This window comes from Stegostoma tigrinum, chromosome 5 (assembly GCF_030684315.1).
Source record: "Stegostoma tigrinum isolate sSteTig4 chromosome 5, sSteTig4.hap1, whole genome shotgun sequence".
In the NCBI taxonomy this organism is placed as follows: Eukaryota; Metazoa; Chordata; class Chondrichthyes; order Orectolobiformes; family Stegostomatidae; genus Stegostoma; species Stegostoma tigrinum.
This window is the reverse complement of record NC_081358.1, coordinates 18976091-19120269: the sequence shown is the minus strand read 5'-3', so window position 1 is coordinate 19120269 and position 144179 is coordinate 18976091. Positions and strand designations below refer to the sequence as shown.

Below are 144179 nucleotides of genomic sequence, written 5' to 3'. Positions count from 1 at the left end.
AGTCTTAGCATGTACAGCAAACTCGCAGAGGTTCCTTTACAATTCAGTGCCCACCCAATATCAGAGAGTGCCTGTTGTCGCTACACCAGCCTTACAATCCTGGGCCTGCATCAAATGCTAAACTTCACAATGTATTCAGCGCAGACTATCGTAACACTTAACTGACAGGTGAGGATTGGAAGTTTTGTGGCTCCCACACATTTGGACATTGGGCATATTATACACTCCCTTTCAGCCAGCACTGGTCTTCAATACTGACATTACTGCTAACTTCAAAATTATTCAGAAGCCCAATTTCAATTCGCAAATATAAATGGCACGTAACAAATCAGCTCTGAACTAACATCTGACTCTTAGGCATCTTTACACCACATGCGTAGCACATGGGTAAATAAATGACTGGAAGTTAAATGTAGCTGCTCTTTGCAAACTGCTGCTTCATGTTTTTCATCGCTGCAAAATCCCCATATCCAGGAAACTACCATCCTGCACCTTTACTCATCAAACTAACATTGACTCTGCCCATCTTGTGCACTGTACACACCAAACAGAGTGTTCTGCAGAACGCTGAAATGCTATGCCTTACATAATGGGAGCAGCCAAAGGAGGAAACTGATGAATGCTGAAGAACTGGGAGTGGAGCAGTATTCTTCCAAAGAGGTTAGTGAGAACATTGAACAAGAGGAGCATTACTTTCAGCGTCATACAGCAGTGGGGTGTCAGGTGCAACAAGCCAAACAGGACTAAACTGACACCGATTCCAAAGATAACAAAGTGTAGAGCTGGATGAACTCAGATGCTGCTTGGCCTGTGTTCATCCAGCTCTACACTTTGTTATCTCAGATTCTCCAGCATTTGTAGTTCCCATTATCACCAATTAAAAAGAACTGAGTTGGGTGAAGTTGTCATTCATTGACTGCGAAATTAATGCTGTTGGAAAACCAAGCAGCCCCTGTTTAGTTCCAAAAGCAAATGCTTTATTTTCCTTGTTCCTGTATTTCCTGTAAATAACTGAAGGCTTTACAGCAGCTGACGCTCCCACATTCAACAATGGTGAACTGCTATTGCTGCAATGGTCATTAGGGAAACAGTAGCACTCCTTCACACAGGATTCTCAGATTGTATGGCAATAAGGAACGGTAGCCTCTGCTGCTTCATTCTTGTGCTTGCTGCCAGAATGGCGATCAATCATACAGCTGATTATTTAAAGGGGCAAAATATTCCAAAATGCAATTTTATGTTTACACAGGAGTGTGGCCTGATGTACCCTCAGGAGGTTTTCTTTTGCTTGCCCTCCCAATATGCCGAGGTGCAGTATGGGTGCCAACCGCGCAAGATGAGGACGACAGCCTGATAGTGGAGCCTTGAACATTTTGGAAGATGACCCTGGGATCATTTGTATTTAGAGGATCCAGACATGGTGAGAATGTCCTGGCCAGGTGCAGGCTCGCCCTTCTAGATTTGAATGCCCATGGGGTAGGGTCTCAGACAGTCTGAAAATGGAGGGGTAAAAACAAATGATGCTGGAGATACCCAGTAGCCTGGCAAATGGTGGTTTTCGGCTAATGGCAGAGGTAGGCTAAACACAAACAAGGCGTGGCCAGAGTGGTGGGTGTAGTGGGAAGGAGGAGGGCCACACATACTTATCAAGTGAAAGACAGAGGTCATGACTTAGAAACAAAAAATGCTGCAGAAGAAGATGCGGCCATGAAGGCAGGTTTTGGCAGACACCTAAGCAAACATTAGGTGGGAAATAGAAAACAATGGAGATGTACAAGCCACAGGATTCAAATGGAGATCCTGTTGGAGAGCAGTACAAAACTTCTTCAAGGTGTGGGTACCTGGCAGAGAAGTGACAGTGGATCACATTCTCAAATAAAAGCAAAGCATTGCGAATGCTGAAAATCTGAAATAAAAATTGAAAATGATGGAAGTACTCTGCAGGTCTGGCAGCATCTGTGGACGGAGAAACAGAGTTAAGGTTTTGAGTCTACTATGGCTTCTTCAGAACTGGAACAGGAATAGATAATATTGCCCTTTATGCTTTGGACAAAGGATGAGTAAGAGGAACAGATTGTGAGGGTCCCCGGAGCAAAAGGCAAAGGGAGTGCTAAAGAAAAGTTATAAATGTAATGTAGGTATAAATGATGGGGATGTTGTAATCAAAATGGAGAACAGAGCTCATGATTTGAAATTGTTGATATCAACATTCAGTCCTAGAGACTGGAAAAGTTGACATTTGCCAACACATCATCACCATCAAGGCAGCCTTTAAATCCACTTACCGGCTATTTCGGAAGCACAGACTTGCACAGACATGGTGCATCTGTATCTAACATTGAGAGGCTGCTGCAAGAACAGTTTTCACACAGGGACAGGCACCATGCTAACGACTTGTAGCAGGCTGCACCTCAGGACTGCTCGCTTGTAGTCTTAGCTTTTGTTACTTAACGCCTACCCACATGCTCACAGCACCCATGTCGTGCCATGCCTTGTCAGCAACAGCAGTAAAAGAAAGAGGTAGATTGACTTTATGAACAGCAGTAATCAACCACCGTGGTATATGTGTTGATGGATAGACTCACTGTTGTGACATGGAAACATTGGCATTTTAACTGATGGATTTGTTACCTTATGGATTGTGATAATGTGTAGATCAGTGCTTACTGGCTGACTAATGATAGGAGGTCCATCTGTTTCAAGACTTCAGGTATTCTTCCAAAGGGCCCATATACCTTTAGATGGATAGTGCAAATGACTTGGATGTCAGACCTCTTCACCACATTTAGCTTATCTAGCATAGACTGTACCCACACAATGCTAATTTCCTGAGTACATCTAACGTAAGATGCATAAAGTAGTGATACTTGTACTTACACTCATGTCAGTTTTGACATATAAAGCGTGTTACACATTTATTTTGGGGCATTTCACTTGGAAGGAGGCAAAGTCCTCAAGTTTTTGATGACTTCTGCAAGGAGTGACATTTACTATCTATAATGTCTGCCTGATGTTTGCAAGCTGCATATTGCAGTTACCTCTTTAAATCTGTTTTATGCTTGTGTTGAATGGATGGGATTTAGGAAGCTTCTTTGGTATTGGTATTTGGTTAGCTCTTCTTCTGATGTTGTTACAGAGCATTGGGTTTCTCTGAGTGATTACATTTCTTGCATATTTCAGACTAAAGTCCGATTGTAGAACGTTGCTTGCATATGTCAGAAAAGGCTGACCACTGGCTTGGTGGATAAAACAATCGATACTTCATGCAGGATTTGGATGTTTTACTGGACATATTGACACCTGAAATAGTTGTCACAGTGCTGGACCCTTCCTTTAACAGAGTGGCTGGGTTTGTCCAAAGTGCCTTTTGGAAAAGTTTATTGGGTGTAGAGGTAATGATAACATCCATTACTTTGTACCCTTGCATTGACACCCATCTACAAATTGATCAACCATTTCACCTGGTTGATAATGTTATCATATAAATTCAAGCCTGTTTATCCTAGAATTGACTTGAAGTTTAAGTTGATTTAAGATTTGAATAATTTTGGCAGGTCTTCTTTGAGGTCATCACCAGAAATATTGGAATATTTTATTCATCTTAATTCATCAGTGCCCAAAGCAAAAAGAAGTCTCACTGCCTGTTTTGCTTTATCAGTTATCTGCTGATCAATAAAGATTGATTTTTTTCTTTAAATAACTGAAGATCTGACAAAATGTCAAAGTTGTGCCAATTTATAGTTGGATGCTTACGTTCCATTTCCTTTGTGCCTTTATGCTCTGTAAATGCCACCGTAACATTCTGTATGGTAGTGCCCAGTTTCGCAGAACTTTTGTTGACCTCAGCTTTTCCTCTTGTGTGTTGCTGCATCTTTAATCATCACAGGCTTGTAGTAGCAGGATTTTGCCTGAAGGCAGGTGCATTCCAAAAGTAAGAACAATGACATCGAGTGGAATTTTCTTAATAAAAGTCACCAATTTGGCAAAAACCAGTGTGCAGCTGATTGATATCTGGTTAGATGTGAGCCTTTTTAATGCTACAAAATAGACTTTCTAATTAGTATTTTTAAGCTTTAATTTCTTCAACTTTGGAGCTCTCCTTTCAGGAACATTTAGATTTACCTATTTTTAAAAATTGGGCCAGCACCAGCCTCTTGTTTACTTTTCTGAGGGAGAGCAAGCAAGGTTAAGTATTGGCTGTGCTTCAGTGCACATCTGCAGCCTTTAGTTTTGGTAACAGTTGTAACTTTGGTTCTGAGCTCAGTTTAATGGAAGACGATAGGAAAAAATAGACCACAATTGTTACATTGTTGTCAACTTTCAGCTTTTCGTGCCCAGTTACTGCCATTAGATGTTTGTATGTACTTGCTTTTACACTCTTTGCGTAACAATATGCTTCAGAATAATACTATCTATCTTTTACTATACATGCTCCTCTGCATGACATATTCCACAAATAGCTAAGTCTTTCTGGAGTCAGATATCTGAAGTTTATTTGCAACACTGACTATTTTCAAGGCTACAACTTACACATGGAGTTTGGGTTCCCTGCTTAGTGATGTTACTGTACATTACACATATAATCAGTTGACTCAATCTCATAAAGTGGTTGAAAGTGATTTGGTTATCTTTATACTTTACAGCACATCATGTGGTGCCATGTAACTGTCTTAAAGGTACCATGCCTTTGTGTTCCGTAATCTGTTATAACACAACACTGACGACTGAAATAACTCCAGAGAGACCAGTATCTGTCACCAAGTTACTCCTTTATTTACACCCAGAGAGTCCTTGACACTGATCCAGCTCCCACAGAGCCAGCTCTCACAATGAAGAGCATATCTGACACTCCTGTTCATATCTGCCAGCCAGGGATCCCCAGCAGGGCCAGATTAACAGCCCTAATCAAGGAACTGATATTCTGAGGTTGAACTGGCTAACCTCATTACAATGACTATATCGCTACCGCTTTGAGTCAAAGGACATAGGCCGATTTTTTTTGGAGTTCCTCCATGAGCCGTTTTAGCACCGGGTCAGATTCCTCCAACTCTGCCTTGGATGTGGGCAACATGTAACGCACAGCGGCTCGCCTCTTGCACACGGAGTGCCCTGGAAGAAATTCATTCTCTTCTTCAGGCAGCAAAGGCACTGGGGTGGTGACATCCACCGTGTCTATCTCAGACTCTGAGGTATCTTCAATGTTTGATGAAAAGGGAGAACTCACGACTTCCAGACAGTTGGAAAGGCTGTCATGGAGCTGCGCACGGATTTGCTCGTACCCTGCTTGTGAGTTAGCAGCTTTTATATGGTCTGCATGCTCGTTCAGGACCGTTGGCCCTACTCAAACTTTATATGTCACTGGATATGACCTTGCATTGACCATGCTTCTTACCCATGCTGGACCATTCGTGTGATTCCTACACAAAACTTTATCCTCGGTCTCTCTCACTTAGTGGAGCCTTGTGTCCAGCATTGGCATTCCTGATGCTATTTCACCCTCCCCCACAAGAAAGGTCAGATTTAACCTGGTGCAGACTCTTCTCTCCATTAGCAACTCTGCTGAAGCCATCCCTGTAGTTCCATGAGGGGTGGCCCTATAATTGAACTGGAACGGAGACAGTTTGGTATCTAGTGAAGATGTAGACTGTTTCTTGAAGCCTGCCTTCAAAATTTGGACTGCTGTTTCTGCCAGACTTTTGGATGATGGATAACATGGAGCTGTCCTTGTATGTGGAACACCATTCAACTTTAGGAAATACGCAAACTCCCCACTAGTAAATGACGGACCATCATCTGTGGCCAGCACTTCCGGGATTCCGTGTATTGCAAAAGATTGTGCAGTCTTTCTATCAATGTCCCTGTGTTTGATGAGTGAACTCTGCATATTTTAGCTGGGCATCTACAATGACTAAAAACATTGAACCCATGAAAGGATCTGCGTTGTCAACATATAACTGAGTCCGTGCTTTGCCTGGCCTTTCCCATGAACATGAGGGAGCACTCTGGGATCTGCCCTACGAACATGGCCATGCCTGCATCCAGTCCCGGCTACTAGATATAACTTTTTGCTAATGTCTTCATTTTGGAAAGCCCTGGATGGCCCTGCCGGTGGTGTGGCACGGTAGCTCAGTGGTTAGCACTGGTGCCTCACAGCTCCATGGACCCACATTCAATTCCACCTTCGGGCAACTCTCTGTGTGGAGTTTGCATATTCTCCCCATGTCTGAGTGGGTTTCCTCTGAGTGCTCTGGTTTCCTCCCACCGTCCAAAGATGTGCAGGTTAGGTGGATTGGCTATTCTAAGTTTACCATAGTGCCCAGAGATGTGAATGTCAGTTGGATTAACGTTGAGAAATGCATGGGTACAGTGATAGGGAAGGGGCTAGGTCTGGGATGCTATTCAGAGCTGAATGACCTGCTTCCGTAGCAATTCTAAGGTAGAGTCCTGCCAGTATCTGGCAGTGACCTTTGCTTGGGACAATCACTCTTGCTCCCTATAATTATATGCCATCCTCTAATGTGTTTCAATCTCTTTGGGTCCAAAAAGGTTTCAGTTTTGGAGATAATAGGAGCTCCAGATTGCCATGTCCTTTGGTTTACCCACTTCAAAACCAACTGTTTCAGTTTTGCCATGACCAGATCTTTCTGCGTCCAAAGCCTGATATTGTCATCTGTGACTAGAAGTATGTCCAGAAAATTTAAAGCTATTACAGACTCTTCCAGTGGTGGTACCATCGGTGATGTACCTGCCAGCGAGAAGCGGCTCAATGCATCCGCACTTACTATTTGGCCTCTCAGATGGTGTTCCAACTTGTAATTGTACACACTTCGTATTAGAGCCCACCACTGAATTCACCCCGAAGCTATGGGCAGCACTGCATTGCACTCTTTAAGTACACCTAGCAGGGGCTTGGGGTGCGTGATTATTGCAAATTTAAGTCTGTAAAGGTATTGGTGGTACTTCTGATTATAAATATGACTGACAAGCTTTCCTTCTCTGTTTGAGCATATTTGCACTCTGCATTAGCCAAAGTCCTGGATGTATGAGTGATTGAGTGTTCCTCTGCATTGGGCCACCTATGAGCTAATACTACCACAATGCCATAAGGGGAGGCATTGCATGTTGATACCAGATCTCGCTTGGGATGCTAACAACTTAGAGGAAGATAGCTGTTCCTTCACTTCCTTTAAAGCTGTGGCTTGATGCATGACCATTTCTAAGGCTGACCCTTTTTTAAGAGTTGATGCAAAGGTACCAGGATGGATGCCAGGTTATGTATGAACTTTACAAAATAATTCAAGGAAAGACCTGAGCTCTGGTGTAGATATGGGAGTGGGCACTTTGATGTCCCTTACTTATCTTCCAACAGGTGTAATCCGGTTTTATTGACTCTCTAGCCCATATAGGTCACTTGGGATGCCTGGAACACACATTTTTCCCTTCTACGGCATACACCTGCATGGGAGATACATCTAAGGACTATGTCCAAGTTCTCTCAGTGCTTCATATTGACCTTCCCTGTTACTAACACATCATCTATGTAAATGGCGACCTGTAGTTCTCCGTCATCTGCTGAAAAATGGTACAGGCTGACGATACCCTAAATGATAGTCTCGTATATTGGTACGAAGCCTTATGGGTATTAATTGTAGCACACTTCTGGCAATGCTCATCCACCCTCAACTGCAAGTACACATGGCTCATGTCCAGCTTCATGAAGGACAGCCCATGCTGCAAGCTTTGCATACAAATCCACTGTGTGAGAGATTAGGTATTTATCCAGTGTGAAAAGCCATTTGCTGTTTGTTTAAAATCCCCGTAAAGGTGAACCGACGCATCAGGCTTCAAAATTGGTATGACTGACACTGCTTTTTCCATAAACTGGACTGAATTGATCCTTCGCTTGTTTTTAAGCCTCCTGATTTATACCTCTACTTTTTCCTGTAAGGCAAATTGCACTGGGTGGGCCTTGCAGAGTCACAGAATGCTTCGTGGTCAACATGCAAAGTGCTCCTTTAATCATCCCTAGACCTCTCGGAACGTCATCTGGGTATTTAATTCGGACTTCCACTCGCGCAGTCATTTTCTAATTGAGAAATATTGCGCTAATCTAGGTGAATCTTTCTCAACTAATTCCACCTCATCAGGCTTGGGCCTGAGCCTTTTACTACAATCAGTGTCAACTGAACCAACTGTTTTCTTAAGTGACCAGAACTGAATTTGTACCCTTAATCTGTAAATGTTACCTGGAAAATGTTCTCAGTCGAGCTGAGGGCTAGCGCAATCTTAAGGGTTGGAGCCCAGAATTTTATTAACCTTGATTAAAGACTTGTTCTGCAATAGCCACACTGGTATTGACTTCCATTCAGGCTGGATGACAATTTAACCAAATGTTTGTTGTGATTGGTTCTGTTCTGGAAGTTGCTAAACAATTTAACTGCTCCAAAGCAGATTTTCCAGGGTGTGCACTCTCCTGGTTACCAGCCAATGAGTTATCTTACTCAATTTGGATTGAGTTGGACTCCTTTACTCTCAGGAGTCCTTATACCCGCAGCAACTATGGTGGCCTGCCAGCCCGGAACCTATAGAAAATTTTAACAGTGTGGCCAATGCTAAGCTTTGTTTTGGGCTTTTTCTGGTGGGCTGACCTAGCATCCCTCTGTTCAGGGTACGTCCTGCATGAAGCTAAGTAATTGCCTTCACTCAAGTGATGTTCCCCAAGCTCAATTGAACTGGTGAGGGTGAACAATCAGAATACCCTGCAACTCATACGCTTCACTTGCCATAGTTTCCAATGCTAAAACCAGGTATAATGCCAGTTGGAAGTCCAATTGGGCTTCAGTTAGTAGGAGCATTTGCATGGTTACATCATTTATCCCACATACCAACTAGAGGTTAAACCAATGTTACACGGTTCTGCCAGTCGTCTTAACCTAGTCAAAAATCCTAATACAGACTCTCCTTGTTGTCAAATTGCCAAATGATAGCCTGTCAGAATTAAAGTATTCTTGGGGACATAATATTCCTTAACTAAATCTGTCAACTCTTGAAATATTTTATTACCTGGTGCCTCAGGGAAAGTTAGGCTCCTAATAACTGAAATAGCTGAGGGTCCACAAGCTCTCAGCAGAATTACTTGTTGCTTTTCATCTGCGCTCATTTCATCTGACTGGAAAATAATAATGCATTCTTTCTACATACTTAGCCCCATCTTCAGTGGCACAGTCGAACAAGTCAAGCTTCCCAAATAGCATTACAATGTCAGAAATGTTTACTCCAACCCAACGATAACTGTTGCTACTGTGTTTCTTCAGGAAGGTGCTTTAATCTCACTGCCATGGAAATAACTCAACAGAGGCCGATGTCCCATCACCAAGTCACCCTTCATTTGCACGTGGAGAGTCTTTGGCACTGATCCAACTGCCTCAGAGCCAGCTCTCAGAGTCAACAGGATGTCTGACACGCCAGTTCTTACCTGCCAGATAGGGCTCTCTGATTGAACCAGATTAACGGTTTCAATCAGGGAAATCATACACTGTGAGGTCTGCCTGGCTCTCCTGGTTACAATCACTACAGCTACATCTTTCAATCTTGTTAATTAGCTGGATGAATGAAGTTGGCATTCTCTTTGTAATTCCATATCACAATCCTGATACCACACCGTAATCCACAAATGCATTTTGGGGTCATTTGGGTTTCTCACAATTCAATTAAATGCTGCCTGGCAATTATTTCTCAAAACCTCCCTTTGCCTCCTGTACTAATGCTTGTAATTTTCTGCAGTACTTTCTTGGTTATTGGCAGAACTTTGACAGTTATAATGATGGTGAAGAGAAAGAATTCTTTTCTGTTTTATTTTAACTTTATCCCCCTTTGTCAGTAGCATATATTGGCTTTGGATGCCACACTTTAACTATTCAAAGGAAAATCCTTTAGTTGTACTGAACAGTTACTTCTCTGATAACTCACCAATACTGTTTCATCCTGCAAACACCTTTTTCAACTTACCTGATCCCTTCTTAAATCCTTGGAATTAATACATTTTAACATGTTCATCTTTGATCTATTTGCGTAATAATGCAAATATGAATTATTGTGTGGTCACTGTTAACTAGATGATCTTCATTTCCCTGAACCGGATCCAACACTGCCTACTTATTTATTGGTTAAGATGTTTTGATTGTTGAATTTTTCCTGTCCACATGTCGGAAATTAATTCCTGCCCCAGTGACATGTTTTTCCAAGAGTACGTTAGGGTAGCTAAAGTTGCCTTATATTATTCTATTTTTGTTGCATGCCTTTAAAATTTGATGACAAATTTGCTTATCATCTCCTTCTCAAATGTTGGCAGCTCTATTTAAAGCTCCCAGCAATAAAACAACTCCGCCTCTATTTGTCAGCCCAAGTGAAGTAGATACAGCCCTGGAATTAACTTTATATGCTTTTTATTTAGAACTGTAACATCAATCTTAATCAAAATTGCCACAGCCGTTCCTCTTCTTCCCTCCCTATCACTTCTGAATACACGATCACCAGTAAGAATTCAACTGTGTTTTTTTAATACTGTTTCAGCTTTTGCTCATGTCGCATTTTGTACCAGCAGCTTACCAATTTCACTCGTTACACTACAGAAATTTATGTGTATATAATTTGATAGCTCCTTTATTGCTTTTACTATTTTTCTGTGCTCTTGAACATTTTGACTTTGTTTCTAAGTTTACAGCACTTCATATCTCCCTATCCTCTGATCTAATTTCTGGTTCTTCCCACAATGTTATAGTTCTTCTCCCGCTATCGGAATTATTGAAACAGATCTAGTTCACCTGTCAGTAAGCAATTGGCCTGACTCAGTTCTGGTTCTAATTTGTGTATCTTGAGATTACCCTTGTATGGCTGGATAAACCCCACAGAAACTTGTGTAGATAACTTACTTTTAATAAACAGGATTCAGTCTTTTCTGGACCTGATGTTGGGAACTCATTAGAAGGTGAGCAAAAGCTGACAAAGAATAATCGTAAATTTTAAACTAGTGTTTCACCAATTTTTTTAAGGCTATTTCTACATTCAAGGTAAGTTGATCACAAGTTCCCATGCTTTCCATAATCCTACATCCCATGAAACAGTGCTTCTTTCATGATCAGTACAATAAGTACAAAAAGCATGGTTAACATGTAGAAGCTGTACAGTGATTCAGGGTTTCCATAGCGAACAAAGAAACTGGGTGCACATCTTCCAAATTTGCACATTTGCAGCTTGTGACATTTTCCCTGTTAACGGCTTTAGCATGTCATTTTCTCAGCTTTATTCTTCACAAATATCATGCCCTGTCAGGAAGCTAGATTTAGGAGTCACCCTTTAAGTGGATTAAGAACTTGGTTTGCATTATCCCACCTCTACTCTTTCAGCGAGTGATTCCTCTGGTACCCACAATTTCATTGTTACCTGGAAAAGAATAGCGTGCAGCGTATCTAAAGGATTAATAACTTGTGCGTGCATTCATTCATTGCCCACCATTTCTCAGCTCTTAAAAGAGGGAAGTGCCGCAATAAAAAGGCTGCAATATTTCTCCAAACAGCACCTAAGGCAGGAGTTTTAGATCCTGATAGACATAATATCCTGAAATTTCTTCTATTATCCTGAAGCACTTGTGTTAAAGTATGACTGCAATGGTTAGCTTGTGATGCAAAACTTTTCATTGTATCTCAGTACATGTTACAATAATAAATCAAAACAAATCAAATAAGCACAGAGATGGGCAGGCAGAAAATGAGTTCTGTAAATGTTGCCATTCTGATTGTCGAAGAGGGCAAAGGAGAGGAATGAGGCACAGGAAAACTTTAATATTGAGTGGGCTGCTGAAGATAAATGCCTTGTCACCCTCTTGTTCTTCCTCTCTGTGGTGCCCATTTAGCCATATGAAGTCACCGTGTTGATTTCCATCACTGCATCCTCCACGGCAATAAGGATGCAAGCTCGGGCACTCTAACTGTCTCCTGTGAATCACGTGCCACTGCTTCTCCAACTGTGATGTGAGAGAGGAACAGAGAGAGATAGGACACTGCCGTCCACTCTAACCAGTGCAGCAGCTCATTTCCATAAGAAATTGTATGTGTCACTGCAATCAAGTTCTCAAGATCACTACAGCCCTGGGGCATTGTCAAGTGGTCAGTCATTACACTGAAGGTAATTTCCCCCATATTTATCAATTCCCTGCATCACCAGCCTCCTTGAAAGCGGGCTGCAGACTTGTAAGACTGATATCTGGGTCTAACTTTCAGTTCCATGTGTAAAGCACTTGTGGTACTGCAGCCAGTTCCCACAAAAAATGTCTTTGCTGCTTGCAATTTCTACAACCTCCAGCCAGGCCTCTTGCTGCAATCTTCTGGAAACAACGCCATACGCCTTATCTCCGACAGCCTCCAGCGGTGCATTAAGCTCTTTGTCTGTCGAACAAGGGACAGCTCTTCCTTGACCATCAGACCTCTGCTTCTCTTTGTGGTGAACTAGAGCTTGGACACTGATTCAAAATGGTTGCTACAATAATGGATGCTCTGGTGACTTTAAACTGAGCATACTTTTCAGATGAACAATCTCCATCCCATGCTATCTTCCACCAAATGGCCACCAAACCTATTTTCCATACATTGAACAGCTGACTTTGGAGAAAATGACATACTGCGACTCCAACATTGGGTCAAGACCTGACATAGTTCAAATTTCAGGCTTTCAAAACCCACTGCAAGGTAGGATTCTGCCACCTCACGCTGATCTTCTGAAAATTAAGTAAAAGGGCATGTGATCAGTGAATTTCCTGCTGCCAACTAAAAACACTGTATTCAGCACCAAAAAAATTGATTTTACTTTCTTATTGATGTTACATCTCTGAAGGTTATTTCACTTGTTGACAGTAATTAGTACCACTGCCCTGATATTTGGAGTAAAAAAAGATTAATGGAGAAATAACAAGCAGTTGAAATTGGCAGCTGGCAAATCTTTTGCTTTTTTCTGACACTGTTTATTTCCCCAGAGTTTTGTTTGATATTTTCAACTTAATCCTTAAAATGGCTGATATACCATTGATTTGACGTTCTAACAAGTAAGTGATGTGGCGTTACCATGTAGTAAAATATCACTGGTGGAAGTTTTATATCTCTATTTATTAGAATCATTTTTTCTTGAGATTTATTCATTTAGCAGCTTGATGTATTGCTAGAGATTAAATGATAAGTACCAGCAAAGTTTGCTTACAATTTTATGATAGCAGTATTAGATGGCTGAATTTGAAATTGCCCATTTAAAATAATTACCATCCTATGTATTTCTAACTGACAAAATCAATTGGAGCTAAATAATCTTTGCTTGTTCTTGAATCATTTTAAATAATATTGTTTATTATTTACATTGCAGACATAATGAGTACTTTTGTTTAAATGACAATTACTTTTAACAATTATGCTTCAAGACAATATTGGTTACAAGATGTAAATGGTTTGATTGCCTATTCTCCATTATTAAAATGCCGGTAGTAGCAGTTCAAGTAAATCTTTGTCTGACAGTACATTTATGCCAGACAAGTGTTAGGTCGTGACCAACTCCAGAAATATTCTCACCATCTTCCCTCAATGTTCAACAATATTGTCATAATTGAATCTCCTATACCAACAGCCTAGGATCATCATTGGCCAGAAACTCAACTAGAACATCCCTACTTTTTTTTTGTAATTCATTAATAGGATGGGTGTGCTATTGGGTAGGCCTACATCTATTGTCCATGTTTCACTACCCTTGAGTTGCTGTTTTGAATGACTGCATCCACAGTTGAAGATGGTGGGTTGGGGTGGGTTGGGGGTTTGCAGGGATGCACTTACAGTACTATCAGTGAATCAAGGATTTTGACTGTGGGTTGGAGGGAAAGTGATAGATGGTGTTACTTCCATGCATTTGCTACCCTGGTCATTATAGGTGGTAGAAGGATACTGTGGCCACGAGAGCAAGCCCAAGATTGGGTATTCTCCAACAATAGTTTCGAATTCTGATTTCCAGAGCCTGTCAGGGTCTCCTGAGAATACATAAGGAAGGCAATGGAATACTCCCCATGTGCCTCGATGAGCACAGCTCCAATAGCATTCAAACATAGTTTGACCTCATCTGTTGTGTGACAAGAGCATTGAGTCCAGAATGAGTTAACAGCCTGCGATAGCCATTATTAACAGTACAAGGGGGTGAGTTTTAGATTCTGGTGTCTGTCAAAGTTCAGACAAGGAACTCTCTTTCACCATGTCACATGATTCTAAGAGTAAAATATACCAAACTGGTTCATCATATCATTGCTTCCTGGAAGCAATTGCACTGCTAATCACAATAACCTGTGCAAACAAAGTGACGAGAAAGGTAGAGTGGAAACAGCCCAAACATCTTGAGGTTGTTCAGTATGGCATCTTTATTGCTGGCAAGCTTATTAACCCCTTCATTTGACATATTGCCATCTGAGAAAAAGCAGGCTACTTGATTATTTCCAAATCCAAATTTTAAACATTCAATTTCTTCTGCACAGGTGCTTAATGACTGCAATGCACACACCTGTAGGCTGCACTAAGCCAACTTGTCACAGCTCCTTTGACAGTGTGCTCCTGACATTCTTTACCACCTCCAAGTTCTCCTTTCAGTGGCACACCTTCCTATTTTGGAATAATATTGCTGTTTCTTCTCTGTTGCTGAGTCAAAACCTTGGAATTCCATCCGTAGCAGCAGAGTTGCAGGAGACTTCGCTTATGCAGGCAGAGGCACTTCCAAGTAGTTCTCCAAATTATAAACTTGAGAAAGTTCAATTCAGCTCATTCAAGTGCTTTATGTTGTACCGTAAAGTGGAGTAAACAACTTTTTTGCTTTTAGTCACTTGATAGTTCAGAACCTGAGCGTTGTTTGACAGTGGTAGAGGATTCATTAGTGGGTTCTCAACTGGCACATCAAGAAAAAAAGATCATTTGATGGCCTTAATCCAAAGGTCAAATTGAGTGCAGCTGGAGCATATTATTGTAAGATATGCAGGTTAGGTGGGTTGGCCATGGGGAATGTGGGGTTATGGGGATAGGAAGGAGGCCTGACTCTGGGTGGGATGCTCTTTGGAGAGTCAGTGCGGACCCAATGGACTGAATGTGTCTTTTTACACTGTAGAGATTCTGTGATTCTATGATTAGCATGTATACATTTATTCACACAAATACTAGACTCCAGCTAGACAGTTGTTTAACACTGTTTGTTCTCCAGTCATTTACAACATCATGGGAATTCTTTTCTTGTAGCTGAGGTGACAGATAACAACATGTTACATAATTCCATTTGTCATGTGATAGGTGTTTTGCTTTTTTTTAGTACGGTCATCTCCTAAAATTCAAGGCAAAATACAAGGGCTGCGAAGAATATGATGCAATTCAACATCTTCCATCAAACAAGGAATGTGTGTCAAGCATTAAAACAAACAAAGACACACTGGAGAATTTAAGAATTCATCAAGTTATTGAGCATTTGTAAGGTTGGAGTAAAGGCAGGAACCAACAGGAACCTATAGGCTCAAAGATCAGTTTGCACTCTTCCTTACCCTTAAAACCCATGTTTGTTATTGCCTTTGACAAGGTGCCACACATGAGGCTGCTGAGTAAGATAAGGACCCATGGTGTTAGAGGCAAGGCACTAGCACGGATAGAAGATTGGCTGTCTGGCAGAAAGCAGAGAGTGGGGATAAAAGGGTCTTTCTCGGGATGGCAGCCAGTGACAAGTACTATTCTACAAGAGTCACTGATGGGACTGTAACTTTTCACTTGCAACATCAGTGATCTAGATAAAGGAACTGAGGGCATTCTGCCTAAGTTTACTGATGATATAAAGATAGGTAGAGGGAAAGATAGTATTGAGGATGCGGGGAGGCTGCAGAAGGATTTGTACAGGTTGGGTGAGTGGGCAAAGAAGTGGCAGATGGAGTACAATATAGGAAAGTAGGAGGCCCATGCACTTTGCTAAGAAGAATAGAAGCATGGACTATTTTTTAAATAGGGAGAAAATTCAGAAGCCTGAAGTGCAAAGAGACTGGGGAGTTCTAGTTCAGGATTCTCTCAAGGTAAACTTGCAGGTCGAGTCAATAGTTAGGAAGGCAAATGCAACTTTGGCATTTATTTTGAGAGGACTAGCAGGGATGTACTTCTGTGGGCCTATAAGGCCCTGGCCAGGTCACACTTGGAATATTGTTCTATGTTCTATTCATATAGTCAATTTTCTTTCGGTTTGGTCTATGTAGCTTTTCTCACAGCCCTTGTATGGTATTTTTGCTGGCTATGGGTATGGGATAGAACATAGAACATAGAACAGTACAACAGAGTACAGGCCTTTCGGCTCACGATGTTGTGCCAACCTGTTATCCTACTAAGATCAATCTACCCTACATACCCTACATTTTACTACCCTCCATGTGCCTATCCAAAAGTTGTTTAAAAGCTTTTAAAGTATCTCACTCCACTACCATTGCTGGCAGCACATTCCACTTGCCTACCACTCTCTGTGTGAAGAACATACCTCTGACATCTCCCCTATATCTTCCTCCAGTCACCTTAAAATTATGTCCCCTCATAATAGTCATGTTTGTCCATTGAAAAAGTCTCTGACTATCCACTCATCTTGTGAACCTCTATCAAGCCACTTCTCATCCTTCTTCGCTCCAATGAAAAAAACCTTAGCTCCCTCAACCTTTCTTCATAAGATCTGCCCTCCAGTCCAGGCAACATCCTGGTAAATCTCCTCTGCACCGTCTCTAAAGCTTCGACATCTTTCCTGTAATGAGGTGACCAGAACTGAACACAATATCCCAAGTGTGTCCAACCAGAGTTTTGTAGAGCTGCAGCATAACCTCACGGCTCTTTTAAACTCAATTCCCCTGCCAATGAATGCCAACACACCACATGCTTCCTTTACAACCCTATCAACTTGGGTCGCAACTTTGAGGAATCTATGGATTCCTCTGTTCCTCCACACCACCAAGAATCCTGCCATTAACCCTGTACTCTGCATTCAAATTCAACATTCCAAAATGAATCACTTCACACTTTTCTGGGCTAAATTCCATCTGCCCATTCTTTGCCTAGTTCTGCATCCTGTGAATGTCCCGTTGCAGCCTACAACAGTCCTCCACGCTGTACACAACTCCACCAACCATTGTGTCATCAGCAAACCTACTAACCCACCCTTCCACTTCCTCACCAAAGTCATTCTTAAAGAGCTCAAAGAGCAGAGGTCCCAGTACAGATCGCTGCGGCACACCACTGGCCATAGAGCTTCAGGCTGAATACGTTCCATTCGCTACCAATCATCTCCTATTGGACAGCCAGTTTTGTATCCAGACAGCCAAATTTCCCTGAATCCCACGCCCCCTTACTTTGTCAATGAGACTACCATGTGGAACCTTATCGTTCCACATGGTATCATGTGGATCCTTTACATTCGTCAGTAACTATCATAGGATGGTTGTCGGTTTGTGGGCTACTCTGATACCTGGGTGTCTGAGTAGTCTTGTGGTCATCTCTGAATGTCCTTGATGCATAATAAGGTGATTAGTGAGTCAGGTTGTGTTGTGACTTCCTGTTGTGGTCTGTCTTGGAGGTAACAGTGAATTTCGCTTTTTGTGTATCTAGTTTTTTTAAAGAATCTGTGTCAGTGCTCTTGTAGTTCTGGGTTGCTGCAATGCATTGTGGGTCATTTAAATATTGTTCTGACACAGGTCCATTTGTGGGCGTTGAGGTGGTTGCTAGTGTAATTGAGTCTCTGGTCTGTATGTGTGGTCCTTCTATATACACTAGTCTGGAGTTCCCCAGTGTTTTTCTGTTCTACCATTATGTCCAGGAAGGGTAGTTGGTTGTTGTTTTCTTCTTCTTTGTAAATTTTATCTCGATAAGGATATTGTTTATATGTCGGTAGGTTTCTTTTAGTTTTGTGTGCTTAGTAATCATGAAGGTGTCATCTACATACCAAACCTAAAGTTTGGGTTGAATAGTAGGGAGCGCTGTCTGTTCTAATGTTTTGAATTACTGTCTCTGTAATCAGTCCTGGTATTGGGGATCCCATTGGTGTTCTGTTGATTTGTTTGTATATGCTGTTGTCGAAGGTGAAGTGGGTTGCGAGGCACAGATCTGGTAGTTTCATGGTGGTTTCCTTATTGATGTTGTTGGTATCCTGGGGTGCCTGCCTACTTGATTCGTGCAGTATTGTGGCAATTGTCTCATTGGCTAGGTCAATGTTTATAGATGTAAATAGTGCTGTTACATTGAAGGATGTCGTCATCTCGCGCTCTTCTATCTTGGTGTCCTTGGTGATGTTGAGGAATTCTTGGAATGAGTGGATGGAGCGGGTTAGAGTCTCTTTCAGTATTGGAGTCAACTAGAGACTACTCAATTTTGTTAGTTGATTAAGACCTTTGGGATGTAGGCAAATTTATCCTTGTCCATTTGGTTTCTGTCTGATAATGATGGAATCTATTCAGTTTTAGGTACTATGTCTCTGTCAGTCACATTCTTTTCTTCCATCTTTAGCAGATCATGATCAAACTTTTCCTTTCATTCCACTGGCATTTTACATGGAGGATGAATCATCAATCTCTTTTGATGATCCAACACTCCTAACTGTCCTTTGGGCAATTCAGGATGAGCAATAAATGCTGGCTTAGCCAGTGATGCCCACACTATTTTAATAAAACCCTCAAAACCTTCAAAGCATCCAAACATCTCATCAAAACCTTGATTTGGACTAGATCTTTCTTGCTTCTGATCAGAGGGCTCATTCCAGTGGGTATACTACTGTTAATCCTCAGGCATGTCTATTTCACTTGATAGCTTACTGAGATCAGCTGCAAGTCTTCACAATGTAATTTCAGGATAGGCAGACCCTCTATTATAGTGACATAGAACACTGTGGTTAATATTGTAGTTAATAATGTAGTTAACATAGCAGTTAATGTCTTTTCATTTGTCTGTTCCTCTGATTTGGATTGTTCCAAATTGTCGCACTCAGTATCATCATATACTGTCAGCATGACATTCTTCAGGTTTACAGCATCTTTCTTTGGACATTCATTTTCTTCCAAATATCCAGGAAATATCTTTTGGTATAGTTTGAGTGGGATTAAGTTACTCTGTACTGTACTATCAAGTCTCTATTTTGGATTTATGGTTGTGGGCTTATTTCTCATCTCCTTCTGACTTGAATTGTTGCATGAATTTCTTTATTACAGGAACAGTTACAAACAGACATTTCATGTTGGGGTATAGTTCCTCTATCTATTGTGTCATAAAAATTGCCAGCATCTGGGGTACAGATGTTTTGCGTTTTATTCCACTTGCCCTGTTGCTCTGCTACTGATAGTTCAGTGTTTTTTTTTGTGTGCATATCTTTTCCTATGATTTAGCTTGCCGTAAGCTGTGCAATTTAACTTATCTGTCATACATTTTCTGCTCTCTGAGAACTCATGTTGTCAACTACAGCTGTTACAGTTGCAAAAGACTTGCAGTTGATCTTAATAAACCGTCTGATAGAATTACTATTGAGAGTAATATCCCTTGAAAAGTGCCCTACAATCAGAAGGAGGAGAGGTCCAATCTTTCACTCTGTCTGATGTGCTTGCTTCTGTTTCTGTTTGAATCCACAAGTCCTGCCACATTTTCTTTGACTTAATTTGCAGGTCAGACATTGGGTGGTCAGCATCTTCTCTGATGAGTTGTAGCTGCATGTGTTCTGGCAGAGTCAACAGCTTTTGATATGACAATCAGAGCTCTTTCCAATAAGAACTTTTTATACATCACGATGTGTGAAGCCTTTAGGTGAGCTCATCTAACAGCAGTTTATCCATTTCTTTAAATTTACACTAAAGAGGTACATTGCTCAATCTTGTCAGCAAGCTCACCTGGTTCTTGCCTCAGTCTTTGAAACTCAATGTTTGCTGAATTTCTCAAAAGTTTTGTTTGAACTTTTACAGACACACTCCCAACTACTGAGAAGTTCTAAACATTTCTCCTCTGCTTGCTGATCCTACTTTCCTCACTACTGCCGATCAGAAAGCTACAAAAGCAGAAACTGCATTTTCATTTAAACTTTTTAATTACCTCAATGATATCATTGACCTTTCATTTATGGCCTGGAGTCATGCATTAATCGCAATTTCTTCTTTGTGTAATTCAATAGATTTTTTCTCTCTGGAAGTAATTCAGGTTGATTTTCCTCCATCAAATTCAGTATTGATTTAATTTATTTTATTTGGGCTTTGCTCACAAACCTGTTTTGTCATTCAGTGATGTCTTATGGTCCCCAACAATCTGAAAAAAAAACCATATTCAGACATGATATTGGGGGTTTGTTTGAATGTATTTCGTGCAGCTCTCAATGTGGAAGGACATATTGTGGCATAGACACTGTACTGCGGTCATGAGTGATCTTGTAGCCTACATTCTTATGCAAAATGCACATAACAATATAGCTCCTAACCCTGCTTGACTAATATGATACAAACTATACATGGACTGAATCAAATGCCTATCAACTGATCCTAGACCATGACATGAAGAACCCAAGGCAACATTTGGATCAGGGTAATCTGCACCTTGGAAAAGCTAGCCACGATTGTCAACTCTTGTCGTCTTTTTTTTGCTTCACTCTGTCTATAGGAAATGAGACTTAAATGTTTCTCTTGATATGAACAATCTTAAAGATCTCTCTGATATATCTGTATGTTGCAACCTGTGAGATGTTGTTATTGTCACCTAGTGTATCTCACCTTCTTGCAATTTTTGACCTTGATAGTCATAACCAGTGCTGAACATCCCCTGGTTGAAAGTCGGTTTAGTTACAGGAGGTGACACTGATCAGTATTGCATCATTAATGAAGATAAGGCAACTTGTGCACTGCCTCCTCTGTATAGTAGATACAGGAGAAATATATCCTGAAGATCCTCTGTGGATTTGACCCCCCAGTGTCACTCTCCTCCCATCCTGGAATGACAGTTTCTCCTGCTCTGTGGAAGCTTTTCTGCATGAGTCTTTCAGCTCCATAGACAAGTTATCACTGAATGCATCCAGACAGCAGTGTAAGATAAGGTAAAGTATTGATTTGTGCCACATTTGCTGTGTGAGGCCAACATGGTGAGCGAAAGTGTTAATGATGTAAAATTGATTAATACTGTTGTAATAGCAGAAAACCCAAAGTTGCTTCAATTTTCCTTACTTTTGTTGTCAAGACGTGTTCTTGTTACAGTCCTATACCTCCCATATCTTCCCTATCTGTATCTGCACTGAGGGATATGCAAGTTACTGCGGACCAGTCTGAATTTTCCATATAGGCAATTCCTGCTGTTACCCTGTTAACATGCCCTGATAGCATGGCAAAGATATACCAGCTGTTTAAACCTGACTCATAAAGTAGAAGATAATAAAATGTGAGGCTGGATGAACACAGCAGGCCAAGCAGCATCTCAGGAGCACAAAAGCTGACGTTTCGGGCCTAGACCCTTCATCAGAGAGGGGGATGGGGAGAGGGAACGGGAATAAATAGGGAGAGAGGGGGAGGCGGACCGAAGATGGAGAGTAAAGAAGATAGGTGGAGAGAGTGTAGGTGGGGAGGTAGGGAGGGGATAGGTCAGTCCAGGGAAGACGGACAGGTCAAGGAGGTGGGATGAGGTTAGTAGGTAGCTGGGGGTGCGGCTTGGGGTGGGAGGAAGGGATGGGTGAGAGGAAGAACCGGTTAGGGAGGCAGAGACAGGTTGGACTGGTTTTGGGATGCAATGGGTGGGGGGGAAGAGCTGGGCTGGTTGTGTGGTGCAGTGGGGGGAGGGGACGAACTGGGCTGGTTTAGGGATGCAGTAGGAGAAGGGGAGATTTTGAAACTGGTGAAGTCCACATTGATACCATATGGCTGCAGGGTTCCCAGGCGGAATATGAGTTGCTGTTCCTGCAACCTTCGGGTGGCATCATTGTGGCACTGCAGGAGGCCCATGATGGACATGTCGTCTAGAGAATGGGAGGGGGAGTGGAAATGGTTTGCGACTGGGAGGTGCAGTTGTTTGTTGCGAACTGAGCGGAGGTGTTCTGCAAAGCGGTCCCCAAGCAGAAGTAGCATTGGAGTTAGGTATCCAGGAATGGATACTGTTACAGGTTGTGTCACACTGAGATATTTGAAAATGAATGAAACTTCAGCGTTTTGACCAGTGAGATTGTGATTGTGTTTATGTTTTGAGAACATGTCATTCGTAGCTGTTTTACAACTTGAGAAAACATTAAGTTGGACAGGGTTTAAAAGGAATCATAGAATGACTAGTTTTCAATTTTTTGCTGCATTAACATTATCTTCAAATTCTACAATATAATGACTTGTCCCATTCATACAATAATTTTACCGCAATAACCACAACAAATTGATTACTGGTCAATGACTGGTTTATTAAATTTTCAATTCAATTTTAAATGACAAATTTACTAGAAATTTTGAAAAATCCAGTTATTGGAGAATTAATTCAATTTTTCAATATTCACTCACTAAACTTTTCACTTATGTTAGCATTTTAGGAATATAACTGCTGACACTTACAGTTTTTTAATATAATGTTAATTATTGTCATGACTTTATGATATTCAGCTTTTGCTCTTGAGGGTATATAATATAATGTTAAAATAAATAGATTCAGTTCCACGCTTCAGCATTTTCTCTGGATTTAACCCATCATTTGCATTTCTCTCAACTGATGAAAATATTGCTAGACTTATTGATACAGGTGACAATACTAATTAACCCCATTAAATCACCTCTGTGTTGTGCTAAAATTTTGAAATTTTGTGACAGTCAGGGCTCATCAAACTTACTGTTGTTGAGAATTCCACAAAATCACAACATTGATAATGTTGAAGCATTTATCACTGAATCACGACCAAGAAACACCTCCACAGTCTGCCAAGTGGAAAATTCAGACCCATATGTTTCTCATTGTTTATTGAAGAGCATTGCCTGAAACCAAAGATGATGTCTCATGTTAACAATGTAATGTTCCTTGTGTCCAGTTGTTAGCATAGTTTCATGAGTCTGTGTTTATTATCTCTTCCACAGGCCATCTATTTTTCACTAGCAGGAACAAGAATAATAAGACCTGCCACCATTTGTTTTATCTTAACATTTTTAAAAAACATTTCTTGCCATTAATCTTTTATTGGAATTACATTTACACCAGTTCTTTCTTTAGTGGAGATTATAACCTGTAAGATGATCCTTCCAAGTTACCTTTTATCTGTTCTATCTTATTCTGAACATCATCCAAGCTTTAACTGAGTGTTGTTTCACTTCTGTGTCAATCCTGACAAAGATTTATCATTTAAACATTTAGTTCATTGAAAAGTTGAATATAATAAATTTACCTAAAAATGCTCTCAAGCATGGGAAGCATTACTTTTTTCCAAGCTAAACCTTTGCCTTCACTGTAAAATGTGCAAAATTTTATCTCATAATAGGTCAGTATTAAGGCTATAACACCTTAAGACATAGGTATAGAAGTAGGCCTTTCAGGCCATCAAGTCTGTTCTGCCATACAATGAGATCATGGCTGATTTAATAACCCTCAACTCCACTTTCCTGTTTTTTTCCGCCATCAACCTATAGTAGCCTTATTGATTAAAAATCTATCTCAGCACTAAATATACTGAGTGATCCTACCTCTAGAGTATCAGCTGTAAAGAATTCCATAGATTTATTACAGTCTGAAAGAAGAAATTCCTTCTCATATTCGTCTTAAATTGGTGACTCTTTCTTCTGAAATTATGCCTTCTGGGCCTAGAATCTCCTACAATGGGAAACAACCTTTACCTAAAACTTGAATTAAAACTTATCTGTTTCAATCAGGTCTCCTCTCATTCTTCTAAACTCCAGTGAGTACCTACCCAACAGCTTTCCTCACAGCAATATCCATTGATGCCAGGAAGCAACCTATGATTTTTCCTTTGGACTGCCTCTGATGCCAATATGTCTTTCTTTACATAAGGAAACAAAAAAAAATATTCCAAGTATAGCCTGACTCGTGCCTCATATGGTCTTAGCAAGACTTTTCTAATGTTGTGCCCCATTTCCTTTAAAAAAAAGTCAATAACCCATTGTCTTTCCCATTATCTGCTGGTTGGTAGATGGTAATCTGCATGGTAGGCTCTTCTAATCCATGCATGAGGTCTATTGAGTCCTATTGTGCTGCAGATCTAATGATACCAAAGAAGACTAATTTTTAACAAGTGTTCAGTTTTATAAATTGATTAAATAAGACAAGCTTTTGTTGGAAGCAGCCTCTTGGGATTGAGAATGATTTCCGTTAGGCTAGATGAGTCATCAGATGACTGCAGAGCCCAATTTTGGATCCAAAGGTTATTCCACAGTAGGCACAAAAATTACAAGGGTTAATTGAATTTACAGCCCTGAGTTGGCTTCCTTCTCCTTCCTCTGTTGTTTGTTGTTCCACCTCATGGTCAAGTCAGTAAGTCTCAAAATGGCTTGTCCTTGTAGGACAGGTAAGAGACACTTGCCAACGTTCTGGAGCTTTCACTTCCTGGTCAGCAGTGTCAATGTCTCCCTGCTTTAGGGTGACCTTGACCCTGTCCTTCTATTCTATCTTTTGGCTCCGGTTTGTTCTTTGGCCAATGAAGAACTGAGAGAAGTGAACCTGTCAAGTGAGGTGGCTTTTGGACTTCCAATACCATGACCTTGCCATCGAAGTTGGTTCTTCAGGAGCAAGTCTTCAATGCTGGTAGACCCAAATTTGTGGACGATGCTTGCAATGGTCCAGTTGTCTCCCCATTTGATCCCCACAATTTGACATTGGCACCACTGATGGAACTCCAAGAACCTCACTCTGTTGTTGGTAGACCATCCAGGATTAGTTGGAGGATCGTCAACACAGCAGCTTTATAGATCAAGACTTTTGTTAACTTCCAGACATACATGTTATCAAGGACACACATCCTGAATAAGTTGGTGCTAGCACAGTTGATTCAATGCTGAAAATCCTCTTCACTGTTAGTAGCCTTTTGAGAAAGGTGGCTTCCAAAATAAGGGAGGTGCTGCACTTACTCCAGAGCCACCAGAATCTACATAGCTTATCTGAGGGATGCTGAATTGGCTTGGGGAAGAAGTAAGGAAACATCCAGATCGGAATAGAACCTCTCTTTGACTTCAAGAAACCTAACATCAGGGGATTTGTGTTGATGACTGTAACTTGCTGGTTGCAGTGGAAACAAAGGAGTGGAGGTCATCAAACTCTCATTAAATCCCAATGAGAGTTCAGACCATGTGGCAATGATCCTATTCCTCATGGTGAAACTGATTCCATGAACACAGGTGACAGTCTGACTTTCTTTGTCAAAAGAAGGCACACTCTCCACTGACCTCCCTCAGCTGCCCTTTCCCAGGGAGCCAGGTTTTACATAGGGCAATGCTGTCCATCTTACACCTCACCAGCCCCTGGGCCACAAGGCTAGTTCTTCCTTCTGGTTGAGCATACTTTAGGCGATTCAACACGTGCTCTCTTGAGGTGAACTGTGGGTATCCTGAAGACAGCTGCTCAGTTGAAAATGCAGCTGTCCAAAGGCACCCCATCTTGACATAGGAGCCTTAATGCCATTGCACTTGCTGCCTGTGTTCAGACCGTGGACCTCCAGTTATCAGCCCTGTGCCTGTAGCTAATTGCTGTTGTCTCCTCTTGCTGCTTTGTTTATGAGGACAACTTGAATTTGTTGGGAACTCCCCCTCGACCTTACCACCATGGGAGGCTCTATCAGAATTGAGGTCTGAACAACATCACTGCCTGGGTTATTACAACACAGAAACCTTTCTGCCATGACATGGTGACAATCCTTGGAAAAAATGAAACAAACCGCTCAATGATGACCTAGAATAAAATCCATTCTAGGTAAGAAGAGCAGGTTTCATTCCCTAAAAGACATTGATGCGTGCAGTAGATGTTTAAGATATTCTGACAACTTCATCTGACTTATGGCTTTAAGCATTCCAAACTGCGTGCAAAGTGAAACTGATAGGGCCTGATCTATTTTCCATTGTTCTGGGTTGCTAGTTCAGTAACACAATCATTAGGGCTTCTTTTGAACATTTATTGGAGGACAAGCAGACAGGCGTATGTGCTGTCAAATGTGACAAGGTGCAGAATCCTTTGGAGAAGTTGAGTGTTTAACAGTTACTACATTAAAAAGAATAATTGCCAAATGAGGACAAATTGTAAATGGAAAAACAAAACATGGCCAGCCATGTAAATTAAATATCTGAAAGAAAAATATTCATGAGACTTAACTTTTTGAGCACGAAAGGGGCTGGGAATCAACCAGTTTGGGGATCAAGGAATAAAGTTAATAATCTCGGTGGGGGAGGTGAAAGAACTTGAAATTAATGTCAAAAAATAGCAGGTTGGGAAGCATTGAGAGCAAAAAGGAGCACTTGCCATTCAAGGAGATCATTGCCACCATACTGAGCCACACTTTGCGACACAGCTACAGGAGTGAGGATGAGAATTAAGACTCAGAGTATCATGGTGCAGATTTAAATGGACAGAATGGCAGACCATTGGAGGCAAGATCTTTGATCTTTACCACTTGTGTGAGGTCAGAGAATTTTTTTACTCTTCAGCCAGCCCTTTGATTTGATTTGATTTGATTTATTATTGTCGCATGTACCAAGATACAGTGAAATGTATTGTAATCCGTGCTAACCAAACAAATCATACTTTACATTGGTACGTCAGGATAATTGAATGGAATGCAGAATATAGAGCTATAGCTACAGAGAAGGTGCAAAGAAACAGCAGCTCTAATGTATGACAGGTCCACTTGTAAGCCTGATAACAACAGTGAAGAAGCTGCTTTTAAATCTGTGGCTTTGTGCTTTACTGTTGGCAGTGACCATCACAAATATCTAGTTCCACTGCCTTTACAATACTTAGCTGAACTTTTGATTGATCACACCTCCTTTCTGCTCCACCTTCTCAGTCAAGGTAAGCAGTAAAATGAACACTCTCTGCCCTAATGCATCATAATCTGTTACTTTTCCTGTTTAAACCTTGTTCCACAGAGAGATCCAGCACTCGTTTTGGCCGGAATTCACCTACCCTTCAGTGTCTAAACAACATTATCCCTTAACCTTTAACAAAAGTAGCCTACAGAAATGTGGGTCCACCCCGGCTGCAGACTGCATTCACTCAGTGGTGCATTTAGTGCTAACTGTATATGGCTATCATGTAATTTAGCAACCAGCAAAGCTGTTGTGTTGCCTAGATCAGACACAACATGCAGGGATTAATTAAACGTCACAATTCTGCACCCAACTGAAGGCCAACAAATATTGCTTCTGAAATATCTAACTTGAAACATGGTGAAAACAGAATCTATGATGGCTTTTAAAACAGGATGTAGATAAATGTTTGAAAAATACAATCAAAATACTGAAGGATGGGGAACATGAATAACACTGTGTGAGACTGTGCTTTCAAAGGGCCTGTACCAGTAAGATAGATTGAATTGCTTCATTCCACAATGCATGAATCTATAGTCTTATGAAAGTTTATTTAAATTTATATAATTAAATACCAGTCATCTTTAAGAATCAACTGGCAGGACTTAGAGTGATAGCATCATATAGCATGGAAGCAGACCCTTCGGTCTCACCTGTCCATTCTGACCATAACCCCAAACTAAACTAGTTCTACCTGCTTGCACTTGGCCCATATCCCTACATACCTTTCTTATTCATGTACTCATCCAAATCTCTTTTAAAGGTTGTAACCCTATCCGAATCCACCACTTCCTCTGGAAATCCATTACACATATGAACCGTTATCAGTGTACAAAACTTGCACCTCATGCCCTTTCTAGATCTTTCTCCTCTCAACTTAAAAATATGCCCCATAGTCTTGAAATCTACCAGCTTAGGGAAAAGACATCTGCCTTTCACGATTTTAAAAACAACTATAAGGTCACCTCTCAACATTATTAAGAAGGTAAAAAAAAGAGAAACTGCTCTTTTTCAGGACTACTTGTACTCATAACAAAGGACTTTTGCAATACTTAAGTATAAATATTTCATGAAAGCAAAATACTGCAGATCTGGAGAGCTGAAAGAAAAACGGGAAGTGCTGGAAAAGTTCAGCACGCCTGGCAGCATCTGTGAAATAGATTGAAACAGAATTAATATTTCAAGTCTAGGCAAAGGAATTGAAGGCATTGTTGCAAAGTTTGCAGATGTCACAAAGATAGTTGGAGGGACAGGTAGTATTGAGGAAGCAGGATGCTGCAGAAGGACTTGGACAGGTTAGGGGAGTGAGCAAAGAAGTGGCAGATGGAATGCAATATGGGAAAGTGTGAGGTTATGCTCTTTGATAGGAAGAATGGGTCAAAGGCTATTTTCTAAATGGGACAAGCACAAAGGGGCGTAGGAATCCTTGTTCAGATTTATCTGAAGGTTAACTTGCAGGTTCAATTGGCAGTTGGAAAGGTATGTGCAATGTTAGCGTTCATTTCAAGGCCACCAGGATACAAGAGCAGGGACGTACTGCTGAGGCAGTATAAGGTTCTGGACAAACCACATTTGGAATATTATGAGCAGGTTTTGGGCCCCGTATCAAAGGAAGGATGTGCTGCTTTGTAGGGGTCCAGAGGAGGTATACAAGAATGACCCTTGAGATGAAGGGCTTGTCATCTGAAGAGTGGTTGAGGACTCTGAGTCTGTACTTGATGGAGTTTAGAAGGATGGGAGGGATCTGATTGATACTTTCAGAATACTGAGAAGTCTGCATAGAGTATACATGGAGAAGATGTCTCCACTAATAGGAGAGACTAGGACCCAAGGCCCCAGATACACAATTAAAGAACAACACTTTAAACTGAGATGAAGAGGAATTTCTTCAACCAGTGGATGGTTAAACTGTGGAACTCATTGCAGCAAAAGGCTGTCGAGGCCAAGCCAGTGTGTGTTTTTGAGGTAGATGTAGTTAGGCCCTTGATTAGTAAGGGGATCAAGGGTTATCGGGTTGGGGGGGACTGGGAAGGCAGGAGAATGGGGTTGAGAAATATATCGGCCAAGATCTAATGGTGAAGCAGACCAGATGAGCCAGATGTCCTAATGCTGCTCTTAATATCTTAAGATATTATGGTTTAAGACCCATGATCCTTTTCATTCATGATTTCCTGAAGACATTTGATATCACATATTAGGCTACTTAATAAGGCTAGATCTCAGGGTGTTGTAGATAGCAAATTAACATGGGTAGATGATTGGTTAACTAATCGAAGTGAGTTGGGATAAAGGAGACACTTGTAGGATGGCAACTTGTATCTAATGGGATGTCACAGGGATCAGTGCTGGTGCTGCAGTTATTTACAATAAATCTTACTGACTTGCACAATCGAAGCAAATATATTATTGACAGGTTTGCATTGGCAGAAAAATGGGTGAGAAGGGAAGTACTAATGAAGATGTAGACTCTGTAGAGGGATATCAACAGGTTAAGCAATAACTGGGCGTATAGAATATAATGTCAGAAAAGATGAGGTTATACATTTTGGCAGAAAATATGGAGGAGTGGGGTATTATTTAAATGGTGGGAAACTTCAGAAAGCTACAGGACAGAAGGTTCATCATGTTGATCATGAGTATGGAAGAATTGTCATTTGAAGACAGGTTGATTTGATTGTACCTGTACTCATTGGTGTTCGTATGAATGAGAGACAATCTAATTGAAACACACAAGATGCATGTAAAGGTAGATACATACATGTTGCTTCCCTTATGACAGAGCTTAGGACCAAAGACAGAGCTTAAGAGGAATCTGTTGCGTTTTTTACCTTTGAGGGTAGCAGAAGCTGAGTCTTTAAATATCTTAAAGGTGGAGATACTAAGTACTAGGGGAGTTAAGGGTTATCTTACAAAGGCAGGAAAGTAGAGTTGAGGATTATCAGTCTAAAATATAACAAAGAACTCTGGATAATGACAATCTGAAACAAAAACAGAAATAAAGGCTTTTGATGAATGGTCACTGGAGTAGAGCCATTAACTCTGCTTTCTCTCCTCAGATGCTGCCAGGTCTGCTGAGTTCCTCCAGCAATTTCTGTTCCTGTTGAGAGTTATTGGATCAGCCATGATTATATTGAATGATGGGTTGTTTGCTCCCATAACGTAAAAACTAGTTGTGAGTCACGTAGTACTGAAAGTTCCAGTCAATGTTCATTACAGCTCCTGCTATCTACTTAAGTGTTACAATCATAGGCACTGCCAAATGTGGGCTGGGTCTGAGCAGCTCAGTTACAAATTGTTGCATTTTGCCTTCAGTATGGTGCGCTGCAAGTAGGTGCAGTGATATAGAGACTGAGGCCTTTATATCATTATGTCACATGCTATAGTACAGTGATGATATCATGAACATGCCTCCTAAAGACATATTGCATTCTATTTTTACAGTATAACACAGAACTTCCTAGCAATAGTGTCATTTCATCAATAGCATTTTAAGCTATGTGTTTTAATCAGTGATTACAGTTTGTATTATTGAGGCATAATTCTATACATTTGCACTTGATGGATTGAAAATTTCTAAACATGGTGGCTCAGACTTGCTCTTTTGGTCAGAATTTCACCTCTTGCTACAGGTTAACATCTTACAACATAAATTCATTTAAGCTTCAGAAATGGTTCATGAGTTTTTAAACTGAGTATAAAATTGATTCATAAAAACACTGGATTAAATCTGTGAAGACTGTCAGAAAAAATAATGCTATACTTTCAACTTACTGTATTTCTCTACTTCTTTGTTGTCAGGCAACAGTGGATTTTTAGAAAGGGGTTATTTCTGTAATGTCTTTTCTCATCACATGGCCATTTAGGTAGATTTTATAATTGAATGATACTTGACTGCTGATTTAACTGTGAGGAAACTCCCCCTAATTTTTGCAATTCATACTTAACTGGCCCTAGTCTCCACTTCCAAATCTGAGTTAAATATATCAAATCAAATATACCACATGAAGTATATTTTTTCTCTATTTCATGTTATGTCTTAATTAGAGTTCAAGAAAGGTTATAATCTTTACACAAGCTTAGTTTGGCTGATAGCTAATTGTCTGGATGGTATTCAGTTAGAATATAAATTCCCTTTGGAAGCCCCTGTCAGTATAATAGAGTCAGATAACATGTATCTATTGTCTTGCTTTAGCACTGAACTAGCTAAATCAGGAAATGTCACAGGTCAGTGACTAAGACTGCATCGAATTAGCTGACCCTATTGGAATGACAGTGGACTCCAGCAACTGTCCACAGTACTCCTGTGCTTAGCAAGGGAATGTTAGCCAAGGTTCCACCTCATATTCGATATCCTTATGCAGAGAGGCTTTATTTTGGGAAAGCAGAAAAGCCTGTTGATTTATGCTGTGCTAGTTACTACATGAACTACAATCATGGAGAATAATAACTCTCCAAATTATCAGTCTCCACAAGTTTAGGAGCAGATGTACACCCTCAGCAAATCAAAAATAAAAATGTTATATAAAAGAGGGCAATACATGATTTCTATGACAACGCTGCTCCCTATGTTAGTCTATTTTTCTACCGGCCAGCTGTAAACATTAATAGTCAAAATATTTACATGAGCAGAGAGTTTTGTATCTGTTGTTAAATTTTTCAAATAAACACAAGGTTCAACAGGATTTATCCTTGTCTGCTTTCTGCTGCAGCCTGAGAGTGCTTTGTTAGATCAGAGTAGATTTATTGCTTTAAAGTGTTTCTGCATTCAGCTGGATTTACTTGTGTCCAGCGCTATTAAAGTAGAAATATTATTAAAGAACAGCTTCCTTGCACCACTGCATTCGTGTGTGATTTCAGACACAGGCTAATGAGGAATTTTAAGTATTTTTCAGAGCCTTGTGTCTCCAGTGTGCCAAAAAACTGCTCTGAACATTCCACTAGCCAACTTTCTCAGTGTGAATGACTTCCTGGTTCTGGTAAAACTGAGAGACAGTATGTGCTCATTAGCTGTCGACTTCCACCAGTGTTTGTGTGTGGCTGTTCTTTAAGTTCCAGTACTTCAATAATTCTTCCTCTGTCTTTTATTAGCCCTTTGGAACATTTTGTATCGTTTACCACCCACATCCAGCTTCCACACGCAACCTTTTTTCATTCCTTCATTAGATTTCATTTTACCATTGCGAAGGTTCAAGTCACAAATGAATAGTTAAGTGTAGATAAGGCCAAAGAAGCCACATGCCATGTAACTTTTGATAAGTTTGTCCAGAACTGCTATCTCAGTCATACATATGGCATAATAATGCTCAAAATTGAATTAACACGTCTCAATTTCAGTCAATGTTTCATATTTCCTTTCTTGGTTAGTAAAAGAGTTTTCATAGAAGTTCTTGACACCCTTTTCAGACAGATACAAAGTTGCATGTATTCTGTTAGATGGTCATATGTAAATGTAACTGATTATGACAGCACTGTGGATGATGAAGAAAAAGTATGGATGAGCTTTTATAGGAAATAAAACAGAAATTGTTGGAAAAGCTCAGCAGGTCTGGCAGCAATTTTAGGGCTTTGATAGGGCTCTGAGTTACATGAGTTATGGTGATATTGGAGACAGAATCAGACAAAAAGTCTGGAAAAATCCATCTCAATGCCTGGAGCTTTTTACTGTACATTTCATTCTGTTGTAGAACAGTGAGGCAGGTTGATTGGAAGGAGCTCATTATTAGGGATGCTTGCATCTGTTTCTTATTGAAACACCAAGGAATTGCAGATGCTGTAACTCAGAAACAAAAACAGAGATTGCTGGAAAAACTTAGCAGGTCTGGCAGTATCTGTGATGAGAAATCAGTTCACTATTTCGGGTCCAGTGACACTTTTTTCAGGGCAACAGGCCTGCTGAGTTTTTCTAACAATTTCTGTTTTTGTTCTTTTTTTCATATTCGTACACAAGATATGGCCATCGCTGGCCAGGCCAACCTAAATGCCAAGAGCACAGTTAAAAGTCAACCAGGTTGCTATAGATCTGGAATTACATGTAATCCAGACCAAGTGAGGACACTCGTTGACCACATAGGTTATTCCAACAATTGACAATGGTTTTATGGTCATCTATGGACGCTTAATTCCAGATTTTCGTTGAATTCAAATTCCACCATCTGCCATGTGTGGTGCTAGATGAACACAACAGGCCAAGCAGCATCTTAGGAGCACAAAAGCTGACGTTTCGGGCCTAGGCCCTAAGATGCTGCTTGGCCTGCTGTGTTCATCCAGCCCCAGACTTTGTTGTCTTGGCTTCTCTAGCATCTGCTGTCCCCATTATCTCTCCACCATCTTCCATGGCAGGATTCGAGGCTAGATTCTCAGAGCATTACCTGGATCTCTGAATGAATAGCAATGATACCAGTAGGCATTCCCAGTGGGCTTGGACTCTTGGCACCTACCCACCAAATTGCTTCTTGTGCTTGTCAGCAGGGATCTGTGTGAAGGGTTGTCCTGCTGGATGGTACACTGAGATGTCAATGTAACACCTACTTGCAAAAGCAAAATAATGCAGGTGCTGAAAAACACAGAAAATGCTGGAGAAAATCAACAGGTCTGGCAGTATCTGTGGAGAAAGAAAAAAAGTTAGCATTTTCAGTCTGACATGACTAATCTAAATGCTTCTTTTGAAGAAGAGTCATACCAAGCTCAAAATGTTATCTCTGTTCCCCCCCCCCCCCACCCCCGCACAGATATTGCCAGACCTGGTGAGTTTCACTTACATCATGAGCCAGCTGCATTTTTGTTCAACCAAAAGGCCAAATCAGTAAATAGATGGAGATCTGTGATAACAAAGTGTGGAGCTGGATGAACACAGCAGGCCAAGCAGCATCTTAGGAGCACAAAAGCTGATGTTTTGGGCCTAGACCCTTCATCAGAGAGGGGGATGGGGAGAGAGAACTGGAATAAATAGAGAGAGAGGGGGAGGCAGACTGAAGATGCATAGAGGAGAAGATAGGTCGAGAGGAGAGTATGGGTGGGGAGGTGGGGAGGGGATAGGTCAGCCCGGGGAGGATGCCCAGGTCAAGGGGGCAGGATTTGTCTTGGATCCAATCACGGTAGGGTGGGGGTGGGGGTGGGGTGCTGCTATAAGCCATGGGGTCCTGGTTATATTGATATGGGGACAGTCTGCATTCAATCCAGGGGTTTGACTATGGAGTCAGGGCCAGATACAGTCAAGAGATTTGACCTGAAGTTGCGAAGGCAGGGAGGATGGCTGGAGGCAAAGTTGAGTATGGTAGGTTTCCACTTGTGGGGGGCAGGGATTTGGGGGCTGATGTGGGATGGGTGGAAGTGGACTTTCAGGGTACAACAAGGTTAAAGGGGACACGGAGATGCTGGGAGATACCTAACAACAAACCAGAACCTAGTGCTCATGGTGTCCACTGCAAACTGTGTCCCTGCCATTGCTTGCTGTTCACTGGATACAAGCCGGAAAATGGTTCAGACAACACCCAGGGAGATGATCCACATTGAATAAGACATTGGGACAGTGAAGAGCTTAATACGTGAAGCAGACATTTGTAAACTGCAGCTATGTTTATTTTGCAATCATCTCCTATCCCATTTACAAATGCATGCGGAGTGAATGTGCTTTGGCTTCAAATGCTGATGAAAGATGTTTTGCACCATACTGCTGGTGCCTGCAAACTGAACGTTGCAACTTAATGATGCTGAACTAAGCAGCAATGGCTTAAAAAAGCCAATGGTGGATCAAGGTGACACAGTTTTTATGCAACTTCCAAGGGTGCTGACACGGAGTGCACACCATTGCTTAGTGCCTGTTATGTACGTGTAATGATGATCTGTACTAATACAATGAAAAATTTATGTGGGTTTGGGGTGTGAAGGATGTGGAGTATAGCAGGCACTTCCTTAGATATAACATTTTGGTCACTCAAGCATAATGGCACTTCCACCAAGACCATGGTGAGGCTGAAGCTGAATGAATGGTAGAGACATGGCCCTTGACACAGATCCTTGAAAGTTGCCACCCAGGTTGACAGGGCTGTTAAGAAGGCATACAGTGTTTTAGCTTTTATTAATAGAGGGATCGAGTTCCGGAACCAAGAGGTTATGGTGAAGCTGTACAAAACTCTGGTGTGGCCGCACTTGGAGTATTGTGTACAGTTCTGGTCACCGCATTATAAGAAGGATGTGGAAGCTTTGGAAAGGGTGCAGAGGAGATTTACTAGGATGTTGCCTGGTATGGAGGGAAGGTCTTACAAGGAAAGGCTGAGGGACTTGAAGCTGTTTTCATTAGAGAGAAGAAGGTTGGGAGGAGACTTAATTGAAACATATAAAATAATCAGAGGGTTAGATAGGGTGGATAGGGAGAGCCTTTTTCCTAGGATGGTGACGGCGAGCAGGAGGGGGCATAGCTTTAAATTGAGGGGTGAAAGATATAGGACAGATGTCAGAGGTAGTTTCTTTACTCAGAGAGTAGTAAGGGAATGGAACACTTTGCCTGCAACGGTAGTGGATTCACCAACTTTAGGTACATTTAAGTCGTCATTGGACAAGCATATGGACGTACGTGGAATAGTGTAGGTTAGATGGGCTTGAGATCGGTATGACAGGTCGGCACAACATCGAGGGCCGAAGGGCCTGTACTGTGCTGTAATGTTCTATGTTCTATGTTCTTTGTTACTGGTGTGCTGCATGCCTCACTCTATGGAACCATGTGCAGCTGTAATCTGCACATGGTATGCCACCATTGACTGCTCAGAGACCGAAGAACCTCTTTCACTCCTTATGTTCCCAATGTAAACCATTTCCACTGAGAGTCTGGGTGCTGCTGCTGGTGGGATGTTGGTCACTGTGGCTACCTTCCTAAGAAGGTGAACACATATGAATGAGGGTACAGGCTGATGACAAACCCAGGAGCAGCTGCAGGCTGCCGTGGAGTACAAGGAGCACTCAGTTCAGGGAGAGATCACAGCCACCGAGTCCCTCAGAATTCATGGAATCCATGGGAGACCCAGAGGCTTTCTGGAAAGGCACAGTCAAAACTCTGCAAATCCCAGGACTCTGTGACTGATCTGTGCTTGTTGCTGGAGTGAGACCCAAGAGTTACATGAGTGGGGTCTATCCTCTTTGGTCAGCTGTGATAGTGATAGCTGCTTTGAACTTCCAAGGAGCAATGGGTGAATAGTGTGGAACCACCAAGTTGTAAACACAAATGCATCAGGGCATTGTCTGAAGTCATCTGTACAAGATTACAGTGGTTCATATTTTTTTTTTAGATTCCCTACAGTGTGGAAACAGGCCCTTTGGCCCAACAAGTCCACACTGCCTCTTGGAGCATCCCACCCAGACCCATCCCCCTATAACCTACACACCCCTGAACACTATGGGCAATTTAGCATGGCCAATCCACCTAGCCTGCACATCTTTGACTGTGGGAGGAAACCGGAACACCCGGAGAAAACCCACGCAGACACGGGGAGAATGTGCAAACTCCACACAGACAGGTGCCCGAGGCTGGAATCGAACCTGGGTCCCTGGCGCTGTGAGGCTGCAGTGCTAACCACTGAGCCACCGTGCCGCCCCTATTGTTTCCCAATGATGAGGTCAGTGCTGCCTGACTGTAGGATTATAAATTTCCCCTGGGTGCAGAATGCCATTGACTTTACACACAGAGGGCCTTATCATAACACTATTGAATTCATCAACAGAAAGGAGTTCCATCTAATTCATGTTCAGGTGAGCTCTGATCTCCATTGCTTGTTACTGCAAGTATGTGCCCACTATCCCAGGGGCTAAGTTGACTCCTCCATCCTGCAATGTTTGAGGATCCAGGTGCCATACAAACCTGGTTACTGGGGAACAAGTGTTACACAGTACGATGGTGATTCCATGACACCATTGAGAATATCCCTGACTAATGTCGAGTGCAGCTTTAATGTTGCTCATACTTTGACCAGGGCAGAGGTGGAACAATCAATAACACTGCAGTGGAGCGGACAATAGGCTGGAGTGGAGCAGTCAATATGGCTGGTGAAGATGTCGTTCAGCAGCTTGAAGTAGTCCTACAGCATAGTCCAGATAGTGTGTGCTGCATCATCATGGCATGCGCAGTTGCAGCAGGTAACCAGGCAATGTGCTGGGTGCTGAGGAACTGGGGAATGGGACCAATCATCTGAGGAAAAGAATGAGGACACTGGCAAAGAGGAAACTCTCCTTTCGCATGACAGAGATTAGTTGCACCAGGCACTACAAGCCTGATGGGACCTGACCGACACCTTGTTCCAACTGCTGAGAGCTGGTTGTAGGAGAAGCTCAGTTAGTTGGATGGCTGATTTCTGATGTGAAGTAATGCCAATAGAGAGAGTTCAATGCCCATACAGGCTGAGGTTACCATGGATTATTGGTCTCTCAAACTCTTCCCTTACCTGAGGTGTGGTCACTCTCAAGTTAAACCACCACCAGGCATCCTGTATAATGAGAGAGCAGCCCTATGATCTGGAAAGACTATGGTTATCATTGTTGGTCATAATGCTGGCATTTTGTTTGCATGGTGGTTGTGAGTGGCAGCCTCTATTGCTTTTGTTTGCTTTCCCTTTGGGTGGCTGCCAATAAAAACCCATGGTTATAATTACCTGGTAAGTTGTGGGTAAGTAATATTCCTGATTGGATGATGACAAAATGTGTATCTCCACAGGTCTATGGGGATAGAGTAGTGGTGACATAGAGAGGGTGTTTAGAAGGGTCGTAGCTCAGAACAAGTAAACAGTGTGGCCTGAGGATTAAACAGTGACAAGGCTGAGGGAATGGAGTTGTGTGAGTGAGGGAGTGTTAGCCATGCTGGCTATATGCCGTAAAAGCTTGGCTTTGAGGCCACTGTGCCAATATGCTACCAGTAAGGGGCAATGCTGGATTGCTAAGGCTTGACGAGGTGCAGAATGGCCTTTGAAAGATGTGGCAGGTGTTAAAAATGCATCCCAAGTTAATGAGAACAAACAGACCCATGTAGCAGTGAGAACAGGCAGCCCCAGGTAGCAGTGAGAACAAGCAGCCCCATGTAGCAGTGAGAACGAGCAGACCCATGTAGCAGTGAGAACAGGCAGACCCATATAGCAGTGAGAATGAGCAGCCACATGTAGCAGTGAGAACAGGCAGACCCATGTAGCAGTGAGAACAGGCAATTCGGGAAAGCAGTGAGAACAGGCAGCCCCATGTAGCAGTGAGAACAGGCAATTCGGGAAAGCAGTGAGAACAGGCAGCCCCATGTAGCAGTGAGAACAGGCAGTTCGGGAAAGCAGTGAGAACAGGCAGCCCCATGTAGCAGTGAGAACAGGCAGTTCGGGAAAGCAGTGAGAACAGGCAGCCCCAGGTTGAGGTTGCCTGGAGACGTGGGCTGGAAGCTAGGCCTGTGCTGTCTGCTTGAAGGAATGTAATGCTGAATTTTTTATTTCTTTATTTTTATAATGTATCCCTAAGATCCTGTACCTAGGTACATTCACACTCAAGATGGCACCGTAAGGGTCGACTTCGTAAACTTTTCACTGTGCTCATGTGAGTACATGTGCCAATAAACTCAATTCTAATTCGAGTTCTTTTCACAGACATTAGTGGAATTGCAAGTTATTCTGTGAACAGCATGTGGTAAAATGGGAATATAATTGGTTGTGAGGGATGCCTGAGATAGGTAGTTAATGAGCGTTTTGTGAGATGTGACAAGAAATTTCTCTGGGCCCCGGGAGATACAATCCCTCCAAAGAACTCAATGCAACTTGAACTTAGGCAAAAATGATAAGTTTAAACCACTGCATGCACTTTGACATATTTGCTGAGTGACTGACAGTCAGTCCTCAAACAAACTTACTGCTTCTTAATATTTGCTCAAATGACTCATTAACATTTTAGTACCTAATAAATGTATAATAGAGCAATTGCATGCAGCACCTCTTATTTACTCTTTTAGTTTAATATTGACATTGGAGCACAGGTAATGTCATTCAATCTGGCAGCTCTGATATAGGACAAGGCCCGAAACATCACCTTTTGTGCTCCTGAGATGCTGCTTGGCCTGCTGTGTTCATCCAGCTCCACACTTTGTTATCTTGGATTCTCCAGCATCTGCAGTTCCCATTATCGCCCACTCAAGAGAGGCATGAGTTCTTTTCTCTGTGGTGATGGTGCAAATTTATTGCTTATAATTATGGTATAATTATTCTGAAATACGCATACTGTTGATATAGTTAGTGCATAATTTAAAGTTTGTTTAACAGAGCAAAATATTTACAGACAATGATTGAAATAAATATCAGACCAGTGATCAAAAGGACTACATTTACGAAAATAAGCAAACTTGAAAATATGTAACATTAAGTACAACACTTCCACATCAGGCATTACTAAATTAGTATTAACTACTATTCATATACAAATGTATCTGCTATTCATTGGTGTCGAGTGTCATTATTGCATGTTTTGAATCAGTAATCTAATAAAAGAGTGGAGAAAGACTTGAGTAAGAGGCATCCACAAGGTGACATAGTATTATTTCAAAACAGACTGCAGTTCATGAATTACCATGATAGGCTGTTGGAAGCAGAATTCAAATTTAAATCTACAAAGAGCAGGAATTTGTAGTACATCCATCAAAATCCACAGTCAGATGTAAAAATTATTGTGTGAATTCTTCCTACCACTGGTACCAAATAGACACTGCAGTGTACCAGTTTTGGACATTGGAAATTGGTTGGCTTTTACATGGAGGCAGAAAGTTGTGAACACGGCACAGTTGATTGAGCAAGACAAACTTGCATCCATTAATTTCATCTATACTTCTTGCTGTCTCAGGAGGGTAGCCAACATAATTAAAGACTCCTCCCATCCCAGTTATAATCTCTTCCAACCTCTTCCATTGGGCAGAAGACACAAAAGCTTAAACACACGTACCAACAGATTCAAGAACAGCTTCTTCCCCTTTGCATTAGACTTCTGAAGGGGCATTTCAAATTTTAAATTTCATGTCAATCTTGCTCTTTGCGCACCTTCTCTACAGCTGTATCATTGTATTCTTCACTCTATTTTATTACTCCAATGCATTTTGTGTGGTATGATCTGCCTGTACTGCATGCAAAACAACGCTTTTTGCTGTAACTAGGTACATGTGGCAATAATAAAGCAAATTAAATAAAAATAAGAGCAAATAAGAGCTGCTGAGGACAGTGGATGCTTTTATGCAGCAAGAACAGGATTGCAATGGGTTGGAAGATATTTGTGGGGCTATCAGGACCACAAATGCATATGTCTGCACAAAAAATGTAAATTAAACAAAAGTGTAACTGTTGATGAGTAACATTCTTTTGAGACTGTTGTGTAAAATGCTTAAAGTATATTTTGAATGGGACAAAAATGTCTGCCAATTGCTCTTTGTGATTATACGAGAAGCTTGTAATCTTAGAAATAGCATAAAACTATGATGCAGGTATTAGAATAGCCTCCCACGTATTTTGAGTGGAATTGCTAGGATGGAACCGTGATGCATCTGGATAGAATACTTTCTATGGTGAACCTATAAAATTGCTGAGAGTCTTTGTGGACATGCGAATTTCCATAGCCTCCTGAGGAAGTTGTGACGTTGTTGTGTTTTCTTGCCTGTACCATCAGTGTGGGTAGTCCAGGACAGGTTGTCGGTGATCATCACTCCCAGCAACTTGACGCTTTTGACTACCACCACCTTAGCACCATTAATGTAGATAGGGATGTCCCCTTCACTTTGCTTCCTGACATCAATGGCCTGCTCTTTCATTTTGCTGATGTTGAGGGAGAGATTGTTATCCTCACACCAGGCTACCGAGCACTCTATCTCTTTTCCGTATTCTGTCTCATCGCTGTTTGAGATGTTGCCTACAACAGTGCTATCATCAGTGAACCTGTAGATGGAGTTCAGATGAAGCTTGACCACACAGACAAGAGAGTACAGGGAGTATAGTGAGGGGCTGAGTCCCCAGCCTTACAGGGTGTTGAGGATTGCTGTGAAGGAGGTGCTGTTACCCATCCTCACTGATTGCCATCTGTGGGTCAGGGAGTCAAGACTCCAGTTACAGAGGGTGGAGCAGAGATCTAGCTGCCGGAGTTTTGAGATTAGTTTGGTTGGCATAATAGTGTTGAAGGCAGAGCTGCAGTCAATAAGTAGGAGCCTGACGTAGGTATCCTTATTATCGTGATATTCCAGGGACGAGTGTAGGGCTAGGGAAATGACATCTACTGTGGACTTGTTGCACTGGTAGGTAAATTGTAAGGGATTGAGATAGACTGGGAAGCAAGAGATGTGAAACAGGGCAGACAGTATCTGAGGAGCAGGAAAGGTAACAAACCCTTCACCAGGACTGGGGACGGGGAGGGGAGCCCAGGAGTAAGTACAGGGAGGGAGCAGGGTTGGGGGAAGGGTAAGGTGGGATGGTGATAGGTGGATGCATTTATGGGGTTATTGTGATTAATCAGTGAGAATTGTGGAACAGAAAGATGAATAGGAACGTGTACAGGTTAGGTAAGGTGACAGAGGCAAGGAGTAGGGAGAGGGCTGGGCATGGGATAAGGTGGAGGGATTTTGAAGCTGTTGAAGATAATATTGACGCCATTGGGCTACAGTTGATGTGAACCATGACTAATCTCTCAAAGCACTTCATAATTATAGAGGTCAAAGTCACTGGGTGGTAGTCATTGAGGTCTGTGCATGACTTTTCTTTAGCAATGGGATGATGACGGTCTTCTTGAAGCAGGTGAGTACTTCAGCTCATAGTAAGGAGGAGTTAAAGATGTCAGTAAATATTCCTGTCAGCTGGTACATGCAGGATCTGAGTGCGCAGCCAGGGAGTCCAGACAGGCAATTTTTTTTTCCGGGGGTTTGCTTTCAAAATGGCCAATCTGACATCTGCAGCAGTGACTGAGGGAACAGGTACATCCAGTGTTGTGGGGGCAGGTGACATCGTTTCATTGACCTTCAGTTCGAAACGTGTGTTACATTCATTGAGCACATCAGTGAGTGATGTCTTTTGTCCAGTATCCTGTTCTGTTTTGCTTTGTAGTCTGTTATTTGTGTAGGCCTTGCTATAAATGACAGGTGTCAATGTGATTAGTTTGGGTCTCTAGCTTAGTCCAGTGTTGTCTCTTCACGTCACTAATGGCTTTATGGAGGTGATATCTGGATCAAGGTCAGTTGACATTTTTGGAATCCAGTGGCCTCTTCTTTGCCAATTTGCAAAAATATTACTGACTTTTCAGATGTAAATTAATCAGATGCCAAATACAGTGTCAGAAGGATTAATGAATTAATGCATCACATGTGTGAAGTTGAGACATTAAACAAAGTAGTCTTTTGGTTTATTAACTGATCTGTGATAAATTAGTTAACTGTATCAATGTTTCCTCGAAGGAAATCAAATCCATCAGTTTTCTTCCTCATGCTAGAAGTAGGCAGGCTTGCTGTGAATTGCCCTACTTGAAAATCTTACCTAAATCAACAGGTACTTTGAAAGTCATTGAAGTCTACTCAGGTTCAAGGAATTATGTGCTAGCTGAGGTATGAAATCCAGGAAAAGATAAACTTAGAAAATTAGAGACAATTTCTGAGTTATTTGACAATTCTAAGGTGCTTTAGATCAATTCAAAACAACTTAACGTGGATTTTTATTTAATTGAATTTTTGTAAAATTTAATTTTCAATATAATAAAAGTTCTTCAAATTTGGAAGTTTACTTAAAAATGAGAGAATCAAATAAATGAATAAATTATCTTTTTGCTTGTGCACACACTATGAAGTGAGAATTGGAATTCTTCATTGAGGTCAGCTTTGAAAGGTTGTAACTTCTTCCTCTTCGATTTCATTACGAGATGAATGCCATGTCGTTTAAGATGTGGAAAGTGCTGGGAAAGGGTGCCAATAAGAGACGGTGAACTTTGGTGCTGTTCTAAGATTAACAATGTCATGGAATCTTCAATGAAACACAAGACTGATGGCAAAATCAAAAGTAGTTGGTACCAAAGTTCTTTATTTTGTTTGTTATTTGTAACAGAGAAACGGTCTACCATTATGACATTTAAAAATATATATATGAAATGCACTTTAATACTTATTGAATTTCGTCAAAAGAGCAGGTGGTTTAAAGATCACAAACTGGTCAATAGAATGCTTAAAGGATGAGACATATTTTCTGACATTTTGATTCAGACAGGGCACTGAAATGTCACAGAAAAATAAAATCATGCTGTTCCAGGGGACATTATAAAGAAAAAAGCCCAAATCAAACCATTTTGATACTTTGATGTTTACGTATCACAATCGCTGAATTATGTACTAAATAATTAATGTGTCTCAAGGATGGGTACGCAATGAATTTATCTCATAATCATTAACTTTATTTTTAAATTCCAAAGTAGGCTGCAGGTACAAAATGTTGAATCTGCAATTTTAAAATTGGTTAATGTTCCATGCCAAATTAAAATATATGGGCATGTCCATATGGGTAGGCCATTTAGAACAGAGTTGAGGAAAAACTTCTTCACCAGAGAGTGGTGGATATATGGAATGCTCTGCCCCAGAAGGCAGTGGAGGCCAACTCCCTGGATACTTTCAAGAAAGAGATGGATAGAGCTCTTAAAGATAGTGGAATCAAGGGTTATGGGGATAAGGCAGGGACAGAATACTGATTGTGGATGATCAGCCATGATCACAATGAATGGTGGTGCTGGCTCGAAGGGCGGAATGGCCTACTCTAGCGCCTATTGTCTATTGTCGATTGTCTATTGCCTTCAGCTTGTGAAAGAAGAATAGAAAATGCATTTCAAAAAACTCTAAGCATTTTGAGTTAATATGTGAAAATATAATTTTTCTCTCTCGTTGGGCTCTATCTCCATCTATCTTTTATGCTTCTCCCCACCCTAACATCGATATAAAAAACATCTGTTTCCTAGCCACCATCACTTCTGAAGAAGAGTCACCAGACGCAAAACATTAACTCTGATTTCTCTCCACAGATGCTGCCAGACCTGCAGTGATTTTTCAGCAGTTTCTGTTTTTATTCCAGGTTTCCAGCATCCACAGCTCTTTTGGACTTTTGAAAATATAGTGTTGTGGAATTAGAGCAAATATCTTCTATTTTGAACAAGAATTGTTCTTACTTACAGATGATGTCTCTCTGAATGTTGTTCAAAACAAAATGATTTAAAAATTGAATGCTTCATCCTTTGGTGGTGGGGATTTTAGGACAATAGGACATAACTTCAAGTTCAGAGTCAGATTATTTAAGACAAACATTAGAAAAGAGTATGAAGTTCTCACCCAAAAAATTCTAAAGAAGCCACTGTAATTAATGTTAAATCTGAGATCAGTAGGTATTTGTCAGCCAAGGCTATTGAGTTAAGTTCAGTGATCTGGATTTGAATCCTATCACAGCAGATGGTGGATTCTGAATTCAATAAAATATTTTGAATTAAGAGTCTAGTGATGACCATGAATCTATTGTTGGAAAAACTAATCTGGTTCATTAATGTTGTTGAGGGAAGGAATCTGTCATCCTCATCTGATCTGGCCCACTTGTCTCCCCAGACCCACAGTAATATGACTAACTCTCAGCTGACATCTGGGCAACTCAGAATGGGTGCAATAAATGCTGGCCTAGCCAGAGATACCCTCATTCCCATGAAGGAATAAAAAAAACTTAGTGAGTTCATGGGTTAAGATGCAATCGATCATTACCTCATTGAATGTTAGAACAGGTTCAATGGTTTGAATGGCCTACATCTGTTCCTATTTTCCAAAATAAATATTTACCATAGTTTGTGATGGAGTAGTAATTTCATTTCATTATATAACTAAATAAAATATCATAAAATAAATCAATCCTTCTGTTAACCAATGCAATTAATTTAACAATAACTTCATTTGGTCATATTCCTAGCTGGTTAAACAGAGGAAAGAATTTTTGCTGTAACATTTCCCTATCTTCAGCTTAGGAGAAGAGGTGTTACAATGTTAAAGAACGCACTCTAGGCAGGTATGCATGAAAGAGTGTTCTTGCCGAGTGAGAAATAAGCATATTATCTTAATTCTTGATTGAATACCAACAGGCTCAAATGTAGTAGATTGGAAGGAATTTCTTTGGAAGAGAATAATGGTATAGATGAACTAGATTTTAATATCCTTTTCTGTGCTATACTTTACATTTAATTTTAAAGATGAAAGAAACTGCTCAGGGAAACATCGCACAACTGCGGAACTAAGGATTTCCTGGTAACATTCAGGAACCCTCTATCAGGACCAAATGGGAGTCTTAAACTCACATTCACTGGAACTATGCCCAACTGTCAATGAATTGGAATTTTCTTCCAGATAAGTGGCATTATAGAATCAATGAATACATGGTTAATTCACTTGCCCCTTGCAGAGACTCACATGTAAAGAATTGGACCCCAATACCCAAAGAGAAAAAAAAATCATCTTACTTTGCTCACGTTGCATACAGTGAGAGCCATTGTCGCAAGGTTTCAATTTGATGTGTCCTTGTGAGGTGACTTGCAGGCTCTGCCTGAGACAAATGATGACTTTACACCCAATCTTTCATCTTTCCTTTTGCATAATTCTCCCTGTGTCTGTGATGACCTATCAGCTTGCAGCCATCCGCCATTGCCCCTCATCCTCTGTGCCCTATTATTTGTGACCGGCCATTCACTCGCCTCATCTCAAGGTGAGGATAATTGTCAATTGTGAGTTCCCACAGCACACTAGCAAGCCGTATATTTTCCCTCCTATATTTTGAGATTCCACCTTTCCATCTGGAGCTGAACCCCTTTCCTTCCCTCAGCGATGCAATCCAATGCTCTCCGCTTTCTCCAGGACCCCTTGGCCGCCTCCTGACAAGCGCCTAGACCATTAATGCCCAAATCCTCAGGACTGACTGTGGACAGCCTCCAGACTGAATTGGCTGGATGGCTGCGAGTGAGAAAGGCTCAGTCTCTGGATGGGCATCTTCACACTCTACCATCCCTAAAACCTGGAGAACTAACCGTGGCTCAATCCTGGGACTGCAAAGATAAAGATTGTTGCCTCTGGTTTGACTACTTACCCAAGTGACCGCGGTCAACTCCCTGGACTGAGATTGAATGAGTCTTTTCATTGAGTATAATCACATGTCCTGACTGACCCTAGGCCCCATCACTTCACTATGGACTAATCCTTTCTGACTTTGGCTATTTGGTTGAAACCATGCAGTGTGATGTAACATGGGGCTGTACAACAATATGCCAGAATTCCTGACTGTTCAGTGGTCTGAATGGTGACGAGATGCCCGTCTCTTCCTCTGTGCCAAATAGTACTGCTAACAGAGACTGGTATCACGTCACCAAGTCAAGATAATAAAATGTGAGGCTGGATGAACACAGCAGGCCCAGCAGCATCTCAGGAGCACAAAAGCTGACGTTTCGGGCCTAGACCCTTCATCAGAGAGGGGGATGGGGAGAGGGAACTGGAATAAATAGGGAGAGAGGGGGAGGCGGACCGAAGATGGAGAGAAAAGAAGATAGGTGGAGAGGAGAGTATAGGTGGGGAGGTAGGGAGGGGATAGGTCAGTCCAGGGAAGACGGACAGGTCAAGGAGGTGGGATGAGGTTAGTAGGTAGGAGATGGAGGTGCGGCTTGGGGTGGGAGGAAGGGATGGGTGAGAGGACTGCACCTCCCAGTCGCAAACCATTTCCACTCCCCCTCCCATTCCTCAGACGACATGTCCATCATGGGCCTCCTGCAGTCCCACAATGATGCCACCCGAAGGTTGCAGGAATAGCAATTCATATTCCGCTTGGGAACCCTGCAGCCCAATGGTATCAATGTGGACTTCACCAGCTTCAAAATCTCCCCTTCCCCCACTGCATCCCAAAACCAGCCCAGTTCGTCCCCTCCCCCCACTACACCACACAATCAGCCCAGCTCTTCCCTCCACCCAATGCATCCCAAAACCAGTCCACCCTGTCTCTGTCTCCCTAACCTGTTCTTCCTCTCACCCATCCCTTCCTCCCACCCCAAGCCACACCTCCATCTCCTACCTACTAACCTCATCCCGCCTCCTTGAACTGTCCGTCTTCCCTGGACTGACCTATCCCCTCCCTACCTCCCCACCTATATTCTCCTCTCCACCTATCTTCTTTTCTCTCCATCTTTGGTCCGCCTCCCCCTCTCTCTCTATTTATTCCAGAATCCTCACCCCATCCCCTTCTCTGATGAAGGTTCTAGGCCCGAAACATCAGCTTTTGTGCTCCTGGGATGCTGCTTGACCTGCTGTGTTCATCCAGCCTCACATTTTATTATCTTGGATTCTCCAGCATCTGCAGTTCCCATTATCACATCACCAAGTCAACCTTTATTTATACATGGAAAACCCGTGACATTGGCTCAGCTCCCTCAGAGCCAAGTTTCAGAGTTTCAGAATGTCTGACACACCTCCTTTTATCTATCGACCAGGGCTCCCTGAATGGACCTGATTAACAGCTCCAATCAGGGAACTCATATTCTATGACCTCCACCTGACTGACCTCAATACAATCACCACAAGCTACAGTGGCCAATAGCTTGCATGTTTGGACGAATGAGTCTATGTGCTAAAATGCAATGTGATTTTAAAGCCTGGCGGCTTCCAGGTAATGGCAAAGTGAGTGAACTCTTTAAAAAAAAGCTAAGAGGCATAAATGCATCTTTGGTTGATGCATGTGTGTCCCCAAGTGCAAAGCAACCTGACAGAAGCATGCAAGTCATGTATCCCTCAGAGCCAAAGTGAAGTTTTGAAGGACTGAAGTGTTATGGACATTAACAGACCAGAAAAAGCCCCTTTGGCCCATTAATACTGTACCGAAAAAATCTAACTTTTCTAATCCCATATTCTGGCATTTGGTGCATAGACTTGAATGCCTTGGCATTGCAAGAGCACATCTAAACACTTTGTAAATGAAGGCTTCTACCTATAGCATCCATTCAGGCAGTGAATTTCAGATTCCCAACACTCTCTGAATGGAAACATTTTCTTCCTATTCCCTCAAAACCTTCTACCCCTGGCCTTAAATCTATGGTCATTGATCCCACTACCTAGGGGAAATGCTTCTTCCTGTCTACCTTATCTGCGCTCCCATAATTTCATATATCTACACCATTTCTCCCCTCAGTCTCCCCTGCTCCAAAGGAAAATAACCCGAGTCTGCCCAATTTCTCATTAACACTGAAACTCTCCTGCCAAGGCAACATTCTGGCAAATCTTCTCTGCACCCTCTCCAGTGCTTTCACATCGCTCCTATGATGCGGATTCCAGAACTGCAGACTGTGGTGATACAATGGCTTGAGGAGGCTTGTGAAGAAAAGTTGAGATTGAGGTTCTAAGCATACTGCTTAAAGCCAATAAAGTAAGCAGCTCATAAGGCCGTAAGCGTTTCTTTAAAGTTAGAATAATAGAAGTGGTCTAAAGGGGTGGGATCAAGCTCCCACATTATCAAGATTTTTAGTTTTAGCTTTCTGCAGTCATAGAATCCCTACAGTGCTGAAACAGGCCCTTCGACCCAACAAGTCCACACCAACACATCCTCCTATGACCCAGGAACATCCCTGAACAGTCTGGGCAATTTTGCATGGCCAATCCACCTAACCTGCACATCTTTGCTCTGTGGGAGGAAACCAGAGCACCCAGAGGAAATCCATGCATACACAGGGAGAATGTGCAAAATCCACGCACAGTTGTCCAAGGGTGGAATAAAACCTGGGTCCCTGGCACTGTGAGGCAGCAGTGCTAGGCATTGAGCCGCCATGTCGCACAACTCCAGTTGCTGGAGTTTTGAAGCTGGATGTGGAATGTCTTATTTCTCTCTCTGTAATAAATAGCTAAAAGCTGAAGTTTCCTTCCTGCTGCTAGAATCACATGTGAAACAATCTACTTTACTGAATTTGCCTTTGCCAAAGGTAAGTCAATGGAGTGCTACTATATTGGAACAGCTAATAAGTACATATATTATTTAGTTAAGCATTTCAATAGTTATAATTAAGCCAAACTTTTCTTATTGTGCCTGTATTTTAACTGTTGAGTAAAAACAAAGTGTGTTTTGCTTAAAGATGAGTGGTTTGCATGATAGAATTGCATTTGGAACACAACGCCTTACTTACCTCTTAAAAAAAATTAATGTCCAGGCTATCTTCTTAATATATTTTGAGGGTGTTTAGTCTGGTCTATAGCAATACAGTCTTCGAGCTCTGGCCTAACCAACATTTTATACAGTTCCAGCATAAACTCTCTGCTCTTAAAATCCATGCTTAGACTAATAGAGGCAAGTATCCCTTATGCTTTCATAACCACTTGATCTGTCCCATTATCTGAAGGGACTGGTGAACATGTACATCAAGGATCCTCCTCCTCTTCAGGGTCCTACCTTTCATCCTCCATTCCTGTGCCCAAGTGCATCACCTATACTTTGTATGTGATGTGTAAATTGGTTCGAGAGCAGGCATAAAAGATAAGCTGAGGTGAATGGCTTCATGATGCTCACTTACATGGGTGAAGGGTGGAAAAGCATGGTTTCTGTGGAGTCTGTGATGTTTTGGTGACAATACCCGAAGACCTGAGGAGGTATGAGGTGAATTGTTGCTGCTAGTTAACCACTCAAACTTTCATGTCGGGAGTTGATGCCATCCAGTTTCCTGGGAAAGGAAAGGAGAATTGGGCACTACATAGAAATTAGGCTAGATGGGCTAATAATTAGGCACAGATGCAAGCTAGTCACTATTCACTTGTGATATTCAGAATTCACCAAATTTTTCTAATTTTCTCACCATTGTTCATATTATTTAAGGCAGTAGAAAATACTGGCCTGGTCTTACTGGACAAAATTTTCCTGAGCAGTTTGTAGGAGAATTATAGCTTCACAGCTTTTATACCTTATATTGGACAAAATGTGAATCTCATTTTGTGAGCAGCACACCACATTTTTTAAATGCTCATGTCTTTAAGTTGGAACAATATGCTCTTTCAGCCATCCTTTTAAGTTGACCTGAGACTATTATAAGAGGAAGTTTCCTTGTTTGATTGATAGGATGACAGATATGTGCTGTATAAAACTGTGCGTTATAGCATGTGGCTTACAGTGGTAAAATAATGAATATTTCTGAAACAAAATGTTAGATGTTTCCTTCAGTGAGAAAATGTTTTGGTTAAGTCTTTTGAACCTGACATGTTTTTCCAGCAATTTCTCTTTTTGTTTCAGATTTCCAGTGTCCACAGGTCTTTGGTTTATTCTGGTTTGTAACCATTCTGAAACATTCAACAAAGTGCTTAATTAAGTTACACAATGTACACATGATTAAAGGAGGAATGTATATGACACTCACATGTTAGAATGTTAACAAAACATTGAACAATTTTGATTTTTTACAGTTTGAAAACTTATGATTGGTGGAAATTTTTTTGACTAGGTTGCTGTGTTTTCTGAATTGTGTTAAGAGACCTCACTCCATGGGGATGTAAACGCAGACAAAAATATTTTGTGTCAGCAGGAAATGATACAGTGCTGTGTATGAATCTGAGCGATGAAGCAGGTCATTTGAGAAATAGTTGTCTTTACCTAATTAGCTGTACAATGAAACTGAATAAAGTTGTGAAATTCATGTTAAACAGGGCAGACTAGAAATTAATCAACTATAATCGGTTGAAAGCCCAGATTAATTTGTTGTAATGCAGACTTCATCCCTTTCATATAAATCTTTTGAATTAAATCCACAGACTAGTCATACACTTTCTCTGCTATCCTGCTTAAAAACATAATTAAATAAGTATAAATTAACATCATTTTAGACTGAAGGACCACTTAAAAAGGCTTAGGAAACGTCATTGAAGGAAGACTGATGAGCTATATATAGTGCCACAGTTAGAATGTAAGAACGTTTTTTCATTTAAAAAAAACAAGCAAAAGCAAAATTAGGATATGCAAACCCTAATGTATTTATCATTGTCATTGTAAGTTATGAACTTGTTCATATGACACTTTGTGCAATATCATTGGATATTCATTGCAGCTTGCTTAATAAGAACAAAATCCTGAAGATCATACTAAATTAAAAGCAATCTTTCTCAAAGCTTGGATGTAAGCTTATGCTGTCCTCAGTGGTGAGTTTGGTAGTCTCATCACATCAACAGGATCCCACCATTTAAATTCTATTCATTGGCTTCGTAAATTGTCGACTTATTTTTCCATGCAAATATTATAAAAAAGGAATTGGTATTTACATAGTGACTTCCATGATTTCAGAATCCATCAAAGTGCTTGATAACCACTGAGATTGTTTTGAATTGCAGAACCCGTTGTAATGTCAGGAGAACACCCTGCATTTTTAAAATAATGCCATGGGATCTTTTACGTTGACCTGAATAAGCAGAAAGGCATCACTTTAAAACCTGATTCATTTTCCTTTTTATCTTTTTTAGCATTAAAAATCTTTTCAATTCAGTAATTCCACAGATCGTTTCTTTGCTGCTCATTTCAAATTAATATTCTTTCAATTTCCCTCAAATAGGCAACCTCAAGGAGATTCAAGCCCAGGGATTACATTTGGCCAATCTGTAACCCGAGGAAAATTAACAGGTAGGAAATTTATTCTAAAATTCTTGTTTTCCAAACTTTACGTTATCGCTAAGCGTCAGCACACAATTCCATGTGACTTCTGTTGAAATATCAACAAGAAGTCTATGTGAAGTTCAGAGTCAGTTGGCTATGTTTCCTTTTGGTACAGGAAACTGAAGCTGAAAATTTAAGAGATGTGGTACTTTTGCTAGATTGTTAATCCATAGACACCGACAATGAGCTGGATCCTTGGATTTGAATCTGTCTGTGACAGTGGGAATTTGGATTCAATTAAGTCTGAAATTAAAAGTTCAATGATGATCATAAAATGATAAGATCAATCAGAAAACCCCTTTTGGTTCATTCATGTCCTTCAGGGAAGGCAATTTGCCAATCTTACCTGGTTTGGCCGACTTGTGACTCCAGGCCCACAGCAATGTGGTTGACTCTATACTGCCCTCTGGGCAATTAGAGATGACAATAAATGTGGTCCAGCCAGTGATGTCCACAGGCAGGCAAATGGGATTAGTTTAGCTTGGGAAACCTGGTCAGCATCAACAAGTTGGACCAAATGATCTGTTTCTATGCTGTATGACTCTATGACTCATGCCTTGGAAAGTTTTAGCAAGAATTCCCAATTTTTATACTCCATTTCCTTCAAAATAAAGGCCAACATTCTATTTTCCTTCTTGTTTTACCTGCTAACCTTGGATGCTAACTTTTTTGTGACTTATGAATGAGTGCTCCCAAAATTGCTCTCTGTGTCATAGTTTCTCTCTTCCTACCAAAGTAGACAAGTTCACATTTTGCCACATTATGATGCCTCTGCTAAGTTTTTGCCCACTGACTTAACCTCTCCATATTCCTCTGTAGACACTGTGTGTTCTTTTCACAACCCATTTTCCTATCTGTTTTGACTTCATGTTGTAAATTAATACAGCAGTGGGAGCCAGGCACGTGGAACAGTGTTCCTGTTGGGGATGGTGATAGAAATCCCATTGCAGACCACCCTGTGGTCAGAAATCCAAGGTAGACTTCGGGATACCATGAGGATCTTAGGTACATGCCGCATTACAGGTGACACACACACACACACACACACACACACACACACACACACACACACACACACACACACACACACACACAAGATTTAGCAGCATCTTAATTTTTGTTTAGTACATCCTCATCAATGGTGTGAACCTTTGACTTTTTACTTATAAATTCTGTGTCTGATACTACCTCTCTTACTAACAGCTGAAGAAGGACTGAGCCTCTGAAAGCTTGTGATTACATATAAACCTGTTGGACTATAATCTGACGTTGTGTGATTTCTGACCTTATCTAGCCTAGTCCAACACTGGCACCTCTACATCAGACCAGCCTATAACAGCACTCATATCCAGGTAGATAGTAAAGCTCTCCACTTGCCAAATGCTAGGTGTCTAACATCATATACCTAGACCTGCTCCTGGCTCAACTGAAATTTCCAATCAGATTTTCTTTAATTAGCTTTAACAAGGTGCTCATTGAGCTGAATCAACTCACAATGCACAGAAATGCAGCCCTGCTAGTCTTAAACCTGCCCTGACCAAATGGCCAGCCCTTTTTTTCACACAGAGCGTGGTGTGTGCATGGAATGAGCTGCCAGAGGAAGTGGTGGAGGCTGGTACATTTGCAACATTTAAAAAGGCATAATGGATGGGCACACAAATAGAAAGAGTTTAGAGGGACACATGCTAAATGGGACTACATTAATTTAGGGTATCTGGCCAGCATGGATGAGTTGGACCGAAGATATTGTTTGAATCCATGTGGGGTGAGTCTGAGTCGGGGGCAGTCATTGAGGAATGTGATATAACCATGGAAATGAATTTTAGCAAATACCTGGGGAACTTCTGAGGAAGAGTTGCTGGACCTGAAATGTCAACTCTGTTTTCTCCTTTACAGAGGCTGCCAGACCTGCTGAGCTTTTCCAGCAACATTGTTTTATTCATGGCTTGCAGCATCCACAGTTCTTTCGGTTTTTACCAAAGATTTTGTTTCCCAGCCGTACCATTGTTTTATTCATGGCTTGCAGCATCCACAGTTCTTTCGGTTTTTACCAAAGATTTTGTTTCCCAGCCGTACAGCTCTATAGCTATTAAGAACAAAGTCGAAAATCTAGCTTACTGGCCATGGCGATATTTTCAGACCCTGTTCATCATGGTTTTACCTTTGTCAGATCCCAGGGAGGCTCTGCTCTCAAAGTGGAGTGTAGTTATTTGGAGGAGTATTTTCATTTCCATTGTTTAGACAGTAACCCAGAGACCAATTTGTCTGCCCTTTGTGAAACTCTGCCCTCACCCTAGATTTTTATTTCATTAATGTGAAAACGGATTAACATCTACAGCAGATGCCTGATTCTGTCTGAATGATTACCACCAAAAAGATGGTCACAGAAATCTAAAGCAGCCTATTAAGTTTGTTACACAGCAATCTTGATTCAACATCTACCAAGACTCCAATCCAACACCATAGCTGCTCGGAGTTTATTGTGGGTATGTGAGACATACACAGATGACATATTTGCTGTTTAAAAATAAAAGTGACTTGCAGATGTGGAAATCAGAAACAGAAATTTCTGGAAAAACTCAGCAGGTCTAGCAGCATTTGTGGAGAGAAAGCAAAGTTAGTATTTTGGGTTTAGGAACTGCAGATGCTGGCACAGCACAGTTAAAATTGTTTCAGAGACAGGAGGAACGATCCAGCATTTGTAGTTCCTGCTATCTCTGATACAATTTTAAACCCACTGTGAAGCCTTTTCTAAGGATGCCTACCATGAAGAAGTTACCCTCCCTGGATCTCTCTCCCACTGCAACTCTGTCGTAATCTCTTCAGCCTTGAAACTGCTCGACCATGTCCTGAAGTAAACCAGGTACAACAGCCATATTACCTTAGAGCCTGACTATGGAATCTGATCATCCCCAATGGACTACAGTCCTCATTTAGGCTTTCTCAATTTGGTCCCAACCGCGACAACGTCTACACTCAGAACATTGAGATCCTTCAAAAACATTTCTCCCTGCGACTCCTAAAACACACAGTCGCAGCGATGCGCCATCATCTCCTGGCACTACAATCAAGCCTGTCCCAGGTCAGAGCCTCCCTCTCCCAGACCTGCAAAGGACCTCTCCTGTTTTTTATTCTTTGTAGGATCCACAACCTGAACTCACAGCTCTACTCAACTTTATTGGACACTAAAAACTGTAAGTACAGTAAACTTACTGGTGCTTACCACCCAAAATGGGCTTCCTCCAACCCCCAAATCCCCAACCCTACCCAGGACCTTCCCCACAATGTAGCCGCCGCCATTGGCCATGTGGCCACTTTCGGAGCACCCACGGATGACGTCACATCCTCCACCGCCAGGTACACCACTTCTGGGACAGTGAATGCCATCGGCACCGCTGCTGCCGCCGCCTACCCTGCTCTGTCCTCCGCTGACGCAACTCCGCTCACCACCAGCACCGATGCAACTCCGCCCACAGCCGATGCTGACGTCGCTCCGCCCACCGTCTCCACGGCCAGCAGCACCAGAGAACACAGTAGCATGCAGCCCTGCCGGGTCTTCACCATCCCCCCCAGACCTCCCCCTTACTGAGGACAAATGGTCAGTCCTCAGTAAAGGGCTCAACTTTGTCTCCTCCACCCACACATCAACGAATACCACTAACACTTGGACGTTGAACAGTTTTTCTGCTGCCTCCGCGCTTACTTCTTTAACCGTGAGTCTAACCCTCCCTCCACAGACCCCTTCTCCCGCCTCCAACACACCCCCTCCTCCTGGACTCTATCACAAGGCCTCCTACCCTCCCTCAACCTTTTCATCTCTAACTGTTGTCGTGACGTCAATCGCCTCAACCTCTTCACCCCCTCACCCACTCCAACCTATCCCTCGCAGAACGCACAGCTCTACGCTCCCTCCGCTCCAACCCCAACTTCACCTTAAAACCTGTGGGCAAGGGAGGCGCAGTTGTAGTATGGCGCACTGACCTCTATATTGCCGAGGCCAGGTGCCAACTCTCCGTTACCTCCGTCTACCGCACCCTTGATCATGATCCCACCTCCGAACACAAAACCATCGTCTCCCAAACCATCTACAACCCCATCACCTCAGGTGACCTCCTACCCACAGCCTTCAATCTCATTGTTCCCCAAGCCCGCGCCACCTGCTTCTATCTCCTTCCCAAAATCCACTAACCTGCCTGCCCTGGTCAACCCATTGTCTCTGCCTGCTCCTGCCCCACCGAACTTATCTCCACCTATCTCGACTCCATGTTTGCCCCCTTGGTCCAGGAACTCCGTACCTACGTCCGTGACACCATCCACGCCCTCCACCTCCACCAAAACTTCCAATTCCCCAGTCCCCAACACCTCACTTTCACCATGGACATCCAGTCCCTATTCACCTGCATTCCCCATGCAGATGGCTTAAAGGCCCTCCGCTTCTTCCTGTCCCACAGGCCCGACCAGTCCCCCTCCACTGACACCCTCATCCGCTTAGCTGAATTTGTCCTCACCCTCAACAACTTCTCTTTCAATTCCTCCCACTGCCTAAAGACAAAGGGAGTGGCCATGGGTACCTGCATGGACCCAAGCTATTCCTGCCTCTTTGTAGGTTACGTGGAACAATCCTTCTACTGTAGCTACACTGGCCCTAAACCCCACCTCTTCCTCTGTTACATCGATGACTGTATCGGTGCCACCTCATGCTCCCACGAGGAGCTCGAACAGTTCATCCACTTCACCAACACCTTCCAACCCAGTTTTTGTTCCTTAAGTTCCCCTGGACCATCTGTGATACCTCTCTCTCCTATTTCCATCTCTGGCAACTACTTGGAAACCAATATCCATTTCAAGTCCACCGACTCCCACAGCTACCTGGAATACATCTCCTCCCACCCACCTTTCTGCAAAAATGCCATCCTCTATTGTCAATTCCTTTGCCTCGACCACATCTGCTCCCAGGATGAGGCATTCCACTCCTGTACATCTCAGATGTCCTCTTTTTCCAAGGACCGCAACCTCCCTCCCTCAGTAGTCGAGAACGCCCTTGACCATGTCTCCTGCATTTCCCATAACTCGTCCCTCACACCCCCTCCCTGCAATACAAACCAAAACAGAATCCCCCTCGTTTTCACATACCACCTATCCTCCGATACTTCCGCTATCTGCAATCCGACCACACCACCAAAGACATTTCCACACCCCCACCGACCCTTATCTGCTTTCTGGAGGGACCACTCTCTCTGGAACTCCCTTGTCTGATCCACACTCCCCTCCAGCCCCATCACAACCGGCACTGTTCCCTGCAACCACAGGAAGTGCTACACTTGCCCCTTTACCTCCCACCCTCACCCCCACCCCAGGCCCCAAGAAGACTTCCCACATCAAGCAGATATTTTCCTGCACATCTGCTAATGTGGTGTACTGAAACCACTGTTCCTGTTGTGGCCTCCTCTACATCGGGGAAACCAAACGGATGCTTGGGGACCCCTTTGCAGAATACTTATGCTCAGTTCACACTGAACAACTACACCTCCTTTTTGCAAACCATTTCAACTCCCCCTCCCATTCCTCAGACGACATGTCCGTTCTGGGCCTCCTGCAGTGCCACAACAATGCCACCCGAAGTTTGCAGGAACAGCACCTCATATTCCGCTTGGGAACCCTGTAGCCCAATGGTATCAATGTGGACTTCACAAACTTCAAAATCTCACCTCCCTCTACCGCATCCCAAAACCAGCCCAGCATGTCTCCATCTCCCTAACCTGTCCTTCCTCCCACCTAGCCCCTCCTCCCACCTCAAGCCCCACTCCCATCTCCCACCTACTAACCTCATCCCGCCCCCTTGACCTGTCCATCCTCCCTGGACTGACCTATCTCTTCACTAACTCCCCACCTACACTTACCTTTACTGGCTCCATCCCCGCCTCTTTAACTTGTCTGTCTCCTCTCCACCTATCTTCTCCTCTATCCATCTTCTATCCGCGTCCCCCTCTCTCCCTATTTATTTCAGAATCCCCTTCCCCTCCCCCATTTCTGAAGAAGAGTCTAGGCTCGAAATGTCAGCCTTCCTGCTCCTCTGATGCTGCTTGGCCTGCTGTGTTCATCCAGCTCCACACCTTGTTATCAAAGTATTTCGGTTTCAAGGTTCTGAACGTAATCCGAAGAAGGGTCACTGGACTCAAAATGTTAACTTTGCTTTCTCTCCACAGATGCTGCCAGACCTGCTGAGTTTTTCCAGCAATTTTTGTTTTTGTAACATATTTGCAGTGAAGTGGAAATTTATAAGCTAAGTGGGAAGTATGTGCAGTAGTTCATAGCAAACTTGTTTAGCCTGAATTAATTCAGTTCTTTGTTTTCTGCATTTCATCAAGGTATCCTCAAAAGGCAGATTTAAATCCTGCAGAACTAATCTCCCCAGTGCATTCATATTACATTAATGCACTATTTTAATACAGTTATTAACCAGTTTATTTTAAATGGACTAAAAAACCTCATTAAATAGGCCAGACACAGATTTAAAGCAAACATGGTACTAAACATAGAAAGGTTAAGAAATTAAATAGCCGAAGATCTCCATAATAAATGTGATTTCATTTTGGTGCAATTGTAATACAGGATGACCTATCTTGAACATCTGACCATGGAACACCGCAGTTTCAGGTCAAATATAAGTGAAAGTGTTGTTTTCGTTTAGGTGAAAACTATGTTTTCTGCAGCATTCCTAAAATAGAACTGATCTTTTAAGGGGTGATACAACTGAGAATAGTAATCTGTTTTTATCCTTCTGTGTCGACTGTGAATGACAAGGTCTACCTGTGCTTTTCTGCAAGGTGCTGATATATTTGAAAAAGTGGATCAGGCTCACCTTCAAAAGTATCACAAATTCATAGGATAGAACAATGTGTTTGGCCACAGATTTCCTCGAGCTTTGATGATGTGATGTAACTGCATGTGGTAGCGGAGATCTCCATGTGAGGTAACGTCAAATAAAATCAGAATCTGGGTCAGATGCATCCTTTATTTAAACTGAAGGTGCAGCTGATGGCACAAGTGTAAGATACGTACATAACATTTTATACATTTCCTACTGACTGCCCATCCTTACGATGATTCTAAACACATTTTGCCTGTAGATTTTTGGTTTGATTTGATTTTGTTATACATTTTAATTGGTGCAGGTCCAATTCACTCTTGTATGAAGAGATAGAAGTAGAGAGGGGGGTGAGATAGTACCAGTCTGGTGATGAGACTTGAGCATAAAATTGATCTCTGTGTTGAAATGGGTACAACTGAGCCGCTTTGAAAATAAATCAGAGAGCACTATGTGGCAGGCAGCTGTAATTTCTTGCCTGTTGCTTGCCCTGTACCATTCTGGCAGGTTTTAGGAAGAGAGGCAATGACTAGGAATAGACAATAAACTGTGGCAAGGGCAATGGGAAGGACATCAGAAGAAAACTGAGGAGCTGGCAATATTCTTTATGGCTGCAATGGAGCCATGAGAGGGTTCTCTACAAAATGCCAGTTTCTGGTAAACCTCTTTCAAAAAGAAATCTTTTGTGACCACTCCCCACCTCCCCTTAAGAAACACCAATAGAGCAGGTGCCAGCTGTATTCAATGCAGCTCAAATTTGTGAATGGATCCCCTTCATGATTGGGTATAAGGGCCCAAAGTGTATTTTGGACATGGGCCCTGGACAGCTGCACTTCAGCTTCTAGAATTTGGAAGATACGTCGTCGACATCTACTGGAGAACACGTCTACACACAGCTCACCATATTGGTTGGTTAGGTGTTTGCATCATTAATCAATTTGTAGGCCAACAAATAAATTTTAACTCTGGAACTCCACTAAATATAACATGGGAAAACACAAGTGGCTGTGTGAAAGCTGGTGAATCTAGTGTGTAACTCTTTCCAAAAAGAGATGACACAGCAATTTTACCTGTTCTCTAGCCAGAGTACAAGGCCCTAGTCACCTGCATTGAAGAGTGCCCAAGGCTTGTCTTTAGAGATCAACAACATCTTGATTATTAACTTGTCAAAAGTCCTTCTGGAACAAGGGCGGCACAGTGGCTCAGTGGTTAGCACTGCAGCCTCACAATACCAGGGACCCGGGTTCGATTCCAGCCTCAGGTAACTGTCTGTGTGGAGTTTGCACATTCTCCCCGTGTCTGCGTGGGTTTCCTCCGGGTGCTCTGGTTTCCTCCCACAGTCCAAAGATATGCAGGCTAGGTGGATCGGCCATGCTAAATTGCCCATAGTGTTCAGGTGTTTGTGGGTTATAGGGGGATGGGTCTGGGTAGGGTGCTTCAAGGGGGCGGTGTGGTCTTGCTGGGCCAAAGGGCCTGTTTCCACACTGTAGATAATCTAATCTTAAAAGCAAGCAGGGCATAAATAAAATTCAACGACCAGGCATTTAACCTCAAGTTTCTTATCCACTGCTGGAAGAAAAAAATAGTTTTAAAATGTAAAGAATCAAATGAATTCAGAAATGGCAAACAAATATTAGGTTTGAATAAAATTTAGCAGATGTTTCTTCTGAGATGAAAGCAAAGTGCCCACATTCATTGTATTTTCCACAATGCTGGGAATAGCACAAGAAAGCTTTATCAGAAATGCATATTCTGAGGCAAAATGCTCTCAAACCTCAATAGAAAAATAAACTGCATTACTTCTTCATTTAGTCTAACCCTTCAAGTTATCACATGCTTATCCAATACTTTTGAAGGACTATTGTTGTTCTCATAGCTTTAGTTAATACAGTTAAAAGCCTCTGCTCCGTTTCCACGCTCCATAGACAGTTAGTTAGGAATTTAGTTTGAGTTTTGATGAATTTGGTGAAACATTTTTGTCAACTATGCTCCAGCTTGGCATGGGTTTACTGTGTTCAGTACATTTAGTTCATTTTCCAGTTCCAGACAAAGCAACATGAAGCTGTCTATGATGACAAAGTGTGAAGCTGGATGAACACAGCAGGCCAAGCAGCATCTCAGGAGCACAAAAGCTGACGTTTCGGGCCTAGACCCTTCATCAGCTTTTGTGCTCCTGAGATACTGCTTGGCCTGCTGTGTTCATCCAGCTTCACACTTTATTATCTTGGATTCTCCAGCATCTGCAGTTCCCATTATCAATGAAGCTGTCTATATTTTTGTTCAACATGATTCTATTATACATTTCAAGCATTTTCAGGATTTTGTTTTCAGGTTTGTTTCTTTCTAAATGTACAGTTTCAGAAATAGTGGGGTTTACTGTTTACCAATTAATCAGTTGTTATATTTCCTTCTCTCTCAAGTGGCACTTCCAGTTCCCAAATGTACAGAGCAGCAGTACTGAGCTTTATCCAGAATATGTTTGCTGTTTATGTCATGAGGACCAGAATCTGGGTCAATGACTGCAGCAATATAATACACTGAGGAATGATACACAAATGTGCTAACATGAACAGAGAAATCCATTTTTTCTCTAACTTTTTTAACTAACATTAAAGTATCTATAAATTATCTTGCAATGTCAATGTGCTACCCTAACTGTTCATTAAAAGGCATCCAAAGCTATTTGTCATTAAATACTCAATAGATGATAGAATTTTATCTCGCCAGCTAGGTAACTAGATATTTAGGAATCAGAAAAAACAGAGCAGAGGCATATTGTTCAATCAAATTTAGGTGCTTGGATAAGTTCTGCGAATACAAAGCTGCCTTGCCAATGAAATGTCAAAATTATCATTTGTCCAAACAGGCCAGAGTGATTTACAGCATGGAAAGAGGCTATTCACCCAATTAAATCCAAGCTGACTCTCCATAGAGTAATCAAGTAAATCCCACTCCCCGTACTGTGCAACCAATGTTCCTTTGAGACAATCGATTGTTTCTGCCTCCATTACACTAGCGGGCAGTGAGGTCATTACCACTTGCTCTGTAAAAAGGCTCTTCCTATCATCATCCCTGCACATCTTATCTCAAAGCCTAAATACGTATTCCTTTATCCTTCAACTATCAGATAAGCAGAACACCCCTATCACATTTTCTCTCAATCTCATAAGGTCTGGGAGAAAGAAACAGAATTTAGTGTTTTGAGTCCAATACCTTTGAAACTCTTCTATTCTGAAGAATCACTGGATTTGAAAAGTTAACTCTGTTTCTTTCTTAATATATAGTGCAATATCTACTGATTTTCACCAGCATTTTCAGTTTGTATTTCAAATTTACTGCATCTACGGTATTGTTGAATTTATTTTGCTCCGAGGAGAACAACTCCAGGCTTTCCAAGCTAATCTTGTAACCTTTCCCATCCTGGTGGATCTTCACTGTATCCTCTTGAGGAGCTGCCTTATATTTCATAAACTATTCTGCTTGGAATTGGACACAATATCCTTTTGGGACTCAACTATAGCTTTATATAGAATTACTATGACATTTATGCTTTGTACTTACTGTCTTTGAAGCATGGGATTGCCCAAGCTTTGTTAACACCCCTCTCAATATGTCCTCCCACTTTCAAAGATTGAAGGCATATATACCCCCAGCTCCCTCTGTCCCTGCCTATATTTTAGAATTGTGTCATATTGCCTCCTTCCATCCTTTTCACTGAAATGCATTTCCTCACAATTGCATTAAATGCCACTTTTTTTTCCAATCTGCTAGACCACCTGTTACTGGCAATTCATTTCATCCTCACTGTTTGCCACTTTGCCAGAAATGGTGTCAAGAGCAAATTTTAAAATTCGAGCATCTATTCCATTACCCAAGTCATTTCTGTACAGCAAAAACAAAATTACCTACCATTGATCAGTGGGGAAGATCACTGACTTCTGTCTGAAAAACGATCATGAACCATAACTGTCTGCTTTCAGTCCTTAAACAACTTGTGTCTTTTATCTCATTGTACAGTTGTCTTCCTATGTTATCAGAATTGAGACAAATGACCGTATTGCAATGACAAATTGCAGCTGTACTCACCCCTGCTGCTTTTAAATCATCCAGCTATGATTTCATTGAATGACAGAGCTGACTTGGATGGCTGAATGGCCAACTTAAAGCTTCTATATCTTATTATCTTTCCATGTGAAATAATGCTCCTGACACTCACACTGTATTAAAATCATCTTCGTCTAGGTCTGCTGGATATTGCCCTGCATTTCTTCACAGTGGTAAGAAAATATAACTCCCTTCTTATTCTGACCACTTTCATTAGGACCTCTGGACAGCCATCAGAAAATCTGGAGTACCCTGATGCTTGGCTGCAGAATTCTGATCAACAATGAGGAGCTCAGAAGCAGGAATCACAACCTTACTTTAAGAGGTGCATTTTGCTTTCAATAGTCTGCTGGAAATTGTGTAAGAGCTAAACAGTGGGATGCCCAATCCTGATGACTATAAACTTATTTTAAATGAGGTCCTAGAATCAACATTCCCCTCAGTTTCATGCTGCTGGCATCAGGCATCTTTATCACTCACGCCCCCACCCCCCAGACCTCAGTATCAAGTTATCTCTGTCACAAAACAGAAGGAATTTTTACCTGAATGAAATATAAAATAAACAATAAGATCACGTGTACTTATGCCCCAGTTTGTACTTTAGGGAAGGGAAAAATATAGAAATGGTGGCTGATCTGATATTGCCCATTTTACACAACTGTCCAAAGTTAAAATGATTGCCAAAATATAATTGTCAAATGCCTTCCAGAAATCACTGTAACTTTTATTCCTTTTACATCTCTTTATCACTCCAGGTCTCTTTAATAAATTCATTTCCAACTTCTCTATGGGGATGATGCAAACCAAAATCCCATTCTTTTTCCAACACTAACTCCACAGCAATGTAACCTCTTGCTTCCTGCATGCAGCAACACAGGGAATTTACCAGTCTATATAAATTTTGACTATCTGTCTTACACCAAATCAAAATCGCAGAGACCAAGAAATCCAGTTATCTGTGTTTTAGAACTTGTGATAACCGCACCAGACTATTGAGACAACAAGCACATGTGGAAAGCCAGTCCAATCTATAACAAAAAACCTTTCTTACAGTCACAATAACTAGCCTTTAGTTGACTTCAGGATATAAGAAACCTTTTGTCACTTGGGGCTGGTTTGAGTCTTAACTTTATAGGACTGGACAGGCTATGGTATGGACAGTATTGCATTGTGCTGTCCAGTGCAACACATTTTTAAACAAATTCAGAGCTTCTCAGGCTACTTGCTGTTTTTGTGGCCTAGCAAAGTGTACTTTGAGTCTGATTTGTCCATTAAGACAACTGCCAGCAGTGAAAACAAGGATGACTAACTAAAGGTTTCAACCAGGCTCCAGATGACTTAGGAGCTGGAGAGACTAGCCAGTCTATACAAGGTAGCATTGGGAAGCTGCTAAGTGATGACTTTATGATGTTCTTTTCAGACAGCAAGAGCGAGATGTACTTTATTGTATTCCCTTAAAGCATTTTCATGTGATGTCAAACTTGAGTTAACCCGAAGGGATTTTACCCTCACAGAAAACAAATCTTTTGTTTTCTTAACTACGGATATGATAACAGAAAATATTACATATTCATTATTTTATTCTGATCAAGAAAAATCAAATTCTGGAAGTTACATATTTCAAAACCAATGTAACAATATTATTCAATTTTACAATATTCAGGGTTCGTTTTTAAGACAAGCTCTAAGTGGACAAAAAGTTCAATACTTTTCAGTTTGATTTTAGGCAATTTCTTTTTCATTTTCAATATTAATTCTAGAATTAATCACATGCTGTCAGCCATCAGAACAAAAAAGAGGTAGACAGCACATTAAACATTTGATATTTCTCCCATTTATAAAATCTAGTACAAAACTGCTTTCTGTTAATAACTAATTCCTAAAAACAAAATATCAAGATATTGATGTGAAATACTACAAATGATTGTTATAAATTCCAATAAATAGTGTATATATAATAAATAGTTGAGAAATGTAATCTATTTAGTTCAGCGTTTTCATATTTCAGTGGTCCATGTTTCTCCTCAGTTGAATCACTCAATTCTCCATAATGACAAAATTTAAGTTTGAAGATACTTACAGGGTGTTTTACGGGACATTAACTTTCATGTATAATTGTTTACGGATATGTTGGTTTATAAAAGAAGCCTTACAAATCTGTCATTAAATTCCATGACTTGGTGACTGTGAGGAGGCTGAGTCCATCAGAAAGGTAGCATCACAAATGGCAGAATTAAAATTTACAAACCTTTTTTAGTTTTTTTTAAACTAAGAACAAAGATTGAAATTAGGATCAAAAATCTGTAATGTTTAAGTCTGAGACAAGTGTTCTGAGCAACTAAGTTTTGAGATTGCCTCTTTAATTAAGACTTATAAATAACTGGCTGGAATCAGACTGCACACTACATTAGTTAACAGTAGATCACCAAATTTCACCTAAAGCACTAACTCTGGTACTTGCCCTTTCTCTATTCTTAATCCGTAACATTTCCATAATGCTACGTGCATAAACGTCTCGTAAATTAACATTGGCAATGGAATCAAAAGCTGAATTCTTGGTGAGCCTCTTCAAAGCATCATGGTGTCGAAGGGCAGCTTCCTTCATCTTCAGAGTAAAGTAACAGGAGGAAAACCTGTCATTTATAATCGCTATAGGTAGCGATAAGACCAATATGCCAGTCAAGATACATAAGAAAGCAATTATCTTTCCAACAGTAGTTTCAGGTCGAATATCTCCATAACCCACAGTGGTCATGGATGTTGTTGCCCACCACCATGCAGAGGGAACACTGGAAAATGTTGTCTCTGGGACAGTGTGTTCCACAGCATACTCCACTGATGAGAAGATGGAAATGCCCACAGACAGGAAAAGGAGAAGTAAGCCAACTTCTTCATAACATTGAGTGACAGTCATTCCAAGAGATTTCAGACCTGTAAGAATGATAAACAACAATGACTGATCAACACAAAAATCACTCATTTCAAAAATGTTAATTCCACACTCTCTTTGAATAAGTTGTACACACCATGCAGAGTGTAACTGTATGTTACTGCCATTGATAATATCTTGACTGGAAGTGAGAAGTGACATGCAAGCAAATTAGCGAACTGAAAATGTTTCTTGGTACAAGGTATAGAAATATTACAGGTGTATTTGTGTGGCTTGGGTTTGGTTACAAGCATTTTATAAATTGTCATAGAAGTAAAGAAACAGATCATTTCAGATGCCAAGCGAAACAGCGTTGAAAATTTTCTTGGATTGTAGCAGAAAGCTTTTCACTGCTTGGATATCCGGAAACAAGTAATTTCACTTGTGTGGACAATGGGTCAACTTCAGTTGGAAGATTTTCAGAAATGATGTGTGCACTCCTAACTCAACGTATTGAAATAATAAATTTTCCATTGATCTTACATGTTGTAGGTTTCAGTGTTTCCTCCAAGATGTTAAGTCAACTTGTTCTTGGCGGATGTTAGAGTTATTTTTCTCTACCACTCCAGATTTTCTCTCTTAGTTAATAACTGCAACCTGCTCAATCCTCAATAAAGGAGGAAAAGGACTGTAGAATGGGCAGAACTCCTTTATCCACTGTCAGACAAAGATAAATCTGGGGAAGCCAAATTCAATAGTGGGTCCATAAATCCAATACTGTAGCAATGGGGTGCGAGATATTTACATGTTCTCTATAAAACAGAATATTGATTTCCATAAGGAAAAATGACTCTAAAGATCTCAAAAGCAATATATCATGTTCTTCAGCACATTTTTGCTTAAAACTTCAGAAAAATCTCACATTTTAAGCTGATAATGCCATTAAAGTCATCAATCACACAGTCATTGCTATATACCAATTGCAAATAATGCAAGCTTTTCCAACTGTTATGAATCTAGACAGGTGATAAAAAGAATCTGCCCTTATACATCTTCAGGAATTGTTTAATACACACATATTACTATGAATACATGTGTATTTGGCATATGCATTGATTTATCCTGGTGACTCTCTTTTGCCACACATTGCACTCAGCTGAGCAACAGCAGAACACTTCCTGATATGAGAGAACATTCAGCACAATCTACTGGAGAATTAAGGCTCAAGTTCATAGTGCAGTCGAGTATGATTTGCATGCCCGGCATTTAAAAGATACAAAAAGGAATCTACAAAGTAAACAGCTGAACACATTTTAATCTTGGATTTGATTTGGGATTATCCTGCATCTGATATGAATCCAATTGATGTGTTCCTTTTGTAGAGATAATCTCAAAGCTTCTGGCTTTAGTAAGATCAAACCTGGCATCATGATCTGACTGTTAAGTCGCAGAACAGTTTATGTTGTGACACACATTTGATATCAATGCAAAAAGATTCCAAGAGAGATGTATTTGTCCAAAGACCTTAAATTACATTGCGATGTTTATGTCTATCATATAAATGCAACATTAAATGTATTCTGCCTTACTAAACAAACAAAAACATAATGGGTTGGTTTGCAGCAAGGTTTTGGGAACCTGAAGTCAGGATCAAGTAATGTTCCAGAGCCCAAAATCAATGATGGTAATCTGCATGTAGGTGGCATCCTAATTGGCTACCTCCGAGCTAGCCATCCAATTAAAATCAATGAGCAGGCATCCAATGTTACCAGCAGCAATCACAGAACTGGAGTTTTGGAATCGAGCAGGAGAAGTGTAATTCCTAACATGCTGAAGTAAGTTAGGCACCGCTAGGGCACCTCAACATGCAATTAAAATTATTAATTATTAGTGTTGAAGCCAGACTGTTGGTCATCAACTCAGAGTGCAATATGAGTAAATGCAACCCCAATTCAGCTTTTACTAACTGTCTAATGACTGCTTTCTGCCTGTTACTGATCACTATTCTATTTACAACAGGCCAGGAAGCAACTGCGGAGAGAAAGCTAATATTTCAGGCCCAGTAACTGTTCTTCAGAACTGATAGTTGCTAGAAAAGGTTGGTATGTATGCTAGATAAGGAGTTGGGATGGCAGAAAGGAGGAGTGAATGATAGATGGAGTTGGAGCCCAGAGAGAAAAACAATTGAACAGACAAAGTAACAAGTAAAGGTCAGAGATAACAACGCATCATCCTCCGACACTTACGCCAACTACAGTCCGACCCCATCACCCAAGACAGTTTTCCATTCTAACCCTTCTCTGCCTTCCGGAGAGACCACTCTCTCCGGGACTCCCTTGTCTGCTCCACACTCCCCTTCAACCCCACCACACCCAGTACCTTCCCCTGCAACCTCAGGAAGTGCTACACTTGCCCCCACACCTCCTCCCTCACCCCCATCCCAGGCCCCAAGATGACTTTCCATATCAAGCAGATATTCACCTGCACATCTGCCAATGTGGTATACTGTATCCATTGTACCCGGTGTGGCTTCCTCTACATTGGGGAAACCAAGTGGAGACTTGGGGACCGCTTTGCAGAACACCTACACTCGGTTTGCAATAAACAACCGCACCTCCCAGTCGCGAACCATTTTAACTCCTCCTCCCATTCTTTAGACGACATGTCCATCATGGGTCTCCGGCAGTGCCACAATGATGCTACCCGAAGGTTGCAGGAACAGCAACTCATAATCCGCTTGGGAACCCTGCAGCCCAATGGTATTAATGTGGGCTTCACAAGCTTCAAAATCTCCCCTTCCCCCACTGCATCTCAAAACTAGTCCAGCTCATCCCCTCCCCCCACCTCATCCCAAAACCAGCCCAGCTCGTCCCCGCCTGCCTAACCTGTTCTTCCTCTCAACTATCCCCTCCTCCCACCTCAAGCCGCACCTCCATTTCCTACCTACTAACCTCCTCCCACCTCCTTGACCTGTCTGTCCTCCCCAGACAGACATATTCCCTCCCTACCTCCCCACCTATACTCTCCTCTCCACCTATCTTTCCCTCTATCCATCTTCGGTCCGCCTCCCCCTCTCTCTGTATTTATTTCAGAACGCTGTCCCCAGCCCCCTTTTCTGATGAAGGGTCTAGGCCTGAAACATCAGTTTTTGTGCTCCTAAGATGCTGCTTGGCCTGCTGTGTTCATCCAGCTTCACACTTTGTTATAACAAGTAAAGGTCAGCCTGGAAGAATGTTAATGATGATCGTCAGTGGCTGACAACAGATTGTAAGTGGTAGCAACCCATATGATGACAAGGTCTGGACTGTTGGGGTAAGAATAAGGGAGAAGATGCTCTGGCCCAAAATGACTGAGCTCTACATTAAGTCCACCTCAAGAACAACACCTCATTTTCCGGTTGGGACCCTTGCAAAGTCTGGACTCAATGCAATCATGGTCTATTCATCCTTATGCATTCCATGAGAGTTTCTCTTTCATCTATCCTTTCCCTAGCATTCTTACACAGAATTCTCCCAGTTGGTTCACTATGGTTGCTGGAAGGCGGCTGATATTCGGAGAGAGGGACAGAGAGAGCGAGAGAGAGAGAAAGCGAGAGAGCAAAAGTGAGTGAGGCAGAGCGAGAGAGAGAGAGAGAGAGAGAGAGAGAGAGAGAGAGACAGCAGACTGCCTTGCAGGATGACCTTGTATAGTTCTAGCTCAGGAAGTCTTAGCTACCCTAACATGTTGCAGCCCAAAGCTAACAGCATTCCAGGCTGCCTGCCAGAGAGTGCACAGCTGGGAAGATAGTTCATCTCATCTTGAGTGAGGACAGTGGGCTTGTACTGCCGAGCTGCTGCCACTACCCCAGGACGATACCTCAGCAATTCTAGTAGTCTGCTCGAGGGCAATTTGCTGAACTGCTGTGGAATCCTGCAAGCCTCTTTAAGGCCTGGTATCCACCCAGTTCTATGATGCTGCTGACAGACAAGGAAGCCAGGTAAAACTAAAAGTGACTTATGGAGAGAATGCTGGGTGAGTTACACGGCATGCCTGGGCAGAAACAACTACAGTTGCATGATAATTAGGGAGAAATTGTTGGCAAGGACCGGGGCTGTAGGGCTTCCAATGGCATGGTTAAAACATATGCTACAAATGTATGTTGCACAATGGAGGTGGTCACCAGCATTGTGTGTTTGAATTGACAGACTGCTTTGCACATCACTTGGAGTATGAAAAAATTCAGAGATCTGCATTTTAGAGGCTTTGTTTGTGGAAATTCTGAATGTTGGCACAATGCCATATTATAGTCATCCCTTGAAGATGCAATGACTTTGAAGGTGGGTCAGCACCGTGTTAAGGAAAGTTGCAGTTTGACAAGACACAGCTGATGTCCTGGTCACCCACTGCATCTGGGTTCACCTCTAGCAGTCTCGACTCAATTTACCACTGTGCAGGACAAGTCAATGAGGCTGACAATGTGCAACTCTCTATAAATGTGATTAAATTCATGTGCAAGTCTTGTTTACATTTTTTTCTCTCACCACCCATCCATTGTCCAACTGTCTGATGGTGATAGCCAAAAAATTGTTCTAGATTTTGCTGTCATGAACCATCTCAGTTAAATGATTTCTCTTCAAATCTGTTAATGGTCATCAAGGTGTGTTTAGTCATCCCTGCACAGCAACAGCTAACTACCTATTAGTCTGTTCGCCCCCACCAGAATCAACCTTGAAGAAATCAAGGAAAAATTCTAGAATCACCTCTACTCCTTGGCTGCTGATAATCCAGACAAGCTAATCATTCAATGTAACTTCAACTCAAGAGTTGGTGCAGACCAGACAAGGAAAGAGGTCAACAAGAAAAATTGGCACTGCCATGGCTCCCCTGCTTACCAAAAGTAGATGTTCAGCATGAGCTCTTAGCCACTAACTCCCTAATTATAACAAGACACCTCTGTGTTCTGTGAGCTGGCATCTGACTGCCCATGTCATCACAAGGAAAGAAGGCAGGGTGTGCCTTTAATGAATGTTATGTTGGATAAGGTGCTCAACTGATCACTGTTACCAACTGAAAAGTTAAAGTGTCAAGGTCTATTCCTCATACATCCTGACAGCACAAAGGGCACTTCACTGTCTCAAGGATTAAACAGGTAGTCATGAAAAAAATCCCTTCAGAGAAACCCTGGAGTCACCTGTATACAGGCAGAAATGACAACTGCTGCATTGAGGATGAGTGGGCAACCTCTAAGTATATTGCATACTGCACTTGAGTAACATTATTTCTACAGGGTTTACCTCAATCACCAGTCGTCTCTATCCAAGCAAGGCGGCTACTGGACCGTCTGCAAGACAGATGCAAAACATTTGGTGGAATCAGAAACCAGATGAAGTTCATTCACATGGAGAACACCAGAACTGTGAGAAGCTCTGCAATGGCCTAAAACCTGACTAAGAGCCATTGCCTACGAGTTCACTACCAATTATCAGTGCCAACAGGTCAACATTACTCCTAAATAAAGCCAGAATGCATAAAAAAATGGATGAAATTCAGTTCTTTGCCCATCAATGAAGTAGTAATTAACAGGCTGACACAAGTTGTTGTCAACAGTCCTCTTGATGACCCTCACACAAATGCTGGAATGACTAACGCAATGAAATTCCTGTCTAGTGGAAAAGATCCAGGAACTGGTGCTATCCCAGGCTGGAGGTTAATGCTTGGCTAAGCAGGTCAATGAATTATTTCAGTTTTGTTTTAGAAGCAAGAAATGCACCTGTGAGAATATTATTACATCATTTTGTCCATTTACATAGCAGAAAGAAACTCTCAAATTGAGACCACTAAGTCTCATTCCTCTCCATTGCCACCAAAACCTTTATTCAACCCCCTCTGAACAAATCAGTGAAATATCTAAAGCAGGATCTCCTGCGAGAGATCAGTGCATTTCAGAAAAGACCAAGGAGACATTGACATGGTGTTTACAGTTAGTCAGCTGCAGGAGAAATGCCAAGAGCAGAACATGGGCCTGGACACTACATTTGTTGACCTGACCAAGGCCTTTGAAAACTATGGGAGAAATTTGGCTGAGCTGAGAGATTCATCACAATGGTTTGATAATTCCATGGTGGCATACCTACATTTGGCCTGGATGGTGATCAGTCTTTTCCGAGTCACTACTGGGGTTAAACAGGGCTGTGTGCAGGTGCCACTCCTCTTCAGAGTGGCATTTGCTTTCCCTGGTAGTGATTTTGTTTTTATAATCCGATATTGCATGGATGGGAAATTGCTCAATCTGTACCAATTCTGGGCAAAGACTAAAGTCCTCCAAGACCATACTTAAAGATTTCCACTTTGCTGATGACTTTGCTGTAGCCGCAGGTTCAAAAACTGAAAATAAAACATAGCATAGGTTTGCCCTCTGACGTACACAGCATGAGCTTTGCAATCAGCACAAAGGAAATTGGAGCAACCTACCTGCCTGATCCAGCTAACCCCTATCTTCAGCCTGAAATTTCAGGTTGACTAGGGCATGCTAACATTGGGTACATTCACTTATCTTGGCAGTACACTCTCCCAACTGGTCTATAATGACAACGAGACACAGGCTGGAATGCCCAAAGCAATAGTAACCTTCAGCCTACATTTAGAATCAGTCTGGGATGAACAGCAGTACGCCAATAACAAACAAAGTCTTTACAGTAAGACTTCTGCCTGCTGGGATCTACCTGTGAGGCTTGGACTGTGTTCCAGCATCAACATCATTTGTGCTACTTTCAGAAGCATTTGTAAATCAAATGATAAGTAATCAAAATATGAGGCACTGAGCTGCTTGCCTGAGATAGTGTGCCAAGCGTTTGCATCATATTGAGACAGTCACAACTAAGTTGGGCAGGTCATATAATCAGAATGTCTAACATTCACTCATCAAAGCAAATTTTCAAGCAGGGTTTCAAACTGTGCATGTGTTTTCAAGGAAGCATTACAAAGGCAATATTTACCTAGGACACCTTACGTAGGACTTTTGATCTCACCTTCAAGTCTGGAGGAGAACCTCACCCAGGATTGCTGAAATAATGTTGTCTCCTTTGAGAGCAAGTGCTCTCAGAGGCAGAGAGAGACGGAATGCAAGCAGAGGAAATCCCAAGCCACCTTCACATCCAAAACTCAAATCATCGGTAGAATCTTGCCCTACTTTCAGGAGAACCTCCTGTACACAATTCAGCCTCAGCAGTTATCCCACTTAACTGCTGGTACCAGACTAAACATCCCAGATGAATCTGGTTATCTTGATTTCAAAAGCCAAATGACATTAGTGGCATGTTGCAGTAGACATACCAGCTTCTTGCAGATGATGCTATTAGAATACATTGCTCCTCTGACTAGTTTGTCTCAATACCTGAAAATGTAGCTGAAAGACTCAAGGTCATGCAGCTACACAACATATTTGCCTCAAAATAAGTCCATCTTGGATTTATGCAGATATTAATCAAGAGTCAGCATAATCCCATGCATGTCAGATAGATTTGCAAAAGCTGGTTACTTTCCAGATTTCAGCCACTATAGTAGCACTCAGGAGAAGTGAATAATTAAATTGTAGAGCTTCCACACCATACACAAGCACCAAGGGCAAACAGTGCCAAGAACAGCATGTGAAAAAGTGCTTATTGTCGATGTTGAATCTTTAACTGACCTATATTCTGTACTGCGACAAAAGGCAAGGTATTAATGCTCAAGGTCACAAAAATTCTTGTGCATCGGAAAAGTCATGAGTTTGTAAGAACTTCACAAATATAAACATCTGTGGCAGGTGTCTAAGATGTTAACTTTGTATCAATTATTGATGTGAAGTGCTTTCAGCAATCTCTTTTCATTGTCAAATGCTGGTTACAGTTTCAGGGTAGATGAAGAACTATTCGGTCTAAACAGATTGTGAAAGACAGTAGTCACCATCAGCCTTCTCCTTCAGTACATGTGGAATTGTTGCATGCTACTTTCACACAAAACTAAGAATTAGAACTCAGTTTGGATCACTGGGTTGATTGGTAGCTGTGACTGAGACTTTTCAAAATGTGACATGCTGATTGATTGAATGCAATCCTCCATGAAAGACAGTTGAATGGCTAGGTGTTTCCAATCACAAAATTGTATTTGGAGATTCAGGAAGCAATCTACAGTGAGCAGATTCGGCAGGGCTAGTTTGAAATGATGATTAGTGCCAAAGGATAAAAGGAGAATGAATAGTTTGCAGACTACCAAAATAAAAATTAATATCTTCCAAGCAAGTATAAAATAATCTACAAGTATATACTGTACCAAATGTAAAATGAATCAAATTTATTAAAACCTATTTAAAAATAGAGCAATCTTAACTGGAAGATTTAATTACCTTTGCTAGTACTGATTAGATGTGGATAGAATTCACTGAGATGGTAACGAGTACATAACTCTTTTCCCATTTGTATCAGACTTACTGACTCCATCCACACATTTCTATAGCTTTGAATTCTACTTACAAAAGCAGGATAGGAAGAACAGAGAGGAGGGAGGAAAGGCAGAGGAATGAGAGAAAAGAGAGCAAGAAATGTGAGAAAAATTCTACCAAATGTTCTGCTTAATAATAACAGTTGTTGTAGGGATATTTTGAGAGGAGGAAAAGATGCAAATAAGGAATGTTATTTTGTTGGCTTTTGCTGTACAAAGTCATATGTAGAAACAAATAATGTTAAAAATAATAATTCTCCTCCCCACGAGTCACATGCTGAGATTATTGATCTAACTTACAAAGGTAAGGAGAGCGTGATGAGTGAGAAATTACTCTAAGCACTACATTTCTGACCTCTACAAGTGCCATTTGGAATTTAAAAAATGCTCTCTGGGATGCATACATCAGATGTAAAAACAAACTGTTGTAAAGGGTCAATGTATGCAGGTAAGATCTGCAAGTGGTGTGCACAGCAGGCAGATCATGTCATCAACACACAACCGACAACTGCATTGTTAATTTAAAGCTTTGTAATTGATCGGATGTCCTGCCTTGATACGGTACAGATAAAAGGCAGGGAGGAAGATTATTGGATAAGTAGGTCGTCCTCTTGAAATCCTACATGAGTGGGACAATGTGCAGTGATAAGGCAGAGCAGGAGAAGGTGCTGGAGGATGAGGAAGGGCTCCAGATGGAAGTGATTGTGGTTTAGAAGATGCTGTCCAAAGAGTTTTGGTGAATTTCTGCAATGTATTTTGTAGGTAGCAGCAGCAGTGCGTACTGAGCATCAGGAGGGAGTGGATGTTTGTGGATATGGTGCCATTCAAGCTGGCTGCTTTGTCATGGATTGTGTCAAGCTTCTTGAGTATTATTGGAGCTGTACCCATCCAGGCAAGTGGGGAGTATTCTATTACACTGATGTGTGCCTTGTAGATAGTAGATAGGTTTTGAGGAGTCAGGAGTTGAGTTGCTCACCGCAGAATTCCTAGCCTCAGGCATGATCGTGTAGTTACTGTGTTTACATGGTGAGTTCAGTTGAGTTTCTGGTCAATGATAACTCTCAAAATGTTGCTGGTGGGGGAATTCAGTGATTATAATAAGTGAATGTCAAGAGCCAGTATTAGATTGTCTCTTATTGGAGATAGTCATTGCCTAGCATTTATGTAGAACAAGTGTAATATGCCACTTTTGAGCCCAAGTCTGATTACTGGCCAGATCTTGTTGCAGTTGAACATGGACTGCTTTAGTGTCGGAGCAATCACAAATGGAGCTAAACATTATGCAATAATTAGCAAACATTCCCACTTCTGATTTTATGATGGAGGGAAAGTCATTGCTGAAGCAGATGAGAATGATTGGGTCAAGACGTTGCCCTGAAGACTTCAATTAAAATGGAATCACTTCAAATATTTCTTAATTTCTTTCAGGTGCCATATTAGTTTTTTCATCTCTTACTAAGAATTTACGACGGGAGGTAAGGTTTCCTCCATAAAAGGCATATCATGTTGCACAACTTGTAGGAAATTATTAGTTCAACAGCCTTACAGTTGCTTGTTCCTGTTCATGTAGCTTGCTTCTCCAAAAGAAGTTTTCACGAAGGGCCATCTGCTAAAATATCTGGCATACACTGATAGCCTTACACTGGTATATTGGGTGTTGAAGGGGTATTTAATCAGGCAGGAGGCTGGGAGGTGGGCTTGCCAGCAGCCTGCCACTTCCACCTCAATTAAAGCAAGGCATACAAACCTCTGCTTGGCTTTCCTGTACTGCTGTTAATTGAAGCCTTTGAGTCAGCAAAACCGGGAGGTGGTAGTTAACAGTTTAATGAACGAAGGCTCACTCTGCAGGAAGTGCAACAAGGAAATCCTGCTGTGTTTACTTGCAGGCTTCAAGTGAGGCATTTCAAGGCAAGTGGCTGATCGAGGAGCTTGGCATCAGGAATGGAAGTGGTGGGGCGGGGTTGGCAGGTCTTGATACCTCCCCCTCAACAGCCCCACCAGTCTTTGCTGCAAACCCTTTCACCTGCCTCTGTCCCCCACACAGTTATTTCCCTCCTGTCAACATTTATCTGGGCCTGGGTCCTTCCTTGAGCTGATCCCTCCAATAGGTGTACTACCAACAGCATCTGCTGCCTCCTTAATAGTCCCACTGATCAGTCCTGCTGATTAGGTAGGCAGTGCTTCCAGGCCCATGGTTTGTAGTCCTTAGTGAATCCCATTGTTGCCCTGGTCAACTACCTGAAGATTTGATGATGGTCCTCTGAAAAGGCAGCCTTATGGGATCACCAGATCTCCAGCACACAAGACACCTGTCACCACCACCAGATTCTGCTTTTTAACTCAGTCTCACCTCACCAATGCATTTATTTCTTACCGAACATGGTATGATTTTACTTTAGAACGGTTGCTTGTTAACTTTACTCTCCAGCTCCTACTTCACTACATTGTAATGACCTGTTGGAAAATTACCCGGGGAAAGAAGCACCACATGGATTTTGTTTTAGGAGCCAGGAATGTAACTGAGATTCACAATGGACTGGTGCAGGCTGGAATCAGTAAACATTGGTTGAAAATGAAGGCTGCTGACCATGCTGGAAGGAATTACATGTCAGCAGCATACCAGCATAAAGAGCTAATTGCTGGCACTTTTGTGAATTTTTATCTGTCATAAATTAGTCGTGGCTCAAACAATATGGTCGTGTGTTAAAGTTGTCTACTTATACATCTCCATTTGAAAAAAATAATCTCATGCAATTATAAACTGCAATACTTCATTTTAAAGGTTATGAAACTCCAGTGTGACTTTATAAATCACATACTACAACGCACATTACTTGTGCTAACATAGCACCAAAAATTTAGCAAAACAGATTGTTTCATACTGATTAATTCAATTTATCCATGAATGATCCATAATAACCTGAAGGGTAGATTATTGTTCTGGTTGAAGACAACAATAACCAAAATACTGTATTGAAAAATGGAAGATAATCAGGGTGGTAAGTGAACATTACATCAAAATCTGTAGCAATGCTCTGCAAATTTAAATCCTTTGCAGTTTTCAAATTATGCACACCTTCCTGTATGGGGAAGGGACTGTATCTGGAACTTTTGATTGGTATTTATGGTGTATCATGATTGTCCTATGAGACTACTGAAAAGTCAGTCTGATTTGTAGCGGACCAAAAATGTGAAGTTTTCAGATAAATGACTTCTTTGCTTGCCTACATTAAGGATTTTCCCAATATCAGTTGTAATTTTACAATATTAAAAGCAATAACTTGTATTCATATGGCATGTTTAGCTGATGATTCCTGGAGTATATTTTAACTATAACTTGGGGAGGTGACATTAGTTGGGGTGACTAACAACAAATGTGATAGCCAATGTGATACGACAGGAGAGTTTTGTTGGCGGACAGAATTGCAGAGAGGCAAAAAAAAGAGTTATAAAGGTGAGAATTCCAGTGTTACTGGCATTGAAAGCTGAAAATGCATTTGGTAGGCAGTTAGTGAATGGCATGAGGGATCTATAATGGGAAAATGCTAAAGGAGTTTACAGAGATAGGGCTGTGAACACATTTGAACATAATGAAAATTTTAAATTTGAGTCAATGAAAGTCAGTGAGCATTGTATTAAGAAATGGTGCAGGTTAGGACATGGCCAGCAGAATTTTCCAGCAGCTCGGGTTCATGGAGAAAGGAAATTTGAAGTCAGTCAGGAATTGCACACAGTCAGTCAGATAGTTTGACAAACACAAATACAAAGTTAAAATCGAACAGTATCCATTACAAAAAAGATGAATTATTATGAATAGTCATTGGGTAGTATAGAACTTGAATACTGATTAAAACAAAAGATTTTGTTGAGCTTTTCATATTGCACTCATCAGGACACTTCACAAAAAGTTTATGGTGTATCATGGTTGTCCTGAGACTACTGAAATGCAGTCTGTTTTTCAGCGGAGCAAAAAAAGCCACGATTTCAAGTTACTTGCTTAGGTGCACTTTCTGTCATAAATAGATTATTTAAAAATAACTTGTATTTGAACTGATACTAAAGAATAAATAAAGTATCCATTTTTTTGCAGGTAATTCCTATGTGAAGCACGCATCTTACCTGTTGAGTGCCTTCCAAGCTTCAACATACGTAGCGATCTCATCAATCTCAGGATCTGGACAACCTTTCCCACATTTTCCAATTCTGTGGAACCTCCATAAAGTTGCTCCACCAGCATAGTGATGTAAAATGGGACCACAGCAATAAGATCGATGATATTTACCAGACTCTTAAGAAACTTCCATTTGTTTTTGACACAGAAAAATCGCAGTAAATACTCTGCAGAAAACCAGGTGATACAAATATACTCAACTGCATTCAATAACAGGGGTTCCAATATTGTATATTCAAGGGAAAAGAGAGCCATGTTTGCAATGGATATGAGAACAAATGCTACAGAAAGGATGCCAAATATTTTAGCTAGCATTGAAGAGTCAGGTTTCTCCATCATGATCCATAGTTTTTGTCTTAGCTTTTCACAAATTACTCCAGAGAAATCTTCCTCTTCATTCTGAATCAGTTCTGCATCTTGCTTTATGTCTAAAGCTTCATTCATTTCTTTTCGTCTGTAATATTTGTCTCTGCAGCAAATGTCAATGTTAAATTCATCTATTCCCCAGTATTCAATTTCCTGTAAAAAAGACATTGCACATAGTTCTTCATTCACATGTAATCTACCAGTTTTATAATAATTTATGATGTATTTGAAGGTTTGAGAACTTCGGTCGAAGAAATATTCATTGTCCACAAAGTTGGCATCATCACATAGCTCCAGCACAGAATCCTGTTCAGACATAGCCAGTTTTCCCAGACGTGTTTCAGGGTAGGACAACAGAGTTTCAGGTGACAAAATGAACCTGCTGCCCCCAACATTTATGATGAAGGTGTTTAAAGGATTTTTATTCACACATTCTTCACTGTAGAAAACGCTGGATTCCAGAGAGACAACAGAACAATTATCTTCATTCTGTTCAAGTAACCAAGGAGAACAACTGGGAGGCTTCATGGTACATGGTCAATGACGATGGCCCTACAAGCAAATATGGAAATCTTTCGTTAAGATACATTTAAAACAGAAACAAAGTTGCTATATCAAATTTCCACTGTGAAAAATATTACCCATTTAGGTCTAAAATGTTTAATGTAAACACCCCTCTAACACATTTCAACTTTTTCTCAGATTATGAACTTCATAAACCTTTGGAATAAGCACAGGTGCTAGAGACAAATGAGAAATGGATTTTGAATGAAGATTTCATTCCCCAACAGAAGTACAAGAATGTTCGTGTGTTGTCTTTAGCACAGACTAGCGGAAAGAGATGTAACTAAAGCACTCAAGAGTGTACGTCAACAACTGTTCCTGTAAAATTAAAAGACAATACAGATAAGATGACTTATTCAGTTTGACTGAATGGGACTTGTACTTTCTTGAAATACTTAGAATTAATACAAACCTATAATGGACTAACACAGGATGTTACATTTTGAGTTTCAATTACTTATTCCTTCTGATTCTTTTAGAACAAAAGATGTGTCACTGTAATTCAAAAATCTTCTTGCCATGTGCTGACTTGGTACCTATCACATCATTTCTAAAGTCCCTTCAATGTGGAAGCAGGCCATTCAAGGCCATCAAGCCCACAGTGACCCTCCCATGTAGACCCATTCCATCACTGTAACTGCTCATTTTCCATAGTTAATCCACCTAGCTTGTACATCCTTGGAAACTATGGCGAATCCACCTAATCTGCACACCTTTGGACTGTGACAGGAAACCAACACTGACACAGGGAAAACATGCAAACTCCACATAGATTGTCACCCACGGGTGGAACTGAACCTGGGTCCTGGCTGCTGTGAAGCAGCAGTGCTAGCCACTGAGCCACAGTGCCAGCCAAGTATGTGAATATTATCGGGAACTGCTACTCTCCACAGGTTAGTGATTCCTGAGTAAACATGCACATTCTGGAAAATGCTTTGCTTGATATAAAAGGTGTATTAACATATCGTTAATGTCAATAATTGTTATCTTCAAATGAGCATTGAGGCCAGGTGAGGAACGGTGAATCAGCTTCTGCCTGTTGAACCTCCTCGGGTGGCTGCAACAAGGATGTAATGTTCTCTTTAGTATATGGCTATAGCTCACAACAGTTCACTCGATCACACGAAGCAAATGAGGAGCCAATTAAGTTTTTTTTGAGCAAAAGGAAAAAGAATTTTAATACTTGCTAACTGCGAGAAAAATAAAGACAACATGAAAAAGAAATACCAATGCAAATGCAAAGTTACAAAGGGAGTAGTACCCACTTCATGATAATTTATGTTTGTTTTTGTATAGTTATTTGGTATTACAGAACTAGAATACTGCTAAGAAAGACTTTTTTGAAGTTATTGTATTATAATCATCAGGACATTTTGCAAGATTTACCAAAGAGAAAACAACATTTTATTGTATGACAAGGAAATTTTGTTGGTACAGGTGTTGCTATGAAAAGCTTTGATAAAATTGTCTTTTGAGCAACATAAAAAGTATATGCAGTTTAAAGTCCTAAGCTGTTCTTGTGTATTTTTCGAATAAACCAGAGACCTAGCTAGACATGCCCTGTATCACGGGAAACTGTGAACATCACAGGTAATCTTGGAGTCCTCAAGAATCAGATGTTTCTTTTCCATTTGCATTACCAGGTGCTTTGCCCTTCAAATGGCTGAGATGTGCAGAGAAGGAGAGTGAGTCTCCTCTGGCTCTGACAAATCTCTCTCCTTGGAATTTCCAAAGCAATTACTTTGAATATAGCTCACTAGTGTATTCCTGTGCTGGATTCTTCATCTTCCATCCCGATAAAATGGAGATAAAGACATCACCTACAGTTATGAACTTCTCATGCAGGTGTATAGAGCAGGAAATGCTGGTCGGGTTGACCAGTTTCCATCTACTTTGACAGATATGTTAATTCTTTACATATAATGTCTTTACATCTAGCGGCTAAAAAGATACATTTGAGTGTTAGGAATAGATTTATCCAACTAACAGCAATAATACTAAGGCGAGAACCAGAAAACACTGGAATTCTGAAAACAGGAGTAGATAGAAATACACAAGAAGTGATTTGTCAATGACAGATTAAATCTTCAGTTTAATCTAGTTATCCTAATTGAGTACCGGTGTGGAAACTGATAATTAAGAATGATCAATTATATTTTAAACAAATTGCAAATAGTGAAATCTCATCAAGGCATTCTCAGTGAAGCAATTAGAAGAATAAAATGCAGCAAAAATAGGTAATTGGGACAGTGAGGCCAAAAGATGATATGAGCTAATTATGTATACTAGAGAGATGATTCTTGAAGTGCTAATGGAAATTTGTTTGCATTGGGAGAATTTCATGAGTAGGCAGGGTAAACATGGTAGAATATTAGCCTGATTTCAGTTAGTAATACTTTTCTTTTTAGATTAGCTTAGTAAATTCACCCATAATGTGGAAAGTCTTTGTTCAGTTCACAGAAGTCCTGCTTAAAGTTAAAAGTAAGAACACAATTCTCCTGGAGCAAGGAGTTAGTTTAGAAAGGTTAGAAATAGGTTACCTCAGTATAAGGATTAAGATTGGAAGTTTCCGGTCGGAAATGTTTCGCAAGAGCCTTGAACGGGTTATTCAAAAAAAAAGTCGAAGCTCAGCTGTATGGATATTGAAGGAAGATGATATCAAAAACTCAAGACTAGGAATTGAAAGCAAAAAAGTTAGTTAAACCTATAGATGTAAAAGAGATAGAAACTTCTGGTGTTTTACGACTATTATTGGAATGTTGTGCTAGTAGATGGAATATTGTACTTTTACCACATTGCGATATCCGCAAATAGTTTGGTTGATTTTTATTTTGCACAGTAACCTTGTTTTATTGTTAAGAACCAGAATTGTGTGCTTGTGATTCAGTGAATGACATTTTTATTTTAAAAAAAATCAAAATATGATCTATTAAGCCTGATTTCAGTATTGCATCAGACTTGTCCAGTAATACGCATCAGTTAGGATCTTAACACCATCAAGTAAAGCACTAGATCGTTTAAAGCAATGCTTTAGAATCACAGTCATTTCTGTATTGCTTATTAATTGTAAGTGTGCACGTATCTACCACTAAGAATTTTTGAAACTTTCTCTCATCCCTGTGAAAGACACTGTAAGCTTATGGAAGAGTCAATTATTCGGCTTCTGAGAATGAGCTTAGTTGCAGTGCACAGCTAAGATGTTACTGCAGAGAAGTTCAAATTTTATACATAGAAGCAAAAGTCTTATGGGATTAAATATCATTGATAAAGGTTCAATTCAAATTTGCAGGCACCACTACAGCAGACATTACTGTGACTGGTGTTGCAACCAACACATCTCAGTCCCCTAATATATTTACTGGAGCTGCGGTTATCATGGGGGTTCTGTTAGATTCCTCACATTGACACATAACACTTCCGCTTTCACACAATTTGAGACAGTTGGTGTTTATAATCTACGCTGACAGAAGCTGAAATGAAGCAGGTTACATCATTGAGAAAACCGACTCCTGACTGGAGGAATTAAAGCGAGATATTGCATAACGAAACAGAGGCAAAATTTAGACGATCATCAAACTTAAGCCATAATTGCAGACAAGCCTGCATTTCCTACACTCCAAGAACTGTCAGTGTCATTTCATATAAATATATAAGCATACAAATTAGGAGCAGGAGTAGGCTATTCAGCTCCATCGAACTTAACCCACTTTTCAATTAGATCATGACTGATCGGACTGAAACCTCAAATTTCATTACGCACCTACCCTTGATAACCTTTCAATCCATGCTTACATAAGTTTATCTAACCCTGCCTTAAAAATATTCAAGGACTCTGATTCCACCATCTTTTCAGAGGGGAAACTCCAAAGATTCCTAACTATATGAGAGAAAAAGATATGCCTTATCCATTTTAAAATAGGTGACTCTGACTTTTAAGCAACCATCCCTCATTCTGGATTCTCCCAAAACAGGAAACATCCTTTCCAAATCTGCCCTTTCAAGGCCCCTCAAAATCTTATCTATTTCAAATAAGTCACCTCTTACACTTCTGTGCTCCAACAAGTCAAGCCTAGCTTGTCCAACCTTTCCTCATAAGACAATTCCCTCATGAGTTCAATAAATGTTCCCTGAATTTTGTTACATGCATGTACATTCTTAAATAACATGACCAATGCTGTACAGTAATCCAGATGCAGTATGTAAATCAAGCGTGACCTCCTTACTTTTGTATTCAATTCCCCTTCCAATAAATGATAAAAATCTATTGGCTTTCCTAATAACTTTTGTACTTGCATGCTAAAAACATTTGAAATTCATACACAAGGGATCCCACAACCCTCTGATCATAGAGCTCTGCAATCTTTCACCATTCAGATGATATGCTTTTCTATTCTTCCTGCTAAAAACGTACAAAATTATAATATTTTGCCATACTATGCTACATTCACCACATTGTGGCTGAGAGGGCAAATATTTGACAAATGCAATACAATGTGGATAAATATGAGCTAATCCACTCTGGTCACAAAAGCAGGAAGGCAGATTATTACTGAATGGTGGCAGTTTAGGAAAGGATGAGGTGCAACAAGACCTGGGCGCCATGATGGAAGAGTCACTGCCAGTTGGTATGTAGGTGCTGCAGACAGTGAGAAAAGCTAATGGCATGCTATCCTTCATAATGACAGGATTTGAATACTGGAGGCTATACCTTGAGTATTGTGTGCAGTTTTGTCCAGTCTGAGGAAGGACATTCTTGCTATTGAAGAAGTTCAGCAAAGGTCACCAGACTGATTCCCGGGATGACAACACTGACATATGAGGAACGACTGGATCAAATGGATTTGAGTTCACTGAATTTACAAGAACGAGGGGGGATCTCAGAAACATAAAATCCTGATGGGACTGGAGAGGCTCGATGTGGAAAGAATATTCTTAATGTTGGGAGTGTCCAGAACAAGGAGTCACAGCCTAAGAATGAGGGGTAAGCCATTCTGAACTGAGAGGCGGAAGAATTTCTTCACTCAAGGAGTTGTAAACCTGTGAAATTCACACCCACAGGAAGCTGTTGGGGTCAGTTAGATAGATTCAAGAGGGAGCTGGACATAGTGCTTGTGGCTAAAGAGATCAAGGGGTATGACTATATTGAATGGTTAGTGCAGGCTCGAAGGGCTGAATGGCCTACTCCTGCTCCTATTTTCTCTGTTTCTATGTTGCCCACTCAATCTTCTTTAAAGCCTCTTTATATCATCTTAATGGCTTCCTTTCTCATTTATATTTTGTGTTTTCATTAAATTTGGCAACCATACCTTCACCTAATTCACTTATACAAAATGCAAACATTTGAGGCCTCAGTCCCTGTTGCTACGGCTGACTGCTCATTACATTTTGCCAACCTGAAAAAGACCCATTTATGCATACTCTGCTTCGGGTTAGACAGCAAATCTTTTATCAATGCCAATATACTATCCCAACGCCATAAACTCTTACCACAACAAACTTTCATGTGGCACATTATCAAATACATTCTGGAAATCTAAGTGCACTACATCCATTGGTTCGTGTTATTCACAGCATATGATACTGACTCAAAGAACATCACTGGATTAGTCAGACATGATTTCCCTTTCACAAAACCATGTTGATTCTGATGGATTACTTTGAACTTATCCTGATGCCCTCCTTTCCTGATGACAGATGTCAGGCTAAAATGATCTGCAGTGCCCTGCTTTGTCTCCTTCCTTTTTTGATTAAAGGGACTATATTTGCTTATGGAAACTTCCCTAAATTAATAGAATTTTGGAAAGTTAAAAATCAATACATTATCTGCTCCATGAACCACTTCTTTTGTGAGCCAGGGATGAAGTTTGCCTGGACTCAAATACTTCTCAGTGGGCATCTCCAACAATTTAGCCAGTACCACTTCTCTGGTGATTGTGGTTTTCCTCAGTTCCTCTAATCCTTCCATTTCCTGATTTATCACTACATCTAGAATGTTACCTGTTCCCTTTGATGCAAAATACCTACTCAATTCATCTGTCATGACCCAAAAGTTCTCAAAATTGGAGATGGGATATATCTCCAGAAACCTCTAGAATAAAGAATGCGGATATCTGTCAGCTAATGTTACTCATGCAGGGAAGTTTCAGTTCAAAGGATGTTCTGTGGTACTAAGTTTGGCACTTTGTGTGTTTCGAAAGGTCATTTCCCCAGTCTTGTTGGACATTAAAGGGACTGCTCAACCAATCTCATCATAATGACACTGAAAAAGGACATAATTGCGTACAATCAATGACAATCAACAATGCTGTCTGGATCCAGGCACAATTTATAAGGACAATTGCATATTTGCAGCTTTTGGCCCTGACATTTCTCAAGGCATCTTTCTAATTCATGCTATTGGGAAGGACATTGGCCCCAACATGGTTCAGGTGGAGACAGTCCTTTTGGTCAGATCCTACTTCCAACACGGTACCACGCTGCATGAACTGGAACTCATGTGACTAGCTTTCATTTTGATCGTTAACAAAAGGGGAGTATAGCTTGGAAAACATAGGAACATCTAGCAAGCAGTGCAGAGATACCGTATTACAAAGAAACATTTTTTAAAAAGCTTGAAAGCAATAAATTACTACAGAGCAATAATACGATCCAAATCTTTATTGAAGACTGAGGAAAGCTTGACAAAATCAAGGGAATGCTGTAGAGTCTAATTCACTCTACTGTAATTCTGTTTCAAACAGCATTCATGAATAAAAGAATAAATGTTACAGAAACAGAAAAAAATTTGAAGCAACATCACAATAATACACATTTAATAGCAATAGGGTTAAACCAGCAAAATGAGAAGAGTTACTATTCTCCAGCAGATTGAAGGCCAGAGATGAACAATACAGAACACAAGAAGATGTGACTTCATGAAGTGACAGCTCTTATAGCACAGCATTACCCTAAAATCAAACATGAGGTGTAGATACAGTGCACCGTTACAGAGTTGTGGGGAAGAAAGAGGTTGCTCACTGAAAGACCTTAATGTGATTGGGGATGCAATGAACTAGTGGTATTATTGCTGGACTGTTAACCCAGATAATCTTCTGGGAGTGTGGGTTCAAATCCCACCATGGCAGATGGTGGAATTTGAATTCAATAAAACATCTGCAATTAAGAATCTAATGATTAGAATGAACCCATTGTCGATTGTAGGGGAAAATCCCATCTGGTTCACTAATGTCCGTTAGGGAAGGAAACTGCCATCCTTACTTGGTCTGGCCTACATATGACTCCAAACCCACAGCAATGTGGTTGACTCTGAACTGCCCGCTGGGTAATAAATGCTGCCTAGGCAGCGACACCCCCATCCCATGAATGAATAAAGATGATTCAGAAATCTCCTTTGGAGAAGGATAACTGAGGTAGTTATAGCGCAGGTTCGTGATCTAGTGATAGTTTAGGATTCATTATGGACTTCCAACTGAATTTAAGCTTGATTTGAGTGCACTGTTATCATGGCTGAAGAAGCAGAATTTAGTCATGTGACTACACGTTATATTTTTGGTGGAATAAAGCTCCGATCAACAATTACCATTGGTTAGAAACTGAACTGAACTCGCTGCTGTGGTAACAAGAATATGTCAGAGGCTCGGAATTCTGCAGTGAGAACTCACCTCCTGACTCCCCAAAACCTGTCTACCGTCTACAGGGCACACATCAGCAGTGCGATGAAACATGCTGCACTAGCCTGGAAAAGTGCAGCTCCAACACTCCAGAAACTTGAGGCTATCCAGCACAAAGCAGCCCACTCAATGGGCACCATCAGTTAGGTCAGTTGGTTGGACGACAGGTTTGCAAAGCAGAGTGGTGCCAGCAGTGCGGGTTCAATTCCTGTACTGGCTGAGATTACCATGACGGACTCTTCCCCGCTAATTTTCCTCTCACCTGAGGCATGGTAATCCTCAGGTTAAACTAACATCAGTTGTCAGTAGACAAACCTGCACCTTGACAAACACTAGGGATTCAGGGTTTTGTTTGTTACCAGTTTAAAATTATTGTCATGCATCAAATCTCTGTTGAGTTTCTTTGGATAGTTGGTTCTTGATCAAGCCACATGTGACAGATATACTGAACAAAAACAAAGTTGCTGGAAAAGCTTAGCAGGTCTGGCAGCATCTGTGAAGTAGAAAACAGAGTTAACGTTTCAGGTCCGGTGACCCTGAGGAAGGGTTAACTCTGAAGCGTTAACTCTGTTTTCTCCTTCACAGATGTTGCCAGACCTGTTGAGCTTTTCCAGCAACTCTGTTTTTGTTCCTGATTTACAGTATCTGCGGTTCTCTCAGTTTTTATGACAGATATATTGTACTGGGGTTTTAAGTTGATTACCTCAATCTGGAGGCTAGAAGAATTGAATCTGATATGAATAGGGATTCTTGATCTAGATGGGAGGCTATGTATCTCACAGTGACTATGAGGCTGTATGTATTACACAGGCAGAAGGTCCCTCACCGTTCCCTCCTGCAGTTTAGTTTGAGAATGGTCAAATTCTGCATACAGGCTGAAAATGGAAGAAGAATAAAATACTCAAACACTTTCAGAACCTCAGTTACATGTGCTTATTGAAATCTGCCAACTTAGGACAAGAACTAATAACCAAGAATGTACTGCATTCAAAGCCATCTAGAACAAAATCTCAGTGAGCATATGACATGAAGAGAGCCTCACACCAAATTCAGAAGAGGACCATCAATTTAGCAGCGCTACGGAGAGTGCGAGAAGTTGAAAATCAATCCCGTCATTTTTGTTTATTCAATAACTGAGGCTCATAATAAATTCTCTGCTGCATTTTGTTTCTGCTTAACAAAATAAGATGTACACACAGTCACACAAAGTCAATTAAAAGTAAGTTTCTACTTAGATGATTAAAGGACTTGAGGCATTAATCTTGTCACTTTCCTATATTGAGTAGGAAAGAAAAAAAACATGTATATCAAGATATCTTGTTGTAGCAGATCTCTAATCAGGTCTTGTCTGTGTCCAAAATTAAATCTACAACCCAAGCAGATAATATTTAATTGCAGTGATAAAGGAACAATTAAACACAAACATTGTTATTTATGTGTTGAAATTACTTGAATGTTGTATTTAATAATCTAAATACTTAAGTAAAAGAAAAAAAAGAGTCTTTGTCAGCAGTTTCAAAGTAACTAGATTAACCGCTTTTCAAAAAGGATAAATTTTAAAGAAGTTTGTGAACTAAATTTGAAAGTCAGAACTCAATGATTTCCGGCCCAAGAAGATCTGCTCTAATCAATATGCATAATATTCCTCACAAAGAGCAGCATTAAAATCTCTAGGTGTGCCTGTCTTATACAAAATCAGAACTAGAAGGAGATTACATAGGGATTCACATAGTATAGGTAGCATTTTCCCAGTCCCAAAACAAATTGCGCATTGAAGAACTTGTTTGGAAAATAGGGCAAGATCAGCATTAAGGAGATGATCAATGTTGAGAGCAAAAAGTCCAATTCTTCAACCAAGTACTGTACAATGATTCAAGAGTCTCTCATTAAACAGCTGCAAAATAATTATTTCTAGTCATTTGCATGCATTATTGGTTAACCCTACCTAATTAATAATCAGTTTCCAATTCTCACCCACCAAATAAAAACGAGATGACGACATTTCTGATATGACAATTAAAAAAAGGTACATGGTGACTCTGGCTTACTGCTTGCTCCTTCTGATTTCCATTTTGGACAACAGTCACCAACATTTCAGGGTACAAACCCAAGGTGCATTGAGCACTTATTCCTCCAATGATGAACAATGGCATTAGACACACTCACTGCAACCTTGTGGCATGTGTCCGATCTATTTACAATATGGTTCTGAACTTTCATGTTGCAGTTTGGGGCCTTCTTTGGATTTTTAAAAATATTTTCATTCATTGGATGAGGGCACCATTGGCTAGGCCATCATTTATTGTCCAACCCAGAAGGCAGTTATGAGTCAACCACATTGGTGTGGGTCTGCAGTCACCTGACCAGGTAAGGATGGCAGCTTTCTTCCTTAAAAGGGCATTAGTGAACCAAATGGGATTTTCTGACAATGGGTTCATGGTCATCATAAATTCTTAAATCCAGATTAAACTCTTAATTCCAGAACACAGGTCCCCAGAATATTACTGGAGTCGCTGGGTTAATAGTCCAGTGATAATACCACTAGACTATCACCTCCCAACTGCTACCTTATGGTAATCAAGGGTTATGGGATAAAGACAGATGAACAGAGTTGAGGATTACCAAATCAACCATAATCTCACTGAATGGTGGAGCGGGCTTGATGGGACAAATGGCCTACTTCTGTTCTTACAGCTCAATGTTTCAAAAGGCGGAGGAAAGAGCTGTCTGCAGATGGATCAGCTGATCCATCAGAACCAGCAGCTGTAACCCAAATCTGAGAAACAGACTCTGAAAAGTAGCATCAAGCAGCCAAAGTACTTAACCTATTCCAGTTTCAAAATTCATCTGAGAATAAACATGCTAGATATCAGTCTATAATATACGTTGCTTTATGATTTGCTTTACTGAATTAATTGTAAGGTGCCCATCATTAACTGCATCTGGTCTATGTGCACTCACATATGCATGAGATTGAACATGTGCAAATGTATTATTTCAGAGTAAATATTACAGAATAAATAACATTTTAAGTTAAAGTAGCATCCTGCTGTTGGTTTGCACACTCAAGGTGTAAGAAAAGGCATCTCTTTCTGATTACAGCCAGCAAGAGTGTACTGAAATTCTACTCAAGACAGAAGGCTTGAAGTTAATGGAAGATTAGTATTTTGCAACATGTGAATCTCCTCAGTTCCACTGAGATCAAATTTGACTTATTTTTAATTACCCCTGAATGAGAATATGGTGAACAGCTCAAGTCTAGGCTGATGTGAAAAGTAGGTTATAAGAATCTTGATTAGACTGCATTTGGTGTACTGTGCTCTTTTTGGGGAAAAAAAAACAAGTTGTATATTCAGATAGTATGAACTACAGATGCTGGAAAATCTGAGATAACAAGGTGTAGAGCAGAATGAACACAACAGGCCAAGTAGCATCAGAGGAGCACGAAGGCTGGGTCTAGGCCTGAAACATCAGCCTTCCTACTCCCCGATATTGCTTGGCCTGCTGTGTTCATCCAGCACATCAGATCACAAAATATAACATGTGAGGCTTGAAAAAATAACTAATAATAATAAATTTTACTGCTTGTGTACTGTGGCCTTTAAGAAAGAGTTCAATAAGTATGTCTATCATAGAAATAAAAAGAAGTTCATCACCAAATTTCAGAAAACACAAATTATGCACATATAAAGTTGCCGAAGAGTCAGGCATGGATTCTGCATGATGGTCGCCCATCCTGTTGTACAATGTATTAAGTTATTCCCTTGGTTTGCAGGTATGACAATATAGCTTTTCTGCTATCAGTGCAATTTATTTATTTTTGCTAATTTTATGGTGTACTATTAGCTGCCAAAAAGACTGACAGCTCCCTATTTTCCAGAGATAATTCTTTTGAATAATGTTCATATATACCTATGTAGCATTGCCATCTCAGAGAGTGCAGTGAGAATTGTAAATACAGGAACTATTGTTGCTGTACTCAAATAAAAGAGATCAACACTTTTACAAAAGGTAGAAGTCTGAAGTAAGGAAAATATTCAACTTCATTAAGTTACATAATGCATTTTAGGTCTTTGGCTGTCAGTGACGGGAACAACAAAGGGGAACACCAGCCAGAGGTGAAACATATGAAACAGATTACAGGATGATTCAAGTATAACGCAGAGGTATACTGACTAGCAGAGTCCACAATTTGTTCTAATCTGTGCAAAATTAGCTATCTTCCAGGAAGAACAGGGATCGGACAGTATCATTGATCTTAGGCTCCCTGGTTTTGGGAGAATAATGAAATTGTCAAGATTTCAATTTTTGACCTCTCGTTCAATTGCTATAAAAAGTGTATTTATGAAGTTAATTATGGTTGACATCTTTCCCACTGATAATTTTAGCAGAAAGGAATCCAGCATGAGAACTGAGATTTCCCCTTGACTTTTTAAAAAAAGTATTATTTGCAGGAGGATTTTCATTCTCGAAGTACTGTCAGTAGTAATTACATATCTAAATAAAATGTAAAATATCCTTTTTGAAGAGCACTGTAATCATTCATTTGCTACACCGTAATTAGAACAGATGTGCTATTATACACTAATATCATCCCCTTCCTGTATGGCTAATCATAAGCAAGCCCTTGGAAATTCTCCCCTTTAACAGATGTCTAATTACTTTTTCCAACTGCCAGCAGCTAAAGTCGATAGTTACATTTCATACCATATATTTCTGTTATCTTCTAACTGGACATCTTGCTTTCAGCAGAAAATCATCTAATTCACAGGTCAAAATAGAACTTACTTCTGAATCATCAAACTTGGTAGATTCATAATTTTGTTCTTTACTATTTAAGCACATCACCAGTCTTCCATTCCTCCATTTTAATGTTGAACAATTTTTGTTTAAAGTTTAAAAAGCTGTCAAGGCTTGCAGTTATTATTAAGAGATTAGTGTAGGGAAAAAGAACACAACTCCTTGTTATGAGCAATAAGACAGTACATACTAATTTTCAATCCCTGCAAGCCTTGCCACAGAATGTATGTGTCAAACTGTGAAGCTCTCCAGTTCTACTGCCACCAAATTTGTTCTTTTTATCACCTCTGAATCAGAGTGTGTGTTTTGAACTGTCCTATATAAGTAGGAAAACAATGAATCTCTTTAACTGTTCTTTAAAATTAATATCAATGACTACATCTGTGGGAAATGCACCCAACTCCAGCTCCTTGAAAACCGCGTTAGGGAGCTGGAGCTGGAGCTGGATGAACTTCGGATCATTCGGGAGGCAGAGGGGGTTATTGAGAGGAGTTCCAAGGAGGTAGTCACTCCTCAGGTACAGGAAAAAGGCAGATGGGTTACGGTCAGGGGACGGAAAGGGAACCGGCAGGCAGTGCAGGGATTCCCTGTGGCCATTCCCCTCAACACTAAATATACCATTTTGGATACTGTTGGGGGGAACGACTTACGGGGGAAAGGAGTGGGGCACAGGTCTCTGGCACAGAGTCTGTCCCTGCTGCTCAGAAGGGAAGGGGCAAGAGGAGCAGAGCATTAGTCATTGGGGCCTCCATAGTTAGGGGGACAGATAGGAGGTTCTGTGGGGACGAGAGAGACTTATGGTTGGTGTGTTGCCTCCCCAGGTGCCAGGGTGCGTGATGTCTCTGATCGTGTTTTTGGGATCCTGAAAGGGGGAGGGGGAGCAGCCCCAAGTCGTGGTCCACATTGGCACCAACGACATAGGTAGGAAGAGAGATGGGGATTTAAGGCAGAAATTCAGGGAACTAGGATGGAAGCTGAGAGCTAGGACGAACAGATTTGTTGTCTCTGATTTGTTGCCCGTGCCATGTGCTAGTGAGGCGAGGAATTGAATAGAGAGAGGAGTTGAACATGTGGCTACAGAGATGGTGCAGGAGGGAGGGTTTTGGATTCTTGGATAATTGGGGCTGTTTCTGGGGTAGGTGGGACCTCTACAAGCAAGATGGTCTTCACCTGAACCAGAGGGGTACCGATATCCTGGGGTGGGGGGGGGGGGGCGCGGGGGGTGGAATTTGCTAAGACTGTTCAGATGGGTTTAAACTAATTCAACAGGGGGATGGGAAACAAGATTGTAGTTCGAGTATAGAAAAGGTTGAGAGTAGGGTGGTCCGAAATAAAGTTTCAGGGACGCAAGATGGCACCGGCAAGCAAGAAGTTGGTTTGAAGTGTGTCTACTTCAACGCCAGGAGCGTCCGGAATAAGGTGGGTGAACTTGCAGCATGGGTTGGTACCTGGGACTTCGATGTTGTGGCCATTTCGGAGACATGGATAGAGCAGGGGCAGGAATGGTTGTTGCAGGTTCCGGGATTTACATGTTTCAGTAAGAACAGAGAAGATGGTAAAAGGGGCGGAGGTGTGGCATTGTTGGTCAAGGACAGTATTATAGTTGCAGAGAGGATGTTTGGGGACTCGTCAACTGAGGTAGTATCGGCTGAGGTTAGAAACAGGAAAGGAGAGGTCACCCTGTTGGGAGTTTTCTATAGGCCTCCGAATAGTTCCAGAGATGTAGAGGAAAGGATAGCAAAGATGATTCTCGATAGGAGTGAGAGAGACAGGGTAGTAGTCATGGAGGACTTCAACTTTCCAAATATTGACTGGGAACACTATAGTTCAAGTACTATAGATAGGTCAGTTTTTGTCCAGTGTGTGCAGGAGGGCTTCCTGACACAGTATGTAGATAGGCCAACAAGGGGCGAAGCCACATTAGATTTGGTACTGGGTAATGAGCCCGGCCAGGTGTTAGATTTGGAAGTAGGTGAGCACTTTGGTGATAGCGATCACAATTCTGTTATGTTTACTTTAGTGATGCAAAGGGATAGGTGTATAACACTGGGCAAGAGTTATAGCTGGGGGAAAGGCAATTACAATGAGATTAGGCAAGATTTAGGGAGCATAGGATGGGGAAGGAAACTGCAGGGGATAGGAACATTAGAAATGTGGAGGTTATTCAAGGAAAAGCTCCTGTGTGTCCTAGATAAGTATGTACCTGTCAGGCAGGGAGGAAGCTGCAGAGCCCGGGAGCCGTGGTTTACGAAGGAGGTGGAATCTCTCTTCAAGAGGAAGAAGAAGGCTTATGTTAGGATGAGATGTGAAGGCTCAGTTAGGGTGCTTGAGGGCTTCAAGGTAGCCAGGAAAGACCTAAAAAGAGAGAGCTCAGAAGAACCAGGAGGAGACATGAGAAGTTGTTGGCGGATAGGATCAGGGTAAACCCTAAGGCTTTCTATAGGTATTTAAGGAATGAAAGAATGACGAAAGTAAGATTAGGCCCAATTAAGGATAGTAGTGGTATTGATCTTTAACTCGTCATTGTCTACAGGAATAGTGCCAGAAGACTGGAGGAGAGCAAATGTGGTTCACCTGTTCAAGAAGGGGAGTAGAGACAACCCGGGTAATTATAGACCAGTGAGCCTTACCTCAGTTGTTGGTAAAGTGTTGGAAAAGGTTATAAGGGATAGGATTTATAATCATCTAGAAAAGAATAAATTGATCAGGGATAGTCAGCACGGTTTTGTGAAGGGAAGGTCGTGCCCCACAAACCTTACTGAGTTCTTTGAGAAGGTGACCAAACAGGTAGATGAGAGTAAACCGGTTGATGTGGTGTATATGGATTTCAGCAAGGCGTTCGATAAGGTTCCCCACAATAGGCTATTGCACAAAATGCGGAGGAATGGAATTGTGGGAGATATAGCAGTTTGGATTGGAAATTGGCTTGCTGAAAGAAGACGGAGGGTGGTAATTGATGGGAAATGTTCATCCTGGAGACCAGTTACGAATGGTGTACTGCAAGGGTCGGTGTTGGGTCCACTGCTGTTTGTCATTATTATAAATGACCTGGATGAGGGCGTAGAAGGATGGGTTAGTAAATTTGCAGACGACACTAAGGTCGGTGGAGTTATGGATAGTGACGAAGGATGCTGTAGGTTGCAGAGGGACATAGATAAGCTGCAGAGCTGGGCTGAGAGGTGGCAAATAGAGTTTAATGCAGACAAGTGTGAGGTGATGCACTTTGGTGGGAGTAACTGGAAGGCAAATTACTGGGCAAATGGTAAGATTCTTAGTAGTGTAGATGAGCAGAGAGATCTTGGTGTCCATGTACACAGATCCTTGAAAGTTGCCACCCAGATTGACAGGGCTGTTAAGAAGGCATACAGTGTTTTAGCTTTTATTAATAGAGGGATCGAGTTCCAGAACCAAGAGGTTATGGTGAAGCTGTACAAAACTCTGGTGTGGCCGCACTTGGAGTATTGTGTACAGTTCTGGTCACCGCATTATCAGAAGGATGTGGAAACTTTGGAAAGGGTGCAGACGAGATTTACTAGCATGTTGCCTGGTATGGAAGGAAGGTCTTACGAGGAAAGGCTGAGGGACTTGAGGCTGTTTTCATCAGAGAGAAGAAGGTTGAGAGGTGACTTAATTGAGACATATAAAATAATCAGAGGGTTAGATAGGGTGGATAGGGAGAGCCTTTTTCCTGGGATGGTGATGGCGAGCATGAGGGCACAAAGTTTTAAATTGAGGGGTGAAAGATATAGGACAGATGTCAGAGGTAGTTTCTTTACTCAGAGAGTAGTAAGGGAATGGAACGCTTTGCCTGCAAGAGTAGTAGATTCGCCAACTTTAGGTACATTTAAGTCGTCATTGGACAAGCATATGGACGTACATGGAATAGTGTAGGTTAGATGGGCTTGAGATCGGTATGACAGGTCGGCACAACATCGAGGGCCGAAGGGCCTGTACTGTTCTATGTTCTATGTTCTATGTTCTATGTTATGTATTCCATCTATGTAACATTGAAACTACTTGCACTAACGTAAATGCTACCAAAAGACAGGCCGAAATGACCAAATACAACTGACGTGATCAAATTGCTCGCTTTCTCTTTTGCACACATTATAAGCGGTAGATTGTGTATGAAGGTTTATCACGACTCAACAGGAACATATCTATGAACAGTGCTTTTTGAATTTTCTAACTTACGTCTTAATGCATGGGTGGGGAGCTTCTAGAGTGGCCAGTAATGTTGGATGGATTTAGGGGAACATCTTGAGATTGGTTGTAAATTTTTGTCCTTCCATAAATTTCCCCTACATATTTGGACATAAAATTTCTTAATTCAAGTTTCAGTTCCAGACATATATCGTCTCATGATAGTCTTTACGTAGATTTAGACAGAGGCAATCATAAAATGTTCATTAGAATTAGAGAGTACTCCTACAGTATGAATACATGGTATGAGTTAACAAAGTTTGAATTTAATATATTTTGATGTTATAATGTGTCAATTGCACCAACAACAAATATTGTGGATCAGGTCAAACGGCTAAGTTCTAACATCCGTCCTACAGTATCTCTGCATGTAAGGTTAAGTGCTATGATTTTTTTTCCTACAGTGCAGAACTTCATGCAATAACTACATATTGTGGAGATGGATCATGCAACTAATTGAATAGGGGTCACAAAAGCAACGGGGTTATAATAGCCCAGGAAGCTGCACCATTGATCCATGTTGCTCTGTAGGAACGAGTTCAAATGTCACTGTTGATAAACGAAATCAGTCTGCAGAGTGTGTGTGTCCTTGTGAGTCCAAGAGGATCTGTAAATTAATGGAAGTACATGGTTGCCAGAAATTAGACTTCTTGTGAGCTGGGAGTGAGGTGCAGTTGCCACATGTTCAGCATAGAGCAGACTAGCAGTCCACAACCTCAAAGCAAAATGCATGAAGGTGTATAAGAAGCAGAATTTTAATCAGATGCATGAAGACCCCAGTACCAGGATAAAGTTGTTACTAGCAGGACTAGTATTTGGCTCTTTTGCCAGAGATATGGTCTCTTAATTGGTTTCCAAAACACAGGGCCAGCCGCTCTGGCACTTCAGCAGAGCTATTCAGAAAGCTGGCCACTGCTGAGGAAAGCAGGGCACTGTGGGATCAATGTGGTATACTGCATCCACTGTACCCGGTGCGGCTTCCTCTACATTGGGGAAACCAAGCGGAGGCTTGGGGACCGCTTTGCAGAACACCTCCGCTCAGTTCGCAACAAACAACTGCACCTCCCAGTCGCAAACCATTTCCACTCCCCCTCCCATTCTCTAGATGACATGTCCATCATGGGCCTCCTGCACTGCCACAATGATGCCACCCGAAGGTTGCAGGAACAGCAACTCATATTCCGCCTGGGAACCCTGCAGCCTAATGGTAGCAATGTGGACTTCACCAGTTTCAAAATCTCCCCTTCCCCTACTGCATCCCTAAACCAGCCCAGTTCGTCCCCTCCCCCCACTACACCACACAACCAGCCCAGCCCAGCTCTTCCCCCCCACCCACTGCATCTCAAAACCAGTCCAACCTGTCTCTGCCTCCCTAACCGGTTCTTCCTCTCACCCATCCCCTCCTCCCACCCCAAGCCACACCCCCAGCTACCTACTAACCTCATCCCACCTCCTTGACCTGTCCGTCTTCCCTGGACTGACCTATCCCCTCCCCACCTCCCCACCTATACTCTCTCCACCTATCTTCTTTACTCTCCATCTTCGGTCCGCCTCCCCCTCTCTCCCTATTTATTCCAGTTCCCTCTCCCCATCCCCCTCTCTGATGAAGGGTCTAGGCCCGAAACGTCAGCTTTTGTGCTCCTGAGATGCTGCTTGGCCTGCTGTGTTCATCCAGCCTCACATTTTATTCACTGTGGGATCTTGGACAGGTTGGATTAAAAAGTTTAAAAAAAACATCAAAAATTCACAAGCTGAGAGTCAGAGGTGAAATCCCTCCTAGGATGTTGTTGGAACTGCATCAGGAAACTGATACAACCTAATTTCCTGCAATGGTACTGGCCCACGAATCCCAGCCAACCTCCTAGGATCCAGTAAAATTCAAATCTATTTCTAATCAGCAGAGTTTTAAAATGGGAGTTCAGGCTTTTAGGAGTTAAATTACTAAACATCTTTTCATGCAAACGGTGATAGAAGTTTAGAACACGCTTCAGTGACTGCAATGGACAGCAAATCAATTGTCAAAACTACAACTGAAATGTATTTTAACTGATGGTACTGAGGGATATGGTGTAATGTTGAGTATGTGGAGTTCAGTTGCAGATCAGCCATGATCCTGCTGAATACTCAAACAGACTTAGTCGGATGAATGACCCAATTCTTTTCCTATGTTCCAAAGTTCCAATTTAACAGCACAAAATAACCATTAAATCTGTAACTAAATAGGATGCATTTTTAAAACTGTTAGTCAAACACTTTACATGCAGCACTTCCACATTATGGGCAATATAAGCAATTGTAATTTGAACTCGACAATAACTAATGCCTTGGAAAAAAAAGAGTCCTTCATCTAAAATTAAAAGGTGTAAGAACCACAGAATGAGATAAATCCGTAATAAACAAAAAAGTAATCAGTAATGATGAAGATTAAATGACCAGATTATTGTAAAATCCCTCATGTTGGCTAATATCCAATTCAGGGAAGGCTCACTGCTCCAATACCTGGAATGAGCAGATTGTTTTATGAGGAGTGGTTGGACAGACTAGGTCTATTTCTGCTAGAGTTTGGAAAACTAAGAGGTGATGTAATGTGTAGGGTCTTGTAGTATTTTGAAGGTGGTGGAGGATATGAAATGGATGTCTATACTTGCAGAAGTAAGTGTTATTGTTTAAAAGTAAAGGTGTTGTTCATTTATGATGGACATGAGGATTGACAGAGAGTGTCTTTGGAACTTCCTTCAACAACAAAAAAAAGCAAGAATAGGCTTTAAATATGTTTAAGGCAGATGTATCTTGACAAGCGAGTGAAGAAAAAATGTTTTTAGGATTAGGCAAGGGGCATGGGGAGAAATCAGCATGAATTTATGAATTATAGAGTCAAGTGACATTCTCCTGTCTCCGGCTTGAATGTTTGTATAAAATATAGGGAAATGCGACATCCTTGTTGAGTTGGTCTATTTGACTCAAAACTCTCACTAATACATGTTTAAGTCCTCTAAGAATGATCTAGCAAGACAGTCAGTTGACTGAAGTAGAACAGCAAGTGAATTAACTCATTTAGCAATGACTATTTCATAAATGGACACTACATGATGGCATTACCAACATGCTAGCAACTCATGAATAAATAGTTCACCTTACTGTGTAAATTCCCAACCTGTGTTGCCATCATAAAATGTTCTGTCAGAAACACATCATAGATACTGCTCTGAGAATTCAAATAAAACCTAGAATGAAAAGAAAATTCTGCGCATTGAAAATCATGTGTTATACAGAACAACCTATCGTACTTTAAGATTAATTATTCCCACTACCTCGCTAACATTAGAAAATACTTCCAACAACTAGAGATTTAGGCTCCATAATTCTCATTCAAAATCCCTTCATTTTGCTTTTACTCATTTTGTAATTACAAGTATTTTATAGTCCTTTTAAATTTAATCTATTTGGCCATTGCTTCAGTGTAAACTTTTACTTTCTGCTCTGTAGCATTGTAACATGCTCTGAAATGTTTTCCTATCAGATGAAATGTTGTACAAACACAAAGTTCTGTCATTTGATAGCAGCAAGGTCGTCCATTTATCTTAGCTTGCCATGTCACCAAATCTGACCACCAACCTGTCAAGACTATGTAGACAATGACAGTGCCCCAAGGTCCCACATTAAATAGAGGTATGGACACAATTGTACCACTATACATTTTCTAATTCCAATAGCAATGGAGAATTGGCATCAGAAACAAGGCTGTGAACCTGAGAGTCCTCAGTCAAGAATCTGCGCACATGAAATAGATGAATGAAGATCACTGGATATCTGAGTTGTGACAAACGTGGCTATGGGTAGCAGTATCTGTGATAGAGCACTCATTTCCCAGAGACCCTCTGCTTACCTCAAACGGCAAAGGGGCTTTAAAGAAAGGGTGCTGAAACAATAGACCCTGCTCTTTCTGGGAAAAATATCTTGCTGGGTCATCAACCTCATGGTTAAAAAAAAACATTGAAAATTTTGCAACAGGGAGTGTTGGAGTATTAGTGGGTAATTTCATGAGTGACCATTCTGAAAGAAGAACTAAAGTCAAGTCATGTGAGTCAATGACACTCAGTTGACATCACTGTGAGACCCACTTTCTTGGAAAGAGGAAGTCAAAGGAACATGCAGAGAGATACACGTACGACTGGAAATATACAACTGACATGATGCTCATAAGGATAGGATCTTGCAGGCATTGCCTGAACACACCAGTTGTGTAACTAAAAGGCTCATGACTTTACACCTCCAGCTCAGTTGTACTCAATAGCTACACAGTCATCAAGTGCTTATGCTTGATTTTTGACCTGATGAGGATGTCAAGGAAAGAAAGTTTTTGTTTGATGAAGTCTTTACTTGCATTCAAAAAAACTTCAGTGCCAGAGTTAGCCTTGATTCCAATCTCTGGAGATGAATGACTGGCAACAATGGCATAGGAAAAGCCAGTGTAAATAGTGTCTTCCTGCTGACAAAGCGTGCTCAGCACAATCACGTCTTAATAAACATTGTCTTCCACCAGAAGGGCAAATATAAAAAGAAACTACACGCAGGATTCTTGTATCAAAGCACCATTCCTCCTTGATTATAAGGGTTGATGCGTGGTGGATGATATTAACCTACTCAATTGGTATTGAACATCCATCACACATAGGAGATGTAAGAAACAAGAGGTCCAAGAGGAAAAACAATTACTGCCTCGGCCATAAAGCAGTCCGGCTGAAAAGAGGAATTCCAAAAACATTCTGGAAAGTCTCCCCATTCCCAATTCACTTTCTGAACAGTGGGATCAAATCAAGTCAGCTGTATTAGACGCCTGTGTCCACGCCATTGGATTCAAGCATCATCATCACCAGGTCAAGTTTGACAAAAACCAGAAGAAATGTGTGACCTCCTGACATAAAAATCAAAGGGAATGGGCTTCTCTCCCTGGGAGAACAATCCCAGGTCACGAGTCAAGATGGAAAAGTTGACCAAGAGGTCCACATTAATAAATAAAAACACACATTAAGTAATAGAAACATAGTGCACGGGGTATAATTGTAAGCATTATACTTTACAGCATATATCACTTCAATAATAACGTAAATAAAATTTACCAGCAGAGAAGCTTCTCACTCCTTTCCACGATCAGAAAATGCTGTTTAAAGATAAGCCTGGAATACAAAAGAGATCCAACAGCAGCTTGATTGCTGTGGCATGAAACTCTCCTGAAACTACCAGGGCCATTAGTAGACCAATGTCAAATGAACAAAATCCCCTTCATTTGCAGAATGGTGTTTTTCTTCTTAAGGATGACAATGACATCTGTCAAAGCTAGAAAGAGCATTTTCAGCAATTCCTCAACCTTGATTCTGCAGTGGCAAATTATATTTCGAGGCAAACCTCCAGCACTCTCTGGTGGAATCTGTTGTAAAACACCACTGATGGGAGAGCTACAACAAGAAATCCAACTGGTATAAAGCAACAAAGCCTGTAGACTTGATAATGCTCCAGCTGTAATCTTCAAAATTGTTGGATCAATGCTCACTTTAAAATTTCACACAGTCATCCTAAGGATTTGGGAGGAAGAATAACTAACTACCAGCTACTGACTTCAGGACAATGACACATTTTAATAATCTTCCAGATGTGAGATAAAAATCATGCAGTATAAAATACATTACTATTGCTGTTGTACATGACAGGGAATAAAGTTCACATACATTCTCCTCAACCACTTAGCTATTTTGGTGACGACATCCTGCCAGAGACAATCTGTGGCTTTAGGCCTTTCCCAGGGGAGCCATTAACATAAATTTTTATTTCCAGGTAAATCCAAGAAAAATAAATTCCATTACAACTCTCGGAAACTTTCATTTCATTCATTAGCCTGCCCAGTTCTGTGGATTGTTCTCCAGAGACTTGGAAAGCCAAGAAATTTCATCACTATCCTCCAACTACTGCATGATGAACCAACTCTAACTATTTTGAGTGAGAAATCTGAATACCTGGACTGGTGTCAAGCAAGGCTATGTGATAGCCCTATTTCTTGTAAAATTTACCCAAAAGTGAAGTTCACCTCAAAGATCAACTGTCCTCTGGTATGAGAATTAAGTGCCACCTAGTTGGAAGATTCTTGTATGTAAGTCCACTCAAAACTGAAGTTTACGCTCACATATACGCAGATGACTTCAGTATCATTGCCCATTATGGACCAGGTATATTTGAAAACTACCTGCAGTAGCTATGGATTATCAACTTTTGACTTCTATCATCTGGTTTTGATGCCCGGGGGCTTTCAAGGGCTTTTCTTTTTATTTAGAAAGCAAAAAGCACTGACGCAAGATGAGCACAGTGACCATCTAGCCAAAGGTTCAGCCAGTTCATGAAATCATCTGCAAACAAGACCCAGGCTGACCTGAAACAAGTCAATCAAATTTATACCTTCTGTTTAATTTATACATTTCTGAACATTTCAAATAATTGGATGGAAATCTCCAGCAGACTGTCGAAGTTGCACATGAAAATAATGAAACCAAAGACTAGAATACACAAAGGAATTGAATTTCACACAAAATAATTTCAGCAGAGAGAGGTCAATTGAATCAAAACTGTTGAAGGGAAAGGCTTGCTCTCTCCTTCAGGTTATGAGAAACTCTTAAAGAATAGCACCCAGTTATACAGTAAATTGAAGAAACTTCCATTCACCAAAGAACTTACAAATATCTACAAATTTTTGCCGCTGCTGAGGATAAGGGACAACTATGCAAATTGTGGTCTCAGGTTACAATCTTCCACCTCAAGTACTCAAAGGATTGATTTAAAGCTTCTCATTCCTTATTTTCCTTTTTGTACTGGACAATCTCCCATTTTAAAATAAACCTCTGGTGTATGTTTGTTTGATATTTTATCTTATGATATTTTCCCATGATCAGAAAATGATAAAATTCCTCTTTTTTTCAACTCAAGAGGTCCTTGTACTTGGTTTCTAAGAATGTAACTAATACAATGATTTAATAGAAATGCAACGTGGCTGTGTGCTAAAAATAATCTAACATCTTTGTTTCAGCCAATGAAGGAGGGTTGAAAAGGGTGAGACTGTTAGTACAGCAAACTTTGTTTTATCTAGCAGCTACAGGAGCAGGAGTGTACCCACTGTTCAACAGGTCTGCTTTGATTGATTAATGTTAAAACACACACTAAGTAATAGCAATGTAATGCAAAAAAATACACACTCTCGATAAGCCAACAAAAATTATATACCTGAAATAGCAGAAGTTCACTGTATTATCATGATCTCTGCGATGTCAGTGTCGTTAGCTGAAGGTGAGAGTGAGAAGCTTCTTTGCTGGTAAATTTTATTTAAGTTATTATTGAAATGATGTATGCTGTAAGTAAAGCATAATACTTACAATTATACCCCCTGCACTATGTTTCTATTACTTAATGTGTGTTTTTATTTATTAATGTGGACCTCTTGATCAATTAGAATATTTGATCAACCGGTACACTCCTGCTTCCACAGGTACCAGTTAATGAAAAGTATGCTGAATTTTGAAGGGGTTAATTGACATCACAAGATAACCTCTGCCCAGCAGAATATAGTATATTCTTCCAGGGAATTGCCAATCGGTTCTGTGTGTGTCCTAAAAGTTCTGCGTGTTTTTCATGTATATAGTGTTATCGTACAGTTCTTGGTAATGACAGCATGTATTTAAAGTATTAATGTGTACTTAATCTTAAATTGAGCCTGTTTGTCTCATGAGATGGGTATTTCCAATGTAATGTGTAATAAACCTATTTCTTATTCATCACAATTTAGACTTTCTTCTTCTTAGGAGCTTGAATAAGCATTCTTCTCAACATGGTATTATTAGATTTGAATGATAGCAGACAAGAGGATGGGTGGCTGTGAATATAGCCGAGGAATTCCCAAAATGGTTCCAGCAGATAAAATATACCCAACACGGCAGAATTAAGGTCCTCCATCTTCTCATATTCTAAAAGGGGATCCAGAGTGCAAAATTTCCAACTTCTTTCCTTCTCTACTACATAATTAAGATGTTTAACCTCAAAACATGATGCAGATTATTGAAAATGTCACCATTTTGGAAGATTCATTGTAGCTCCTCCCAGTGCTTCCACACTTCGAGAGTTTTGGAGAGAGTCTTTGTAACATTTTCTTTAAACTTCCGCGGAACATGAGCCATTCATCTCTTTTCAGCTCATAGTAATACATGTAATCTTTTCTGTTCTGCAGAAGACTTGGCTTATCCTTGAATGTTGCCGAAACAAAATTCATATCAACCCAGATCTGGGCCACTCAGATAATCCACATCCATATACGTTGAAGGAGATACTCTGGATTGGATTGAGCACTTTCCATGTCTTGGTAGTCACCTCTCACAAATGGTTATCAATAGACAAGAGTCTGCAACACCACGCCAATGTTCCAGATCATCCTGCTACAACCTACAGCACTGAGTATTTGACAAAAAAACCCAAAAGTCAATTAAAGTCCTGGGGTATTGAGCCATTGTCGTCACAACACTCCTGTAATGTGGTGAGACCTGGACTGCGTACCAAAGACACAAGTGTGCCAGAGAAATTTTACCAGTGATGACTTCCCTGCATTCTCCTGATTCAATGGGACAACCATCAAACCAATACCACTACACTTTTTTTAAAGCTAGCCGTACAAATATTCTAGTAAAATACCCAGAACACCGACGACAATGGATTGGATATTGCATCCAGAAGGCTGAAAAACAAACAAACAAACCAAACAAATAGGTCCTGTTTTCTCAACTCTAAATGGACTTGGAAACAAAGTTTTAGCCAATTGACAGGGTCACCACTTCTGTGAAAAGATTCAACCTACGTCTCTAAATAGAGAGAAGAGTAGTGGGGAATCTTGGAGTATAGGAAACAGATAAACAAAAATCTCTAAAAGTAACAACACACATTAATAAATCTACTAAGAACAATACAGATAAAACACTAAATTGTAAAAGAATAGATTGAAAGCTGAGAAATTACGTTAATGTGTGACAGACCATAAAATTGACAGCAGACAGTGCTGAGCGAAGGTATGGTTTCTATGATAAAAAAGGGTAGGTGCAAAAATGATTTGATGTAATAAAGAATAAAAAACATCTTATAAATTCAGAAAATAACTTGTTTAAAAAAAAACCAAACTGTTCAGGGATGATATTATAGATCTCTGGTCTGGTTGGGACTTGAAACCAGGTTTCCTGCTGCAAGAGTACGAATGCTGCCACTACACCACAAGGGTGCCCCCAGAAAGCCCTGCAATATATAATGGCTTTCATGGCCACCAGGTGTTTCAATGTGCTTTTACAGATAATGAAGTAGTTTTGAAATGTAATGGAACTTATCTAACTTTTCTAATGTAGGAAACCAGAAATGAGCGATTGTGCTGATCATGACTGTTTTTTAGAAAAGAGAACACTGAGCATGGAGCTGATAGAGATATTTAAGTTGATAAGAAGGTAGACAGAGAGAAGATAATCTCAATTGATGGGGACGCCAAATCTAGAGCCCCATAAATCTAACATTGGATTTATTAGTGACAATGGGAAATGTTTTTACCCAGAGAATGATTAAAATGTGGAATCTGCAATATAACTGATGTAACTACTTTTGGTAATTTAAGGACCAGCTAGACAAAACACATGAAGGAAAAAGGAGTGGAAGAGAAGATTCAACGAAGAAGAGTGTAAGATTGTGTGGAACCTAAACATCAACATGGTCTAGCTAGGCTGAATGGCCTGTTTCTGTGTGAAAACGATCTGTCATGATTCTTCATTTTAAGGATGATATCCTTGTTTAGTAGGATTTGAAAGCACGTTTGTTTTGAGTGGCAAAAAATCACAATACTTGCTCCAGAATATTGTCAGTTCACTCACTGAGACAACATAGGTAAATTTTAGAGCTCACTGCCAAACATGCGTTTCGTTTGCTGGAATTTTCTTCTTGTAACTAATTACAGCACACGTTGGTGTGCATTTAAAGTGGCATTTTGACACAGCTCTGTGTCATCATTTTATCACTTAGCATTTACACATTGGTCCCAACTGTAGTCACAGATAGATATCGAAGCACACATTTTAGAAAGAGCACAGAAACAGATATAGGACCAAAAGCATCTAGACACAGCAACAACAAGCAAGATTGGCAATTATTTTTGGAAAAGTTCAGGCACAGAGAGCGAACAAGGTAATTGAGGAAGGGATGCAAAGTTGAACCAGAAACATTTCCACGATTTTAGTAAAAATATGACAGAATGGACTCAGAGTATATAGTGATAAAATTGATTCAAGTAAGTTTTGGAAGCATTAAAGACATATATCCAGGCGGAATGAACAACGACTTACTGTTTACTCCACCGTTTAAACGGTGGGAGGTGCGGGATTTCCGGGGGGAGGGTACTGATGCCAAACACGAGAGAAGTGCTTCAGAAGTGCAGGGGAAGGAAAGGGTATAAATGTAATAAAAACATTTACAAAACAAAAGGTGATTTCCAACACGTTATCATGTAAAGAAAAATAAAGTTTTTTTCAGATAAAGTATTAAAGCGATGTCAAACTGCATTGGAAGCTACAATTAAGAGTAGGACGGGGTAAAGGACACGCTGGGGAGACAGAAGCAATATGCATCGTTAAAACTTGCGCGTAACTGCAGAAAGACCTACCTGAGTGTGGAGTCAGGTCCTCCTCACTGATGAAGGTGCCAGGTAGAAAGTTGGCATGCCCACGGACCCGGGCTCCAGCTCCCAATGGTAGGACTGTGTCCCGTGTAGTTTAGCGCTCGGTATCCGCAGGCGCTCAGACACAATACAGTACTGCAGCTCCTCCACTGACGCTTTCTCCCAGATGTTTCCTCCCGATCCACGTGGTCCCAAAGGAAAGCAAATGACATCTGCGACCACCTTCCCCACGTTAAAATGAAGAATTTTGGTGCTGCCAGCCTAGCTAGAATGGCACCCTTCCTGAAAGCTGCTTTTCAACACTTTCTCCAGTCAGTTCGTTCGGATCTCTCCACATTCCCAGCACAAGTAGCAACTGCCCGACGAGAAAACTTTGAAGCAATCTCTCACAATCCAGGGAGAGGGCTTGCCGCAGCGCTCTATTTAACAGTGGAAATACAGACAGAAACTGAGCAGAGTTCCCAGTCACTGACAACATCCCAGCGGTACGTGGCAGAGGCAGACATTCGCGATCAAGTCCCGGCGCATAACTGCGTTCGAGACTGACTGCTACGTTTATTTTAAGTGATTCACATCACAACTTTCAAGACAAGGTGAGTATTTATCACATGGGGGACAGAGGCGAGCACATGACGGCCGGGACAGCTCGTTTCTACAAACTCTTAAAGCAGCGAGGAGGCAGCTCGGGTTAAAGGACTGAGCACTGCCGTGTTAAATTAAACCAGAAAGGTTCAATGTTCTGTTAGCTCCCATATCCGAATCATTTTCTTTTCTTTCCTCCCTTCCGAATGTTTGCTGTTTCACGTTCACTTTGACTATTTTTTTTGAGGACTTTAGGTATCTCTTCACGAATTTGTGCACAAAGCACTTTTAAAAAGTACTAAATAGGCTTCGAAACATTCCGCCAAACCACTGGATTATGAAAGGTGCTACATAAATGCAAATCGTTTCCCTCTGTCTCAACCTTTTCTAAAAAAATTCCAAGTTCAAAATCATTTACTTCTCGCTTCCGTGCCCTTCTACGTTTACCATCTAGTTTGAAAGTGGAAGAAAGTTTCCTTGTAGCCTCAAAGAGTTAAATTATGAGGAAAATTTAAACAATAATGTTTCATGGAATTTAGAAGGTTAAAGGGTGATTCAATAGGCAGTAGACACTAGGTGCGGGAGTACGCCATTCGGCCCTTCGAGCCAGCACCACCATTCATTATGATCATGGCTGATCATCCACAATCAGTATCCTGTTCCTGCCTTATCCCCATAACCCTTGATTCCACTATCTTTAAGAGCTCTATCTCTTTCTTGAAAGTATCCAGGGAGTTGGCCTCCACTGCCTTCTGGGGCAGAGCATTCCATATATCCACCACTCTCTGGGTGAAGAAGTTTTTCCTCAAGTCAGTTCTAAATGGCCTACCCCTTATTTTTAAACTGTGTCCTCTGATTCTGGATCAATTAGTTCGATCAATGTTTTCAAGATAATAAAGTGAGCAGATGAGACAGAAATTGGGAAACTGTTTTGGCTGGCTGAGGAGCCCAGAGATAGATTTCCTGTAAAATAGTGAGAGAAACCAGCAGAATGCATCAATTACTTTCTTCCCAGTGCTGGCATTGGGGACGCTGGAATATATGAACACCTATTATCTGAGTTGATGACGGGGACCCTGCTCAACATTCTCATTTCAGGCTCATTCCAGAGTCAATCTTGAGACAACAGCAGAAACTCTCATGGCCGATCACTAAATTTCTAGTAGAGTTTTGTTGAAAAGTGTAGTGAAATACATCAGACTTTATACACACAAAGTCAATCGGGTTTGACTATGACTGGAATTGACAGTATGACAGGTTGAAACGGTGATTGGTTCTGCAGTATGGCAGTGTTCCCTCAGGTCCAGGGGTTACAGATTGCATGCACATGGCAATTAAACCTCTCTCACAGTAGCCAGGCATATCCGCTAAAAGCAAAGACGTCTCCTCACTCAACGTTCAGGTCAGCTGGGGCTACCATAAAAAGATCCCCTGGGTGTCTGAATGATTCCTGTGACTGATTCATTGAACACCTCTGTGGACAGATCCTGTGTGACAAGGGCTAACCAATAAAGACTTGACTGTTCACATCTATCCAAAACTCCAACACTGAAGCAGAGCAAACCTACCCTTGGTTAGTATGTGAATCCAACAGCTACCATCCAACAGACAATGAAATTGTGAAAAAGTGGTTGAGATGCTTAGAATGACCTATTGGAGGTTGTTTCTGCAACACGCTCAGACTAGGCTCTCCTGTATGACAGTGATGGGCTGTAGTCTGTGATATCTAGTACAGCAGAAAGAAGTTGAGTTGGAGATGAAGGAATATATTGAGCATGCTGCATCCTCCAGGCAATTGCAGTACCATTCCCAATTATGCTGGGTAACAAGTGACTGACTCTCACCATCCACAATGTTTCCATTCCAGAAATGTGACAAGACACTTTATGTGCCAAATTGGCTGCCTACCTCAAAGCATCAAGTGGCATTTCTGGACCCTGAATCTGTCTTGGCCAAAATAGTGTCAGGAACTTTCATTTTTTTTTCAGGTTACTTCTCTTCCTGATCTCAGCAGACACCAAAATTTGAGCCTATTTTAGTTCAATGACATGATGATTGAGAGATCGGGGTCGATGTTGGATGGAGAATTAAGACAGTAAGTCAATTAAAAGCCATTGCAATGAGTGTGGACAGACTGTAAAAATAGGTTTTGGCCATTCAGGGGTTATTTCAGCAAGCACTTATTTACAACAGAACTGTGGAAGGCTAGAACCTCTTCCCCCAAAAAGATTTTTAGGCTTGATTAATTGAAATTTTAAAACTGAGCTTGAGCACTTAATGAAAATTATGAGTGTTAAGGACTATGTTTCCAAGTTTTGTATGAGGAGCTAAGATATGCAGTAATAGTTATGATTTAGTTTGATGGTGGAACAGTCTCACCAGGCTGACTGCTTGAGTACTGTTCCTGTGTTGTCCCTAAACTGCCATTATATCTCCAGTGAAGGAAGATTTTAGACAAAGTTAAGCATTTGTCTAGTAATATTGCAAACAGTGATTTCTGTTTATTATTAAAGTAGTTACCGCTGCAGCTCAAACAACTCACTGTTGCCATCTACAGTGTAAGCATTTATACATGTTTCATTTTATTCTTTGTAATAATACATTTAATCTCAATAAAACCACTGGAATTTCACAGTGATTTCTATGGGTAATTTCATCAAAAGATTGCTGGATCCATTGCATAAATATTTATTTTTCATACGTTTCCAATGCAGCTTTGGACTCTAGTTTTGGAAGGCATTCTTACCAGAAGACACATGTTTGCTTTGTATGCGATCCCAGGTGCAGATGCAGTTGGAATTGTTGTTTTATTAACCCGCACTTACCAAAGTCAAAACTTCAAGACTGCTGAATGAGAAGATCACAAGATGTAGAGCAGGGATTCAGCCATTTGAGTCCTCGCTGCCGCTCAATGACACTATGGCTAATCTGATAATACTGAACTCCACTTTTCTATATTTTCCCCGTAACCTGATAAAAACATATATCTATCTTAGCCGTGAATGCACTGAATGAATGAGCTTGTACAGCCCTCCTCAGTAAAGAATTCTTCAGATTCATTCCTCCTCATCTCAATCTTAGATGGGCAACCTCTTACTCTGAGATTGTGCCCTCTGGGTTTAGGCTTTTCCACAAGGGAAAATAATCTCTCAGCCTTTACCACATAAAGCACTCTAAGAATCTTTTATATTTCAATAAGATTACCTTTCATTCTTCCAAACTCAAAAGAGTCGTAAGCTGATCTACTCAACCTTTCCTCATATGAAAACTCCTTCTACACAGGTTCAACTTAATGTACCTTCTCTGGACTGCCTCCAGTGCTACTATGTTTTTCCACAGATAGGGGGACCCAAACAGCTCACAGTATTCTGGCTGGAGTCTGAGTAGTGTCATGTATAGTTTTAGCAAAACTCTCCTCTTTTTATACTCCATTCCCTTTGAAATACAGGCCAACTCTCTGTCCCCTGTTAAACTTGCATGCTAATTGTTTATGCTTTATGCATGAGAGCCTCTGTGCTGTCTGCAGTCTTTCCCCATTTAAGTAATGTTCAGCTCCTCTGTCCTTCCTGGCAAAATACATAAACTCACGTTATACCTGCTGTGTTTTTGCCCACTTGTGTAACCTGTCTAAATTCCTCTGTAGACATCTATGTCATCCTCACTGCTTGCCTTCTGATCTATTTTTTGTGTCTTCACTAACTTAGTGATAGTACATTCACTCTGCTCATCAAAGTCAGTGTGATATATGATTGTGGTCGCAACACTGGGTCCTGTGGCATTCCACTCGTTACAGGTTTCCTTCCTGAAAAGGCTCCAATTATTCCAACTCTCGGTCTCCGATTGTTTAGCCATTCTGTATTCATGCTAATATACTATCTCCAACATCATGGGCTCTTATTAAGTAACGTCTGTGCAGCATCTTATCGAACACTTTTTGATTATCCATATGCATTACATCTACTAACTTCCCTTTATATATCCTGCTTGTTAACTCATCAAAGTTTTCTAATAAATTTGACAGACTTTTGCCTTCATCAAGCCTTGCTGACTCTGCTTTATTATAATGTATTTCTAAATACTCAGATATTCCATGTTTTCTATCAGAATATATCACTTTCCCAGTAATAGGTATTAAATTAACTGGTCTATTGGCAGCACGGTGGCTCAGTGGTTAGCACTGCAGCCTCACAGCGCCAGGGACCCAGGTTCAATTCCAGCCTCGGGTAACTGCCTGCGTGGAGTTTGCACATTCTCCCCGTGTCTGCGTGGGTTTTCTCCGGGTGTTCTGGTTTCCTCCCACAGTCAAAGATGTGCAGGCTAGGTGGATTGGCCATGCTAAATTGCCCATCGTGTTCAGGGGTGTGTAGGTTATAGGGGGATGGGTCTGGGTGGGATGCTCCAAGAGGCAGTGTGGGCTTGTTGGGCCAATGGGTCTGTTTCCACACTGTAGGGAATCCAATCTAAAAAAAAGTTGCTGTTTATGTCTCCTTCCCTTTTTAAAGAAAGGTATTACATTGGAAAAGAAGGTGTTTGATATGCTTGCCTTTATTAGTCAGTGCATTGAATGTAGGGCTTGGGAGGTTATTGTTACAGCTGTACAGGACATTGGTTAGGCCACAGGTGGAATACTGCATACATTTGTGGTCTTGCTGCTGTAGGATGTTGTGAAACTAGAAAGGATGCATAAAAGGTTTACAAGGATGTTGTCAGGGTTGGAGGGTTTGAGCTATAGGGAAAGACTGAATAGACTGGGGCTATTTTCTCTGGAGCATCGGAGGCTGAGGTGTGCCCTTTTACAGGTTTATAAAATCATGAGGGGCATGGTTAGGGTAAATAGACAAGGTCTTTTTTCCTGGGGTGAGAGAGTCCAAAACTAGGACATAGGTTGAAACTGAAAGGGGAAAGATTTAAAAGGGACTTAAAGGGCAACTTTTTTACACAGAGGGTGGTGCATGTATGGAATGAGCTGCCAGAGGAAATGGTGGAGGCTTGTACAATTGCAACATGTAAAAGGCAACTGGATGGGTATATGAATAGGAAGGGTTTAGCGGGATATGGGCCGAATGCTGGCAGATGGGACTAGATTAATTTGGGATATCTGGTCGTCAAGGACAAGTTTGACTGAAGTGTTTGTTTCCATGCTGTCTATCTCCATAACTCTATGATAGTTCTCCTGTCCTTTGGGACTATGTAACTGATGAACACAACAGGTTAGAACTGTGTGAAAAACCTCCTACAAAATCAAATTTCTTTAAGTTCCATTTTAATGAAGTTCACAAGTTACAATGTTCCTTACCAACTGGGTTAGCAGGCAGAGTATAAATCAAGAAGTTAGATGTGTTTGTAATAAGGTTATTTTAAGAATAATGCAGCATTGTAATTTTCATATAGACTGGGGAAAACACATTTTCAGTAATAGCGTGCAGCAGGAAATGTAACAAAGCTAGTTTTCTAGATCTGTATATCATGGAGCCAACTAGAGAACGGTCTACTTTGCATTCTGTATTGTACAATGAGAAAAGGATAATTAATAATCTTGTTGTAATGAAGCCTCTTCGGAATAGAACTTCAAATTATTATAGAATTTTATGTTCAAGTTGAGACTGATTCAGTGGAAGTTAATTGCCAAAGGCAGATTATGAAAATAGATTAAAATACATGTTTGTGGATAAACAGTGACAAATAATTTAAAAACCTTGCAACAGATTAAACATTCCCTTGAAGAATAAAATCCTCATGGAATATGTGGTTGTACTGTGGCTAAAAGAAGTAAAAGATTATTTAAAATAAAAAGAAAGGGTTTACAATGCTGCCTGAAAGAATTACAAGCCTGGAGATTTGAAGAACTTTCAAATTCCGCAAAGGATAGTAAAACAAAAATGACAATCAACAAGAAAATATAAGTGTAGACAAATAAGGGACATAAAACAGACTACAAAACCTTCTGTAGGCACCTTAGTAGAAATAGATTGGTGAAAATAAACTTGGACGTCTTAGAAATTTAACCAAGAGAAAATATATTAAACAGTACAGAAATAGCAAAGGCATTTTGAAAAAAAATAATTTATTAGACACAAAAAAAACCCAGGAACAAAAGTGAGACCACATTTCAATCAAAATGAGGAACTTGAGAATATTTTTATCAAAGAAATTGAATAAACAATTATTAAGAATTGAAATAAGAACTTTGTTGGACTTCCTGACTTGCATTGAAAGTGCTTTAAAAGAGATAAGTTTGAGATAATGGATGAATTAATTTTGATCTTCCAGAATTCCATAGGTATTGCTTTGGAAGATAGAAATCATGGCCAAGCTATTCAAGAAGCAGAGAAAACAAAGGGAGTTGAAGACCAATTGAGCTGACATATGTAGTAGGGATAATGCAAGAATCTATTATTAGGGGTGGGTTAACAGATGATGTATTGATTGAGCAGAGATACAGATTTATTAAATGGAAGTAATGTTTCACAAATGTGTTAGAGTTTTTAAACTGTAATCATCAGATAGGAAAAGAAGGAAGCAGTCAATGCGGGGTGTCTGGATTTTTGAGGTGTAGTTGTTTGAGTGGAGAGGCACAGAGTGAAATGAGAACAGAGTTGAAATTTGATGTAAATAGGAATTCAGATGGAGAGGGGAAGAAGGTGCTGCTGTTCTTTTCTTTCCCAGTAGCTGTCAAGAGTTCTTCTGTCACCTAGCTCAGACACAGTTATTTTAACTAACTAAATTATGAGCTAATTGGCTGAATAAATTAATGATGCTAGACAGACATGAGAGGGTAAATGATGTGTTGTGACAGTGATATGTCTGAAATGTTTTGCAGTCCTGGAAACAATATTTGCATTAGGCCTCAGTTGCTTGAGCAGAGTTACTGAGATGGGGTCTGAATTTCAGTCATTGCAATGCATTGCACATACAGAAGTTATCTGTCATGTTGCTTTGGGAAGCTCTCACATCAGTCTGGTTAAGTGGAATATTACAATTGATCAATGACCAGGGACAAGAGAATGTGACTGCTAGTCAGGTAGATGTTCCAGCATATAGTGATGGAAGTGCCTTAGCTCTTGTCTTTGACAGACAGGTACAAGGTATCTACTACCTGTGTGGGTGAGAACAAGGACTACAGTCTGGTTAAACCAATTGACTGTAGCACCTTGGTGCAGAGTTCTATTTATATGAGGAGAATGATAGCAGGGGATAGAGAATTTACTCTGCATTTATGACCGGGATCTCTGAAGGTTATGTCACCAGCCAAAGATCTACAGTGGTCTAGTGTGGTAGATGAATACCATTTACTGGTCTAACTAGAACTGCTCTTATGTTGAACAAGAAGTAGTGGGCCATCATTGGTCCTAGTATTAACCTTTTTGGGTTACTATACATAGAATCTTCCTGCAAAGTTTTATTTTCTATTATCAAAAAATTTGCATTTGTGTGCAAAATTATGTTTATAACTACCCCACTTCTCCCCAACTTTCGGATTTGACAAATTCGGATGGTCCACAGCTTTTGCTAATCTTACGGAAGGTTTTCAGTTCAGACTTTGAGTATAAGTATAAAGTATAAGTATAAGACCATAAGACATAGGAGCAGAAATTAGGCCATGTGGCTGATCGAGTCTGCTCCGCCATTCACTCATGGTTGATAAGTTCCTAAACCCCATTCTCCTGCTTCCTCCCCCAAGCCTTGAAACCCTTGATAATCAAGAACCTGTCTATCTCAGTCTTAAATGTACTCAATGACCTGGCCTTCACAGCCTTCTGTGGCAGTGAACTCCATAGATTCACCACTCTCTAGCTGGAGAAGTTTCTCCTTATCTCCATTCTAAAAAAATCTTCCCTTTTACTCTAAGGCTGTGCCCTCAGATCCTAGTCTCTCCTATCATTGGAAGCATTTTCCTAACATCCACGCTGTCCAGGCCATTAAATATTCTGTAAATTTCAATTATATCCCCCTCCATCCTTCTAAACTCCAGTAAGTATAGTCCAAGAGTTCTCAAATGTGCCTCATATGTTAAGCTTTCCATTCCTGGGACCATTCTCGTGAATCTCCTCTGAATCCACTCCAGGGCCAGTACATCCTTCGTGAGATATGGGGCCTTCCTATCCTTTTGTTGTTTAATTAATTAATGTATCATATCCAACCTGCTGCTTTTGAATAAATGTTAATAAACTTTCAAAACATCTTTAATAATTTACTGCCCATGTTAAATAACTATATCCAAACTCTAACTGTAGGGGTATCAGTGGTGTAAATAGAGAGGACTGAGTAGATGTGGTATGTATGGATTTACAAAGGACATTAGATAAGGTGCTACAATAAAGGCTAATATACATGTAATGCCAAATGGAGTTGAGGGAGCGACATGGTAATATATCAGCTTCAATTGAGGATTGATTGATTTTTTTTGTTAAGTGGAATTGTAAATTTCTTTTGAGTTTTCTGAGAATTGGTTCTGTGTGCCTGTCAAACATGTTCGGATGCTAGAGATAGTAGGAACTGCAGATGCTAGAGAATCTGAGCTAACAAGGTGTAGAGCTGGATGAAATTGGTTAGCCTTGGCCCAGATATTCCGATGGCCAGGCACTTGCAGCAGCACTCTAGACAGGCTTTGTGCATTAGGGCCAAATGGAAATCCCGACACAGTAGAATCTAAAGGACTTGCTCAGGAAATTGAAAATTCCGATGGGAAATTGCCTTGCATTTGGAACTCGCTAAGAGCCTCCACAGTCAGAGAAGACCAAAAGTACTGACTCTCTTAAGCATATTAGCTACTTGGAAACATTAGAGGATTAAATACCCACTCTAACTCCTGGATAACTATTAAGCCAAACCTCTGACGCACCAATCTCTAATGTAGTTAATGTCGTTAACTATGCCTGTCTCTAATGTAGTTTACGAATAGTTGCTTCACATTTTCCTTCTAGACTGGTATCTGCTTTCCTCAAGGTGTCAGACTCCTGTGATAGTTGCATTATTATGATTAAAGTGAATCCCCTCTACTTGGTCTGCATTACTCTAGTCACTTATTTTTACTTAAATGCTCTTTGTAATCATTAACAGCATTATTAACATCATTGTTGATATTATCACTGTTACTACCTTTCCCCCAATGACTCCCCCTTCCCCCAAAGTCTGCGTCTCAAAGGTCAAGGCAGTCTGACATCCTGACTTGTTGAGCTAATGTAGATCACCTCAGTTCCACATTTGTGTGATGATGTTGCCTGGAGTATTTGTATCACTCTGTACACCATCTGATATAGTATTGGCACAGCTGTCCTGCATTCTGTGATTATCATGTTTGGACTCACTTCTTGGCTCAAATGAGTTGAATGCCTTATGTTGCTTCTGAAAGTGCCTTCAGGCATTCTAACAATGTAAGATTTCAGTTGAGATCAGAGATAATGGGAATAGCAGATGCTGGACAATCCGAGATAACAAAGTGTGAAGCTGGATGAACACAGCAGGCCAAGCAGCATCTTAGGAACGCAAAAGCTGACGTTTCGGGCCTAGACCCTTCTGTTTTTCTGATGACTATTGCTTTTGAATTCCTCTGCTTCAACTATACTTTTTGCTTTGGCTTTAAGATAGGCAGAGCTTTTAGTCTTTGTATCTTTTTGCTGATTTTTGCTGTGGCTTTTGTCTGGTTGTTTCACTTTTTCCTGTTCTTGAGAGATCATGTTTGGTCTGTGGTTATGTTCTAAAATGAAGATTTCCATTTTTTAATATCCTCCTATTAATGAAGATGGTTTGCTTCAGCAGTCGTAACTCAGGCATCGTAAGTGTGTGGCTAGCCCAGCTGAGTTGGTTTTAGATTATCAAGGCTTTGATGCTGGTGCTATTAGTTGCTTCAAGGATGCTGATGATAATGTGGCTATCCTACCAGGTGAATGCAGAGAATCCATCTTAAACATCATTGATGATACATCTACAGGGCCTCAAGGTGGTGTCTATATGTAGTCCAAATTTCGGAACCATATAGAAGGGTCAGAAGGATGACTGCCTTATACACGTGGATCTTGGTTTCAGCCCTGAAATCATGGTCCTCAAACATTCTTATTCTTTGACTTCCAAAGGTGGCATGTGTAGATTAGATGCAATTTTTGAACATCCACATCAATGTTAGCTTTTGATAAGTGGTAGCTCCCCAGGAAGGGAAACATCCCACATATGAGGATTTCTCCATTGATCTTAACAAAAGGATAGATTGGACCTTGTTCTGCTTGATAAAGATTAATAGAGGTCTTGGGTCTTCATGCGGTTGAGGCCGAGACCATTTCTTCAGTATGCTTTTCTGAAGATGTTAAGTGAGACTTGAAGATTCTCTTATGAGTTTCCACGTATTAAAGTTCCACAAGAGATGTGCACCATGTTTTCTTAGACATAAGGCTACAAGATTAAGGAGCAGAATTAGGCCATTCAGTCCAGCGAGTCTCCTCCATAATTTAATCATGGTTGATATGTTTCTGAACACCATTCTCCTGCCCCCTCCTCATAACCCATAATCGCCTTACTAACCAAAAACCTATCCCTCTCTACATTCAATGACTTGGCCTTCATAGCCGTCTGTGGCAATGATTTCCACAGATTGACCACACATTGGCTGAAGAAATTCCTCCTCATCTCTAAAGGGTTGTCCCTTCACTGCGAGACTGTGCCCTTGGATCCTTGTCTCTCCTAGTAATGGAAACGTCTTCTCCACATCTGCTCTATCCAAGTTTCTCAATATTCTGTTTGTTTCAATCAGATCTCCCTCCTCCTTCTAAACTCTATTGAGAACAGATCTAGTGTCCTCAACTGCTCCACATGTGATGAGCCATTCATCCTGGGGTCATTCTTGTAAACCTCCTCTGGACCACTTCCAAGAACAGCACATCCTTCCTTAGGTACTTTAATCAAGGCCACTCACTATATTCCAAATGTAGCCTGACCTGATCTTACATATTCTCAGCAGTACATCTCTGCTGTTGTATTCTAGGCCCCTTGAAATGAATGCTAACATTACACTTGCCTTCCTAACTGCCAAATGAACCAAAATAACCTTAACAGAATTCTTTGTGCTCCAGATTTCTGAAGCCTTTCCCCATTCATATAATAGCGTATGTCTCCATTCTTCCTAACAAAGTGCATAACCTCACATTTTCCCTCACTGTATACCAGCTGAGACTTCTTTGCCCTCTCTCCTGGTATGTCCAAATCCTTCTTTACCCTCCCCGCTTCCTCAATACTATCTGTTTCTCTACCTATCTTTGTGTCATTGGTCAACTTAGAAACAATGTCCTCAAATCCTTCATCCAGATCATTAATGTATAGTGTGAGTCGTTGAAGTCCCAACACTGACCCCTACGTAACTTGATTAGTTACTGGCTACCATCCTGAAAAAGACCTATTTATCTCTACTCTTTGCCTTTTGACAGTCAGTCCATCCTCTATCCATGCTAGTATCTTGTCCCTCACAACTTGGACTCCTCTTATTTAGCAGTGTCCCATATGACATCTTGTCAAAGGTTTTCTGGAAATCTAAACTGTTCATGTCCACTGGCTTTCGTTTGTCTAAATTAATTATTACTTCCTCAAAGAATTCAAAAGATTTGTTAGGCATAACTTCCCGAGTGCCATGCACTTCCAATGACTCCACAATCTTATCTTTGGTAAGACTTTACAGTCCATATTAATGACTAAGGCCAGGCTAACTGGCTTATAATTTTCTGTCTTCTGAATCAATAGAAGTAATAAGATGAATTACTACAAATATACAATGCAAGTTATTTAGGAATACAAACATTCGTAAGTAATTGAGGGGGACATTGAAGGTAATCCCCAATCTCAAAATATTCCAGTGGATCTCTTATGATATTATTTGCAGGTAGTCCGGTGCATCCAAATGCAACAAAAACAAAGTTGCTGGGAAAGCTCAGCAGGTCTGGTAGCATCTGTGAAGTAGAAAACAGAGTTAACATTTCGGTCTGGCGACCCTTCCTCAGTCCAGAGGAAGGGTCACCAGACCTGAAACGTTAACTCTTGCTTTCTCCTTCACAGATGCTGCCAGACCTGCTGAGCTTTGCCAGCAACTGTGTTTTTGTTCCTGATTTCCAGCATCTGCAGTTCTTTCGGTTTTTATTTACATCCAAATGCAACTTCTTTTTGTAATGCAGCATGAGGTAGCACTGGCCCAGATTGTGCTATCAGATCGATGGTGAGTTTAGTGGCTGATTCTCACGGATGTTACTGTGTAAGTCATACACCAGTTTACGGTGAGGATGAGATATCCTATAAAATGCAATGTTATTGGAGCAGATGTGGCACTTCATCTTCAGCAAAGTTGGCAGCTCATCCTACCTCCCCATGCCTTTAATTAAAGTTTGTCCAGCTTTGAGGAAACTCCTGTGCTAGCAACTGAAATCAGGATTAACATTTCATAACATTTTCATTTTATATAATCTTCTATACAAATAAGTTGTTGCTGTGTTTAAATTTTGCGTCTTTCTGGGCAATCAGAGTTTCCTACAGGTCTTGGACCATCAGTGCTTAAATGTAGAAGTAAATTGCCAAGGCTGTATAATTATTACTTTACTTATTTTGTAAAGAAGGCCAATTTATCTTTAAAATAAACACAGATTCTTACAAGATGGTTTCCAGAAGTCACCTGGCTACTCTTGTTGATTAACCATATGCAGAAGCAGCTACATGTATGTTCTTTCATATGAGCGAATCAAAAAGTGTCATTAAACAATTCAAGGAATTTCTTGATTACCCATTGATGTCTCAAAAGGTTTGAAGGCTTCTGTAGTGTTGAACGGAAGATTTTTTAAAATATATGTGCAGAGACCATGAGAATGCCATCTTGCTTCTTAAAAGGGGGACACAGGAAAGCAACCGTACCGCTGGATTGCAGAAGTGAATCAGGTTACCATGTGTTACAATTTTCAGTTCATTTGAAACAAAGGACCTTGCCCCCCCAACCCACGTCTCAGAACCTATTTTGCTCAGTTCAACTATACAAACAAATCCCAATTATTTGACGAACAAGGATGTTGCAGTTGCTGAACTCTGACTTCAGGCTTTCAACCCTTTTACTCTGGATGGAGAAATCTTCAGGAAAGCCAGACCTGCAAGCCTAGAGACTGACTCTGTTTTAATCTTCAGAGGTAAGTTTTATACTGACTTTAAATCGTTCTTTGTTTCTGAATATTAGATTATTACTTATTCACTTTCAGCACTACTTCTGAAATAAACTAAACTTTAAGCTTAAAGCATAAAGCAATGCAGCTGGTAATTACTTCTTTCCATTCAAACACTGAAATTTAAAAGGGGGCTGAATGAGCTACAAAGATTTATATTTCATGGACTAACCTGAGATGTTGTTCTACAATTTGCCCCATTATCCCTTCTCATTTAAAATCCCAACCACTTGTTAGGTGATTTCTGAGGTATAGAGGTTTTTTTATTCCCCAGGTAACAAGTAAATTTGTATCAACCACTCATCCTTAAATAAATTTCAATAAAATATCAGGAGGCACTATCAAAAGACTAAAACCATTGCCTGTATATTGTTTCAAACAGCAACATAAAACTTGCAAAGATACTTTGAAGTTTCATTCCCTTGGGGTAATAATATTTTAGAAAGACTATTTTAGGTAACAGTTATACTAACCAGAAATAACCCAGTACTGTCTGCTTCTTGTTCTGGTGAAACATTTATGAGTCTTAATGACACTCAGTAAACCAACGACCAAGTAAAGGTGATGAGTGCTGGCAAATTAGCAGGTCATGGACAATAGTAATTTATGGCCAATTAAACTTCCTAGACACCTGGAATCAGTTGAGCCCTGTCTCTTCACTGTAGTTATAGTACTTTGATCCATTGTTTTAATTTATTAGGAAGAGTGGGCGAATAAAATAAAATTGTAGCAATAACACTAACAGATGTTTCAAGGCCTCTGCATTCAACTTGATGTGAATATCACATACAAGTTACAGCATAGTAATAGGCTGTTCTGTCCAATGGGACTATCCTTGCACTTATGCTCCAGAAGAACCTTCTTCTATATTATTTTATCCCAGTCCAGTATTGTTTTCTGGCTTAGTTTGTTTTGTCCAATCTGCAAAATTACAATGAAGATACTATATCAATGAAATCACAGACAATTGTTAAACTAACAGATAAATTCGTTACCCAAAAATGATTTGCTTTCTTGAATTGTGAAAGAAGATCTCCAAGACATTGCTCTAATTCCTCTAATTAGTAAGGTTTTATTTTAAAATCTTAATTTTTTTTGACAAAACTGCTAGCTTCTTCGCAATATAAATGCAAAATGATTAAATTTTAAAAGATGGAGAATAAAAATGCTTAGCTACATAGACTATGACATGCAAAGTGAAAAATAAACAAATATTAAAATGTTTGAAACTTCAAACTTTTCATGATTGATTGTATGAATGACAGAATTGGTGTGTGGGAATGTGAAATGGACAGTATATTGGCAGCTGGGAAATAAATGGGTTTTAATTGATTTTAACCAACATATGTATGGAATACTGTGTACAGAACCAATCGTCAAACTAATAAAAGGATGTTAATACGTTAGGTTCAGTTCAGAGAACATTTACTGGACTAATTCCTGGAATGAACACATTTCCTTATGAGGAAAGGTTCAATAGCCTAGGCTTGTATCCTCTGGGATTTGGAAGAGTCAGACGTGATTTGATTGAAACATCCAGGATTCTAAGGGGACTTGACCAGGTGGATGTTTCCTGTTGTGGGAGAATCTCGAGGCAGGGGGCATAGTTTGAAAACATGGGAGTGCCCATTTAAAAGAAAAATGAAGTAACATTCTTTGTCTCAGAATGTTGACGGAGTTTGGAATTCCCTTCCTCAAACAGCATTGGATGCAGAATCTTTAAATACTTTTAAGGCAAGCGGTAGATTGCTTCTTGATTACTAAGGGAATGACAGATTATCAGGAGAATGCAGCAATGTAGAATTCAAGTTAAAATTAGATCAGCTATTAACTTATTGACTGGAAGAGCAGACTCAAAGAGCTGAGTGCCTTACTCTGGTTTTTTATTCGTATTTTTTCATTGATAATCAGGTACCTCTACTTCTGCCACTAACGCCAGTGAAACTAAGTCAAGACAGCAGGCCAAGCAGCATCTCAGGAGCACAAAAGCTTCATCAGAGAAGGGTCTAGGCCCGAAACATCAGCTTTTGTGCTCCTGAGATGCTGCTTAGCCTGCTGTGTTCATTCAGCTTCACACTTTATTATCTTGGATTCTCCAGCATCTACAGTTCCCATTATCACTGAAACTAAGTCAAGGTTGTCATTGTGCAAAAATGGGAAATGGTCTGGGAATACAATAACTGCTGGAGATCTGGCAAAAATGTTCTACTGTGAGGGCACAATGCAGAAGGAGTGTCAGTATGAGGATAGAGGGAGAGAGAGTGGGGTGACAAAGGCATGACCCAAAGATTCTTTCTCAGATATTTCTGTACCTCTAAGGTCCAAAGGAATCCTACCAAAGCTAAAAATATCTGAACTTACCTCGCCCTATTCCTAAGGTCCTCAGTTTTGTCATAATGCAGGCTTCCTCAGCAGAAGCAGGAAAAATAGCATTGTATTACTTAGTGTCCACTTCAGTGATACAGGACCAAGAACCTGAGGAAAAAAAAATTACATGATAGCTGCAAATTTTCACACTCATGCTTTTTTGGATATAATGCCTTGCATCTGTATTTGACTCCAGCAGATCTCACACGAAGGAATTGGCTAATGCCAGTCCTTCAAGTTAGTTGACACCTTAAGGATGAATCATAACCTTTCACCAAATTCAGAAATTGTTTTGAAATTGGCAACGTTTGTGTCGTGAGGTAAAGATGGATATTTGTAGGATGTGCTACATGCAGAGAGTGTAAAGGGATCTTAGTGTGGTGTGTCTCATTTACTGAATAAAATCTTTTAACTGATTTATTTAGAGTCTGATTTTTACTCCAGGTATGTAATTCAGTTTTGAATGAGTCATTCACATTCTGAACATAATCAGCTATTTTACTGTAAGTTAACTGATATTTCTCAACTACTTCAGCAACATTTATAACAGTGACACTGTTAGAAATTATTGAAGAATAGAAGTGTCACTTGTTTGAACTACAAGAACGATGGCACGACATTGTCAAAACTAGCTTTCAGTTTCTGAAAATGCACAAATTATTCACACTAATGTTTTCTTCTGTGTCAACTAGATGGGAAAACATAATTTTAAATCTGTTTAGTGTCCTTCCCAGTTAATTATATAACATTATTCAGGAATTCTTATCCCGAAAGCACAAAGCTTCCATTTGTTGAGTTGTGTCTAATCTGAATTCCAGATGCACAAGCAAAAACTCTTTCTCTACGACATAAAAAACTTCAGCTTTATGTGTATATTCATTCAAGCCTCATCTGTATCCATAAAAGGAACCATAAGAACTGCAGCTATATCAAAATTTATTAATTGCAACTCAAACCTCATGAAAATGTAAGTCAATGGTTGGCCACGTTTTCCTTTTATTTATCAGTTCAATTTCAATGATGTGGTGGGAGAATGGAAGGTAATTAATTCTATTGGGGAACTGTGGTAATTAATATGACACAGTGGTATTACTCGTGCCACTTGAAATTGAAGGCTGGGTTTCAAGAGACTTCGGCACATGACCTAGATCTTTCAGTGCTGCACTGAAGGACTACTATGCAGCCAGGGATCCTGGGTTTCAAATGAGAGGATAGTGATTATACTTCAAAGAAAACTTTAATTGGCTACAAAGTGCACTGAAACCTCCTGTTGGTGTGAAAAGTGTTACATAATGCAAGTTTTTAAAAATTTGCTTAGCAAGTACTTCTTAGGGTAATTCACCTATTATAAAATCAAATAAATACCATCCTTATAACTCTCACACGTGTTGTATTAGTTGTAAAAAGGCACTTTGTCATCTGAAATAAAGTCTCAAACAAACCATAAATATGCATCACCAATATTGACCACCTTTTTGAGTATTTTTCATCACTCATTGCAAGATTGTCTGCTTATGATTAACCTGTAGCAATGAAAATTATTCATAATCAATGGGGGTTTCCAAAGCACAACTTTGATAACAGAACAATTCAGGGGACGGGTTAAGATCAAACTCTGTTCCCATCTAGTGGCATTTTATCTATGCCATCTTGAAAGTTGGCTAAGACTTCTGCTGGAAGTGGTGCTCTGGGTGGGGGAAAACATCATTTAAGATCCAAAGTCTTCAAAAGAAGGAAGCTCTGTGCCAGTGATCTCACTGGTGCCATGTTATTTGTACTGGACTGGAGGGAGACCTGCCTGCTTCTCATCATTTATTGTAAATCCACCCCAGTCATGTTTCCCATAATCACTTTCAACCAGGCAGAGGTGGTTTCCCATTAGGAAAATGGATTATATCTGGAGCAATTAAACTGCTGACTTGATTTGTGGTTTTGCTCACATTTCAATAGCTAAAATAGCTAATATTTTGTCATCTATTGCAGCAGCACTGCAATTTTTTTTCAAATGCCATGGTATTGAAGTTACACGAAGAGGGAGAAGAATGCTTAAAAAAAAAAGAAAAATGTGTGCAGCAAATGGAAAGGAGCATTCTTTATATCGTAACAAAATGTGGGAGACTGGCTTTGAATTGAAGCTACATAGCTGTCAAATACAAGTACCAAATAAAGCACATGCTATGTGCCTTAATGGCTACCACTCAGTTGCTCTAACCTCCTCTGACCACTCATGAAGTGATTTGAGAGACTAATCATAGCCCATATCAACTCTGACCTCCCAGACTGCCTCAATCCCCTGCTATTTGCCAACTGATGAAATGAGTCCACATGCCATTTCCCTATCTCCACTCTCATTGCTGGAACGTCTGAATAACAAGGACATGCACATCAGATCCCTATTCATCAGCTACAGCTCCGCCTTCAACACCATAATCCCCTCCAGACTGATCTCAAAACTCTGAGACCTAACTTTCGGCTCTGCCCCCTGAAACTGGATCCTTAACTTCATGACCCACAGACCACAATCATTGAAGACAGACAACTGCATTTCCTTCACCATTACCCTCAACATCTGAATGAATGGCATCTAAGAGTTTGCTGATGACACCACCGTGGTATGATGGATATCAAACAATGATGAGTTAGAATACAGAAAGGAGAGAGAGGGCTAAGTGTCACAGTGCAATCTACTGAATGGAATTGAAGTGGAGAGGGTCAAAAGTGTCGAGTTCCTATGAGTGATTATAACCGGCAACCTGTCCTGGACTTCCCATGTAGATGCGACAGTCACGGAAGCACAATGCCTCTTCTCCTTCAGGCTGCTTAGCAAATTTGGCATGTCCATAAGTTCCCTCACCAACTTTTATAGATGCACCATAGAAGGAATACTAACCAGGTGCACAACGGCCTGGTACAGCAACTGCTCTGCCCAGAACCTACAGTAAGAAACTACAGAAGGTTGTGTGCCACAGCCCAGACCATCAGGGAAGCCAGCCTTCTATCCACAGACTTCTTGCTGCTGTGGAAAGGCAACCAATATCATAAAAGCCCCCCCTCATCCTAGCAATGCCCTCCTACAGACTCTTCCAACAGGCAGAGGAGACAGAAGCTTGAACACGTGCATTAATGGTTCAAGAACTGCTTCTTCCCTACCATTATTAGATTGATGATGGTCTCTTTAAGTTCAAATAATGTTGATCCTGCTAATGTTGATCTTGCTTTTTGTACATTCTGTGCAGTATAACTTGTATACCTCACTCTGTCTGAGTATTTTTGATCTCTATGTCCTTGTTTGCTATGATATGTCTGTGTTGCCCACAAAACAAAGCTTTTCAATGTACTTAGGTACAAGTGACAACGATAAATCAAATCAAATAACCCAGTAGAAAGATAGACTGAAGGGTTTGTTTCCAAGCGGTATGAATTATTGACTCTATAAATAATGAAGTCATTCCTTTGCACGATACAGGAGCTATACTGCAAATTTGGTTCTGTCCTCCTGGAACAAGGATGGATGTAAGGATTTCATGGAAGGAAAACAGTATTTTGGGGTACTACCTAGTTGCCAAATTTAATGAATGTGCCTCCTGACACTCAAAAGATACACATTGCTCATGCAGAATGTTCTGTACATGCACATGTTGTGACATGCTTTGCCAGTAAAAGACATGGCAGCTCCAAAATAAGTACAATAAATATGAGTGAATGGGACAGAATGACAGTACTGGCAGGGACACTGCACATGGGTGTTTTACCAATGTGTATTGCAATCATCATGACATATCAGCAAACATTCTCAAATTTAATAGCCATCATATTGTAAACTTCAATGCTCCGCTCCAAGGAAGCAACACGGAAAATTCCATCATTAAAAACTAGGACTAGGTAAATAATAGCAGTTGAAATATGGACCAGTTTAAAAAAAGTGTCACTGGCCATTTTCCTGGAAAGGGGTAAACAGCTACATGCCCACACAAGCAGTTGAATGGTGGGATCCTTTAGTGTATGGCGTCAAAGCACTGGTTCACAAACAATGTCTTACTTCTGTCAAATGTAACAGGGGGTTTATGCATACTAATGTTTCAGGGAAATCAACGTGTGGAGCTGGATGAACACAGCAGGCCAAGCAGCATCTTAGGAGCACAAAAGCTGAGGTTTTGGGCCTAGACCTTTTCTGGCGAAGGGTCTAGGCCCAAAACATCAGCTTTTGTGCTCCTAAGATGCTGCTTGGCCTGCTGTGTTCATCCAGCTCCACACTTGGTTATCTCAGATTCTCCAGCATCTGCAGTTCCCATTATCTCTGAATAACCAGTTGGTCTGTTTTTGGTAGTGATGGGAAAGGATAATGCTGAGCCAGCAAATAGACCTTCTCTGTCCATGTAAACATGACAAGAGAGCTTCAGTCTGAGATCTCACCTGATAGGGTATTCATTTAGTGCTGCTCAAGAATTTGAGAATTATGAGCATGAATCGGCCATTCAGCCCCGCCAGGGTGCTCCATCCTTTAAGAAGATCATGGCTAATCTGAATATGGCCTTAACTCCATTCTTCTCTCTCTGCATAGCCCTTGAGGCTGTCGATAACTGCCAATTTGTCTAATACAGCCTTAAATATTTTTAATGAGCCTGTTTTCAACCGCTTTCCGAGTAAGGGAATTCCACAGACCAATGACCCTCTGAGAGAGAAATAGATTTTCCTTATGTCAATTTTAATGGACCACCTCTACCATTTAAATTGTGACCCTTGGATCTAGATTTCACCATGAGCGAAACATCATCTCAGCATTTGCCTTGTCAATTCCCCCCAGAATCCGATATGTTTCAATAAGATGACCTTCCATTCATAAAAACACCACTGAGTATAAGCCCTGATAACAAAGTGTGAAGCTGGATAAACATAGCAGGCCAAGCAGCATCTCAGGAGGACAAAAGCTGACGTTTCGGGCCTAGACCCTTCATCAGAGAGGGGAATAGGGAGAGGGAACTGGAATAAATAGGGAGTGAGGGGGAGGCGGACCGAAGATGGAGAGAAAAGAAGATAGGTGGAGAGGAGAGAATAGGTGGGGAGATAGGGAGGGGATAGGTCAGTCCAGGGAAGACAGACAGGTCAAGGTGGCGGGATGAGGTAGTAGGCAGGAAATGGAGGTGCGGCTTGAAGTGGGAGGAAGGGATAGGTGAGAGGACGAACAGGTAAGGGAAGCGGAGACAGGCTGGGCTGGTTTTGGGATGCAGTGGGGGGAGGGGACGAGCTGGGCTGGTTTTGTGGTGCGGTGGGGGAAGGAAAGAACTGGGCTGGTTTTGGGATGCTGTGGGGCTTTGGTGGGAGGAGGAGAAGAACTGGGCTGGCTAGCCCAGCCTGTCTCCGCTTCCCTAACCTGTTCTTCCTCTCACCCATCCCTTCCTCCCGCCTCAAGCCGCACCTCCATTTCCTACCTACTACCTCATCCCGCCTCCTTGACCTGTCCGTCTTCGTGGACTGACCTATCCCCTCCCTACCTCCCCACTTATAGTCTCCTCTCCACCTATCTTCTTTTGTCTCCATCTTCTGTCCGCCTCCCCCTCTCTCCCTATTTATTCCAGAACCCTCTCCCCATTCCTCTCTCTGATGAAGGGTCTAGGCCCGAAACATCAGCTTTTGTGCTCGAGATGCTGCTTGGCCTGCTGTGTTCATCCAGCTTCACACTTCGCTATCTTGGATTCTCCAGCATCTGCAGTTCCCATTATCACTGAGTACAAGCCCTGCCTGCTCAACCTTTCCTCATAACGTAACCCCTTCATCCCAGGAGTCAGTCATAGGAACTGCTTTTAATGCAATTATACTCTATCTTTAGCCAGGAGGCGAAAGCTGTAACTGTGTGATTCAATTGTCAACTTTAATTGTAAAAGTTGTGTGATTCATGTGAGTTTCATGTTAGTGTAATGATGACCTCAAAACTACTGTTTACTGTCATAAAAATCCATAAATTTGCTGATGCTCATGGAGCATGCTCTGAGATGTTAGTACCCAATGTCCAACATGTAAACCTTCACAGCAAGCGACAAATTGACGTTGCCAATGATCTGCTTCATTTTTCATGTTTTGTTTTTGGTGAGTTTGGTAAGATAGGAAGCTGAATGTGAATGAGCTGAGTTGAGCCATGAACAAAGTTTTTAATGAGCAGAAATTCCTCTTAATTGGCAACTTGCCTTTGACCGTAGCCCATGCCACACAGATCCTCATTAGATTCTACCCAAAATATCTATTTCTGTCTTTTAAGCATTCCGGACTCACTGCTGGTATATTCTTGGTTGGATATGCTCTGCCCCTTCTTATATTCTTAGACTGCCATTACCTATTGCATTACCCTGTTTGATTGTCTTGTTAATTCACTGCATCTCCCTTCTTATGATTCTTGCCCCTGACTGTTTTGCTCAGCTGGGGCAATCTTGTGTTGACCTCACCTACAAAAAATGTGCAAGGATGAGTCAATGTTTACAATATCAATGTCAAATCAAGGAAAATATTTTTGATCTATCTATGTTGATTTTTCTTAAACTGTTTCAATTCAGTATTTGAATGAGAATTCTTCAAGTCATTGAGCATCTTTACAGGTGAGTGATGGGTATATGGTGAGACTTATGACAGAATCAGTCAAGAATCTGGTAAAGCTCACCTCAATATCAGGTGCACCCTATAACATCTTCCTATAACAAGTGGTGTGGTGGATTTCCTGCTCGGTCATGTTGAGTTGCCAATCAAAGGGGTTTATTGCTCGTTGAACACTATATTGATAACATAACTTGCTTTATTAGCATTGAGCTATCTTAACAAATATGCCAAACAAGTTAGATGGCAAGTAAAATTGACACAGAAATCAAAGCAGGTTAAGAAATGGTTTGCTGTAAAGAATCTCCACATTGCCTCCGACCAAATTGCAGCCCAAAGCACAATGGACTGACAGTATATGCACGTACTCTTCATCCATGGACACTGGCATTTTGCATCTGCCCACCCAACCTGTAAAACAATTAGAAAATAAATTAGGGCCAATTGATAGCAGTGTCACTATTGCAGGACTACAGACGAAGATTGGAGGAGGAAGTTCTGGTGGACATTTTGAAGACTGCATGGGAAGAGAAGGCAAAGCTTAATGTTGCAATTCATCCAGGGAGAATGCCATTTATGCCTTGACTCGAGCTATGACAGGGATGTAAGCATGACTGAAAAGAACAAATCATAGAGTTATGCAGACAGGCCAGAACTTTCTGGATAGGAAAATGTTGCCTAGTTGCCTCACTCGACAACAGCTATTGGCTTGGCTCAAAAGGACAAGAGTCAAGTCTCTATCAACTAATGACTATCTTTATTAGTTTAGTTAAGGCAGATACACAATTCACACCATTTGGTTAGAAAAAGATTAACAGCAGACATGCAATTCATCCCAAACCACTAAGGTTGATGTTCCCAGAACAATCAACAAAATACAAGCCAATTACCAAGAATAGAAGCTTACACTGGCCAGGCATTTCTTTAGGTCTTGGGAGTCTTCTCCACATTTCAAAGTGTGGGGTTGCATTTTCCAAAGGTTACTCTCTGGAGTTTTAGCTGAAAGCACACTGAAATCCTTCATTTTTATCCAGTTCCCTTATCTTCCTGAAATATGGTGCCTTATTCTTGTTGGCTATCAGTTTATTTCATCACTGGTCCCACTATTGGCTCACTCTAAGGACACCTTCAGGATTACCTCATCACTCTTCCACCAGATATGGACTTGAACCTTACGTCATCCTTCAGAGCTAAACCAGCTCAAACCAACTCAAGCCAACAGCTAGGGCTTGGGTAACTTCAGTTTACAAGCTTGCTGAGTTTATATGCAAGCAGCCTCTGGCCAACAAAAGGGAGATCAGTGGTGTAATAGCTGTTTGCAAGATAAGAGGAGTTGAAGATTTGAAAAGGAGTAATAATAGAGGTTTGGAAATGAAGGTGTACTTTGGACATGCAACTATATATAAGGTGAATTTAGGTCCAAGAAAGGAAGGCAAGGATCTGCAGTTTACTTTGAATGGAGTTGAGAGCATCGAAAAATTGATGACAATTTGCTGTCCCACAAGCCCTGTATGTAATCATTTTACTTTAATGGGTTTTCTTTCTCTCCAGTCACTTAATTATATTCTGGAGTATTAACCATGCTTACAAGTGTTTATTTGTGTCTGTCAATCAACATATAAATGATGGAGTGGCATTGCATTTACAAAGCCTGTAGCAATTCTGCACTATGGTAGTATCTCTACAGAACTGCATAGACTAATATTCATATTGAATCTGAAATCCTTTACTACTTCTGTAGAAAGTACTCCATTATGTTGATGCAGTCACCCTTTAAATGGAGAACTGAGCATTTGACTAGCTCAATTTATGTGGGTGTACTATAAGCACAGGAAGTATTCGAAATACAGCCAGCAGGTAGATGTTTAAAGTGGAAAAAAATAGTTTACAATTTCTGTTGGATTTTCAATTAGACTTTGCTTAGAGTTGTGAGGTAATGTACCTCCCAGAGTCAGTTTATTGATTTTGCTCAATTATGTTGTAATTCAAGATATTTTATCACTGTGATTATGTCAACATGTCTTAAGGAACAAGAAGCTAATGATGTGGGGTTTGAGTATTAGGTGAGAGGAAAATTGGTGGAACTTGGAATATTAAACTGGCAATTTTAACCAGTAAAGTCAGTACATATCAGATCGACAGTTCATGTGATATAACAAATCATAGCAGTGTTAAGATAGGAACATGGGAGTTTGGAATGGGAACAGGCAATTCAGCCCTTTGAGCTCAGTCTGCCATTTAACATGATCATGGCTAGCCAATCCTGGTCTCAACTCCACTTTCCTGCCTGTTATCCATGGCCCTTTATTCTGTTTTACAGCAAAAACATATCTATTTCTTCAGAGATAATGGGAACTGCAGATGCTGGAGAATCCAAGATAATAATGTGTGAAGCTGGATGAACACAGCAGGCCCAGCAGCATCTCAGGAGCACAAAAGCTGACGTTTCGGGCCTAGACCCTTCATCAGAGGAAGGGTCTAGGCCCGAAACATCAGCTTTTGTGCTCCCGAGATGCTGCTTGGCCTGCTGTGTTCATCCAGCTTCACACTCACATATCTATTTCTTTCTTGATTCTGCCTCCACTGCAATCTGCGGCAGTAAGTTCCACAGATTCACAACCCTCTGAGTGAAGTAGTTTCTCCTCATTTCAGCTTTGACCTCCCCTCGCTCTATATCTATGACGTTTTGTTCGAAACTGTCCCACAAGGGGAAACATACGTGTTTTCTATTCAACACCCACCTTATCAATCCCCTTTAGCATTTTCTATACCTTCATCAGACTCATTCTTCCAAACTCCAGTGAATACGAGCTCAAGCTATGCAACTGCTCCTTGTATGACATCCTTTTCATCTTGAGAATTAACCTGGTGAGCCTTCTCTGAGCAGCCTCCAGTGCCACCACATCCTTCCTCATGTAAGGAGACCAAAACTGGACACAATGCTCCAAGTGTGGTCTCACTGATGCCTTGTATCATTGTAACAATACTTCTCTACTTTGATAATCCAGTACTTTTGTAATAAGTGCCAGGATTCCATTTGCCTTTCTTATTATACGCTGTACCTAAATACATATTTTCTGTGATCTATGCACAGAAATGCCCAGATCCCTCTGCACTGAGGCACTTTGAATCTGCTTCTCATTTAAGTAATAATTTTCTGTTTTACTTTTCCAGCCAAAATGCACAACCATGTACTTATCCACTTTATCTGTCAGATTCTGGACCTTTCTCCTAGCCTATCAATACCTATCTGTAAAGTATTCATCTGCTTATCAAAGTCTCCTTTCCCAACTATACTTGTATCATTTGTGAATTTTGCTATGTTACATTCTGTCCCTGCTTGCAGATCATTTGTATAGATTGCAAATAGTTGAGGTCTGAGAACTGAACCCAGCAGCACCCCATTAGTTCGCCATCCGGAAAAGGAAACATTTATCTTAACCCTCTGAATTCTGTCAGACAGCCAATCCTTTATCCAAGCTAATATTCCACCCTTAACTTATTGGCATCTAACTCTCTGGATCAATCTTTTATGCTGCACCTTACCAAATGCCTTCTGGAAGTCTAAATATTCTGCATCCGCTGGATCACCATTCTCCACCTTGCTGGTTACATCAACAAAGAGCTCCACCTAGTTTGCCAAGCATGACTTTCCCTTCATGAAACCGTGTTGACACTGGTGAATTGAGCTTCACATTGCCAAGTGCTTAGGATTTCCTCCTTTATGGTTGATTCTAGCAACTTCCTCACTACAGAGGCTAAGTTAACTGACAATAGTTTCCGAGATAACAAGGTGTGGAGCTGGATGAACACAGCAGGCCAAGCAGCATCTTCGGAGCAGGAAAGGCCCAAAACATCAGCTTTTCTGCTCCTAAGATGCTGGTTGGCCTGCTGTGTTCATCCAGCTCCACACCTTGTTATCTCGGATTCTCCAGCACTTGCATTTCCTATTACCTCTGACAATAGTTTCCCATTTTTTGCTTATCTCCACTTTGAATAAGGGTGTCACATTACCATGTTTACAATCCATTGGTACTTTTCCAGAATCCAGGGAATTTTGGAAAGTCATAAATGATGCAACCACTATCTCTGCTGCTACTTCCTTTAGTACCCTAGGGTGCAGACCATCAGGCCCCAGGGACCTACCTGCCTTGAATCCCATCAGATTACTTAATACCTTCTCCCTGCTTACAGTAATTTTCAACAAATTCCTTTGTAGTAACTGCAGTTTTGGGAAATAAATTATTATCTTTCACTGTGAAAACAGAGACAAAATATTGGTTCAGTGCCTTTGCCGTTTCTGAGTTTCCCATTATTACCTCATTATTTTCATCCTCTAAAGGGCCAACATTCACTTTCACTATTTTCTTCCTTTTTATATGTCCCATGACACTAAAAGTTTGAAGACTCTAGTGATTGCAGTACTGATTTCAGGACTACACCTGCCAAAACTCACTGATGCCAACTTCAGTGGACTCTGAGGTGTGGGTAAGTTCACTGTTTAGCCTGCAAATGGCAATCAATCATTGTAGGCTAGTCTCAGCATTATTGATTGTGTTGTAAAGGTTGAACTGGTATTCTCATTGTGAGGATAGGAAACTTAACCATCCTTAAACAAACCTCGAATTTACTTGATTCCAATAAAACATTAGCACGGAAGATGGTGAATTCAATTAAAAATGTTGCCTGGCCACTTAGAATTCCAGAGTGATATTCATAACCACACTTCGAATGTGAAGCAAGCTGGTTACTGTGTTGGTAAAAAGGTGAATACCTAATATCCACTGGATGCAAACAGAACAGACAAATTAAAATTAATCCGCATGCTATATTGATTAAATACTAACAATGTTGGAGTTCCTTGTCCTCTTTTGGCCTTGTACAATGAAATATGACTTGAATTGAGAAGGACTCCTCATGGTTGTCAAACAATAATTGTCCATCTACAGTTAATTGTTTGTTGATTCCTTATTTTTTTGGCTGCTGTGGTACTTCTGCATATTTTGGTACATTCCATTCTTGAATTTCAAAAGTCTAATGCAATGGCAGGACACAGGGCTGAAGCACATTTTGCTGACTTCAAAGTCAACACTAAACTGCTGTTCTGGGCATGGGTATACTAGTAGCTATTTCTTTATCCAAGCCATACTTGATTGTAAACGAATAGAGTTGATGCAGAACAGGGTATTCTGGTGGAAGATGGAACTGGAGGGAAAGATTTAATCTTTCTGCAATAGTGCTCAGCAAAATCAAATGTAGACAAGACTATACAGAACTAAGTAGGGAACAGCCTTGGGGCATGAGTAAAACTGCTGACTGATTATGGAGAGAAATTTGCCTACTGTGAATTCAATTACATCCAAAAGGATGAGTAAGAAAGCTCAGGGCAAAAGTTTATAATTAGTCTTGAAATGATTCTTACATCGAAACAAATACCAGATAAAATTTTCTACGATGGAATGGGAGATTTCACTGGAGCTGACCTGTCAGACATAAGAGAGCACCAACTCCTAACAGAATTAGAAGATATCCTAATTTAGATGGAAAATGTGTATGCATTATTTTACATTAAAATTGATTAATTTTATTCTACAATTAAAAATGAATATATTTCTGTGCTTGCCATAACTTTAGATCCATGACAAATACTTTGTTAAAGTCATATGTCATCATAAGGGACAAGCAATATTGTGACAAAAAACGATGTGCACTGAAAATGTTCATGGAGACTGTACTTATAAGACCAAAGCTTGGTTAGGAGTTAGGGCTTTTGGACACCTCCTGGAATGTTCAGATGTTGGAGTGGACTTTCCACAGCTAAAAATGTAATCTTTAAAAAAATTTCAGCTCTTTGGAAACATATTCATGAGATTATAAATCAATCAACAAAGAAACAATATTCTGAAGGGTGACACTTTTCAGAGTGCACTTCTACTCGAAGTGGTGCAAGATACAAAAGGAAAACTATGGAAAATAGATATGTCTAGAGCCTGAATGATGCTTCCAGGATGTGATGTGTTTTGAGAAATCTATTTTGATGAAAACAATAACTGTTGGTCTATGAAAAGTAGATTTTGCAAAGTTTTATTGATACTATAAAACATTATAGGTACCATCGTAATGAGAGTTGGCAATTTTTTTTGGGCTGTTACCACATAAATTTAGAAGTATAGTCTTAATACACTTGGGAGTTAGACTTGTGTGGATTTTTACTATATTGGTTTAGATTTTTTCTTCCTTTATTCATTCACAGGATGAGGGCACACCTTTTGGCAGCATTTATTGACCATCCCAGTTGCCCATGGGACAGTTGAGTCAACCACATTGCAATGGGTCTGGAGTCACATGTAGGCCAGACCAGGTAAGGATGGCAGTTTCCTTCCCTAAAGGACATTAGTGAACCAGGTGAGTTTTTTCCCCTTACAATTGGCAATGGATTCATGGTTATCACTAGATTCTTAAGTTTTTATTGAATTCATATTCCACCATCTGCCATTGCAGGGTTTGAGCCTAGTACTTCATCTTGATCTCTGGATTAACAGATCAGCAATAATACCACTAGGCCATTAACTTGCATGTAATGCAAATTAGGTCTGAAATAATTGGAAATTGCAGCTTGGAAAATTGCTAACTCATCACAGAAATAAGGTATTGTATTTAAAGAGGAGATGGAACCATTGTAAAGCCTGGTTGGTCAGTTGAACTGCTGGGCACTCAGACTAGATCAAATGCTACTTTTGTTTTATTGCAGTGAAGCACCACAGCATAAAATCCAGCACTTGGGAATCTGCTCAAGACTGGGCTTCACACAAACTTGTAAATATCAGTGGCAAGTCCACATCCACTTAGATAGCCCATCTCTCAAAGTTTTTTTTTGTGAAAGCCCCATGCTTATTATGATGGAGGACTTGTATTCATTGTTTCTGATTGATTGGTAGTTCTGCACTCCAGCAGGGGTGAGTAATTATGGTGATCAATGCTAGTACTAGACATGGCCCAATCCTATGCAGATTGGATGGATTGGCTGTGTTAAATTGCTATACTGAAAGCTGCCAGACCTGCTGAGCTTTTCCAACAACTTCTGCTTTTGTTCTTGATTTACAGCAACCGAGTTTTAAATTGCCATTTAGTGTGCAGGCTAGATGGGGTAAATGTGGAGTAATAGGTATAGGGTGGGATGCTGTTTGAAAGGGTTAGTGCAGAATCAGTAGACCAAGTGGCCTCAATATGCACTGTAGATCTTTCAGGTGTCAATTAAGAAATTTCTGAGCATTTATAATTGTGTTGATTGAAAATTATGCCACTCTGCTAAATTTTCACAAGGGGGCAATGTTTCTCCATGATTGAATTTTTTTATTTTAAAATCAATGAGGACTAACATGGTCATTCTATCACTGCAAATTATTAGGAAATTATTTAAATTGTCCTGTGCTCTTAGATCATTTTTTCTGTGTTTGATTTTTAGATATTCTGCATTGCCTCTTTCTGCTGTTTCATCTCTGCCTTTGAGAACCCGTCTTCTTCAGCATTTCCATTCAATGCAAGTGAATGTAGTAATCCATTGCAAATTAGATTAAATAAAATCAGATGTGTGCTACTTATTATAATATCGAGGAACTGAGATATGTTTTATATTTCGCTTTTTAAATCAGTTTTGAACTTCAATGATTTAGATCAACTTAGAGCCAAGGCCTTTACGTCAAGCAATCCAGGTATACTGACATAACAGGGTGGAGCTGGAGGAACACAGCAGGTCAGGCAGCAGAGGAGCAGGAAAGTTGACATTTCGGGTTGGGACCCTTTTGCAGATATTGTGGGACTGGTCCTGCCGGATCTTTTACTCAGAATACTTGATTGCTTTGCAATTTAAGTAAGAACTGCAGTTTGGGCAAGTGAAGTCAAATGTTAATTAAAGTGTTCCCCAGCTGGAGGGTAACATTCCTGTATGGTAATTGTTGTGCAATATTCATTCATCTGTTGCGGTAGCGTCAGCATGGCCTCAACCAATATACCATGTCTTGGGCCATTCTTGCCTACAGCGTTTGAGATAGACCTTGACCAAGTCACATGAGAATTTGCTGTGCAGATGGTGGGTGGTATTCCCACTTATGGTGGCAGTATCCATGTCGATGATCTGGCATGTCTTGCAGAGGCTACCATGGCAAGGTTGTGTGGTGTTGTGGTCAATGTTGTACTGACCGCTCTGTAGTTTTCTGCGAACGATGATCTGTTTAAGTTTTGGTGGTTGTTTGGAGGTGAGAAATGGGATGATCTTGGTGAGATGTTTGTCATCGAAGACATGTTGAAGGCTGTAAAGAACACGGCATAATCTCTCTGCTCCGGGGAAGTAATGGGCAACGAAGGGTATACTGGTGGTCTTGTGTTCTAAAGAGGTCATTGCAGTGTTTTCTGCTGTGGTATGTCAGAACTGGCAATTGATAAGTTGAGCATCTTATGAGGGTTTCATTCAAAATCTTTAGGTATCTGGCATGTTCCTCCTCATCTCAGCAAACCCGGTGTATGTGCAGGGTTTGTCCATAGTGGATGGCTTCTTTAATGGGTTTAGGGTGGAAGCTAGAGAAGTACAGCATCATGAGTTTATCTGTTGACTCATACCGACGCAGGCATCAAGCTTCTGCAGAGATGCAAGAAAGCAGAGAAAATCCCAAATATACTACAGATCACGAATCCATTCAAGTCGACTTATAACACAAGCTATTCTGAGAGACTCAGCCATCGCACCTCTCACACTTTCCTCAATCTTCTCATACACCAGCTCTACAGCAGACGCATAAGTTTGAAATCATGATATTCTCAGCTTGTGCTCGGAATGCAGCAGATCAGCTTCAAGACGCTGCCAAGCAGACGAGGCAATGGAACTGCACCACCTATTCCACACCAAGAACAAGAAACTGGAGAAACTTGGCATCACCACCAGCAATAACCAAGCCTCTCCTGGTGCCACACTCGAAAGCGGTACCACCCGAGGGAAATCTATCAACTTGTCTGACCATACTCTTGAAACCAGAAAAAAATTGAAGTTCTCAGTCAATGGCTTAATTACTGCCCCCTGGCCAAAGTGAACCCCATTGATCTCGCGGCAGACTCAGAGGAATTCATCAGACGAATGAGGCTCCAGGAACTCTTCCACAAGCATCAAGGTGTCAGCAGCCAATGAGACAATGTCAATGAGACAACCAATGAACCGGAACAGTCGACAGAGAGATCTGTGGTGCAACGACCAAAGAAGAAGCAGTCAAATTGGATGCCTCTAGAATGCTGCTGCCCTGGGCTTGACATGTATGCTCAAGCCATCAGGGGATGTATTAACGCCAGATTCTTCAGCCCTGCTCACAAGAAAGTATAGAACGTCACCCATGCAGAACGTGTCCGTCAACTGAACAGAATGATCAAGGCCTTTGATCAGGACCTTTGGAGTATTATATGCACTTTTGTCCCACGTACTTCCCACGTAGGAGACTTCTGCTGCCTTCTGAAGATACACAAAGCCAACACACCTGGACATCCCATCGTATCAGGCAATGGGACCCTGTGTGAGAGCCTCTCTGACTATTCGCCAGCATCTTGAAACCCATTGTAGAAGGAACCCACAGCTTCTGTCACAACACTACGGATTTCTTACAAAACTCAGCACCCATGGGCGAGTTGAAACAGCAACAGTCCTCATCACAATGGAAGTTTTGGCACTCTACACCGCATCCCCCACAACAAAAGCATCGTTGCAACGGCCTCAGTACTCAATACCAACAACTGCCAATTTCCAGAAGTCATACTATAACTCATTCACTTCATCCTTGACCACAATTTCTTCACCTTCAACAACCAGTTCTTTATTCAGAAACACAGAACAGCCATGGATACCAAATCTGCACCCCAATATGCCAATATTCATGCACAAATTTGATTAAGACTTCTTTTCTGCACAGCATCTCCACCCACGCCACACACCAGAAACATCAACGATGCTTTCTTCCTTTTTAACTCATGGCAGGGAATCACTGAAATGGCTACACAACAATAGCAACAGGATTCATCCCACCATCAGACTTATCATTGACTACTCCTCAGAATCAGTCTCATTCTTAGAGACACACATCTCCATCAAGGACAGACACCTCAGTACATCACTCTATTGCAAACCCATGGATAACCTCATGATGCTGCACTTCTCTAGCTTCCACCCTAAACATGTTAAAGCAGCTGTCCCTTACAGACAAGCCCTGTGTATACTCAGGATCTGCTCAGATGAGGAGGAGTGCGATGGACAACTAACGATTATAAAGGATGCTCTCATTAGAATGGGAAAAGATACGGTTGCCAGTTCTGACGTAGCACAGCGAAAAACCGCAACAACCTCTTCAAAAGACAGACACAGGATTCGACCCATAGAGTACCCTTTGTTGTCCAGAACTTCCCTGGAGCAGAGAGACTACACCATGTTCTTCGCAGCCTTCAACATGACATGGATGACGATGAACATCTTGCCAAGATCATCCCTACACCTCCACTTCACACCTCTAAACAAACACCAAACCTTAAACAGACCATCGTTCACAGTAAACTACCCAGCCTTCAGTACAACATCGACCACAACACCATAACAACCCTGCCATGGCAATGTCTGCAAGACATGCCGGATCATCAACATGGATATTACCATCACATGTGGGAACACCACCCACCATGTGCATGGCAGACACTCATGTGGCTTGGCCAATGTTGTCTATCTCATACACTGTAGACAAGGATGCTGCAAGGCATGGTATATTGGTGAGAACATGCAGGCACTACAGCAATGGATGAATGGACACTGCAGAACAATTGTCAGACAGGAATGTTCCCTCCCAGTGTGGGAACACTCTAGCGGTCAGGGACATTCAGCGTCCGATCCTCCAAACCAGTCTTTGAGGTACACAACAGCGCAGAATCACCACGCAGAAACTAATAGCTACGTTCCTTATCCACGAAAACAGCTTCAACCATGATCTTTTGTTTGTATCGTGCCACATGTGCACATATCACACTCTTCAGTATTTGTAAAGTTTTCCTTACTGTCCTGTTTTGATACTATCACCTTGATAAATTGCTATAATCTCTCTACCTTAATTAATTTGTACAGTTTTAGATTTCCTACTACATTAGTTGGACCCTCGGCATGAGACTCTTATAGCTATCATGTGATTCCAGTTATTTAGTTTGTCTCCAGAACCACATTATTTTAAGTTTTTGCAATTATCTCCCTGCCTCACTTACTGGATTATACGTCATCCCTTCACTGTTGACACTTTACTCACACCATCTGACACTTTTGATCATCTGCAGCAACTCATTGTTCGACACTCCATTCACATCATTGGTACGATCTTTTGATCTATCTGCGTTTGACTCTTACAGAAAATCGTGCTATGGAAATAATAGGGCCAATGGGAAAAGTGGGTTTAGGGGGCAGACCACCAAAAAATATCGTTCAAAATCATTCAAAATTCTTCCTCACCACTCTCCTGTAAGTATTAGCACTATGCCTGTCATTTGTGTGAGCCTTGACACTTTTAATCAAATAAAATCTATTCACCTGCAACATAGTCTGTATCAGAGCCTAGTCTATTGCTGCTCTGACCTGACATTCGATTGGCACAGGCTTCTGGATAGCTGAGGAATCTGGCCTTTCTTTCCTTTGTAGCCCATTGGCATTGAAGTTAATTATATGATTAAAATGTGTTGTAACATTGTATTCAAAAGAGTGCTTGAAAAGAGCAGGTTGTATCACAGACAACTTTTGGTATTAATGGCTTACATGAGCAAGTTCAAAAGTTCTTACATATTAAATATGTAACAAAAATATGACATACAAAGGTACATTTTTTAATAGCACTCAGTGTTGTAAACCAAACTTCATTTTTTTTTGCATTTAATGTGTTCAGCATAAACTCTTCAAACTAGGACTTCACATATTTTCCTATGAAGACGGTCGTTCTCTGTGTGATATTATATTTGAGGTTTATGACATACAATCTAATTACCTGAACTCATTATGACTTACTCTGAATATTTACACCACCTGCAAGGATCGAAAAAAATATAAACTTTCCTTTGACAAAGCCCACGATGCCAGTGCATACTCGATGGAATCGCATTAGAGCCCACACAAGTTCTCGTTTAAGAAAAATCATTTCCCCATTGATCAACCACATTACGCCAATTTGAGTTTCGAGTTTCCGGAACATATGTTATAGCAGAATCCCCAGTAATTTCTCTGATCCAAGAATGAAGCATATTTGGAGTAATCAATCTTATGAACACCAAAACATGAGTTGCCGATTTTATGAAAGAGCACACCAAATTTTTAGGTCATGCATGTTAAACCTTCTGCAATGTTTGGGCCCCGACTGCTGCTAGTGTGGCTGGTGTTAGAGGAATTCAGAAAAGGGTTTCAAGTTCTTGCATAGTAGCCCAACAATCTCTTTCCTCAAGAAATTGCTGAGATACTTTTCAGGTGCACTGAAGTGACTCCATATCTCCTCTTAGGGTGACAGCATCTTTCCTCCCACTACATCAATTCTGATGCTGATGACTTGAAGCCTGACTGTTGCATGTAAGCCTCATAGCATCATCTGAAGCTGGGCCTTCTATATCAAGAGCTGCTTGAGACGAGTCCTCAAGGATATCTACTCTTTCCCCCGTGTGAAAACCAGGAGCCTTCACCTGTGTATTCATAGGAAAATATGTGAAGTCCTAGTTTGAAGAGTTTATGCTGAACACATTAAATGCAAAAAAAAATGAAGTTTGGTTTACAACACTGAGTGCTATTAAAATATGTACCTTTGTATGTCATATTTTTGTTACATATTTAATATGTAAGAACTTTTGAACTTGCTCATGTAAGCCATTAATACCAAAAGTTGTCTGTGATACAACCTGCTCTTTTCAAGCACTCTTTTGGATACAGTGTGCAGCCACTGGGATAGCACCATATGGACTGCCTCAGGAAGGCAAAGACACACACAAGGAGAGAGTTAAGGGAATGCACAAGCATGACTAGTAAACCTTTGTACACATTGTGACATAGCCCAAATTACATCAGCTTGCTTATCTTGTGTTGACCTATTTTTGTGTGTTGTGGCCAAGCGAGCACTGATATAAACTATCTGAGGGACAATAGATTTTGAAACTGTCAATAAGAAAAATTGGGGTTACAGTTAATAACATCATAATCCCACAAATTGACCATGTAAAGACCTACCAGAACGTGACTTTGTTGTTGCCTCTCCCCTTCCTCAACTTCCTCGTTATATTGTCACCATTTAGCTCGTGGCCATGATGTTTCTCTCATGTAGCAGACAACCATGAAGCCTGATACATACCTGTGAGGTTTTGTTTTTGCAGATTTTTCCCATAGCAGTTCAGGCATTGGAAGGGATAAAGCAGGGTGAAGCTGGAGGAGCACAGCAGGCCAGGCAGCATCAGAGGAGCAGGAAAGTTGTCATTTCAGGTCAGAACCCTTCTTCAGAAATGGGGAGAGGGGAAGGCAGCTTGGAAATATATAGAGAGAGGAAGGGTGGGGCTGGAGAAGGATAGCTGGGATGGTGATAGGTGAGTTCAGGTGGGCAGTGATGGGGATTGGTTAGTGAAGCGGAAGGAGCGGATAGGTGGGAGAGAAGATGGACAGGTTGTGTCAGATCAAGGAGGCAGGGATGACAGGGAGGGTTGGACATGGGATGAGGCTGGGGGTGGGAAGATTTTGAAACTGGTAAAGTCCACATTGAGACCATTGGTCTGTGAGCTCCCAAGGTGAATATGAGGTGCTACTTTTCCAGTTTCTGGGTGGTGTCATTGTGACACTGGAGGATGCCCAGGATGGACATGTCACCCAGGGAGTGGGATTGGGAGTTGAAATGGTTCATAACCGAAAGGTGTAGTCGTTTGTTGCGAACAGAGTCCAGGTGCTCTACAAAAGCGGTCTCTGAGCCTCTGCTTGGTCTCACTGATGTAGAGGAGGCCACTTCGGGAACAGTGGATACAATAGACCATAAGGACAGATATGCAGGTGAACCTCAGTCTGATGTGATAGGTTTGTTTGGTGCCTCGGATGGAGGCGAGCGGGAAGGTGTAGGGGCAGGTGTAGCACTTCCTGCGGTTTCAGGGAATGGTGCCGGAGGTGGTGGGGGTAGTGGGGGGTGTGGAGCGGATGAGGGAGTGGTGGAGAGAGCGATCCCTACGAAAGGCAGATAGGGGTAGGTGGGTAATATATCTTTGGTTATGGGGTTGGATTGCAGGTGGTGGAAGTGGCAGAGAATGGTACATTGGATATGGAGATTAGTGGGGTGATACGTGAAGACAAGAGGGATTCTGTCATTAGAGATAATGGGAACTACAGATGCTGGAGAATCCAAGATAATAAAGTGTGAAGCTGGATGAACACAGCAGGCCAAGCAGTATCTCAGGAGCACAAAAGTTCCTGAGATGCTGCTTGGCCTGCTGTGTTCATCCAGCTTCACACTTTATTATCTTGGATTCTGTCATTGCTTTTGGTGGGGGGAGGGAATGTGAGTGCAGAGGTGTGGGAAACGCAAGAGATGCGGTTGAAAGCATTTTTGACTACCAGAGGGGGATGTTGCAGTACTTGAAATAAGAGGACATCTGGGATGCTTGTAAATTTCTGCAGATATAGCTCACCTTTTTGATTACTGAAGTAATAATAATACAATACAAAGGCATAATCAGAGTTGAACTCTAGTTGTTTCACATTTACAGAACTTGTATTTCAAGAATCTTCCCTGTCACCAAAAACTCAAAGAATGCATCACTCATCAGTAAAGCAGATGATTTCATATTACTTCTTCAAACAAAATGAAAATTCTTAATTATTGATATAATTTGTTGATGAAATGTTTTTAT

The 144179-nt window shown here is 40.9% G+C and overlaps 1 protein-coding gene across 1 annotated transcript; it reads right to left on the bottom strand.

Annotated features, from left to right (window-relative positions):
* Nucleotides 1-64640: 64640 nt before the first annotated feature.
* kcnv1 (potassium voltage-gated channel modifier subfamily V member 1) lies at nt 64641-107068 on the bottom strand. The gene is made up of 3 exons (XM_048529821.1): nt 106540-107068; nt 78168-79137; nt 64641-65653 (listed from the first exon to the last, which is right to left on the bottom strand). The coding sequence occupies exons 2-3, from the start codon at nt 79111-79113 to the stop codon at nt 65145-65147; spliced, it is 1455 nt and encodes a 484-aa protein (XP_048385778.1). The 5' UTR covers nt 79114-79137; nt 106540-107068; the 3' UTR covers nt 64641-65144.
* Nucleotides 107069-144179: the final 37111 nt, after the last annotated feature.

Excerpts from the sequence above, each read along its gene's own strand:
- kcnv1 (XM_048529821.1), bottom strand. The coding sequence starts at position 79,113 with ATGAAGCCTCCCAGTTGTTCTCCTTGGTTACTTGAACAGAATGAAGAT. Across the intron at positions 65,654-78,167 it reads GCTTGGAAGGCACTCAACAG|GTCTGAAATCTCTTGGAATG; the intron begins GTAAGATGCGTG and ends TCATTCTTACAG.